We start from the raw sequence: 131,917 nt of genomic DNA on the forward strand, positions 1-131,917 counted from the left end.
TCTGTGAAAAAGTAGCTACGTTTTTGTTTTCATGTGATAACAAGGCAAAAATTCTCGCGATTGTGGAATGAAGAAGTTACGTGGCTCAATAGTATATTACAAAGGTTTATACCTTACCATTACCTACCATTACCTACCATTATGTTTGTAAAAGAAAAGAGATCGCGTATTGTAATTGCGGGTCACCAGGAATTATCCATGATATTTTCTTACAGCACAAGGTCCGGTCAAAATCACTCGACCTTTCCTCTTCCGTTTGGAACTGCTCACAGAATTTCCATCATGCGTATTATTTCTACCAACTTTCTGTTTGATGCGCACATGATGGTGCGATTGGGAATGTATATCATCTCCAATCTCTAAAAACTTCAAAATGTTTTTTAATGTCGTGTGTTCACGCTGCTTGCTCTGCCAAAGCTTCGGAACATTGTCAAACAGGAACCTCCGACTTGTGGTTGAAAATGATAGAGTACAGCTCTATGTAACATTTCCACTGTCATCAAATTTCTGATCTGGAATGGACTTTGAAAGGCAATTATCCCTCACAGCTTGTTCGATAGTTTGCCTTTGTACTTAAAGTAGAGAGTTGGAATTTCGTCAGTATGATAGCTTGAAAAGTAGTAGGCTAGTCCCCAAACTACCAGCGGAAAAGATAAAACGCAGTGCGTTGCATTATCATCATTCTCATTCAGATTATCGAAAAACGAGATTGTGGCAAATAGTCACATGCTTATTTTCTTATATGTCTAATATAATCATATCATTGTGCATGCAATGAACAAAAGCGACAAAGCGGTGATTTGCTATTGTTGCTTAAGCAATTCATTGCTTGTTGATAATGCTGGATCCTGCTACAAAGTGGGGGCACGTCATGTAGGATATTTTGTGGGATTTTTTTTTTCTGACAAACTTGCTCTCAGCCAATCAGATGCAAGAATTTTAGTAACTTATAACACTTTGTCAGAAAAAAAAAGGCTGACAAAACGCTTCAGGAAATATCTCCCTGGTGTCTTGTGGTGCCTCTCAGGGATCCCTCTGAGGTCCACTCCTATTCATGCTATCAAAAAATTTATGATTTCCAAAATTCGTCTGACCTGTTTTTATTTCAAATGCCTTGCTGACATTACAAATGATCATAATCTCCCCACATAGAAACCCACACATCTTACTTAATATAACGAATATAGAAAATAAAGTCAGGGGTTAAATAAATGAACCTAATGGTTACAAGTTAACGCTTAATGTAACCTAAAAATTACACGATATTGAAAAAAAGTTTATTCTTTCTCTTCCAGGTCACTTAATGATTTTATACTTTACTAAGCTGATGTCACAAAATTTGTGTTGTGTCTATATTGACAAAATACTCTTATCATTCATTAAAAGGGACTGTACAGTTTCGATTGAGATTGGATTTGAGGTTTCCAAAATTGCTTGATTATAATTTTTTTGAATAATGAGAAACCTCTTATAATATATGAAAGAGCATATAATTTTATGAATGAGGAATTCAAAGTTTATTTCAAATCCAATTTTCAACAAATAACATTCTTTACATATTCTTAATAATTTTCTTATCTATGCTGGGGACTCACCTGTAACCCTCATCTAGACGCATATACGCGTGTAATGAAAATATGAAAACATTCGAATTTTGTAAACTATGAAAACCATTTCTTTTTCCTCCGAGGAGCCTATTCCCAATAAGCATTGCTACTCATTATGCTCTTCTGTATCATTTTTAATGCAATTGTCTCTTATTATCTACCAAATCAATGAAGAGTTCTTTCACATCATGTTTCTTGTTTGCTTTTCTCATTGTTGCTGATATTACATTGGTAATTCAGTATTATACTGTGTTTTATTATATATGTCATATATCATTATTGCATGCTATTTTTGTCTCTAAAGTGGAACAGTACAAATGAATAAATGACATGAAACTCTGTACTGGTCTTATGAACTATGAAATACGCAGTGCTTGTGTTGGGTTTATAGAGTGATTTCATCAGCGAGGTAGTTCCTAATGCATGGTGATGTACAAATATCACGAATACTATGCATGACGTCTAACTTAAACTGCAAGGAGAAAGAAAACTTCCATATTCTGTCTTCATTGTGGTGGCAGCATCGATATCAATAATTCTCGTAGTGACCGAGGAGCGAGGTTAGAAAGCAAATCAAATCATGCTGCAAATACAGAGCGAGTATCAAAGTTTATTTTACCATCGATCTCTTTACCTCTTGCTATTACGGAACTGTAACAGGAGATATTTTTGCCGCAAACGGTCTTGGTAAACTCGAAATGTTTCTCCGCAGAATTTGGATCCGTTTCTCATTTTAAGGAAGATGTGGGTATACCGTGCTATGACCGCACAGCTCGCTATGCGTCATAAAATCCCTCGACATTTGCTCGTGGCCGCCAGATTGATGTCTGTATTATTTCTGTTTGATCACAAAACATTTGACGATTCCTCCTGCGCGAGAAAATTAAATTTCATAGAGAAAAATGTCTACAACTGACTTTTAACGTTCGCTTGTAATGATAGGTCGTGAGAAAAATGCATCTCCTTTTATTGTTAGTATTTCGAGATTGTTACATCATGTCATATGTGCAAAGAATCAGTACGACAGAAAAGGGGTGTGTTGCGTAGTAAGATGAACACGAATTTGTGCGTGCCTGGATAAGTTTGCCTGATGAGCTTGGTGTAAAAAAAAATGCAGAGGTAAAACTGTCACAAGTTATTATGTCAGAGATATTCATTTTGGGATGAAAATTCGTGCGGCGCAACTGAAAATCTATAGTAATTGGTAGTGACATTCAAATCTAACGCTTGGTTTGATATTGGTTTGCTTTGCATTTTTTTGCTACAATTTGTTTCCTACGGCATCTTTACTTCTGACATTTCGACCTCAAACATATCTACTCTTGGCCTTTTTACCCCTGGAATATTTATTTCTATTTTTTAATCTCTAGCACGTTTACTCCTGATGTATATGTCATTATCTTTGACAGGTTTTCCTCTCAATTCTCTATTCCTGACATTTAATACTTGGCATCATATTGGATTTTTTTTTTTTTTTGCATTTATGAGTGGTTGTACCCTGGAGGTATGTCGTCTTATCAAACTTAAAAGTATGAATTATCCATTCAGGGAATTTACCCATTCAAAAAAAAATAAACAAGCTAAATCGGGTGTTCTTTATTGGTAGATTCCTTCGTATTTAAGAATAAACTAAACATTCATCTTGTCATGGCTATGATGCATTTTTTCTCTCCTGTTTGGATTTGTTATTTAGATCGTTTTGTTCAGTTAATCATTCTTTATACGTCCGTTTCTTTTCGTATCTGTGAAACTTCACCAGTATTTCCTTCTTCGCTTTCCATCCTCATGTTACATAGCACACTTACATTCAACTAATTAAGTTGATTTAATCTTTATCAGCATCTTCATTTCCTGGTATTATTCTTTTCAGCAATCTGATCTGAAGATCACATCACTTTGACACATTCTGAAGCTCATGTAAGTTTCTTAATATTTTTTCTCGCTCTTTGCCAAAATGATTAAAAATTCGGGTTTTTTTTCTATGCACTTCTTTTTTTTTCAATTTGACTTGCGTACAGTTTTCACACACAAAAGAAATATAAATCATTCATGACATTATTTTATCATTATATCATTTTTATAGAATTCTACAGTGTAGGTGCTAACATCTTCGTAAGATGTGAAATCTGCAAGCCGTAACTATTATTTACGAAAGTCAAAGTTCTTTGGATTAAGGGGTTCCATTTACAAAAGGGTGATGATGTGATTGACAAACGCCAACTGGATCAAGAAAAGCAACAACAGATTTTTTTTTTTTCAATCTAAATCCTTGCTGTCTTTGAAAGGTCAGATTCAAAGAGTACGTGATCCTTGTGTCAAAATTTCGTCGCAAATTACCTTCCGCCATTTGTTTGTTTGTTTGTTTTTAATACTGGGCAGCCTCTCCATAATTTCACATGACCACACGAGAGTAAAACTTCTTCTTAACATGATATTCCGTCTTATTAAGCTGTCATGGCTTATACTTTTTGCCGGAACAATACGAAAATAATGTTGACCCTGACTTTGTAAGCGTGTGTGGTCTTCCTAATTTCGTACAATTCCCAATGAGGACCTCAGAAGACGCCGCTGAATCGCATTAAGTTAACTATGCCTTAACGTTTCTACAGGTAATCAGCTCTTTGCATTGACCCACGGCACTAACATGATTACGGGTCAAACGCACCGGCTTTCATCTACCTTGCCTTGGGAGAGACGTCACCACACAATCAGTCTCGCCGTATTCCCTGGGACAGCATGCAGCATCATACAAGATGATGCAAGGTCACGATGTCGTCCCCAAAAAAAAATCGCTTCAAGGAGGTATGGAAAAGCCCATCTCTCCCTCCCCCTTCCCCTAAACAGAGCTTGTAACCCGGGAAATTGGTTGTGATTTGGCGGCTTCGACAAAAGTTCCTCTTTAACTCACCAGGTACAGAGACCATCACACCTCGTGAGGATGGGGTTGACTGGAAGAGGGGGGGGGGGGGTATAAAAATTAAACGACATGCGTAGTTGGCACATCTGTGCCACTGATCGACTATCCAGAATGTTGACATTCCGAGGGTAGTAAATACGCGCCCAACAAGCGAGAAGAAAATAACGGTTGATAAACCATAGATGATGACACCAATCATCATATAAAAAATGGCGTATAGATGACGTGTGACGGTACGTATGATTGTAATATTCAAATGTAAATCGTATACGTTTGTAAATGTGCACGTGAACACCCTTGCATGTATGTGTGTTTCGGTGTAATTGTTGTAATTACTTCTATCCAGCCACAACAACAGACAAACTACTATAGTGTGGTATGTCTTAAGAGGTAGTCGTCATTATATTGCCTATAATAATTTGATTTCAACTAAATCCCTCGATCCTCACTCAGATTACTCTCGGCGAAACAAAAATTTTGATTTCCTTTTTCTCTGTCTTTTTCTAAAGATGCAGGAGGTTAATAATTACCAGCCCATATCCTAAGCACAAAATAAAGAAATGTTTCTTTTATAGGAGAGTCTGTCCCCAACATAACAGTGGATTTAGCGGATTCAGAAATGTTATCAAAACAAATCAGTGACGTTGAAGACACTCGTCTAATCCGCTCAAAAGACTGTCCGGTTTTTATCTCGTCGTGAAACATGGGTGCGATTATTTTGGTCGATTAAAATGAATAAATGAAGGTGATGACGATGAGGATGGTGACGAAGATGAAGAAGACGATGATGGTAATAATGATGATGTAGTTAAATTGACAGTGATGATGAAGGTGATTGAGGTAGTGGTGATTGTCACGGGTTAATATAAGATACCAAGACAGATTGTTTATTGATCTTAACAACATGATAAATGCGTACTCTCTAAGTTCCTTGGATTTAGATGAGGGACAAATCCAAAATTAGATTGAAAATCTCAATCTGATACATTTAGAAGTCAATCTAATTTCTAAGTCTAATTTTGGATTTGTCCCTAACCACAATCTCATTTAGAGAGTACTCGACTTGCCTTGAAGCTGTTGAATGTGACTAACATTTACCACAATTCTATTCCAAATGCTCACTTAAGATGGCTTGATTCTCCTTTCTTGAAAACCTGGATATGTATACGTTTGTCCAAGGGCTTAATCGTTGTCACGCAACAATTCTCAGCGACTGAATAACATGGCGCAAATACTCGGTGTTTTCACCCTGCGGGACAAGACAGTGTTCCTGAGCACATGCATGGCTGTTAATTTCAGGAAACGACTGTCTGGAGAATCAGGCAAAATAGTCGCATGTTATTTTTTCTCACGTGCTCTCCACCTCACACTGCAAGATCCTGCACATTTCATCAATCTGTCGCCGCAGATGGGCAATCCACCTGCCGTTTGATGTCTCCTCTATTTAAATATCTATTCTTTATTTCTGACTTCTATTAAGGGCAGCTAGCCGCCATCAAACAATCAGCATCCATGAGCTGGTGTTAAGAACAACATATATTTTTACCGAGACTTTCCTGCCGATCGCCCGCCAGGAACACCTATTGGCATTACCCTAGCAATTATCAACTAGGTTCATTAATACCAAATAGTGTCGCAAGTCGTGCAAACTAGTTCAGCGTCCCAATTTTCGCTTAAAAAAAGAGAGAACCCCCCCCCCCAAAAAAAAAACAACCAACAACAACAGCAACAACAACTTCAGTCCAATTTCTCCGACACCGATGTGAAACGGGGGAGTCGAGGCGTGAATTCAGACGGACCGATGTGGCTCACAAACGCATCTTTAAAGCCGTCGGAATGCGGGGTCATGCTTTATTATGACTGAACCATTGATTTGCCTTCCTCGTTTGCTCGTCCATCTGGACTTTGTGACATCTTTTTCGCGTGGTAATGTGATTTCGTCGCGCGAAATTCCCTCCCCAAGTTTTCTGTATTGTCTGACGTAGGAGCGAGGACCTCGAGCGAATGAAAGGATGCCGTCCAATCTCACACAGTCGGACTGAAATCAAAGAGCAAACACAGATGAAGCACGTGAATTCAAATTGGCCGACTATTTGTGACCCTCCAACAGCTACACCTGGTAAAGCCACATCATACCCCAGATGCAAGAAATGCACGAAAGAAAAGTAAAAAAGTAAGACGATTTCAGCGCATAAAAAGACATGAACTGATTATTCATTTATTTATTTATTTACTTATTCATTTACTTATTTATTTATTTGTTTCTATTTGTTTGTTTATTTATTTATTCATTCATTCATTCATTCATTCATTCATTCATTCATTCATTCATTCATTCATTCATTCATTTCGTTCTATCTATACAGGGTGGCCCCGTCACTAATCAATTACAGAGTTTAATTAGAAAACAAATGTTTCATATTTTACCTGCTTAGTGTTTAAATTTAAAAGCCAAATCATATGAAAAAACTTTCCGACAATGTTCCAAGAAAAATGCATTTCAGCACATATAGAATAAGTAGTTATTGTGCTTGTACTAGATGTTACAAAAAAACATTTTCCACTTTTGATCTCTAATAATTCAAAAACTATACATCAGATAACACTGACATTGATATGAGCAATAGCTGAATAGTGTACAATTTTGTTGAAGGCAATTTTGAAATGAAAGCATGATTCAATTTCATTACATTAAACATTGATTTTTCAGTTAGGTTTCAGATTTTGCTCTATTTTCAACCCTCCGTACAAAATTTTAACTTTGCACAGAAGTCAATTGGACAGGTGTGTATGGGAGTGTGTAGTTCACACCCAATCAATGATCCTGGACAATGACCAGGATTTGAATGTTCATTATTCATTCATGAGGAATTCCACTTTTACAGCTAGTCTTTATTCATTCTGAAATGTGGTGTATGCAAACACATGGAAACATTAGCGTACTTTTTTCATGTGCGTGCATGTCACCCTTAATTTCACCCTTTGCCATGAATTCAGACTAGCAGTGCCCAGGGCAATCCATCTTGAATAATTAATAAAGCATTCATGTGCCTTGGAGCAGAGCTTTGAACAGGTGGTATCCATGTCCATTGTTCAGGGTCATTGTAAGTACACACTCACATACACATCATTAGTTCCTGTGTAAAGTTCAGGTTTTGTACAGAGGGTTAAAATTTGACCAAAATCTGGAACCTAAATTTGAAAGTAATCATGGATTTTAAGAACCTGATATCGGTTTTCATATTCAAATCACTTCCAACTAAATTGTACACTATTAAGCTATTACTCATATCAATGACAGTTTTCTCTGATATATAGTTTTCGAACTATTAAGCATCAAAAGTGGGAAATATTTTTTTGTAACACCTAGTATAAGCAACGACTTTTTTCTGAAGAACAAAACGTTTTATTGCTTTTGACCATTTTCAGTACCCCATAAAACTTGTTACTGATTTCAATCTTAACCACGCAAGCCAATGTTCTTGTTGTTCTTGTCATTATCATTACGCTGTTGTTTGTAGTTGTAGTTTATTTGTTAGCTTTCTATCATTTCCATGAAAAATTCTGAGGAATGAAGGGTGATATATAGTCTTGGGAATCATACAGTCAACGACAGTGTGGATAACTAATAATATGTTAAGGTGACTTGCAACTAAATGACAAATTGCCTACATCAACGTAAATTAGCATCGATTATTCAGTGCTTTAGTAGGAGCCATGATAAAAGAATAATAATCACGGGCATACACACTCGGGTTGGAATCGTACCAACTGTCTCCTAATTTGGTGACTTGATAAAATTTTCATGACAGCGGATCATACTTCATTCGCGGCTCAACCTAATGAGGTATATGGCGTTGCACTTCCCATAGGCTGCTTGCGTGGCGGTGCCCCTTGGCTTTGCTTTGTATAAATATTGCTTCTCCGATATACGCATGTTTCAGAGTATTATTCAGGCGGCGAACGAGAATGGTTTGATAACAACAAAAGTACTCGAATTTCGAATCTCGCCGGTTTCGTTGATGACAGTCTGTGCCTTTGCCAGAGGCAAAGACGCAACAAAAACAAACACAAAATCCGATAATTTCGAGCATGACGCCCTTGACTTTCCTTGTTCTATTTCGATCGTTGTAATAAAGCTGTGACACATCTGAGTTATCACTCAGTCACTTACAAAAATCCCATATGCTCTGTCGACATGCCGGAAAGATGACTTTTGTGACGTCAGCACATCGCAGGCGCAAAAAGGAAGACAAAATTTCAGACATGATACGGAAAAAAAAAACAAGACAGAACTGGGTGACGAGTACGAATTTACGAAATGTCACGATTCCCGGCAGTCACGCTTATATGTCATGAAAATTGTTGGTCATGCAGACGAGAAAGCTGCTTCTAAAATGCAGTTATGTGCATTCTGAAGAAAATAACGTAAGTTTGGCGTTTATTTCAGGTAGAATAAGACTACGACATCTAATTTGTCAACATAGCAATAGGCAAGGGCTCCTTCTGCTCAGGCGAAAGCTCGAAAAAAAAAAGACTGAAAATCGATAGACTGCGCTTGTGAAATACTGCACAAAATTAGAGTTGTGCATCCTCGGTTGAATCATTACTTCTTACTTTCGTACAGAGACATGTTGGATCAATGCAATTTTCATAATTGATCTAGTTTGCGGCCGAGTTCTCTACACATTGCATGTACATCACCCGTTTCTGGAATGGAAGGACCCCAGTTTCCCTTAACCTCAGTTTCCCCCCACTCTTCTGTTTTTTCTTGTTACCGTTATTTCTGAATGTTTCCGATAAGATGTCTCAGTGATGCTGCGCTTGATTTCCTGTTTCGCACCATGACGAACACTAAACGCAGTAAGGGCATTACTTGGTCACTGAGTTTGAAGCACGCCACTGCATCACATGATTTAAAACGTTCTGTAAATTATTGAGAGTGACAATTATTAACCCTTTGTGCGCTTTGAGTACCGATTGGCACACACACACACACACATACACACACACACACACACGCGCGCGCGCGCGCAAACATCACCTACCCATAGCGTTTGTCCACACAGTCCAAATTCCCTTGGAACAAGGGTTGATGAGTGTAGTATTGAATGTGCTCGATTGTTATACTCACGAAAGTTGCAAAATTGTTCCTAATAATTTACCCAGTCATAATACTGTAGTTTAAACAAAAACTTTATTATTTCCATCTCTAGCGTTCACCATGGCGATAACAATCAAAGAAATGCTAAGAATCATATGTAGTGTATCTCCTCTTTTTTTAGCCCATCGTTTTCATGATTAGGACAGTGTCATTTCTGACACTGAAGAAGTACATGAGTGAAGAAAGAAAAGATAACCGCTAACAAAATAAATACTAGGAACACCAATAAATACGGCAAAAATTGGATATTGCACATTCAACTTCAACATTTACAGGCCACCATTCAACTTCAACATTTACAGGCCACCAAATTCGAATTTAACAGAGTTCGTTGAATTACTCGATGACATTTTGTTGAACCAGTATTTCAGAAATAAAACATGTTTTCTTATGGGTGATTTTAATTTAAATCTTTTAAACTACGATAACCATAATTGTCAAGAATTTCTCAATCAAATGCTGTCTAAGTCTTTCATTCCTCTTATAAGAAAACCTACAAGAATCACTGATATTTCTTCTACTTTAATCGATAATATATTTGTTAACAAGTTATCTTCTCCTATTTCACCTGGTATTGTGGTTACTGATATCTCTGATCATTTTCCTGTGTATGCACTTATTGGTAACGTTGACACTCTGACAGAAAGTGCGCACAACACTTCCGGTTTTCATGTGATGTCAGAGTCAAATATTAACAGGCTTAGAGAAAAGTTAAAACTCGTTGATTGGTCGATTGTTTATAATCAAAATGACGTAAACTTATCATTTGATTTTTTCATAGATATTTTCATTACTCAGCTCAATACTGTTATCCCTTGTCGTAAATGTTTTAAATCAAATCATAAAAAAGTACCTCGGCAGCCATGGGTTACTAAATCACTTTTAAAATCCATTAATAAGAAAAATAAACTGTTTCGTAAATATCGTAAAGTACCCACTGTTATGAATAAGTCCCGATATACTCGGTATCGTAATATTCTTACTTCTTCATTACGGTTAGCCAAACGGATGTATTTCATGAATCAATTCGATAAATGCAAATATGATGTGAAGGGTACGTGGAGGGTGATAAATCAGGCGTTGAAATGTAATACTGACAATAATGCTCCTAGTTATATTCAAGAGGATGATGTTCGTATTGACGACCCCATTGACATAGCTGAAGTTTTTAATGATTACTTTGTACACATTGGCCCAAATCTGGCTGACAAAATCCCTTCAGCGCACCAGGAATTTCACTCTTTTCTGGATAATAGGAATGTGGCATCTTTATTTTTTGTACCGATTGTTGAAGATGAAATAATAAAGATTGTTGATAGATTAAATAACAAAAAAAGTTCGGGATACGATGGAATCACAAATTTTTTGGTAAAAAACGTGATTCATGAAATAATTTCACCCCTTACTTTTATTTTGAATCAATCCTTATCTAGTGGTAAAGTTCCTTGTAAAATGAAAGTAGCCAGAGTTGTTCCCATTTTTAAAAAAGGGCGAAAAGATTTTGTTAATAATTATCGTCCTATTTCCCTTTTAACTTCCTTTTCAAAGATACTCGAAAGACTTGTGTATAAACGTACCCTTAATTTTCTTCTTCAGTCAAAAATATTTACTGATTCTCAATTTGGATTTCGCAAAAAACATAGTACAACTCACGCATTACTCAAGTTTATTGATAAGATAGCTCATGCTATGGATGATGTATCTCATACTGTTGGTGTTTTTCTTGATTTTTCAAAGGCGTTTGATACAATAGATCATGATATTTTACTTTATAAATTAAATCATTACGGAATTCGGGGTAAGGCGCTAGAATGGTTTTCTGATTATCTGACAAATAGAAAACAATTTGTAAGTATCCACGGTCACGATTCCCAACCTAAGTTAATTTCTTGCGGGGTTCCTCAGGGTTCCCTGTTAGGTCCACTTCTTTTTATTTTGTATATCAACGATATTCAGAACTCATCTAAGATCCTTTCCTTCGTTTGTTTTGCAGACGATACAAATTTGTTCTTTTCTCATCCAAATCCTGATGAACTTATAAACATAATAAATGAAGAACTTGTTTCTGTTCAATCTTGGATTTTTGCAAACAAACTTTCCTTAAACCTTGAAAAAACTCATTATATTTTGTTTAGTAATTCCCCACCTGTACTACCTATTTCTGTCAAGATCAACAACATTGATTTGTCACAGGTCAACAGTACAAAATTTTTGGGTCTTTACATTGATAGTGATTTATCTTGGAGAACCCATGTTGGTTATGTAAGTAGAATTATTGCTAGAAATACAGGGGTTCTAAACAAACTTGAAGTTATTATTTTCCATGTAATATTCTACAGAGTATATATTCAACTTTGATATCTCCCTATCTTAATTATGGGATTCTGGCGTGGGGAAATGCTTCTAAAAATCTTATCGATTTGTTATTTATTGTGCAAAAACGCGCTATTAGAATTGTAAACCACGCTGGATATTTATCGCATACGAATGAACTTTTTATGAGCAATAAAATTTTGAAAATTCCTGAGTTATTTTCTTACAACGTTTGCCTGTTTATGTTTCAATTCTCAACTGGCCAATTACCAGATGCATTTTCCAAAATGTTCACAAGAAACTATACAGTTCATGATTATCCAACCCGCCAACGTTATGCGTATCACCTTCCACGTACCCGAACAATTTTTGCGAAAGAAACTATCATGTTCACTGGACCTAAGTACTGGAATGAACTCCCTACGGAACTTACAAGCTGCACCACTTTAACCTCATTCAAACGAAAATTAAAACAATATCTTTTGAGCAGCTACGGCATGCATATTGTATAGTACTTGTTGCTCAGTATTTCCTCCCTTGTCTATCTTATTTATCTTCTAGTAGTAGTCCGACGGGATCCTAACCATGTACATTATTATTCTTCGATCAGTCTGCCTGTTGCGCTCTCTAAGTTTTTATTGTTACACTCGATTGTTGGAATTCTTGCACGTGGCAGCTGTCTGTTACCATGGTCACACGGCCCGCATGGTTTAGGACCCCGCTGGAATTTGACACCTGAGCTCCATTGTCCTTGTGTGTATATTTTATATTCACGACAAAATTCTTTTAGCCCATTTTTTATATTTTATTTATGCCAATTGTTACGTCATCATCTATACCTCCACACCCACTTAAATCCTTACAATCTCAGTCGTTGTTCTCTCAATGTCCTTACTTGTAGTAGGTTATAGTTGCAACATGTGACCTTTCAGTGTTTTATTCTGTATTTTATATAGCAACATTTGATTTGATCTTATTCGTTTTAATCGGATCCCCAAATTATAGTATGGTCTAAAAATATCTGTACTTATGCTTCCCCTAATCTGATTTTACCACGGGACCTGCGGCTCTATACAAGCTTGCTTTTACGCAGGCCCCATCATATTTTTCGCATTATGATCTCAGTTTAACTCGCATGTATACAGACCTTGTGTATACCAAGACAAACTTTTGAACATTCCGGTGAAGTTCTATTTTGAATTATGTTCTGTATAGATTTCGTATCAATTTATTTTATATTGTGATATATGTGAGAAATATGAAAATAAATTGAAATGAAATGAAAAACATTTCGCACAATATCAGCTGAACTTGTGTAAGGTAAGTACACTAATGGTCTTGGATTATATCGATGTATTGGCCCATTAAACGGCAACCTTTCGTACCATAATGTGCAGTGTCAATAAGGACGGGTTAAACAGAAAGTAGTAAAAGGTTACAAAGCTTACGTCGTTTCACCTCGTAATTGCAGACAACAACCATGCATTTTTGCAAAAGCTACGGAACTTTTAGATGACATTCCTGAAAGGGACAATCGTCGCATTTTACCGCACTGAAAAAATTGACGACAACTGGGAAAATCCATCAAACTTTCATAAAATTAAAAGGGATTGACAGCATAACGCGCACAACGAAAGGATGCATGCAATTAGCTCGACACCCACGAGTCATACATCCCACGAATTATACAACTCAAGAGTCATAGACACTAAGTGAAGAAGGCCCACGACCTCAACATTAACGAAGATAGACCCACGAGCTATACAGTTCACGAACTAGACACCAGGCAAATAAGGCCCACGAGCTGGACACTAGGCCAAAAAAGGCCTATAAGCTCGACATTACATCACTGGGCTTAATGTACATCTCATGGACTTTTTTTGCCTAGTGTCGAGCTCGTGGGCCTTACTTGCCTAGTGTCGAACTCATTGGCCTTATCTCTGCGCCTATTGTCTAATTCATGGGCCTGTTTCACGGGCCTGTTTTACTTGATGTTTAGCTCATATGTCGAGCTGGGCTGTATGACTCGTGGATGCATGACTCATAGACCTTTTTTTTTCCAATGTCTACTTCGTGAGCCGTATTACTCGTGGGTGTCGAGCTCGTGTGATGACCCCGAACGAACGCTCTGACATAAAGATAAAAAACACAATGTGAGGAAGAACAAAGTTTTATAATAAAGAGTGGTTGGTCAGACTGAAAAAAAAAAATCTTAAATGTTATCTCACCTGAAGGCTGATTGACAATATCGACAAATTTCGCGGGAAATATAGGCCAAGGCTGACCCGCTTTTTGCCTTGGTACGGCAAACGGAAATGTTTGAAGCAATTATTTTGAAGAAGGAAAAAATCAGGTCGTGACGTCATAATGCGCTGTTCCAGTCTTTCGTCCAGTCGCATCTGTGGGTATTCCTCGACAATTCCAATGACATTGAAAGACGTTAATCAGATTGATCAGACGAGATCAGACAAGTGATTCAGTGCATTAAAATACGAAAGATGTATAACATCGCGTGATTTAAGACACTGCTGAAGTATTAACAGTGTGGTGGCTGAATATCCGAATTTTTCGAACTACATCGACTAAGATTTATGATGATTTTTGTATGCATGAAAGTAAAAAAATGCAAAACTTCAGACAGTTATTATAGAATAGCTAAAAGATTTATGAACAAATATCAGCATGCTAATAAACAATTCACAGAATCATGCATTTTAACGCGATAATTATAGTGATTTCGGTCACTCACAGATATTCGCTTTTTTGAAGAATCTACTTTCAACCCTATTATACTTTTTGAAAGCTCCATAGGATTACTCATTTCACATAATCTGTAAGACTCTGGTGGAAATATGTACAGGACCTTGGAACAGCAAACGTCGTCAAACACAGTCCCTAATCATAAACTAGATAAAGATTGGATGTCTTATAGGTATTAAAGGGGAAATACGGGAAAAATTAAAGTTTGTCTACAAAGAAAGAGTCAAATCTTACAAGCTCATCAGTCATCGGATCAAAATTATTGAAAATTTGTAGTTTCGTTAAACTTCACGAAACAGTTCTTGAACGGTCAATATGAATGTGCAAATAGTGAATTGATGATGCCATCCTCTCACAATTCGCAATACAGTACAGTATTATGGAACATCGTGAAATTTCCAGTTTTTTATTAAACACAATTATGCCCCAGTCCCATATCCTGATATTTCTGACTGATAATTATTTCCATTCATTCATTCATTCATTCATTCATTCATTCATTCATTCATTCATTCATTCATTCATTCATTCATTCATGTTATTTTGTCACGGTACTGGACTCAGCCGGAGGCTGTTTTTCAGTCAGTCCGTGAATTAAAAATACACGATACACAATGAATTTTACAATACAAAAGTTACATAACTGAAAATGAGTAGAAAAACAAATCAAAACAAAACAATACAATATAAAACAACATAACAAACGTACAAAACTTAAGACCTACAAATATGTACAGAATAAAATCATCAGAAATTATACAAAATCTAAGATAATTGTCATAGTAAGGTACACGAATGAAATCAGCTAATTGCAGACTGATCTCCCCCCCCCCCCACCCACTTATTTATACTAATCTCCGGTGTTTACTAAACTCAAATGTTTGACGTTATAAAATTATTCACCTGTCTCCTGAAGTCTTGAAATTTTGAAGTTATTTAAACAGGAATAACATTACATCTTATACTTTTCGACCGAAAAATTGAATTTTTGCAATATTTTGGTACACGATCAATAAAAAATTCTGAGGTGATGACATCATCAGTTCACTCATGTACATAATTATTCATATCAACTGTTCAAGAACTTGTGCAAAAAAAAATTGTGAATTATTGACATTTCATAACTTTCATAACTCATTGGTTTTGATAAATTTGATTGTTTTTTACTCTTGTCCTTGTCATATTTTACTCTTTCTTTTCAGACAACTTTCAATTCGTCTAGAATTCTCTTTTAACGAATGAAAAAAAAAACGAAATCGAACGCACAACGATCATCTGTATCTAAACAACAACAAAAAGAAAGATTCTAGCGAGAAATGCTGCAAAACTCACAGAATGCTTGCTGCCTAAGACCCTGTAGGACATGAGCATCAACTAGTTCTTAGTCTCTCATTCTTGATTTTCCAAAAGTTGAACAGATATGGGATGAGGAAATAACACTAAAAAAAGGGAATTCCGTCCCATTTAACAAGCCTTTCACAAAAGCCTTATCAGAACACACACCAAATGAACATTAAGTCCGGAATGTGTTGCAGATTATCATCTTCTTCTATAGATGTATGATATGTTGTGAATATGCATTCTTATGCTATAGTTCAATTATTCATGAATTATATTGAGAAGAAACTCACGTGGATAGAAAGTTTCTGGAAAGAGAAGAGATAATGCACATGTGTGGCGCTCGAGAAATAATTCTTCGACTCCTCTAAATGTTCGGTGGTGATGTATAGTTCTGTGACCAGGCCCGTAGCCAGGGGGGGTGCGTCGGGTGCGTACGCACCCCCCAAAATTCTGAAAGGTCCACTTTTTCATAATAACGGTTTTTAGCAATTCTCAAAATAACAATCCAAATAAATATAAAGACACATTATATGCTACGTAAATGTGGAAGAGTACGTTTAACAATGTTTAAAATAATTGTACGAAACCCTTTTGTTGTATGAACCATCGGATCGTCCCCATGCACACAAACGCAAATGTTATGTATCAATTTGTGCGAGCTATTATTATATTGGCACTGCATGCCATGGCCCTTGGCGCGTGTGACCGGTGTTTTCTTTTTCCACTGGCCGCCCGAGTACGTGCGATTCGTGGATGACATTGAGGATTTTTTCACAGGAACAGAGGTAAGTGGATGAAAATCTAATAGCCTCAAGTTTACATATATGATAAAAATTAAAGAAATTTCCTCGAAATTACTATAATCGAAAACCTGAGACATTTTATATCTACGTCTCACAAAGATATAGTACATGTATATACATGTTGGCATGATAATGCCTGGGGATAGATTATTATGTCAACTATTTTCCATTATGAATGCATGCTCCAATCAAATTGTGAAAAGGTGGTCATGAATTAGCATTTCTTACGAACGATCAGGAGAGACAAAACAAAATGAAAGGCCTGTCTTACTCCAGTTCTCTTGTAACACTCATTGGGCCATTATGCATGCCTAACGAATTATAATAGCTGCTTTTTCTAGCCCTTTTGCTAGTACCAACATTCGAGAAAAGATCATCTATCAAATAACTGTACGATCTCCATGCATAATCTAATGCTTTTAAACACACACTTATTCATATTTTTCATAAAAAAACACAGGTAATGAGCCGGATTGGGTTAAAATTCTCACTTACAGCTTTGTAGAAGTCTGAGTCAACAGTATCACACAGTACTTCAAGACGTATTATAGTACAAACGATTTCTTGAGCCTGCATCGTTTCAGGCTCTGTTCTGGATACGGCGGTAGAAACTCATTCTTTTTTGTTGTTTATTTTATCATTATTTACTAATCTCTTTTCTAACTTAAAGGTAGCGGATTTCTTTGCAGGCCGAATTCGGAAATGTAGTGTTGATTATTACTTATACATTTTCTCATGTTGTGACAGTTCTATTGGTTCTCATTTTAAAGTGAGCCAAAACCTAAGAACATTCTCACTTATAATTTCCAAAGAGTATTATGCAGGCACGCAAACTCATTTTAGTTGTATTTCATTTAAATGTAATGGGTAAGAGGGTATGAGAGAAAATGGAAAGTGCTGAGCTATGAAGTAAAATGGTAAAGTAAAAAGTTTGTCAGATAGTATTACAAAAGCCTGAATATTGCAAGAGCTACGGAGTAAAAACAGTCAGTGAAAAACCCTATGTATGATAGCATTGTGAGAGCGTTAGACTGCATTGTGACGCATCGTTATCTAATTTACATTCTTTATTGATATATTTTCATAAATATCTCAGGTAATGAGTCGGATTGGATTACAATTCTCACTTACAGCTTTGTAGAAGTCCGAGTCAACAGTATCACACAGTACTTCAAGACGTATTATAGTACAAACGATTTCTTGAGCCTGCACCGTTTCAGGCTCTGTTCTGGATACGGCGGTAGAAACTCATTCTTTTTTGTTGTTTATTTTATCATTATTTACTAATCTCTTTTCTAACTTACAGGTAGCGGAATTCTTTGCAGGCCAAATTCGGAAATGTACTGTTGATTATTACTTATACATTTTCTCATGTTGTGACAGTTCTATTGGTTCTCATTTTAAAGTGAGCCAAAACCTAAGAACATTTTCACTTATAATTTCCAAAGAGTATTATGCAGGCACGCAAACTCATTTTAGTTGTATTTCATTCAAATGTAATGGGTAAGAGGGTATGAGAGAGAATGGAAAGTGCTGAGCTATGAAGTAAAATGGTAAAGTAAAAAGTTTGTCAGATAGTATTACAAAAGAAACTCATTCTTTTTTGTTTGTTTATTTTATCATTATTTACTTATCTCTCTTCTAACTTATAGGTAGTGGATCTCTTTGCAGCCCAAATTCGAAAATGCCTAGAGACAGCTAGTAACCAAATATGCTACTATAATTTAATAAATAAGAAATAACCATTCCAGTATGTATCTTAGTGTGCACAGTAAGACAGATCAAATCAAATAGGAAAACATCGGAGCACTAAGCCTGAGGTCTGAATTTGCACTCAACTTCTTCCAATGGCTAACGGATGTTTAATTTTTGAATTTCACTGACCTCCAAATTTCACAAAGAAAACCTTCTTAGCATGATGGTTAATATGACATTTGACTGATATTGGAGATGTTTGCGAATCGGATCTACTACCTTTGATATTATTAAATCTAAAATGATTATTTGAAATTTCGGAAATGCTGGAAATATCCTACCACAAGGAGGCAAAATATAAATGGTTCACATTTACAATTCATTTTGTTTTAAAAATTTTCTTATTTATTTTCGTTTTTGACAAACTCGCATACCAACGGCTGATATACTGTATAGTAAAGTCAATGTTTCATCTTCCAAACAGCATCCAATGGGATGGAAAACTCCAACTGAAAGGTGGACACCGTGACCATACTCGCTAAAGAAAACGCGTAATAGGGGTCGTTTTTTTTTTTCTCACGGATTAGATGGAAAGTGTGATGTACGAGCGTATATAATCAAAGGGTATCAAAAAGGCTGAAATTTGGGAAAATGGTATATTGTTCAATCATGATGAAGTACTTCTTTAGGGTGCAGGAAACATTTAAGGAATACTTGTTTTTAAGGCCCGAAAAAAATCATATGATCATTACTCGTTTAGGGGCCATTTTGAAAGTCCATGTATGAGCATGGTGTCCACCTTTTAATTGTCACTACCCCTCCCGGGACAGTATCAAAGGACCGTTTTGTTAATTAACGCAATTCCCCCTTCCTTTAAAAATCCTGGCTTCAGGCCTGCTAACGCGGGTATACAATAGAAAAAATAAAAGTTAAAACAACACCAGGAAAATCACTATTCTCAATTTTGCGGCGCGCTACGCGCGCAGAGTCTCGAACACAATTAAACTTTGCAACTTCCTGGCAAAATGAGTTTTTACTATTTAAACAGTCAAAATTCACAATTTGCGGCGCGCTTCGCGCGCGAATTCTTATACAACTTTTGTAGTTCGGTCGTCCAAAAAAAAAACAAAAAAAAAATATATATATATATAATTGTGTGTGTGTGTGTGTGTGTGTGTGTCATCATTGGTATTGGTACCGAAGGTCCGTTTTTTTAGTGACCGCACCCCCCCTTGAAAAATCCTGGCTACGGGCCTGGTGACTGTCCTTGAGGTAATAACAGTGTATACTCTTTCGAAATCTTCCTCTTCCCCCACCCATCCCCCCCCCCCCCTCCCCCACCACCATCACCGTCGGTAAGGACTAAAGAGTATGAATTTCCTACAGAATCACATAATGCATGGAAATAAAACTGTTGCAACTCTATGGTGCATTTTCATGATATGTCTTTAAAAGTTTCATCACTGCTTGTGACAGCTACAGCTGACCGGAATCAATAAAATCGCCTATGAATAACATCACGAAAGCAGAGAAAGGGCCTTGCAGGAGGAATATTGCAGGCTGTCAGTCCCCAATAATTGTGCGGCTGAATATTTGTTAATATATTCAAATCATATGCTTCTTCGCTGACTGTAAAGGCTCCCAAAGGCGGAAGATGGGCTCGCCTCAGGCCAGTCCGACTAATGTTTGCAAGATGAGTTCTGGCTACTCTGGAAGAAACGACCGCTTGGGGGGAGAGCGCGTGCTACGATTAACATGAAACACGGATGAGTAGAATTCATCGCATCACCATTTTTGTTTTCCTTCAAGGATTAACAGAAGTGTGATATGGGCGATGGTCTGAGCACGTTTTGCTTTTCTTTTAACCCTGGGGATAAAGAATGATTATGCCTAGTTACTCCTTGCGGTATTTGAAGTTCTTCATACGGATCACTTCGAGACTCAAATCATCAGCGATTTGATGGATTTCAGGTACAAAAGTTATATACAGGAATATCCTTTTCATCACACTCTCACAACTCTAAACATAATTGTTTGAATTATTCCATAAAGGTAGCAGGTGATTTAGAAGGCGTTATGAAATGGGCTTTAGAATCTGCAATCTGACTGGTCAATCATCATGCATTGATTTTTACTGATCCACACAGAGCCATGGGTCCGGTAAAATCCGAACACATGGCCAAGCGTCCGGTAAAATCCGAACAAAATATGATGGGGGAAAATGTTGAATTTCATTTATTTATGGGCCCATTGTATAAAACGAATGATGCACAGACCTGTTTCGTGGATCAGTGAGAATTGAATGCTCTCTTTTAACTTTGGAAATTGTCTAAAACCCACTCGCCGCGCTCGTGGGTTTAAACAATTCCTTTCGCGCATCCAATTCTCACCGATCCACTCTGTCCTGTGCTTCATTTGTATTTTATAAAAAGGATTATTTTGACCACTTCGAAGTCAGTAGTCAATTTTTGTTGTCGATGGCGCCAGTGACCACACATTTATGTCTGATTGCCAGCCAACAAAATGGCCGACATCTGGGGATGTTCCCTAAATCTACGGGTCTTGCGTCAGCATTTAATCAGCATAAATCCATTCGGAAGGGCAGTGAAATGAAAACACATCAATGTTCGATCCGCTTGGTGTTTCTAAGTCCACTGATTTGTTAAGCGTTACCAAACCCGAAAGCCTTCGAAAGACTAAAAAGCAAAAACCACCACCAAAGAAAAAATGTTACCGAAGCCCCTGTGGCGGGTGTCGAGATTTCATTTCTCGCTTGTTCCAGGGCCGAGTTTGGCTGCTTGATTAAGATCGATGCTCCTCCACTCATCTCAGTCCCATCGATGAAGTCTCCGCCTTGTCGTGTGGAACCTTGAGAAAGTGATTTAAAACCAAATATCTCTCCCGCGACACCTCGCGATCACCTCTCGATAAGACGTGTCAATCAAGGCAGCCGCGAGGTGTCTCGCTCGGGCGGCTCATGTGCTGATAATCAATAGGTGTTCCCCTGGTCTGCTTCTCTCTTCTTGCGTTTTCTGTTGCATGTTTGCTGTGTTAGCTTTGTCATTGGTCGATTATTTCTCTTTTGTTAAAGTTTTGGGATTTGTCGTTGTTGTTGGCTTTTTTTTCCAGCGGTATTCTAATTCAAGCGGTCAATGCCATAGCTATTATGTCAAACTACAGCAAGATACAACATTGGTATCTTTCAAGTCACGATGACACGAGATTGCTTTGCGCCATAACTGCAGAAAGAACAATTATAAAGTGCTGCTTATTGAATCTTACAACACACTGTGTGAGTGTGTATGTGTGTCTGAATGAAATCAATAGAGATAAAAGAGAACAAAAAAGTGTGTGTGATATTATTGCATTCTAATTCTGCTGATTATTGTGTGGGAAATGAAATCGTATTGTGATTCAACCATGGTGCAAATTCATTTGTATGATAATTATATTTTATCTATATATACCTAAATCAAATAGAATGGCGGTTAATAGTAGAAGAATCCTCCCCAAATCCCCCGTCTCCGTCCTTTTTTTTAATCAGAATGTGCGATAATGCGCTATGAGTCAATATATGCTGTGAAATGCAAAATGTAAATTCAGCTGTTTCTCTCTTCCTCTTTATAGTAAGAGTTATAAGTAACATAATAACTGGCAAAGGATGAAGCCTGGACTATTAACACAAAACCTCTCCGTATAGCCATGAGGTAGAGGAGCGTGTAAATTGCAGTCGCAGTCGCAGTGTTCATAATCATGACTCATGCGACTATAATCACTCCTAGCATTTAGTTGATCTGGAGAAAGAAACTACAATTGGAGGTGGGTATAAAAAAAAATGTATAATACTCCACTTGTGCTTTCTTGTAACACCCTCGCTTCCCATTTTGCGTCTCCAGTTTGTCTAAAATGTCCTCGAATATTCGAAAAAGAGCAACGATTCACCGATATTACATTGCAATTACAGTCCATGGGGGACAAATCGGCACCAAAGTAAATAAAAACACAAAACAGGCCGAGTCGACTCAACTAATCGAGAGGAATACGGCGAGTGTATATGGTTCGCCTCGTTTTTCGGTTGAAAGGCGTTTCCTTCTACACAGGAGGAGCGGTCGATGGAGACCCTGTCTTCATCATCGCATTCTTTTATTATCGGCCACTTTGAGTAATCCGCTCTCATTCTGTCAAATTGCTAATAATCGCCTCAATAGCATGCCCCCCTTCATTGTATTTCACGGCGAATTCTTTCAGGCATGAAGGGCGCCAGAAAAGTCGACGGCACCTGATGAGTTCCAGCGAGAGAATAATTGTGTGTGTGTGTGTGTGTGTGTGTGTGTGTGTGTGTGTGTGTGTGTGTGTGTGTGTGTGTGTGTGTGTGTGTGTGTGTGTGTGTGTGTGTGTGTGAGTCCCCCTTCCCATCATTCCACCATTCAAGCACCAGCAGAGCTAAGAACGTGACAAGAGACCGGAAGGAGGCCGGCGTCCCATTGACATAAAGGCACGTCCTTAATAGTTCAGCCGACAGTCAACGGCATCAATTATGAGCCTTGTGGTGGTAAAAGATGCACCCTTATAACTGGACCAATACCAACGACCATGATTTGACAGTGAGTCAGTGCAAGACAGCACTTGCTTGAAAACAAAGATGAGAGGGGGAAAAATGTATTAAATGTGAGAAACTAGTCCTTCTGATATGTATCACGAAGCATTGAACACGTAATGCTTGACATTTCGCCAAAAAGGGACTGAATCACACCTAAACACTCATGTTACTCTGTCAGGTTACTTGAAAGGCTATCTAAATACATACGATGATCAAAGAAAGCTAGTGCATCTTTTTTATATTTTTATGCCTCCGCCACGAAGTGGTGCCGGAGGCATTATGTTTTCGGGTTGTCCGTCCGTCCGTCCGTCCGTCCTTCCGTCCGTCCGTAATGAATTTTGTGGACAGGGTAACTATCAAAACCTTTTGAGGTATCCTAATGAAACTTGGCATGTATGTGAATTAGGGGGTGAAGTTGTGCCTATCAACTTTTGGATGCACATGCTCAAGGTCAAAGGTCAAAGGGTCAAGGTCAAATACATAACATTTCACTATTTCCACCATATATATGCAATGCCTGAAGATATTTTTTGAAACTTAGTGTATACATGTATTACCAAATTAAGATTCTCTGGTGAAAATTTGGGTCATGAGGTCAAAGGTCAAAGGTCAAAAGGTCAAGTAAAAATATCAAAACTTCACCTTTTTTCTCTGTACCTTGGAAATTGTTCAAGGTATCTTCATGGAACATAGTATATATACAGTACTGACTGGCAGTGATTATCTAGAGAATTTAGGGTTCATGGGGTCAAAGGTCAAGGGCAACACTTCAAAATTTTACTATTTCCCTCATGTTTATGCAAAGCCAGCAGGATTTTTTTTTTTTTACATTTGGTGTATGCATGTATAACCGAATAGAGATTCTCTGGAAAGTCTTTTTACCCACGCCGATGAAAATCGGCAGGGGGTTATGTAAAGGGTTCCGTATGTTTGTTTGTTTGTTTGTTTGTTTGTTTGTTTTTTTGTTTTTTTGTTTGTTTGTTTGTTTGTTTGTTTGTGTACAAGATAACAAGAGAACGGGTAAACGGATTTGCACGAAATGTTCAGGGAATGTTTGGATAATGACAGGAAAGAATCGATTAGATTTTGGTGATAATCGGTTGACCCTTGCAAATTCTGTGTGACCTTGAAGTTTTGACCCCATGGTATAGTGACCATTCCGAAAATTTCCCGTTTCTCACTTTGCGATTTTCCGCTACCATACGAACACATAAACTCCCCAACGATCCGACTTCGCTGCTCAAATGTTCGTAAGAATTCCGAAATTTACGTTTAGGCCTATTTGAGGGACTATGTCCTTCTAGATTTATGAAAGTTCGTTCTCCGTCATCACAAACTGGCCCGTATTTTGATGATTTTTCAAATTAACATTGATTGTTTTTTTCGTTGGAGGAGCATTTTGCTCGGTCGCAGTCACACTGCACGATATGCGTGCTCAATGTCAATGCGTGTGCAAGGCCGCTGAAAATGCATCGCGCTCTACACTGTTGGTGCAAAATTGCACCGGGGACGTTGCGGCGCTCGTTGGTGGCCGAATACTGGTGCAGTAGACATTTGCATTCAACCCTTGCATTGAATAATTCCCGTAGACACTAATCATAGGGGTAATTGCCTAAGGGGTACGTAAATTTTGTTTTTCTTTTTTGCTTTTGTGGATACCATCAAAGATCGTACACTCATACGACCTTTGATATTTGATGATTTTTCAAATTAACATTGATTGTTTTTTTCGTTGGAGGAGCATTTTGCTCGGTCGCAGTCACACTGCACGATATGCGTGCTCAATGTCAATGCGTGTGCAAGGCCGCTGAAAATGCATCGCGCTCTACACTGTTGGTGCAAAATTGCACCGGGGACGTTGCGGCGCTCGTTGGTGGCCGAATACTGGTGCAGTAGACATTTGCATTCAACCCTTGCATTGAATAATTCCCGTAGACACTAATCATAGGGGTAATTGCCTAGGGGGTACGTAAATTTTGTTTTTCTTTTTTGCTTTTGTGGATACCATCAAAGATCGTACACTCATACGACCTTTGATATCATCACACTCTCGGCTTGCTATAATCAAAATATCCCGCAAGAAAACGGCGTATTTCTCGATTTTTAGCGCTTTTTCCGCGACCCGTCGCGTAGACAATACTCTTAAAACTGGACTTAATTCGCGCGCGCTTGGAAAAGTTCCGATTCTGCACTTTTGACGGTGGAATTTGGGATTTTCGATGGATTTTTGGAGGAGACTTAAGGACTTTCCTGTACGTGAATGAGTGTTAATACCGTATGTGTAATGATGTGATTTGCGTGTGATGTGACTGTAGAACCAAAGATCGTACACTTCAGTGTACGATCTTTGGTAGAACTCACTGGCTGGTGATAAAGCACACTGGCAATTAAGTGGCCGAATTCTGGTAGATGACCGAATGCACATTATGTTTACCCCGACTTTGTACTTAGGCGTGGGTCTGCCGCCTTTGACGGCCCCTCTCTAGTTTCTTTTGTTTTTGCCTCAAAGGTCAAAAGGTCAAAGCTCAAGTGAAAGTGCTGAACTAGTTTTTTCCTCCATATCTCGGAAGTGGCTCAAGTTATTACTACATATTTATGTATGTTCTGCCTGACAGTGATTATCTTATGGATTTTAGGGTCAAAGGCCAGATGAAAATCGTAACAATTTACTATTCAATACAGAAATTGCACTTTTTCTCCATACCTTGAAAATTGCTCCATGCATAAATGTATGAATGGGTCAAAGTCAAGTTAAAATCCTTAATTCCCAAATACATGCTCTATTCATCCAATTAAACCTAGGTCAAGGAAGGTGAACATTCAACACATTTGTGACAAACTTGTCATTTTAATATGTTTCCAATTTTGTGAAAATGTAATCACACGTTGTCCGCATGTACTATCTAGACCTATTAGGAGAATCATGCATTTTGGCGGAGGCATACCAGTCGCCATAGCGACATTTCTAGTTTAAATCTGTATCGACTATAAATACGAATTGAAGCAGATGAATCATTAATCTAGTTGACTCAGTCGGCTAGGGTTCGGGCGCGGGTTCGAATCAATGTGAGTTACAGAGTAATGTTGTGTCCTATCATGTTGTTCCCTCAAGGAGAGACAAAGAGTTCTACAAAGATCATCCTGTCCCTCGGATAGGACTTAAAATGGAGGTCTCGTGTGCCAGAGAGTTACAACCCACTCACGTAAAAGATCCCGCTTTATTCATTCATCTCAAAGAGTAGGGCGCATAACCCGGCGAAGTTGTCCGCCCGAAGTACATTACATCTGAACCCCATGGAAGATCAACTAGCGCAGCTTTAATATGGCTACTACAAGTATTGGGCTATCCAGCCATTTATCAGAAGGAAAATGAGAACAAGCAAACAAACAGACAGACAGGAAAAACCCTGTACACATTGTCTTTGAGAACTAAAGTAGTTTGGCTAGTGCTCATGTACGTTTGCATTCTCTCACGACTCTAGTGACTATACTGGAGCGACACTAATTAAGAAACACAATTCGATGCAGCATACATTACCAAAGGACGGCCATTTATGAGATATAAGTATTTTCAATTACGTACATATACGCAGCCCCATACACATAATATGCAAGCACATCTGCAGAATACAGCAGCTATCAGTGATTGAAGTCAAACTGAGCCTTTTAGCCTTTTAGCCTTTTAGCCAATGGCTTGTCGAAATTGCTGACAAGATGACGGGCTTCTTAGGAAATGTGGTGTCGACTTATTTTCTTGTCTACCAATTTATCCATCTTTCATTTCTCAGAGGGCATACACTTTATTCCAGCTATTTGCATTTCAGTTGGTTCCTCCCACAAAAAAAAACCCTGACATTTTCCTTCTCCCCTCCCCATTATGCATTTTATACTCTGATGCTCTGACCGACATTATTATACTTTCGTACTGTATATTATCCACTATATCAATTATTCATTCAATTCAATTCATTTTATTTTCATCCCTTTTTCCAACAAAATAACACATATTTGTTCACTTTACAACAGATATTCTCCACTTATATCTCTTTTACTTGATTGCAACTATATCTCCATGTATTATTCACTAATTGATTGTAATATGCAAAGCTTACACGTGTTCAGTTTGTGCCATGTTATAATCATGCGAAAGACTGAGATACATAGTCGAACTGAATTTTGCATTATTGTCATTTCATCCATTTACTAATGAACTAGAAAGATCTGTCTGCACAATTAATGTCCGTGATGCAATTTCTCCTGATGGTTCGTTCGCACTCGACGTGCGCATGAGTAGACTTTCTAATTTGGAAAAGGATTAAAACTGTCGTATTGTGTTTGCTTTGTCTTTTTATTGTTATTATTTTTTATTTGTTTCTCTTTCTTTGATCAGTATTCAACGGCCTACTGCATATCAGCTTCCAAGACCGGAGAGCTGAGCAGTGTTGATCAGCCAATCTTTGTTTCTTGGTTGCCCATTATTACTCGTGTATGACGAAGTTTGCTATTCATGAACGTATTCTGCGTGGTAATCGAATTATTTAAGTCTGTCTGAAAAGTCGTCAACTATTTTGTTCCTGTGTGCATGCTCATTCTATTACGCAGTATTGCATCCCCACTGTTTTCATTCTTTAAAAGGTCTGCTAAAAACATCTTTAGGAAATAATATTCTAGAGCTCTAAGTGCAACCTACCCTCCCAGTTTCTTCATTGCATATCCTTACATTTCAAACGTTTTATTTGAATTCGTATTCTTATCACTCTCATTATCAGTCGGGCAAAGCAGTTTTTATGTGCCTCTTGTTCATACCTTTTCTTACGTAATGATACACTAATGTAAAGAAATCTCATCGATGCAGGATTGATTTATTCATTTATTTGTTTATTTATTTATTCACTTCTAATCTTTTGTCAGGGTAGCCCATTCACCAATAAATAGTGGTCTTCCATCAGTCCATGGAGCCCTGAATAATATTGATAAACATATGTACATTAAATAGCAAAACGTATATACAGACTGAAGATAACATATAGATACATACCAGCATACTGTATATTGCAAAGTAACATAAAAAGATGCTGCCACAGCAAGAGTTCACCTGAATGCCGAAATAACAATTAAAACGCTGATATACAGGAATGATTAGCTAGCCCAGAATAAATTTGGTGTGTTACTTACAAATAACAACTTTGCTTAAGCAATCTCTTAAATTAATATATGGAAGAAGCTGATCTAATTGAATAATCCAGCCTGTTCCATTCAAGTAGAGAATATACGATTGGGCTGCACCTGTGACAATCAGACCGAAATTTTGGCACACGTAGACTTCCACTGTCTATTAGCCTTGTGTGATGTTCATGTACATCACCAGGTTTAACTAAGTGTACCTGAAGGTATGAAGGTGCTAAGTTATGGACGCATTTATATATCATCATAACGCGACTGAACTCAAAACGTTTGTCTAGTGTCATCCATTTAAGACTCGTGAATGAATCAGCCGACGGTGTGTCATATGTTTTGTTCAATATTATTCGTGCTGCCCTCTTTTGAATTTTTTCTAGCTTAGTTGTATGGAATTAATTGATAATTGATCCTTGCCTCATGTGAAGTCACATTAGAACATCAGAAGTGTTCAATGCACAAGACAAGGAGAAACATGTTACTCTTTCTCTTTTTAAATGCCCAAGTTGTCGTACATCACCGTGAATCATCATTATCACCAGTACATGATGCCACATAATAAGAGCACACCATCCCTGCATATTATGTGAAGACAAATTGACAAAGTACTACGGACGCAGGTCGAAATTTGGGCCGCCAGTGACGGTCTGTGCTTTCAATATCCTCCTGTCCTCCACACGTGTCGGATTTATCGCGAAAAAAAAAGTGTGAGCGCTCCTCAAAAAGTGCGCTCTCTCAACAAGCTGTTTTTTTATTAAATGAGTGAGTGCATTGTACATGACTTTGCTCAAAGAGCTTCAAACAAGAATCTCCTTGGTTTACTGGTGTCAACACAAGTGTATAGGGTACCCCTGTTATAGGGAATGAGGACAGTATGCAGGGTGGAAAAAGATCACAATCCGTTAGTCTGTATAGTCGTACATCAAAGTTGTTGTCATGGGAAACAGTGATGCACCAGTTACTCGCCTACATCGGAAAGTCCCTCATAGGATACTTAATCTGGCTATTGTTCTCGACTCTACTACAAAAGTACACAGAAAGGGAAATGAGTCTAGCTGTAGTGGGGCCAGGCCAGATCCTTAAAAACATTGTTAACATCCCGAATCATGACCAAATGGGAAATTCTGTACACCCTGCCTCCACTGACTACAGTGAAATGTGAGAATACACAGGGAATATTGATATCGCCATGTGGAAGACTGGCCGGCACCTACAACGAGATCATGATGTCGGGCAAGATCTTGAAGCTTTAGATACATTACGTATATAAAGTGCCAACTGATGATCAAGATACAAAAAGGCCATCTCCTCTGATTTGAATTCGAGTAGAGTTCTTCCTGCTTCCTCGATCGTCTGTTTATTTGGATTCTTTCTTGCTTACTTGTTTGTTGCTTCCATGTTGTGCCTCTGTTCGTTCTGTTTTGTTTTTTGGGGGCGAAGAAATCGATTCCAATCGACCACGGAAGGGCTGGGATAGCATTGCACTCCAGGCGTCAGTATGGAAACATTCGTTCTGTTTCCAAGAATTTTTTTTTTCGTCTCTGAAATGTCCTGGTACCACTAAGGATGACGGGGGGGGGGGGGGGAGTGAATGGCTATTGCTGATACTTAGAATGGACAGTTCTGGTGTGAACATTAAGTACGTACACACATTATGATACGGAACCTTCAACTCAAAACAAATCAGGCTGTCTAGTAGCATTTTATAATGACAAAGGGGTAATATGACATGCTGTTGAATGCTTTGAGAACTACGACGCTTACTGCAATTAGACACACTTCACTTTTCATCTTTTATTCGTGTTTGTAGTCTTTTGAAAGTTGATTACATAATTATACTACATCTGAATTCAATTGATAGGTGTTTTTTTTCTCTCTTTTCATAGCTGTTAGAACTTGAGAGCATTTACCATAGACGGAAACAAACAAACAAATATATACCACCTGTACCAGGAATAGTTGTAAAAGAATCTGCAAAATCGATTCTTCAAATTGTAAGGCATATGTGATTTCGAGGCTTTTCGAAGATAAAACAACCCACTCGACCCAGGTGTATAAATTTTTACCTAGCAATGCTAGGGTAATGATAATGGCAGAAGGCCACGGAATGATAATGGCACTTAAGAGGCTACCCTATGGATCATAGCATAATTCTCATTATCATTTATTGCGCGCGTGTGTAAACTTATCCAGGAATAATCATATAATATGATTTTGTTGGTTCCAAATATTTTCTTGAGCAAAATAAAAAAGTCTAGATTATCTCAGCCTCGTCTTTTCTTGTCTTTCTTTTCCGTTTTGGTTCTTATTTTCTTTCTCTTTTCCTTCTTTCTTCCTTCCTTGTCTTTTCCTTTCACTCCTCCCTTTTTACGTACACTGAAATATGCGTTTAATTTTTTTTTCCGGAAAAAAAAAATCGAATAAAAACCAACGTAATATGACCATCATCCCTGCTGTCCACGTGTGCACGTTTTTACCTATAGTGTACCTTCTGCTCTGAGTAAGATGTCTGTATAATAATTTCAACGTTTCTTGAAAGTATCTTTATGTTCACAAAATGCTTTTCGGACGGTTGTCAATTTCATATCTTGTGTAAAAGAAAAAGCAAACAAACAAACAAACAAACAAACGTAATACAAATATTAAAAAAAAACACAAAAATGGGGATTGTCATACACCACAGGCTCAGATAATTGTCTCAACTGAGACTCAAGCGAGGCTTCATATGTAATAAAATCTAAATTGAAATTCAATTTGAATGAGCACGACCTGCTTATCGGAAGAGAGAAAGAAATAACGCGAGAGGATCCTTTGTGAATCGTGACCAATAAAAGCAGTTTTCGGGACATCGCTTCAGATTTTTTTTTACACATTATTTGTTTGCTTATTCATCATCTAGCCTAAGTATTTCTCATTCTTTTACCCAACGTATCCTTACCACGGGATGAAAAAGACACTTGAAAAGTAGAAATTCATGCAATACCACACAGGTTCTTTCTAACATTGGTGATGTGTTTGGACACAAACAACCTTCTCACCCCCTCCCCACTACCCCCGGAAGTCTTCAATAGGCACACATCTCCATTGTACCTTGCGAGGGACAGGAGTTCAACATTCCTTCACAAGATCCTTAAAGTGCAGTGAACGATGTGTTTGCCCATATTGCCGCGATGCGCCAACTCATATTGATTTCTGGCACATCAATAAAAGTACGGCACCAACATAATCCAATCTTGCACATAATCGTGCGTTCCCTTTTTCTCGTTCCTGCGACCGCATTGGACCGTTCCGGTGATCTGCAAAGAACGAAACTTTTCCCGATTGATCTATCGACAAACTTAATACCCGCGCCGTGCCTACAAAGTGCTCATGTGTGTGCATGAAGTAAAGTTCATTCATCAATAAGTAAAAGCAGGGTATGAGAATTACTCGCTGTACAGATAATGTACTAGTCTCGTAAGATAATAGTACGACTTACGCCAATTACTGCTGTAGCTATAATGGTATAGGGATTCCAGCGTGCATTACACGAAGCCTTATACGCATCCATTGTTTGTGGCAAGACAATGATTGTGAATACCGTTCATTATCCTTGTCAATTCCTGTTACTAAAGGGACCAAGCCGTGCAAATGCATGTTGACTTGTATCGATTCATATAAACGTAATCATCACTTTTGGGGCCAAAAGAATATCTAAATGTGTGCAATATATTTCATGATACTATCTTTTACCATCTTTCTTAAGATTACTTGGATTCGCCGCTCTCCCCCCCCCCCCCCCCATAAAAAAAAACCAACAACTTCCAAACCAATATTCTACCAATGACGTCATCTGCCAATCACTAATGTAAAGCACTATGATTATCAAAAGACGATGGAATGCATCTTTTCCCAGAATCAGCGTAACTGTAATGTTTTCCTGCAATATCTTATGTTAATCATTATCTATTAGCAACATGGAAACATGCAAGTTAAGCTCAGTCTAAGGAAAGGTGCATTCTAATTCCTTTTGTTACTCATATCGTCAGTGATCAGTACTTTAGCAATGACAGGCAGATGATGTCATTGACAGAATCTTGGTTTGAAAGTTGTTGTTTTTTGTTGGCGTAGCCAAGGTAATCTGAAAAAAAAATGAAATGCATTGCACGTATTTAGATATTCATTTTTTGCCACCTAAGTGACGTTGAGGGTATCATGAATCAACACAAGTCAACAAGAATTTGCATTCCTTAGTCCTTTAAACCACTGTTAGGCTTATCCATAAACGCACAGACACCTACACACATGCACTCACATGTATAAGAAGAAGTATACATGCATACCTAGGACGCACCTACCTACATACATGCCTGCGTACGTGCATAATATTGTACATGTACATAGTATAAATGTACATATCAAATATGCAATTAACATGTTTCGCAGCAATGTGGAAAACATGATTGATATTATGTTCGACATAAGACAAAGATTGATACAACGAAATGAAGCAACTTACCGTTGCACAGAAGACGACAGGTATTCGCACCGTTAAACCATACTCCATTGACACCTGTTGATTGGTGTATACCGATCTCACACTAACTGGTATATCATAAACTGGTGAATTCTCGCGCCACAAGTCGTATTTCCATCAATCCACTGATTGCATTGGCCTTTAAAATACTCTTCCAATAGATGAGCTTGGAGTCACTCTTTAGGCTCTTGGTTGATACTCTTTCTTTTAACGATGCCAATATTTTGTTTTATCATTATCGATGAATTCAGTTTGTCATGAATTAGATTATGTCATGTGGAAATCCCTGCAGCAGAAGACATCTTTCAATTGGCGTCAAACAATGTTGGCAAAGTCAACTGAATAAGCCGTGATCGATACTCAACGATTATCTTTCCATGAAGAAAACACCATGCTAATCTCTAGAAGATTGTTTTCTTGACACTGAACATCGATTTTCCTTATCTACATCTGTCACCTTTCTTCTTTCCACCTTCGGCACAAACATGGAAGAGTCAATCATTCATTTCTATACTACAAGAAGTTCGGCAAAACTCAGAGCAGAGTCTGATGAAACTGAAGGATATGAACAGTCCATGGTGATGTACCGGCCGTCATCTCATACGAGACGGGGTGTGACGAAACCATGCCTCGGGCAGCGGGGATCTAATCAAAAAGTCGAGAAGCAAATCAGAAAGTCGAGCCCAGCACGATATCTGCGGAGTGGGACTAGAGGTTCACAAAGTTGACGTTGAGCCGTGTTTTTAATCAGTAAGCTTTGAGCAGACGGGAGAAACTCGAGTCCTTTATCGTCATCGCCATCATGTTCGCTGTCAAAGTCTCCTTCGTGAATCGGAGGACCGCTGTAGCCGTAGGAGCGAGCGATATGTCAAGCTTGCATCCACAGGTGTGTGACTCTCTTTTGCACTTCTATTCTCATTTACATAGCATCGATTTTCCCTTGTGAGAGTACATACTCTCTCCTCTCTCTTCCTTCACTCTCTCTCCGGGTCTCCCTCCCTTTCTTCCTCTCTCCCCTCTCTCTTTCAGACGGAGCAGCAGTCCAGTGGCGTTGCGCCGGGGGCAGACGACAGGATTACGGGAATCCAACCAGAGCGATTTCGCAACGCTTGGACGGCTCTCTTTAACCACCTCCTTCAGACCAGGACACTGTCGACTGCTTCTCTACTTGAGCATCACCCTGGAATATTCCAACCGTGTCGGCGATTGCAACATGAAGGGCAAGTTGAGATCATCATGAGACAGCAACAACAAAAACAACAACAAACACTGCTCAAAATAACGAAGGCAGCAGAACTAAACGTTAAAAAACAAAGGCAACAATGGCAACATCAACGTCAACGTGGGACACTTTATGTCACTTATGAATGCGCGTGATGTTCGGTGGATATAGGGGCTTAGGAAAGAGGCTCAAATGACCCCCATTACAGAGTGCGATTAACTCAATCGGAAACCTGCCTTCTTCTTCTCGCTCGTCACTCCCTGGAGTTTGTTTCTTTGCAAGATGAGACGGAAGAAGCTGAGACCTTATCGTCATGTTTTAACCTCTCTGCCCTCTCAACCACTCCTCAGTTACACGATGCCAATGTTTTCTTTGAATTGTTCATCATGAGATTAGACCAGGGGTGTAAAATGAACACTTGATGACATCAAAGCAAAAAGAAGCGGCTTTTTAGATGTCAAGTTGTATAATATTTTTTTAATCTACATGGCAACCTCTGAGATACCAACACTCTTCCAGAAGGTCCGATATTAGTTACCCCAGCAGGTATAACCATATATAAATCTGGGTTAAGAACATCCGAAACTCTCGTTCAGAGTCATATCTATGGTAAAGTTTAAATGCATAAGCTACGATTAATGTTTGAAACCAAAACATTGCAGGGAAATTAGGAAGGCACAGTTTGAAAAGGGTGACCTCTTGAGGGTGGTTATTCAGGGACAAGTTGTGGGACACTCTATTCGTATAGATATTTTCTATAAATTTCATTACACTTTAATCTACTTCGAATTCACTTGTTTATAGTAATCAGTATGGTCAATTTTCATGATGATAGGTCTGTCAATAATAAATGAACATTGCACATTTAAGCATGCCATAATTATTATTCTGATTATATTAATGAAATCATCGTATCACAAGAAGAGTAGAAAAATATATATCCTGTTCAAAACACCAGGCTGATTTCTTATCAAATTTTAACTGCTATCCTCCAGTCATTTCTTTTGAGGGGGAGCTGTACTCTCCGTTTCCCTGCCAGATTTGGTCTGATTCCTGCTAAATTCATTCAAATTCTAGCGCGTTACAGTGAAAATAGCTTGAGGCAAGGGTTTCAGTTTCATATAAGAGTCTTGAACCCCGTCCACACGGCGTACCATGACCCTTAAAAGTAGACCTCTAGTAGAGAAATAAAGTGCTGCACGAGGTTTTTCCCCACAGGATATCGGCTTTAAAAAACCGATACTATCGATTCGTGATACATTTATGTCTATGTTGTTGGGTGTTCTTTTTTTTTTTGGGGGGGGGGTGCTTTTTTTTCTTTCGAACGTTTGAGCCTCGCGTAAAGAAAAATACATTTGGACACATGGTGTTTCTGATATGCAGGTGATGATAATATGTGAGGTATCCGAACAGATTTATGCTGGCACTTTCAAGTTCCTGGATTGAAAGCTTCAAAACCAAAACAGTAATCATAATTTTCTCTGTTCGAGTGATTGGATTTGCGTATTTCACTTTAATTTATTACGAACATGTAAAAATTTGTACTAAAGATCTATTTACCATGGACAAACAAGAAAACAAGCACCACCATTACACGAAAATGGAAGAGGCATGTTAGCTTTCAGCGGAATAATGATTTTTAAAATCGTTGCATGAACATACAAGAGATACGAAGGTAACAAAATATGTAGGAATCTACAAGAGATATGAGTGCGGCTTTCTAATCAGTAGAGAATGCATTTAGACTTTGTAGAAATGAACCCGAGTAAAATCTGTCGTAAATGCTGCTACCCCTTATATTTCAATACGCCTCTTTCTTGTTATATTGTCACATTGCGAGCTCTTTCGATGGTACGCGCTATCCACATTTTCTTAGCAGTGGGTTTATTCCTTGTGTCTATCCCTAAGGATTAGCTCATAAATATGGCTTCCAACCCTGAAAAGGTACCCATGGCTACATGTGGGTGAAAGGAATTAGCAGTACTAATTGTAGTAGGGCAAGAGCTCAAGTCCTCTTCAGTCCATATAGGTTTACGATAATAAAAGCTTGAAAACTATTTCCGTGATTATTGAGTTTAAGCATTATCTTTTGGAATCAAGTCACCTTTTCACGCGCAGAACGAGGTCACAGTGCAGCAATCGATTTCCGGATCACAGCGCACGCCAATAGTTATATTGGAAAAGTTTATCCGCACTCAGAGTCCTCTATAACCACAATGTAGGTGGTAGTAAATACACGTGTTTGCTCAAACTAAGCACTCCGGTGTTCATGTCATGTGCATCCATAATGATCAAAATATCTCTCGTCATACAAACAAACTGTTGAGATGAGTCCTCCTTACAACTCGACATTGTATTCAACAGCAACGATGAAGCAGCAAATGTCGTGCATTATGTACAATTGACATCTGTTTGATTAAGTTCCTTATTGCAATTCACGGAGTTTTTTTTCTTTTGTTATTTTCCAACTGGTGTTAGAAGTATTTATTAAAAACACCATTTATGGCATTGTAAACTTGGTATCAAAACACAATATGCCATTTAAGGTATATGACAACCCCGGTGACGCTATTTCGGAAATGTTTTACAGGTGTGACGCCATTAAGGGGTACAAATTTGATGTGACATATAAATGCGCAATTTAGGATCTATTCATGAGGCGTTTGGACGCGGGTGGGTTAGCACATTAAATTTGAGTGAGAGCGACTCCCCTCTCCTCCCCCTCCCTCCCCCCCCCCCTCCCGAATCTTGTCAGATGGTAATCAGAAAAATCTCATGTAGGTCGAGGCGCTCATGAAAATAAGGAGCCGTCAGGAGTTATACGTTGTACCTCTTTCTATCTCCCCTCTCACGTTGTCTTTGATTGTGTATAGGGAAAGCTGTCCAGATTGCATGAGAAGTAATCGTGCTTTGTGATTTGGGAAAGCAGGAAACCGTTGATAGACTATGTACTGATCGTCCTTCTTTGTTCCCCCGACATACTGAGACAAAAAAAAGAAAAAGAAAGGAGGGAAAGAGATAGAGAGACAGAAAAAGAAAGAAAGAAAGGAAATGTGCAGCCTTGTGGGAGATGAGAAGCACTGTGAATGTAATCCCTCATAAACGTGCACAGGCTGGTCGCATAGCCAGATTATAATGCAGTATAAGGCACACGGGCAAAAATATTCGGGTTTTTTTTTTTCATCATAAACGGTGAGGAGTAAAGGATAAGCGTACTGCCGTGCAACTTGTAATGTTGTAAAGTCTTGCAGCTTGTAAAGCACTCACCTCACTCACCTCATTCTCTTTATTGTCTATACAATTTTTGTTGTCGCAATGTGATGCCAGAATGACTCTGTGTTTTGTTTTGCTTTTCTTTTCTTTCATTTCTTTTGTTTTCGATAAGTATACATGATGTATGTTTTGCCCAATTTCTTTTTTTTTTCTCTCTTTTAAGGCTGTCGTATCTTCCAGCTATATGCTTATTTGACGACAGTCTTCCGCATTCACACTCCCAATACATGCGCCATAATTCAGTCAGATCATTTGATTCACTATATTCCGAGTGGTTCCCAATTGACGTACTCTGTCTTATTCTTTTCTTCAATCTGTACACGTATAGTCATATCTCAATTATGTTCGGACGTACACACTGTATGTTTTATTGTCTGGAAAATAAAAAGAAATGACTGTATTTCAATTGTAGTATATATTCAAGGCAGAAAATTCTGAATAAATTCATCTGAATTGGATTGAATTGAATCAAGAACAACAGACAAAAGCCAAGAGCACCCACAAACAGCTTTATCATTATTATTTACGCATGCTCACTCACAACACAAACGGGCACAAACACACACACAAACACACAAGCGTGCTTTCCGGCAATGCTTTTTCTCACATAAGAGAACAAAAAGACACTCCCGCCCACACTCAAACACCCATCATCGTTACCCTCACTCTGACTATCACCATTTCTATGTCTGATGTAATTAACTGACTTGATGTCACAATTTCGCGCCGCCACTGCGGTGTACATGCTCACGTGCTCGCAATTCTATCCCGTCATCGACACTTGAACAGATTTAATCAGTATAGATCACTCCAAGACACGATATCTGCCCTTTCATCAACAGTCGATCAGCAGGAAGCAACAAAGCGTCATTGCAATGTTGTCAACGATATAGCCTTTTTCATAAAACTGGGTAGATATCGTCCTATTTATTATACTTGATTATTCATAGTGAGAAGAAATTGTTGTTGTGATCAATGAAGTATTTGTAATACCTAATATGCCTAACAACAAGGAAATAAAGCCCTTTTTAGGTCGATTATGCTTTCTTTCACATGACATGACTTATTTTGTGTTTGGCAGCAGAACAAAAGTTGTTTGTTTTTTCTGGTTATCATCCTGTTTGTGTCTTTGTTTTTGCTATTGATATTTTCTTTTTGCTCACTGTTAAACATCCAGAGTACAGATTAGGCCTATATTAATATATATATATATATATATATATATATATATATATATATATATATATATATATACATATCTTATATATATAAAACAGTTGTACGTGTATAATACTTTTTTTTTAGATAATGGCTGAAAACAATATACACTTGGGGACAGTGTACCCCTCTTCCTTCAATTATTCTTTTAGCATTTCGCCAACTCCTTTCATCATTATCATATCACAATGACAAACACGCAGACTCGAACGCATTCATGCACACTCGTGAACGCATTTAAACACAAACACACATTTTCGGCATTTTCTTTTGTTTCCATTTCATTCAACAATATACAGTTCACTTCATGTAATATACACTGTAAATGTTCAAAACAAATGTACAAAACATAAATCAATAATACAACAATCAAAATGAGAATGAAATCTTTTATCAAAATATAACTACCCTCCCACGCCGAAATTTACAAAATCCTATAAGTCATAGCCTTCTTTATTTTTTATTTTTGCAATCAAAAGGATTACTGTTTGATTCCCTTGATAGTTATAAGCACATGAACAAAGTGTTCATTTTTCAGTAATTACTAGCAGGAAACAGATTGAACAATACAAGTATGAATAATGATAACAAAAATCAATCCTTTCCATTCTGTAGCTCTAATTTCTCTCTCAACCCTTTTGTATAGGTCATTCTCCCTCACCTTCCTTCCCTTTCTTCTACAGGGGCGGATCCAGGAATTCTGTAAAGGGGGGGGAACTAATATTTCTGGATGCCACCTCCGGGTTTCATTCCATTTATTTCTTTTTATTTCTTTTATTTTTAACGAAAAATAAAGGGAGGGGGCGTGCGCCGGTTGCACCCCTCTGGTTCCGCCACTGTTCTACACCTCCTCCCCCCCCCCCTTACCTTCCTACTCTGTCCCTTGTACTGGTCCAATCCTGTCCTTTTTCTCTAACCCATGCACAAACCGACACCCCTGGAGCATGTATCCCTCGGAAAGCATGCAATATGATTACCCATGAGACTATGGAAATTGAATACAGCCAAAAAGAACAAAATCATAACCTTAAAGCCAAATAAAGGCATTTGATGCAATTCAGTGCCCTCGCACTTCACTGTCTAACTTATGTCTTCTCATACATCCGGGGCCCTCTGTCATTTCCTTATCCTGATATTCTTTTAGCTTTTTCACAATATCCCTATATGGATATATACACTTGAATGCGCTCTCTGTTTTTGACCTGTAAACAATGTATAGATATCAGACAACCCACACAAACACGCAGAAATTATTATACACACCATCTATATAATCCAAAGCGATTCTCCTTTCTATACACACATTAACACACATTACTTTCCATAATTTGGATACAATCAATCCGCAGGGCCACTCCAATAAATCTGAAGATAGAAAAGGGGATAAAAGGAAGAAAAAAAGAGGACGATGAAGATGAAAAGACTTTATCTCAGGTGTCATTGTACACAGTGTGAGAGACCGACTTCCACAAGGTTACCTCCTTTCATGCATGCCTAATTTCCGCTCCTCTCTCTTATAGATTATCGATCCCCCCCCCCCCCCTCGTCTGAGAGACGCTCTGTGCCAGTTGAAAAAGCTATTAGGAATCGATATGCTGGGGGTAGAAGAATGAATAGCTGGGAGAAGGTGGCAGACGTCCCATTACCCCTGCGTGGAATCTTACTGCACCATATGCACCTGATTGCATTCACGCTTTTGTTCTTGTTTTTGGGTGTGTGTGGTTTTTTTTTTTTGAAGGGGAAGAGGTTATTTTGGGGTTTTTATTTTATTTTGTTTAACATCTGATTTTTACTTTGTATTTAGTACTAGTTAAAGTTATGTCATAGGTTTCACATTCTAGCAAGCGGTGTCGAAAAAAAAATCGTTCCTGATTTGAGATGTGTTCGCTGGGATTAATAGGTTCTAGTCGTATAGCAGTCGTGCACGTGTTCTTCTCTCTCTCCCTCTTATGAACACCATACAATCCTCCTGCTTAGACGTGATTATTATTTTTTGAAGAAAGAGGAAATCATCAAAAGTTTAAGGCCACATTTCAACTGCAAGAGGCAACAGGTATTTTCTTCGTCAGTCAATTTTTGAGGCTGCAAATTAAATTCTATGATGGGGGGGGGGGGGTAATTTCTATAACTGTGCAAGGATTTACGAATATAGAGACGGTACCATGAGGACATAATTCTTTTTTTATGTGCACTGACTTCATTTCAAGAAGCATCATTATCCCACAAGATAATCAATAATTATAAGAGAGATAAACTCTTGTGCTTTCTGTGGATTAAATGTGATTGATTTCACTTTCACTGTATAGGTTGAACTTATTTCATTAATTGCATTCCTGTCTCCCAAGCAGAGTGAAAATTATCACCCGAGTACGAGTTATTTCATAGCTCGTTTCATTCATCCCTCGTAAACGATTAGGATAATGTTATATTCTATACTTGCACAAGCATTGTAAAAGTAGCTAGGTGGACTTGACCACGTCCCTGGTTTATGTAATGCCAAAAGTGAGTTCAAATCTGGATGAATAGTCAAGGAGAAGAAATGAAAATAAAAAAATAAAGAAAATTTTCAAAAATTGTCGATGATCTGTAGAAACAGATCCAGTACATCACTGGAAGAAACCAAATTTAAAGCCTTTTTGAACTTGTGATAAGTTGAAAATTAATCATGTCATAAAACAATGCAGTCACGACAGTAAGAACATATCATTTCATCTAAATTCTATGATGTGGACCCATAGTCACTTTATTGCTGCAATGCGACTGTGCATCATTCCCTCTCGCAGCACGTCAACGACGGTCCTACAAGTCGAATTTCTTATTTTTTTCTTTTCTCAATTCACTATTTCTGATTATTTTGTGTGCTTTTCTCTGTCGTTCTTTCATTCACTCTTTCTTTCTAGATATCTATCTTCTTTCTCTCCTTCTATTTTTCTTTCCTTCGCTCTCCAACCTAAAATCTTTATATTTGCTACAAATCACGTGTCCCTATGTTCCATCGACTCAAGATGTCGTCTGCCTATGAGAGGAAGACCGCCTGCGGAGTATGAATGCAGATGTACTCGAGGAGCGTGCGTCTTCATTATCTACATATTTGCCAAGGGAAATGAGATCGCTCTATATAGTGGTATATGGCATTCTCCATAGCACCGAGACCATCTGAAAAGTCATTTTCCCTTATTTCCCAAGCCGCACTCTAAAAGGAGTACGTAAATACAGGTCCAGAAAGTTGTGCGCGTACATGTCTGTCTATTTGTTTGTTTGTTTGTTTGTTTTGTGAATCATTATTTTAATTCTCCCCCGAATGTTTCCAATAAATGTGTTGAGTGTTCATGAATATTGTGCATTCATAATATGTCTCTGTAAAATTATTTGGGCAAGTGCGTCGTGGATGTCTTTAACCCTTTCTGTTCCAGGGACTTTTTGACAGTGTGTTCTATCCTGTGGGGTTTTCTCCGTAAAACGAGATTCAAAGTACACGAAGGGTTAATGTGCATGCTATCGTATTCATGAATAATTGTTATTCATGAACGTTCTCAGTAGCCGGTTATGATACGTACGATTAGTATGCATGGCTGAGATGAGATAGAAGGTGAAGAGTTACAAATATTACAAATAATATTATGTTCTGCTTATACACTGTATATAATTTCTATGTTTATTTGATGGGAACGAAAATAAATTTGAATCTTTGAATCTTGAGTGTAGAAGGTGCAGAGGTTGTAGTTGTAGAAAAGAAGAGGAGGAATGAAAGAGATGGAGTAGGAGCATTTTAGTCTGATTTCAAAGTTATTTTTTTTAACGGTAACGTGTGATGTAACATTGATTTTACAAAAACACACATAATGATACACCTAATACTATCATGTCCATCCACTGCAGTCGTTAATTTATTTACATTTAGAACATTTATACGTATATGTATATAATATAATACAAATAAAATTATTGACACAGAAAGAGAGAGAAGACAAATAGGCAAAAATCTTCAAGATGATATGTACTTTTGACTATAATAATACATACAATTTCTATAGCGCCGTTTTCCACTTTGATTAAATGCTCAAGGCGCTTTACAATAGTACATTAAAGCAAACAGACTGAAGATACAAGTACATCACCGTAATAGAAGAAGATGAAGAAGCAGAAAAAAAAAGACATGAAAGTCTGTCTTCAAAAGACACTGGTCTTCAAAATGCACTGCTAAGCAAATAGGATTTTAAATTACTCCTGAAAGATGTTATAGAGCTTGAGTCTTTCAGCTCACGAGGAAGTGAATTCCACAGTGTTGGTCCAGCGTGAGCGAAAGCTCGTCCCCCCCCCCCCCCCCCCCCAAGATTTCCTAGAAAACGGAATATGTAAGAGACCTGAAGTTGAGGATCGAAGAGTTCGTGAAGGTTGGTATTGACGAAACAAACAAACATTGTAATCAGGAGCTGTTCCCTCAATAACGTGATAAACCAAAAGAAGACAATTTTGCCTGAATGCAAGAATGCTGATGATAATAACTATTGTAAATGTGGTAATGATACAGTCTTTGTACCAGTAATGAATCCCGATGGAATCCCATTTTCTTTGCTCACTTTTCCACTAATAATTTATATTCTTTCTGGTCAGTTTATTCTGTCTTTATTAGTAATGATAACAATACATTACATTGCATTCCTTGATATAATGATATAATAGCTACTTTTTAATTAACATTTCTGTGTACTATTGCTATTGTTGTTATTATTGTCATCATCATTATTGTTATTGTCAGGCCTACTATTATTACTACCATTAAACATCTGTCAATTTATACAAGTAGATGATGATTGGCGGGGGAGGGACACATACCGAATGTTCCACCCGAAGGGTTTGAAATGCTATTGAGGAAGGTTATAAGTCCAGGGGCGAAGTCGAGGGACTTATAGCCTCCCGAAATAGCATTTCAAACTCTGAGGGTGGAACGTTTGGTACATGTTCCCGACAACAAAAGTTATCATCTGTTATATTACATGGATTAGTCAAATCTGCTTTTTCACATTGTATGGAATAGGCAAATTTATTCTACCGATTGCGTGAAAAATATGATCGTCCAATCCTTTGGTAGGCCCTATCGTTTGTCATTTGTTACAAAATAACCAATAATAACCAATGTGCCTCCATCACGTGACTGTGTTTAGCCTATCACTATCCGGTATTTGACTAACCCATTTAATATTAGTATATAATGTATAGTTATTATGATCATAATTGTCAGTAGTAATGTCCGAGCTGTTAGAATCATCATCATTATTATCATCATTATTGCTTTTATCGTTATCGTCATTGTTACCAATATTCTTGACACCATTATTATCATTAGTGTATATATCTCTAATTGTTACTCTTACTAATTTCTGTAAACAAGAGAAGATACCAATAAAAAGAAAAAAAAATGTACTGTAGTAGAAATCCAAATCGTACATACCATACCATACACACCATGCGGCGTTCCATACTTGACGGCATGATCGGCTAGCAACGTCAAGCGAAAGGGGCCGTTGTTATGGTCGGCGTTTATCCCTTTGCAGCTAATAAACGTCATGTTTTGTGCTATCAGTATTAAGATTTCAATGATTCAGTGAAGTCTCGCCATCATGGAGGGGAAAGAAAGGCAAATCAGTGTGCTGGAAACCTATTCTCCGGGTGAGCCTTTTTGTTAATTTACAGACTTTACCACGTAGTCCCATCTGCTTGTAAACGATGTTTGTTTCTCTCAGCAGAGACCAGCAGCTAGCACTAGCAGAGGGTCTATGTACACATTGTATATCGTAGGCCTATTATGGAAAGATACTCGGATCTAGTAGTAGACCCCTCTCTAGATCTAGATTTAGACCTCTATAGGTCTAAATCTAGAGGTCTAAATCTTCACTTCTTTTAGAAGTGAATTAAATTTCGGATCACCTCTCCACCTGAAACATCACACAGTTACATTGTATTTGTAGAACATAGAAGCAAACTTTATTTCAATTCGGCACCCACACCTACAAACGCCGACGGTTAGTGTAGTAGTAGTGACCTACTCCATGATCAGTGTAGGCCTCGTAACAGAGTAGGCAGTCACCCGTAGACTTTGTCCGACTTTGTTTGTATTTTTGTTTGTTTTTAATGCATTAGAATCGGTTTCTAGACCGTCGACCAATTGAGTCTGTTGAATATTGCGATTGGATTTGCTGTACGACTGTAGTCTGTATTTATATGATCTAGATGTAGGGCCTAGAGTCTAGACCTCTAAATGTATTTGAAATTAGGGATGTCTATAAAAGAAATAATAGACTTTCGTCTCACTACACTCTACTGTACATCAGGCTCAGTACAGGCACTGCATAGATGCCAAAATCAGAAATCATAATGCCCAAATACGTGCACATGTGCATGCGCAGCTAATCACAATGTTCAGATGTAAACTAGGGAATACAGAGCTACACATTCATAAACATGCCTAAGAATAAGATAAGTAGAGTTCTAGCTCACCACCACTGAGTGTGAAATGAGTCTTTCTGTCTGCAACATTTTGACTTCTGTAATTTCCAATGCCATGTCTGCATTTAGCTGAATGCGTAATTCTAATAGTAATTGGTTTAACATCATTATTACTCTGCTTCTTGTTGAACAGCTACCACATTTGAGGTACGACTGAATGAGATCAGGCAGCAGAACATCAAAAACCCTTCTTCTGATAGAGCCTTTGCCATATTTGAAGTGTTCGATGAAGTCCTGCCACAGTTAGGGATTTTTCGAAAAGTTCTCAAGATGGTGCGGGACGAGACATTTGGTAAGTTGATGCACAATATATACATGCAATGCTTGCCAAAATCTTTTGTGTCCAGGTAATTCAAACCTCTATCATAAATTAGACACTCTGGAAACTGTTTTTGGTGTTGTTGTTGTGTGTGTGTTCGTGTGTGGGGGAGTAATTCTAAGTATAGCTTTTTTGAGACTGTGAGCAAGTTACAACACTTGTTGAGTTTTATTTGCTTCTCAAGTCCTTTATTACCTCCACCAAGGGAGGAGGTTATGTTTTCGTTACCGTTGGTTTGTTCATTAGTTCGTTAGTTCGTTAGTTTGTTTGTCCGTGTGCAAAATAACTCAAAAAGTAGTGAACGGATTTGGATGAAACTTGCAGGAAAGGTTAAGAACGACACAAGTACCAAAGGATTAACTTTTGGCAGTGATCCGAGAATTTTGGGGGAATTTATGAAGGATTTTTGACATTTTGGCAGGTAGGGTCAATGAACTTGGGAGTTCAGGCTGTGCGTATTTGAGGTTTGCCTGCGTGCACTAAAGTGCGTGTTCCAGTTTCTGCTGGGGTGCAGCTGAGGGTTTTCCTGACGTAACAAAGGCTTCTATATTGAGAAATCTGGCAACTTTCAGCACACAATGCAGTACGTAGGTGGAAATCACTGATATCTCTACGGATGAACAAGATCGGTGGTGAAAATGATTTGCATGCTTGGCGGAGGTCTGCGCTCTCAGAGTGCTTCTCTAGTTATGTAATGTGACATGCATTTTAAGTCACTTTCATTTTCTTTTAACACCTTTATGGAGTTTCGGATCAGTGAAGAAGTTTAAGATGTAAACTGTGTATTAAAGAGTAGGATGAATTTTATGGCATTTTTAATTCTTACGAATTCAAGACATTGCATACCGGTATGTACAAAGTGTTTAACAAGCAAAAATATTCTTGTACTTTTATTTTTGTACTAGTTTCTGGTCACGCAAAATGCTAAAAGATTTCACTTCTACAGTACTTAGTATTAAAGTTGCATTCTATGCTGCTGCTGGAGTGAATATGAAACACTTTCAAAAACTTTCTATTTCTAAAGCACTGATATAATTATACTTGATATCTATAGAACAAATTGCTAATTAAAATATTTAATTTAAGTGTTAAAGATGTGACAATGTTCATTACTAAACATGAAGGGAAGTGTACTGTTTAAGTTGTCATATGTGTGATGATTATGATGAATAATGCCTTCTGTATTTTTGATGCAGCCTTCATAGAGTGGTGGTGAAACTAGTAAACAAGCGTACAATGCACTGAGGTGCTCTAGATGATATTATGGATTCCAAGCTGGCAGGAATACTGTAAAAGTGGAAATTTTCGCGGTGTTGAAATTTTTGCGGATTTCGCGCAACCAGAAGCTAGCGCGAAAATAAAAGCACGCGAATATTTTTGCGTGCCATATGTTCCAGTAGCTGATGTCTTGATTTCGCGAAATTAAAAACACGCGAAACTCTTCTTACCTGGCCAAGCGCGAAAAATTAGTCACGCGAAAATATCCACTTTTACAGTAACGCCTAGTTTTCTTAGGAGTACAGTCCCAAAGAAAACAATGTCTTTTCTGTCACCGGGGAATCCATAATTTCACTGTTGGCTTGAAACAGCGCATAACATCATAATGTGTCTTTCTGTATCCCTCCAATAAATCATTATTAAATTGTTCAAGCAAAGAACATTTTTACATTTTCCAATGCAGAGGATCAGTGTACCACAGTGGATGCAATTCACACAGTGGTCCTTGAGGCTGACACTGAAAAACCAACTTGGGCATAGTGCACTATACCATGAACGATGTCACGGTATATCACATTTTTCTCCATCAAAATTTTGTTTTTAAAATCATCGACATCATAGCAGTGTTGTGTTTGGTTACGTTCAGTATTTAAACACTATGCAGACCAATCACTAAAGAGGATTTTTATGAATGAAGGATAGACTATGGGACCTTTTATTTCACTGCAAGTGAGACAGATATACATATCTGATAAAATCTGAGTGTGAGATTGGACTGTGTTGTGGGTTGCAGAGGCTGTCTACAGCCACCAGTACACAGGATCTCAGGAGGAGCACACAGACTACAACCCAGCCACCAATGTGGTGACAGACAGAGGGGTTGACAGCAAGGTCTTCATCCAGAGAATCCCATACTTCTCCCTTGTCCAGCGGGTCTACGATTCAAGGTGAGCAGATCCTATCCCACTCACCGCCTGCCTGGTCACGAGTTGACATTGTGATCAGGAGTGTCACCAGGTGGACTGAAGAAAAAAAAACTATAAATAGAGGTGGGCTATAGAGGGTCAATTTTAGGTCATATTTTCAGAACATGCTCATCACACCTTAGTTTGATGACTTTTTGCCTACTGACACCATTTTTGAAAAAAAGAATGAAAAAAATGCAAAATCCGGGGTGCCCCGGCCGAAATCGTAAAAAATCCAAGATGGCCGCCGTTTTGGCTTTAAAAAGACATTTTTGGCCATAACTCGGCTATTTTTCGGTCTATTGTGATGGTTTTGGTGTCTAACCCCATGTTTTAGGGGTCAAGGAAATGGATTATCATGATAATTTTAGTGGAAAACCTAAGCTTCTACATAAAACTAACCTTTTTCCCATATTTAGGGTTAAATTTCCTTCTCCTTTACCCCTACCCCAACCGCCATTTTTTGCCTTTTTTTTCCGCATTTTTTTCAAGTCATGTTAACTACCATACTTTTAATAACAAGTTCTAGCAATCCATTTGTTTTTCTACTGACAATACAGCAAGAAATATACAAATAACTTACGGTATACATGTATGTGTCATGCCAATACTGGTCATGTGGCTGGTGCATTCAGAATGCATGGTAACTGTGGATCCAGTATTAAATACTGTAGCTGCTTTATAGTGTCCATTAACATTTTGGTCCTAAGACCTTTAACAATATAAATAAATAGATATGATAATGAATGATAACAAATAGCTTACATTATACATGGTTTACATACTTGTATGTGTCATGCACATATCGGTATATAGTGTGGCTTGTGCATTCAGGATGCATGGTACAGTACATTGTAACAGAAGTCAGTACAGTGCTTATACTGTATATCTGCTTTGTAGTGCTGATAAACATTTGGTTTTCATACTTGTAGTGCATGACACATATGTAAACCATGTATAATGTAAGTTATTTGTATTGCTGTATTGTTGCAAGAAAACACCATATTGATAGCTAGAACTTGTTATTAAGAGTATGGAAGTAGTTAACATGACTTGAAAAAAATACGGAAAAAAGTGCAAAAAATGGCGGTTGGGGTAGGGATAAAGGAGAAGGAACATTTATTCTTATATCTATTTATTCATATTGTTAAGGGTCTTAGGACCAAAATGTTAATGGTCACTATAAAGCAGATACAGTATTTAGTACTGGTTCCACAGTTACCATGCATTCTGAATGCACCAGCCACATACCAGTATCGGCGCATGACACATACATGTATACCGTAAGTTATTTGTATATTTCTTGCTGTATTGTCGGTAGAAAAAAAAATGGATTGCTAGAACTTGTTATTGAAAGTATGGTAGTTAACATGACTTGAAAAAAATGTGGAAAAAAAAGGCAAAAAATAGTGGTTGGGGTAGGGGTAAAGGAGAAGGAAATTTAACCCTAAATATGGGTAAAAGGTTAGTTTCATGTAGAAGCTTAGGTTTTAAACTAAAATTATCATGATAATCCATTTCTTTGACCCCTAAAACATGGGGTTAAACACCAAAATCATCACAATAGACAAAAAAATAGCCGAGTTATGGCCAAAAATGTCTTTTTAAAGCCAAAACGGCGGCCATCTTGGATTTTTTACGATTTCGGCCGGGGCACCCCGGATTTTGCATTTTTTCCGTTCTTTTTTTCAAAAATGGTGTCAGTAGGCAAAAAGTCATCAAACTAAGGTGTGATGAGCATGTTCTGAAAATGTCACCCTCTATAGCCCACCTCTACTATAAAGAGAATACTTCAAGATGTCAATTTTATGAAAAGTACACATTTTTTTCACTTGTTGTTGGCATAATCATGTTAAGAGTAATATTATTCCCCTTGCCTTGTGAAATAAGGCTTTGATTCAAAAGCTTACTCTTACTATGAGGTGCTCTGTGCAACAAATGGAGGAAAATAGGATGCAAATACCAAAACAACCACCATGGAAGGATTATCAAATTAAGCTGAAATTCTGCACACTCGGCAAAATCATTCTCTCCATGACTGTGGTTAACTTTCAAAGTAGTAGCATCATCTTTTGAAAAGTTGTTAAAGTTGAAAGTAAAGTGTGTGTAATGGAAAAGAAATGAAAAGGAAATGGAAAAAAATGAAAAAGAAGTGAAAATGGCCTCTAAAAACATACCTACAATGTAATCACACTATTAAAAAAAAAATTTTTTTTAAGAGTTTGAGAAAAACTGCAAAGAACACAATTTCCTATTCACTTTATAATCCCAAACTTAGAATTCTATAGAAGAATAATTGCTCTTTCTGAAAATAGAGAAAATCAAAATTAACTGAGTTGACCCATTTCACTTATTTGTAGTGTTCGTGTATATTCTGAGGTTGCCACTTTTTGTTGGTTTTTGTGATTTATGGTCGCAATATTCACATACCGGTAGTAGTAAAATGGAGAAACAGGGAAAGAGGTTTGTCAATAGTGCAAGAACATCAAGGGAAAAACTTGCAACACATAATGCAAAAAAAAAAGAAAGTATAGGTTTAGGGCATCATGTCTTGCTGCTCTAATTTTCGGCAGGCATGAAGAGGCAGAGCAACTTCGAGAGGAGATCAGAGTCTTAGAGAAGAGGATTTCTGACAAGACGATGCAGTTCAACGAAGCTGTCACGCTAATCGGCTCCCTCAGAGAGGAGATTTCTGAGCTCCAGGCGACGGTGGAAGACAGGGATGACACGATCATCGACCGAGATGAAACCATTGCCAGGTTTGTGGAGATAGAAAATGTTGCAAGATGAACCAACAGATACAAAGAAAAGTGACCCCCCCCCCCAAAAAAAAAAAAAAAAAAAAAATGAAATATAGTGACACTAGACAAAATGTCTGTAAGAGAATATCATGCCAGTATGTTATAATCGTCTCTTATGGCTGAGTAACCATCATGAAATGATCATTATGTAGAGTTTTATCTCACTTAAAACACACGAGAGCATTGTTTATCATCATAGTCATTGCTTTGTTGTGGCATTACTTCAGCATATAAGTCAATTACAAGATTCAAAGCAAACAATGAATCTGAATTCAGGCAGCTATCTGTATGATAGATGAATGTATGGAGAAACTTTAGTTTTGAAAATATAATTTTATTTTGTATGTGGTACAATGTAAATGTATGAAACCAGTGTCAATCAAAACGACAGGGTCCCCCCAAAATTTTAAAGTAAAGTTATCTTTACACTATCCCACCCCCCCCCCCCTTCAGCAAAGAGGAGGAGATATCAACCTTGAAGGAAGAGTTTTTCACAGAGAAGACAAATCTCGAGTTCCAGAAGAAGGAGCTCAGTGAAGAGGTGAAGAAGTTGAAGAGCGAGGTGGAGTACCTGAGCCACTACAAGAAGGGCTATGATGCCCTGGAGGAAGGTAGGGACATCATGGCGGCCTCCGCTCAATTGGCTCTCGGGATGAGAAACTGGGCCTTTAAGCCTTACAATTGGGCCTGTGCCACATTGATGCTTAGCTTCTCAGTGTTGACTGCTTGATGTACCTTTAAGAGAATTTTAAAAGAAAGCTCTAGGGAAATAAGTGCAGTATGTTAATGAAGTTTAAGCCAGAATCATTTAGAATGAGTCAAGACGGGGCATCATACAAGGAAGGCATGTTATGAACCATTTTATCATCTCCAGATATCCATCTTTGATATGACTCTGCTACGATCAGCATAATGATTGGTTTAGGTTCTTACACAACATCAAAGATAGCAGAAGTCACTTCTTGCATACCACAATAGGAGGAGTCTTTCCTGTGGTTGCAGTTTATGTTGTTTCTGGTAAAAAGAAATGGAGGAATATGTTGCAGGTAAATTTAGGAGGAGGAGGAGAAGGACAAAGAAGATAGGAAAGAAGAGAATGAAAAGAAGAAATAAGAGAAGGAATGTAACTTTAAGTTGAGGAGAGGAAGAGGAAGAAGGTTGGGAGAGAAACAAGAAGGAGAAAAAATCAGTACTGAAGATGCACCAACCTCCAGAGCTTATAAGTGTTGGCACTATATCATGGTTCTTGAGTTACCCACCTTAAACTTAGAATGATATTTCAGCGGTTTGCATGCAAAGTCAAGTACATTGTACCATCTTTATTTTCTTTTTCCTCTACAGCTTTCATCTTCAGGCCTGGTGAAGACAAGTTCACTCATGCTCCTAAAAAATCTAAGAAGTCTGCACTGGCTACCAGAAAGGTGAAATACATGATTATTATCTTTATCATCTCTCAGTACTTTAGGGGAATTCCAGACCACTTAAGAGTGAGTGTAATCAAAAAGAGAAAATTTCTATAAAGCACAATTCACAATGAAAATTTGATCAAAATCAGAGAAAAATTTGGGAAGTTATATGGTCGTGAAATTTTGCTAACTTTTGCAAAACAGTTCTCAAATAGTTGATAAGAATGTGCAAGCTATGAACTATGGATGTCACACCTCACAATTTTCCATTGATCATGTACAAAAACTGATTTTTCCGCTATGAAAGTGTAAAACATCATCTTGTACCTGGCTGAATAACATCTAACAACTAATGATCAGACAAGTATATTGGGATTTGAGATGGGGGGATAATTGTCTTTGAACAAAAAAAGAAAAGAAAAAAAGATGAAATTTGAAGATTTGTACAAAATACATGGCAATTTGTAAGGTAATGACATCAACTCACTCATTTGAATATTCATATTGAGTGTTGGGAACTGTTTTGTGAAAATTAGGGAAACTTCACATTTTCATAACTTCCTTAATTTTTGTGCAGTTTTCTATTGCGCTTGTTAAATTTCACTCTTTCTTAACAGATTAACTTTTAATTGGTCATGAATTCCCCTTTAAGCCTGGATCCCAGCTTTAAAGAAATAAGCTGTTCTAATTGCTTTTCATCTGTTTTATGTCAAACATTATTCATCCCACATCATCCATAGACAGTCGACATTTTATCATCTCCTTATAACTCATAGTTTTTGGTTCTTTTTTTTTCATGAGCAAGCTTGGCAAGTGTCAGTATTTGGTGCAGGAGATACAAATTTGCTCGAACAAAACACGTTGCATCTTTTGGGCCCAGGAGTTATGCCAATATTAGGGCCAAAACTTTGACAATTTCAAGTATCTTTTCCAGATTCAGAAGTAATGTAACAGTATTTTGCCATGCTGTATTTCGATATTTTGTTTTCAGAGAGAGAGAGAGAGAGGACTGTGTTTTGTGACTGAGCCAGGAAATGACTCAATGGGCACATAATGGTGTGGTATATTGGCATGGAATCTTGTCATCTCAGTCATTATTTTCATCTCTTATTAAACAGTTTTAGCTATCAGATTTTACCCAAACCTTGCATGATGCATTGTTAGGTGAATGGGATGTGAAGCTGCTCCAATAGAGGTTGTGGCGGTGAGTTGGCTCAGTCGGTAGCGCGTCTGCCTCACGATCACGCGGCCCGGGTTCGAACCCGAGTCTGGACTGAACAATGTTGTGTGTAAGCAGTGGCGTATCTAGGGGGGGGGGGGGGGAAGGGGGGCACGTGCCCTGGGCGCCACTCCTTGGGGGTGCAAAAAAACGGAAAAAAAAACGAAGAAGAAGAAAAAAAAGGAAAAAAACGAAGAAGAAGAAAAAAAAAAGAAGAAGAAGAAGGAAAAAAAAAACCTCGCCCGGAAAAGGGGGGGGGGGGGGGGAGAGGGAGAATGGGAGGGGAGAATGGGGGGGGGGGGGGGGCAGAAAACCAAATCAAACAAGATAAAAACAAAACATGATGATGACGCGGACAAAATGACAATGTTTATTGTGTTCACACAAAAATTCCATGTTCTGTGAGCTGAAATACAAAAATTTTCGGCTCGCTTGCTGCGCTCGCTCGCCAAAATTCATATAAAGAAGAAGGTAAGAACAAAACGTGATGATGACAAAATGACAGTGTGTTCACACATGCCATTTTATATTTAGCAGGCAAAATGTTACACGGAACAGCGGCTGCAATTTCTTTCGTTCTGAAGCGATCGCCAATGGGATCAAAAGAAGGCGCCAACGGTTTCGAACATACGGGGGGTGTGCAAAAAAACCCGAATCAAACAAGATAATAACAAAACGTAATGATGACGCGGAAATATACAAATTTCGGCTCACTCGCTCGTACTAATTTAGAGTATTTTTTCAAGTCCTCAGTTTGTTGGTATAAATCGTTATCTATAAGGTCGTCACTATATCTTGATTAGAATTGTGAGATTTGATACGCAAAAAATTACAAGAGTTTCATGATTTGTAAGCTGAAATACAAAAGTTTTCAGCTTGCTCGCTGCGCTCGCTCGCCAAAATTTGTATTAAAAAAAGAGAAGAAGATAAGAACAAAACGTGATGATGACGCGGAGAAAATGAAAATGTCTATTGTGTTCACTCATGTAATTTCATATTTAGCAGGAAAAATGTTACACGGAGCAGCGACTGCAATTTCATTCGTTCTGAAGCGATCGCCGATTGGATAAAAAGAGGACGCCAACGGTTTCGGATATACGGGGGAGGGGGCGCAAAAAAAATCAAAAAAGATAAGAAGAAAAACGTAATGATGACGCAGAAATATACAAATTTCGGCTCACTCGCTCGTACTAATTTAGAGTATTTTTTCAAGTCCTTAGTTTGTTGGTATAAATCGTTATCTATAAGGTCGTCACTATAATTGTGAGATTTAATAAGCAAAAAATGACAAGAATTCTATGTTTTGTAAGCCGAAATACAAAAATTTTTGGCTCGCTCGCTGCGCTCGCTCGCCAAAATTTATATCAAAAAAGATAAGAACAATATGTGATGATGACGAGGACAATATATATACAAATTTCAGCTCACTTGCGCGCACTAATTTAGAGTATTCTTTAAAGTCCTCAGTTTTTTGGTATAAATCGTTATCTATAAGGCCATCACTATATCTTGATTAGAATTGTAAGATTTGGTTAGCAAAAAATGGTAAGAATTCCATGTTTTGTAAGCTGAAATACAAAAACTTTCGACTCGCTCGCTGTGCTCACTCGCCAAAATCTATCAAAATTCGTTACATTTATATCACCCTCAAAAGATCCCTTTTACGTGCCTAAAAAAGCATCATGTGGACTTTGTTTAAAGTCCCTACCGGGATGGGGTTGGGGTTGAACACTTTTTCAGAAATTAGGGGCGCAATTTTCGTGCTTGCCCCGGGCGCCGTTTTCCCTAGATATGCCACTGTGTGTAAGCATACCGTCCCCTCTAGCAAGAGGCAAAACACTCTGTCCCTCGGATAGGACATGAAATGGAGGTCCCGTGTATGAGAGAGTAACAACTCATGCACATGAAAGATCCCGCTTCATTCAGTCATCGTAAAGAGCAGGGTGTTTAACCCCTTGAAGTGGTCCCACCTCAAATCCAACTGGACCCCATGGAAGACCAGCTTAACGTAGCTGAATATGGGCTATCCAGCCATCTTCTCAGATGGAAAATGCACAAACAAACAAACATGAACAAGTGAAGACGCAAGGTTGCAATAAACACAACTCTATGCCAAAATTCATTGATTCAAATTGATATCCAGTACCCGCTGCTATAAGGGATACGAATTAGCACTCCTATTAGACTTGAACGAACAACCTCCCAATTGCAGGACAGGCGTCATATCCACTAGACTAACCGACCTCTACCCAATAGATAGTGATTCTTCTAGTCCCCTGTAGCAGCGTGTACTGGATATTTATTCAAGTTTATGATTCTTGCATCAAGTCCTCTTTTTATAGTAAGTGATTGACAAATTGCCCATCATCGACGTAAATAGGTACCAATTATTCAGTGTTTTCGTGGTACCCATGATAAAGATCATGGGCAAACTTACTGTGGTTAGACTCGAACCAGCAATGAAGAAATTTGAACCTTTCCATGCTGTGTGTGTGTGTGTTTGTTTGTTTTTCTTTTTTTAATGGTGAGTTGTTGTGCTCCACTCTGAGTATTGAAAATTTCACTGAGTTATGTTTTGTGTTGCTATAATAGAACCACCTGCTGACGGACTACGAGGCAGCCAAGAAGATTGAAAAGCAGCTCCTCCTAGTGAGGAACCAGACCATCGAGGAGTTTGATGCCTTCGTGGAGGGTCACATGTCCGAATTGAAGGGCCGGGTGTTTGTGGAGAAGTTGGAGGACGATCTCATACCCAATGAGGCTTACGACAGGGATGAGCTGGTGATAGAGAGACTCGACATTAATGTGAGTGTAATGAGGCATTGTTGCTTTGGACCATTAGTTTCTTTTTTCCCCTTTTCCACTTCGAAAGTACAAGTAGTGACCTGGCCAGCCCAGAAATATCTGTTTAAGATGCCACCTATTCTATATACTATATTATTGCCCTGCTTTGGCAAAAGTGAGCAAGTAGCAAGCACAGTATTTCTCATAATTGACCAAACAGTGTAGACATCAGTCCATTGTTATGACATCTTACTAGAATTTATCACTCATTGCATGAGAGTTTGTGCACAAAACTTAGCATTAAAGGACATATGTTAATTGCCTCCAATCTAAAAACATTGGTGGCTGAGCTTTTGGTTCTTTGTCATTTGCTCCGGCCCTTATGCCAGTGACAGTAATTCTGCAACATGTGTCAAAATTCATTTTTCCAAGCCCCTCCTTGAAGTCCAGTATGTCACATGCTATCAATTTCCTAGACTAATAAGTGAGGCTAATTTAACATATCTAATTTCCAGTATTCATGCAATACACATTGATATACATATACATATCTACATTATATTCATTCACATGAATACATAAACATAAACATACAATACATCTACATATCCATATTTGTATACATACCCATTGACATAACCAGCTATAGTGCATGTGTGTCTGCACCAAAAAGGCAGGGGCAAAATCCACGAAGATTGAGGATGCTTATCGTTACAGTAGTAGAAAAGCTGACATGTACCTTTAAGGAGCACTTAACGGGTTTGTGAGCAGGTCACAACATGCTCCCTAAAGTGTTTGAACCCTGGCTGCCGCCCCCATGTTTTAAAGAGGTGTCAAACACGGCGATGCGTTCACTCTGTCACATGGATGCTTCACCGTGGGAGGGGGAATCTCCTTCCCGGGATCATTATCCTAAAATGTGTATGTGCTAAAAACATGTGGTCTTCTGCGTGATGTGCATGCTAACAAGAGATTCAGGATGAACAGTTACGCATTTAGTGACCTCCGACAATGACAGAGGAGAGGAAAACATGCGCCCATACGCAGACATACAATACCAGCCACTTAACTCTTTCATCACCATCAGCCTCCGACTGGTGTATAATGACAATCACATTTACATATAGTGGTTGTAAGAGGCTTGATTCGACCTAGCCAGGACAATTTCCCCCCCCCCCCCCCCCCACATAGGGATTGTAGGAATTAACGTCAGGCAGGATACGTGGAGGCAGAGGTCAATTAAAAATGCACTACTATCCAAGAAAAGAGAATCTGCTTATTTTTATGGATAGGGAACATTCCTTAATATTCCAAGAATGACCTTGTGTTTGATGAGAGTGCAGACACTACTTTTGAAAATAGATTCTGCTTTTATCATGGTTACGTGGCTGTCGGTAATATTCGAGAATTGACATCTTTGTTCAAGTACAATGTTCACAGACAGTAAATAAGTTCACCTTGTTTGCTTGTTTCGTAATGGTGATCTTTGGCTTGGCATTGATCTGATTTACATTGTATGGTCAACATATTTTGTATCTGATCATATTTTTTTATCCAGGGGGTGTTTCATAAAGCTGTTCTTAAAGTTATGAATGACTTAAGAATGACTTGTGATCAGTTCTTGTGCTGAATTATGAATTTTCTGATAAGTGTAGCACATCAGAACTGATTACCAGTTATTCAAATTAATGAAATTCTTCCGTCGAGATGTTTTCATTGCAACTGATTGACAAATTGCCCTACATCGACGTAAATAAGCACTGAATTGATCAGTATGTGTTTTAGTAGTAGCCATGATAAAAAATCATGGGCGTACATACTTGAGCAGGATTCGAACCTACGACCTCCTGATCACCAGATAGGCGTCAGCTCTTCTAGAGTATGTATGCCCAAGATTTTTTATCGTGGCTACTACTAAACACTGATGTAGGGCAATTTGTCAACCAGATACAATGATTGCCAGTTTTTCTTTGCAAATCGTTCTTAACTTTAAGAACAGCTTTATGAAAGACTCTTTGGTTTTTTTTTCCTCTTCTGTAATTTGTCTTGGTTTCATATAAGGTCAACATATTTTGTTGATAGTCACGTTTCTTGCCATTCTTTTTCTTCTTTTTGTTTTTTTCCAATAAGAGTCTTTCTGAGCCTTATGGATGAGAGCAAGGATAATGACATAACATTTTATGTTATGTTGTGTAAATTACGTACTGTATAAGAGGTTATTTTTGTAAGGATTTAACTTTCGCAGATTTTGCGAAGTACAGTTGGATTGGGAATTTAAGAGCATGCAGAAATGTCACCATGCACTAGGATAACAATGCATGTACGATAGCATTGTTATATATTCATGAAAATAGTATCTTGCAAAAATGGCTGTGACCTCCTAATTGGCGAAAATATCTGTATGCAAAAATAACAGCCTGCACAGTAATGTTCGCATGTATGAACAAATAGCATTCACAGACAAAGGGAACTCCAAATGAATTAAACCAGAGAGTTCTTTTTCCCAATGTGAGCAGATTTAAATTAGTATTTCAACTATTGTCATGAAATAATAACATTGTAAAAGTTTGTAAATGCTCAATTCTTAATTTCACTTTGGAGGGAGCAGCCAAGGCAAGTTGTTGGCTGTTTGTGATTTAGTTCAGTGCTTATTTACGTCAATGTAGGGCAATTTGTCAACCAGATACAATGATTACCAGTTTTTCTTTGCAAATCGTTCTTAACTTTAAGAACAGCTTTATGAAAGACTCTTTGTTTTGTTTTTTCCTCTTCTGTAATTTGTCTTGGTTTCATATAAGGTCAACATGTTTTGTTGATAGTCACGTTTCTTGCCATTCTTTTTCTTCTTTTTGTTTTTTTCCAATAAGAGTCTTTCTGAGCCTTATGGATGAGAGCAAGGATAATGACATAACATTTTATGTTATGTTGTGTAAATTACGTACTGTATAAGAGGTTATTTTTGTAAGGGTTTGATTTTCGCAGATTTTGCGAAGCACAGTTGGATTGGGAATTTAACAGCACGCAAAAATGTCACCGTGCACTGGGACAACAATGCATGTAAGATAGCATTGTTGTATTCATGAAAATAGTATCTTGCAAAAATGGCTGTGACCTCCTAATTCGCAAAAATATCTGTATGCAAAAATAACAGCCTGCACAGTAATGTTTGCATGTATGAACAAATAGCATTCACAGACAACAGGAACTCCAAATGAATTAAACCAGAGAGTTCTTTTTTCCAATGTAAGCTGATTTAAATTGGTATTTCAACTATTGTCATGAAATAATAACGTTGTAAAAGTTTGTAAATGCTCAATTCTTAATTTCACTTGGAGGGAGCAGCCAAGGCAAGTTGTTGGCTGTTTGTGATTTAGAGGAAGAAGATGAAGAAGAAGAAGAAGAAGAAAAAAAAAAGAGAGAGTGCAGTGACATTTTTATCCTTTGTAGCCTTGTTTCAATGAAACTACTTGAACCCCTCATGCCTCATGTATCCTACGTGCACATTTCACAGCTGGCGGGGATGCAGGAACGATTCCAGCAGACCATTGAGGCCCTGAACAATGAGCTGGAAATGATCCGGCTTCACAAGGACTATGTGGAGACCCAGCTTGATGAGATGGATAAGGCAGCCCGCGGTGCCCCCAAGCCCCCCAGCCGGGTTATGTTCAGGTCGACGGGAACCAATGTGCACAGTGCCGGGGGCAGCAGCAACCACTCGGCGGGCCAGCATGGCAAGCACTCCAGGATGAGTGGCAAAGGTAGGAGTGATGCTCTGTGTTTTGCAGCTCTCTGCAAACATATGAAACACTCTGCATGGGACTGAGATTTTGTCATTTTTTTCTTTGTTTTGGGGGGTTTAAAGATGATCACTCCATGCATGGTATTGTTGTCAGTATAGCTGGTACAAAATAGGAAGAAAAGATTTGCCTTTCATTGTTACTAGAAGCATCAATTACCCTCTCTTGACAGCCTACTCTGATCTGATATGTGTCAATGTGCACACTATTGCTGAGTTGAAATCAATCAGTCAAAAAATTAATTTATTCGCTCCATTCACATCATGCCCACCTCCTGTCCATCACTATCGCAATGCTACAGAGTCCACCATGTCTGTGCCTGGGGACAGCTTTGAGAACATGGACCTGCTGGCCAGCGAGATGGACCCCTTCATCCCACAGGAATCCATTCTCAGCAAGTACTCCATCATGGTCTACACCTCCACCAACCAGAAGAAGACCTTCCATGAGCTTAAGGATGCAAAGTTCTGTGCCAGCTGTGGTGAAAAGGTAAGAGCTGAAGGTGCTGATTTGGTCCCAAGGAGAAGTAGGTGTATTTATAGACAATAGATCAATAGATATATAGATAGGTGGATGAATGGATTGATATGTACAGTTGATGAATTATAGATTAATATATAGATGGATAGATGAATAGGTAGATAGATTAGCAGATAGATAGACAGACAGACAGAGAGCTAGAGTGTATGGGTGTCACCTGCTAATTATATGCAATGTCAATCAACTTCAACTCTTTGGAATTGAAATTGCATAGCTGTGGGCTAGTTACTGCAAGCAAAGAAATAAGAAAAATTTGCATACGTAGATATGCATGCATGTATACATACACACACACACACATAAACACATACATACAAACATGCAACCATAAAAATGAAGAGACAGACAGAGGGATGTGTATGCATTATGATACATATAAATATAGACAGATAGATAGATAGATAGATAGATAGATAGATAGATAGATAGATAGATAGATAGATGGGTAATTAGATAGGTAGATAGGTAGATAGATACAGATGTAATCAAGTCATGTACACCACCCACTAAAGATAACACAAATATGTGGTCATTATAGATAGGCGGTTGGTGGTATATCTGATGCTGTATCCATTATTGGTTGGCTTATGATGGCATAAATGAATGTGGTATGAAAAGGGTTAAGAATGGATTATATTCCTCCCCCACCCCCCCCCCCCCCACCCCATTGACATTAGATTCTTGTAGATCTTCTTCTTCTTCATCGTCTTTTTTCTTTGTCCTTTGCCAGACGGTCATTTGTCCTCACAAAGTGAGCAGTGAGAAGATCATCATCCTGCCTCACCACTGCACCCACATCAAGCTTTCCCGCCCCAGGGTACGGATCCAGGCTGAACGGAAGGAAAAGGAGTAAGTGGTGTCCACCTTACCAAATGTCCACACAAAACTAGTTGTTGCGCTCAGGAATATTTGACATAGGGTAACCTCAAATGAGACTCAACAACAGCAACAACAACAATAAAAAAGGACTGAATACTTTTATGAGTCATAGCTAGCCCAAATGTGATCAAGCAATGTTTTATAAAGTATCTTAACTCCCAATGTCATATTGCTTGGTTGTAGGAATGACATTCCATAAAAGACATCAATTATTTTAATAGATTGCTCTTGCTGTCATAGTAATTCTTAAGTTGCTTTAAAACAAAAAGCAAAGATAATTCAGTGAACAGACCTTTGCTACTATTTCATTTTCAAGCACTGTGAAATTTTATGATTTGAGGGTGAGTGTGTATATATAGCCTATCTGCTATTGTGCACCCTCAAGCACCTGCACACACATTCACCACCACCACCATCGCACACCAGAGATTATTTTCCCCTGCTACCTTCGCAGCAGAATTTATATTGTTACGAATTTAGTACGTCCTTATCTTTTCCTCGGGCCGGCCATCTTTTCAAGCAATGCTTATAATGGCGGCCCTCTGCATAATCGTTTCTTAACTATAAATGTTATTCTTATCACTGCTGCATAGACATGCATACTGTATATTAAATTTCTTTCATATCGTTGTTTATGCAAGTCAAAAGACTGTGTTAAATTTACGTTACATATGTCCTACGTGTTCATGATTATGTACTTAGTATGTATCTTGGTTTATGCAAGTCAAACGACTTTGCGTTTAATTTACTTTGTATATTTCCTGCATTTTCATGATTATGTAACTTATGTATATTGATTTGCAGAAAATAAAGTATCTATCAAACAAAAAAAATATCAATTTTCTCTTAAGTTTGGAATCTTTTTGTCAATAAAACAATCTTTTCCAACCAAGCTAGGATATGAAAATATGGACTTTAAATTCAGAGGAAATTCTGCTCACATCAATGATATTTACATTGCAGACACATTCCTCATTTTACATATCAAAGTGAGGTCTTCAGCTGGCTTTAACTGAAAAGATTCTAGCTGTTTTTAACTCTCTGAGGACCGCTGTCTCAAAACTCCCTTGCTATTGTGTGGATGATTTTGCCTCTCTGGGTATGAGAGGATTAAAGAAGTTATTTACCTGAGGCAGTAACAGGAGAGGGATGTGATCATTCATAAGCAGGTGCCCAAATCCAAGTGGCTGGACAGCACACTTCTCTGTACTCTCTCTCTCTTTCTTTCTCTCTCTCTCTCTCTCTCTCTCTCTCTCTCTGTATATATATATATATATATATATATATATATATATATATATATATATATATATATATATATATATATATATATATATATATATATATATATATATATATATATCAGCATTGATGCTATGAGATTGAGAAAAAAGGAAAAAATGTATGTATTTGCATGTGTGTGTGTGTGTGGGAGGAGAGAGGCTGTGAAGTTCAGAGAATCCTAGCCATGTGCATGTTACCTTGTCCAAGAATCGTGGTATATTGGTTAAATTGAACTGGGAAAACAAGTGGAATGAAAACATCTCTAGGGTGAGAATGTACGTGTGACCAGGCATTTATTTTGCGTAACGCGTAATTTTGCATATGACTTGTCATTAGTAAAGTACAGTGAATGGTTATTGTCATGTCATGATGGTTTGACTCTACAAGATTTCATGGTTTTATTGAAGCTAGATATAGATTAAGTAATGTGTGGATTTTGAGATGAACGTTATTAAATGGCAAGGGTCTGCTTCGTCATTTAATAAACCAAATAATACACCTCATTCTGTTTTGCATCGGGCACACTCAGTACCTTTCAAACAATTGAAACACCTTCAACTCTCGCCTCAGGCATTTTAGACTGATCCAGAGATATCATGCGTGGGTAGTGCTTACTAATGCTCTCACTAATGTGTGTTACATGTATATCAGCAATGTTAAGTCAACTTCAACAGAGAAATATTGATTTGGGCTGGCTTTTAACCTGTTGCATGAACACCAGTCCTGAGTCCTATATGCTTGGGCTGGTGTCTTTGGAGAATGTAATGTGTGTTGTAGCAAAATCAGCTCATCCTCAGCAGGTTAAAGGAGAAGAATGGGAGCCCACTCACCTCTACATTGTACGTCTGAACACTTTTTATGGTGTAATGCTGAATGCTTCATTTTCAAACTTTTGGTGATTTTCTTGGCATCTGGACAGCTAGGGCATACTGTTTTGTCATGAGTTCATTAAGAGCATATGAGGACTAAATTTCTTTGTACCTATAACAGTGCACCTTTTTTCCTTCTTCATCTCCTTCTCAGGTACCGCAAGCCCCACCCTCCAAAGGGGGCTAAGAAGGGTGCGGCACCATCTGATGTGGGAGATTCTAGGGAGGTGAGTGGCGCCAGGAAGTCCAGACGAAGACCGAGCCAGGGACCGGAGGAGAGCGTGGCCACGACTGAGGCTGACGAGCGCCCAGGGAGACCCGAAGTGTCGATGGCAGAGAAGACTGCAGCAGAAGAAGAGAAACAGACCGAGAAGCAGGAGGCTGAAGGGGATGATGAACGGGAGGAGGAGGAAGATGAGGAGGAGGAGGAGGAGAAAAAGGAAGCATGTGCTCATGAACATCAGGTTTGCAGATACTTAGATGTGACCTTTTGTGCCCATTAGTAATCAAGAAATAGATTGACTGAGCGGGTCTTAATTCATCAAAGTACATAACTTCATTGTGTTTTTCATGTTGATATACAATTGAGTAAGTATTTGTATTAAGCACAATTGAGAAGATGATACTGATATTCATATCATTTAGATGAAATATAATATTTCAGTATGGTGAATGCATGGTGGAAAAAATCTTCATACACAGCTAGGATGCTGACTATCTCAAAGCATCATGACGGTTTACTCTATACAGTAGTCTCCACACAAATGGGATACCATTTAACTGTATTAATATTATCATCAACCACTGCAAACTAGTTTGCACACAGACCCATTCCACTGTAGGCTGATATAGATTTTTGCTGTAAAACCATGTGGCACAGTATCGTCCTGTACTATTTAGAGATGGAAGGGGATAAATGACTAGAGAGTATACTATTCTCTCCACTTGTACCCATCATCTTTTGTCTCTATACATTTCTTTTTAAAGAAATATACTACAGGGTGCATAGTGTTTCTATCCCTTTGATCTCTGTACAGCTCTTTGAACCTGTTGAAGACTAGTCCCGAGTATACTCGGGCAGGTATCCATGGGAAATGCGTATCATGGCAAAATTAGCCCGTCCTCAACAGATTATGAACTGTACTGCATGGTGTCACCATAAATGTCTAACCATTATATCGTCGCTGGGGTGACAAGACCTCGTATCTCAAAAATGACAAATGTTCAGGAGAGCAAAAAAACATGGCGGCCAAAGCACTATAGTGAATGGGATAGCCTTTCCTTTGACATGTCATGGTGGCTTCATTTTTGGAGTAAGACAGTTGGGATTTGGCCAAGACATCACTTGACTTATTATTTGACCATTAAGCCAAAAAAAAAATTTTTTTTGACATTTTTGAGATACGAGGTCTTGTCACCCCATCGAGGATATGCTAACTAAATGCTCAACATAGGGAATATTTTGCTAATACAATGCTGTAGCCATTTTTTGAGCTGCCAAAATGGAAAACTTACATGACTTCTTCAAACAATGAGTGCACTATATTTCTGCCCTGGCAGGAGAAGCCATTCACGATGCTCTGGGACGACTTCAAGGAGAGGACGCAGCAGACACGGCACATCCCAAGACCCCTGGAGAAGGTGGGTAGATAATAATCATCACGAGGGCGGGCTTCAAGCTTACAGTACGGTCAACCACCAAAGACAAATCCATTTTCTGAAAGGAAATAAGTAACTTGTTTGCCTGTCATACTACATACTTTACCATGCCACCGCCAAATAAACTGTAGCAGCTGTGTAATTTATTTTCTTCCTTTTCTTTTTTGTCGCATTTGTCGTGAAACCTTACAATACTTCTGCACATATATTATGTTTGTATGAATATATAATTTATGTGCGAGCTAGGGTTTTTCAATGGGGGTGAAAATTTATTCATTTTCATGCCATAATGCCATTTTGCAATTGCAGATTTTTTCCATTTTTAATAATATGCATGATTATGAATGACTTCCAAATAAATGAATTCCAGTGTCGAGTTGGTACGAATCCAGCCTGAGTATGAACATGCCCATGATTTTTTGTATCATCATGGCTGTTACTCTAACACTGATTGATCGGTGCTAATTTACGTTGATGTAGGGCAATCCGTCAAACAATAAAAATAACTTTTTCTCCTTGTTAACACCGTGCCCACCTTGTTGACTGTCAATCAATCAACAGAGACGGGTCCTGTCCATCATCTCTCAGTTCTTCGGATACGTCCTATGGCAAGATGAGACGGTACCACCCGCCCCAATGGTCTCTATCCTGGTAAGATGCAATATCACTTCACTTGTAACTTGGGTATCATGTTTGTGTAAGGTCCTTCTTCCTCCCAAATGTACATGTATTCTTTGTCACCTGCCTAGCAAAAGGGCCTTAGCGTGGAATTTCACCACAACATCATATTTTTATGCCTCCGCCACGAAGTGGTGCCGGAGTCATTATGTTTTCGTGTCCTTCCGTCCTTCCGTCCGTAATGAATTTTGTGGACAGCGTAACTAAAAAACCTTTTAAGGTATCCTAATGAAACTTGGCACGTATGTGTATGAGGGGGTGAAGTTGTGCCTATCAACATTTTGATACACATGCTCAAGGTCAAAGGTCAAAAGGTCAAGGTCAAATACATAAAATTTAACTATTTCCACCATATCTATGCAATGCCTGAAGATATTTTCTTGAAACTTAGTGTATACTTGTATTACCCAATTTAGATTCTCTGGTGAAAGTTTGGGGTCATGAGGTCAAAGGTCAAAAGGTCAAGTAAAAAATATTAAAACTTCACTTTTTTCTATACGTACCTTGGAAATTGTTCAAGGTATCTTCATGGAACATAGTATATATACATGTACTGACTGGCAGTGATCATCTAGAGAATTTAGGGTTCATGGGCTCAAAGGTCAGGGGTCAAAGGTCAAGGGCAACACTTCAAAATTTTACTATTTCCCTCATGTTTATTCAATGCCATGTTTATGCAATGCCAGCAGGATTATTTTTTTTTAACACTTGGTGTATGCATGTTTAACCTAATAGAGATTCTCTGGAAAGTTTTTTTTTTTTTTTTTTTTTTGCCTCAAAGGTCAAAAGGTCAAAGATCAAGTGAAAGTGCTGAACTAACTTTTTCCTCCATATCTTGGAAGTGGCTCAAGTTATCTTGAAACTTACTGCATATTTATGCATGTTCTGCCTGACAGTGATTATCTTATGAATTTTATGGTCAAAGGCCAGATGAAAAGGGTAACAATTTACTATTCAATACAGAAATTGCACTTTTTCTCCATACCTTGAAAATTACTTGATGCATAAACGTATGAATGGGTCAGAGTCAAGTTAAAGTCCTTAAATCCCCAAATACATGGTCTCCTATTCACCCAATTAAACCTAGGTCAAGGAAGTTGAACATTCGACACATTTGTGACAAACTTGTCATTTTAATATTTTGCCAATTTTGTGAAAATGTAATCACACATTGTCCACATGTACTATCTAGACCTACATTGTATTAGGAGAATCATGCATTATGGCAGAGGCATACCAGTTGCCATAGCGACATTTCTAGTTGTTCATGACATAATTTGACAGAGTTTTTAAAGCTCTTTCATATGATGTAATCATCCATTTTTTTGTGATTTTTGAGCCCACAAGCCTTTGGGCCCTTCTGCCTGGCAAATGGTACTTTGTAAGGAAGTGAAGTAATGCACTCTGATCTATCTTTGAGGTACACATAATTTTTCGTAAGTCATGCTTTGGTACTATGATGATATTCCATCACTTTCAGTGTTTAAATGTGTCCATTTTGTCACATCCGCGAAAGTGAAAATGAAAGTGGTACAAAGTGATGTGTGGTCAATCACTTTCACCTACTTTCACTTTATGAGTACAATATATCTTATGTGCTATTTTGAGATCGTGGATGACATCCTCTGTATCAATTCACCACTTAATGCAGGTCTCTTTTTCTCTTCTTCCTCCCCTCACCCCCTCGCCCCTTCCTCTAAACTTTATAGACATTTGTATCTCTACATTTCTCTATCTCTCTATTTCTGTCTGTCTATCTATCTATCTATCTATCTATATATATATATATATATATATATATATATATATCTGTCTGTCTGCCTATCAATTTATCTCTATATGTCTGTCTCTCTCATTCTATGCACTTATTAGTCTATCTGTTCATCAGTTAATCAGTCTGTCTACTGTATAACAAGAAATATTCACAGCATAAAGCTTTCATGAATTTGAGCCGACTGCATTTTTTGGTGGCACTAAACTTTCGTGAATGCCACTGGCATTCAAAAGCATTGTGTAGACAAACACTTTTGCTTGCATGTTACTTTTGCAAATCTTTGCTCCTCGCAAAGTTAGTGAAAGTTCCATGCACATGAACATTTCTGGTTTTACAGTATCTATTTACATATTCATCCGTCTATCTCTATGTTTGTCTATCCATCTATCTATTAATCTATCTACCTATCTCTCTATCTATCTATCTACCTATCTATCTATCTATCTATCTATCTATCTATCTATCTATCCATTTATCCATCTATCTACATATCAATCTATCTGTCTATTTATCTATCTATCTTCTTTTCTGTCTTTCTATCTCCATCTCTTTCTTTATCTTTGTCTTTTCATGTATCTACATTTTGCATTTTTAAAGGAAATGTGATCCTAAAAGCAAAGAAGTTATGAAAGGCAAGAGAATCAAGACTTGGTTTGGGGACACCATGCCAATTCCCTTATTATGAAGAAGAATGTCACCAAAGGTTCAAATTTCATGTCTTTACAATGTCCAGGATCTGAGACAGTCAATACATATGATAATTTGTTGGCACTTTCTTTGCAGGACGCCCTCTATGCCCACTTTGAGGAGCGCTACCTGATCAGGCAGGTGTCTTATCTGTGCATGCATGACTTCGTTCAGGGCGTCATTGAGTATGCACCTGGTCACAAGGTAATGACAGCTGTGGGCACAGGCACTGCCATCTATTTGCAAGATGTTGCACAGCTTTCAAATTCCAAATAAATGTGTGATCTGTGTTATCAGTACATGGACTATAAAGGTTACTTGGCTCACATAAATAAAAAAAACACTGTTGGTTCCTTTTTGTAGTACCTTGTAATAGCCAGTGGTAGTGATAAATTAATGTGCAGATAATACCTGTATCCTTTTGTCAATCATATTTCTTTTGTAACAATGATATGAGGTTGATTTCATTATCAAGAGTCATGTCTGTATCATCAGCACTTTGTTGTTTGTTTGTTTGTTTGTTTGTTTGTGTGTTTTGCACTTTTATACTTTTTTGTAATGCTTTGGTACCCACATGTTACATTTGACTCACTTCAGATAACCCTCAGAATTCTGATTTACAGCAGTAAACATGCTTCTGTTAATCATGTGAAGACTGCAAGCCAGATCGTGATATTGTTATCTGTTTACTCTCAAAATTATACAGCTCATCCAGATCTTTGCGCATTGCCTTGTGGGTAATCTGGATGCCACAGTCTTCCGATACCTCCTCATCATCACCGACCTCATCGACCGGGTGGAATGGAGGATGGTGGAGGACTTCAAGTATTTCGTCATCGCTGTTTACCCTTTCCTCAATGTAAGTTATCCTTGGAATAAATTCATCATGATGATATTTTTTCCTTTTTTTTACCCTAACTGTATGTTGATACTGTCATTCCCCTGTGATTATCCATTATTGACTTTGTTGACTAAATAGATTTGTTCTAATTGTCTTCTAAATTGATGATATCTCACACTCAATTGTAAGATAGATATGCTCTGCAGTGATGCCAGTCAGCAGAAGTGATAGTGTACTTAGTCTAAAACACTCAATTTCACTTTCTTTTTTGAAGGGAGGCAGGTCTTCATAGCTCAATGTCAGTACACAAAGCATCTCTCTTCTTTTCCCCATTATTTCTTATGTGCTTGTGAGAAGTGACTTGTACTCATATTATGTCAAAAGCCAATTTATTTAACTATAGACTTGCATATGACAGTTGCTGTACAACATCATATTAAATTTTCTGTGGTATTTGCATGAGTGGATGCGATTAGTGTCTCATATTTACTCCTTGATATGCTCATGTTGGGCTTGGTCAAAAAGCTGTAACTTGGGTAAGTGCCCAGAAGGCTCTGCAGTATTATCATGGGGAAAATGATGAATGCAAAATGAATGTACTGTATGAGAAGCAACTGAAAGAGGAATGTTAAAGGAAATTGGTAACTGATGCAAAAACTTGGGACCATTCAGTATTTTCAGATTTTCATTGTTGTGTATTATAAGAAAAAAAAAAGGTGATCTGTAGCATGACTACCAAAGTCATATTAAGAGGAAGAGCATGAGGTTGTTGCTTGGAGCATGTTTCTACTGAACAATAACTATCCTGGTGATTACAAGGTGATGTACAGTGATGTGTGGTGACGCTTCAAATTTTCCTCGGCACATTATTCAGTGGATCATACGGCGCTGTGCACATTATCTTCTCTATGACCTTTTAATACCTGATTTGCCTATATCACCCATATATTTTATTGCTCAGTAGAAACAATTTGTGTAGTAGTAATATGCCAGATGATGCAGGTTACAAAAATTTGCCATGATGCGAGGCAATGCGAGGCATCCAGTAGAAACATGTTTTTTTTTGTTAACCTTGACATTGGGCAGGAGGATGAGGTGGACCAGCTACATCTTGGTTACACATCGTTCAGCGAGAACAAGGTTTCCAAGGCGCTTGTCTTCGAATACTTCATGTACATCATCCTCAAGTACAGGGAGCCTAGGTTCCAGGATGTGAGTTACCTTCTGTGTTATGATCCTGAATATCCCAACTCCAACTTTGTAAAGTCCATTTTCCCAAATCGCTACCAAAATGTAATCATCTGTTCCTTGTGTCATTCTCGACCTTTCCTGTAAGTTTCATTCAAATCTGATCACGACTTTTTGAGTTATTTTGCACACAGACAAACAAACAAACAAGCCAACAAACAAACCAACGCCGCAGAAAACATAACCTCCTCCATTGGTGGAGGTAATAATCTGCCCTTTGTGTGTTAGGGTAACTCTGTATACAAGTAATCTCCTTCCCCACCCTTTACCCATGAAATGAAACATAGATTCCTGCAATTGCATACCTTGTTCCATTTTCTTCACCATCATGCGATCACTGATTCCAGGTGGAGATGAAACTGTCGCAGCGCCCAACCCGCGAGTTCGGTTTCATGAGCGAGAGGGAGTACAACGAGGCGGTGGACGCCCTGGCCCCATTGGCCAATGAGGGCCTCCGACACCGGATGTTCACAGAGGCCCTGGAGCACTTCAGTGGGGATGGCCGCGTGGCCATCAGCAGACTGGCCCGTATCCTTTTGTAGAAAATGATAGTTTGCTGACCAGTCAATCTGATGCTGATAGGGTAATAATGACTACAGGTGTTTCTGATGGAATACAATTGGAGTGGTATATCAATATCAATATGGACTATTATTGAAGTTATGGTGTCCCATATTTTCTTATCATTTTCTTCGTTTTTTAGCAGCTTTGATCACAAATATATCAAGGTGACATTAACATGTTTTGTGATAAAACTCGTCATATGAAATTGATATATTGACCTGTGACGAAAAAAAGGAATGATGTATTTATGCCAGTTTGTACATTGGTATCATCTTCTCCTCGTGTTTCTTCTTTTTTGATAAGAAAGGGGTCTGTAGGTGTCAGAGTGTCATGGCAACATGGACAATTTCTTTCTCTGTCCATTATCCTTGACCACCTGACTGACCAGATGTCATCAGCTACCTGCTGCTCCACCAGGTGACCCCGCATCTAATGGTCAACATCACAGAGACCATGCAGGAGAGCCGTGTGAGGGCAGAGTCACAGTCCCGGGGCACCACCCTTACTCACTCCAGAGGTATGATTTTTTTTTAAAAATACCTGTGTTTTCTCGAATGAAACCAAGCCCTGTGTATTCTGTAAATGAAGCACTGCCTGTGTTAGTGTGTATACTCGAAAGGATCCACAGCCTGGTGTTTGCTCAAAGGGAAACGCTGCCTGTGAATTTCTAAAGAGAAAAACTGGCTGTGTATTCTTAAAGGGAAAAACTGCCTGCATATTCTGAAAGGAAAATACTGCCTTTGTATTGTTTTAGGGAATCACTGGTAGTCTTAAATGGACACACTTCCTGTGTAGTCTTTTCATGAGAGAAACATTGCCTATGTGTTCATATAGGGAAACATCGCATTTACATTGTTTAGGTAAAACACTGCCAGTGTAGTTTTAAAAGGAAACATTGCCCATATGTGACTGTGCATCACAAAACATACAAAAAGTCGCACCCCTTGATTTTACATGAGGACTCAAGAAAGGTGAAATGGGTCAACCAAGTCAATTTTGAGTTATCAATATTTTCTGAAAGAGCTATTCTTCTTCTACATTATTCTCAAGTTTAGGATCATGAATTGAATGGGAAAGTGGGTTTTCAGCAGTTTGTCTACATCCCCTTTTTTGATACAGTAATGTGATCAGGTTTTTCTTAGAAGCCCCTTTTCATTTCTTAAAAAGCCTTTGCACACTCTTCACTTTCAAGTCTATTAACTCTTGAAAGAATAATGCTACTGCTTTGAAAGCTGGCATTCATCATGGACAGAATGTGTTAATAGAGCATGCTCAATTTCAGCTTAATTTTGATAATCCCTTCATTGTTGTTGCTACAGTGGTTTACATCATGTTTTTTGTCCCATTCATGGCACAGGTAGCACAGCTTAGTAAAGATAAAGCACTTGAATAGACGCTGTACTTCAGAGCCTCTTATCTCAGTTCAAACTTTTCCAGAGTGTGTGCTTTCTTTCAGTATTTAGATAGGTTAGGGTAGTCCATTTGCATTTAGTTATACATCATTTCAAAGTTTAGAGTCTGCTCTTTCAGAATATGCCCTTAACTAAAAATTCATGTCTGGCGACTTTTTGTTGGTTTTGTAGTGCAGGGTCACATATAGTCTTTAAGTGAAACACTGCCTGTGTATTCTTAAAGGGAAGCAGTCCTGTGTATCCTTTAAGAAAAACACCGCTTGACTTTTAAAGCATGTTTTACAATCTGAATGATAGGTTAAGGAGTGGAATATATAGCCAATACAAATATTCACTTTTACTTAATATATACAATTAAAAAAAAATCAAAATAATGCATTCAATTACAGCATTTCTCTTATACTTCTTTTAAAGGGAGTCAAGAGGTTTGTCTGTTTGAGGGAATTCGGTCATAAATTCCATATGTCAGCTCCATGATGTTTGAGGGCTTTATGTGCTAATAATATCCTAGGATTCTTTAAGTGGACGCTCTTTCATGTATAAGTGTTGGGTATAAATGCAAGATGCGATTGTATGAAAAGAAATTGAAGAAAAATGAGGAAGAATTCTATAATATGATAGTTGAATGTAAAAACAGCTTTTTATTGAGTATTCATATCATGTATCTTGAAAGTTTTCAAACAGTTAGATGGAGGATCCCTGTGTGACACTTTTGTGCAAATCCTACCTGCGTTCTTTTGTATTACAAGTATATGATCTACTTTGGCCTTATAGCAGTCCTCCCATATAATGTTGCAATGATTAATACAATATTATAGTAGAATCAATGCAGTGTATATCACAAGAAGAGAATGCTCTGGCATAAATCTTTCAATTTATACAATGTTCCAGATCCTGCAGCTATTGAAGAAGACACATTCTTTATGTGTTAGCCTCATGACAAAGGCCTGTCTGTTGTAATACCAGAAAACTTTACAGATTCTTTTTTTATCAGAACAGAGACTGTTAATGATAATATTTTGCATTGAATTCAAATTTCTACGAGTAGTTATGAAATGCATAACTTAAGTTCTTATTTATGTGGGAAGATGATTTATTACATTTGAACCTGTTAATAAAACATTTGTTAGTTTTAGATTCATAGCATTGATCAATTCCTTTTAAGTTCTTGTGAGATAGAAAAATGCTGCTGTCATCGGTGAATAAAATGAATGACAAAATGGGAGAGAGTTAACAATGTCATTAAGGTATATTAAAAACAGTAATGGTCCCAAAACGGAACCCTGTGGAATTCTGCAATTGATAAGGGACAGTGGAGATTTTACATCATCAATAGAAACATGTTGTTGCTGACTTGAGAGGTAACTTCTATCACCAAGTTAAGGCATGAAGTTTATTTCTACTGGAAAAATCAGGATTTTTGTTTTGTACTTAGTCACTTGTTTGTAAGACTGGTTGCAATATGTCTGTTAACTGTGCAGTTGATTGCTCATCACACTCGGGTAAAAAAAAAGAAAAAAAGTTTATATAACGCCATTGCATCCTTCTTTTTTTTAAACCCATGGATTCCTAGACAATTTTATGCTGAAATCACCCTTTGTCCATCATTTAATGGGCAATTCTGGAAATCACTACATATTATTATAATGGTAATTGGAGACAAATCATATGCAATGCAAGGTGAATTCATTACTATGTAAAATCAGAAGTAGATGCATAGAACTTGCCTATCTGTGAGAGAAACATTATTTTTAGTCTGCTAACACGTGTTGGCAATTGTTATGGTATGTTGTAGATTACTAGTATGTTGTAGATTTAGCAATCAATGGGCTTTTTGAATTACTGCATATGAAACAAAAAAACACATCTGAATAACAAACGGCTCTAGTGAAGGAGAATTTACAATGTATGTAGTCTTTTATATAAAGCACTAAAAATGATGCGATAGGTTTACCTAACTTCATTAATGACAGAGTTATGTTTCATTCAATCAGAGGACTTGCATTCGCTTTAAAGAGTCACAATGTATCGTGTAATTCTATATAAAACGAGGTCATGGAAATATACATGTTACGTATTCTCAGTGTAATTATGATCACATTTAGGACTGGTTTTGAGCAACATCAATTTGAGCACAATACATATACCAGGTGTTTCAAAAAACATTTCCCACATTTGATCATTAATATTTCAAAAACTATTCATCCGATAAAACTGTCATTAATATGAGTAATAGCTGAATAATGTACAATTTTGTTGGAGGTGATTTGAATGTGAAAGCATAAATCAATTTCATTAAATCTAAGATTGATTTTGAAGTAAGGTTTCAGATTTTGGTCAAATTTTAACCCTCTGTACAAAGATTGAACTTTGCACAGGAACCAATGATGTGTATGTGAGTGTGTGCTGACAATGGCCCTAACAATGGACATGCCTGAACCACCTGTTAACTAGGCGTCAGTCTCGTGCTCCCAGGGACATGAATGCTTAATCAATAATTCATGTGGATTGCCCTGGGCACTGCTAGTCTGAATTCATGCACGGTAAAGGGTAAAATGCATGCACATGGAAAAAGTAAGCACATGTTTCCATGTGCTTGCAAACACCACATTTCATTCCAGCTGGCAATCATTTTCAAATTTTGCTTCACATATCACTAAATTTGGGATATAAATAAGGATAAATGTTCTAAAGTTCTTCATTTTAATACAACTGTCTACTAATAGTCTGACAAATTTGTCGCTTTTTCGATAAAAAGAGATCATTTTTGGTAAAGAGTTCAGCAGCATTTTTCATTGGGGCGATTTGTTTCACAGTAGGTTTATTTAAGGCTCCATATACACAAGTGTATACTCTAATTGATTTTCTTTGCTTCCTGTCACCATGTTTACGACAGAACAGAAGGTATTCATTGTATTTTCGTTTTTCAGAAGTAGGGAGAGCACTGTCGCGACTCAACGACAGTATCGGCAGGCGTTTGACTTTACACAGATACTGCCAGAGGCTGAATAAAGACTAGTTGTGATAGTGGAATTTCCCATGAATAAATAATGAAGCATTCAAACCCTGGCCATTGTTCAGGACCATTGTCAGGGTGTTAACCACACACTCCCATACACACCCATTGACCCCTGTGCAAAGTGAAAGTTTTGTACAGAGGGTTGAAAATAGAGCAAAATCTGGAACCTAACTGTGAAATTAATCATGGATTTCATGAAACTGATTTATGCTTTCATATCTAAACCACCTCCAACAAAATTGTACACTATTCAGCTATCACTCATATCAATGACAGTGTTATCTGATATATAGTTTTTGAATTATTAAGAATCAAAAGTGGGAAATGTTTTTTGAAACACCTAGTACTTTAAACCGTTGTGTATGGGTAAGTGCACTATGTAGTTCTATTTTGATTTCTGAATCGAGTAATAGAGGCTTCAGAAATCTGTGTTATAGTCCAAACAGCAGCTCTTGCATAGTTCCAGTGGAGAAGGGAGAATGAAAGTTGACTGTGAGGATTAGAAGCTCTCTACTGATTTATGACTACAACGGAACTGAAATAATGGAAATTTGACGTTTATTTAAAATGGCAACGTCTGAGAACTGTTTAAATTTCTACAGCGAAAAGCACAACTGCATAATTATCTTACCATCGTTTTGTATTAAACGAATGCCATGATTCATTAATTCACCTCGACATTAAATACGCGAATTTCAACCCCATGGCATTCCCATCGCTGATTATCCCTTCCATGTCAGCATGAACGAACTCTATCCAACAAAATCATGTGGCTTTAGAAATTGCCAAAAATACACAGGTCCACTTTTTTTCTCTTTTTTTTTTAGCCACTCGTATTTTTTTAATGGTGTGTTTGGGTTTTTTTTTAAATGCCTCTCGATCATATCTTGGCTGCTTTTTTTCTTCCCTCATAATGAAATAATTGACATCCATGGCTTTAGCACGTGCTTGTCAATCATGTTGTAACCTACTATCAAGCAATTTGAATAAATGTCAAATAGAGTGACAACATTTTGTGACAAGATCTATAAGTATGTCAGTCCTCCCAATAAAGAAGTGATTGGAGTGTGGACTCGTAAAGCTGTCGGTTCGATTAGTCAAAAACGAAAGTTATCAACGGCCTGCAATTGAAGGGAGGTATATATAGCGTGTTTCCTTGTTCAGTTGTCATTTATTTCATACTTCTTGAGTGAAGAAAGATCAGAATAACGAATGCCGTACAGCTGAATACTGTGATGTTGGAAATAATGGTGATGTAAAGTTTATAAACACGGCAATATCTGATAACAGAGCAGTTTTCTGCAGCGAAAAGTACAACTGTAAATCGTGTCGTCTGTGTATTTTATGATATAATACAAATGTCATGATCCATTAACCCTAACTTACCTGGGCTATTTTGTGAGCTTAAAGTCCTGGGGGGCATGATGGCCCCCCTTATGATCTCAGCCGCGATTCGTGCGTTCATTACAAAAATTGGCACACACGTCACTCATGACGCAATCTATAGGGCTGTGTTGTTCAATTTCAATAAATCGCTTCATTTTATTTTATATGAATTAATTATGTTAATTTATGCATCAAATTAGAATTTGGCTGGAAATCATTAAATAAAGCCCCCAAACTTCAAATTTTTTTGCTTGAGGACTCTTTGGTGAATTCTGATTTAATTTAGGTCAAAAAAAAATTGGTATCAATTTTAATTTCTTATGTATTTTATTGTTTTAATAATCTCTTATGTATTTCTCTGGTTTTTTTTTTTTTTTTTTTTGCTTTTTGTATTTTATTGTTTTTTGAATGGGAATCATTGGCATCACTATTTCAATCATAAGAAACATAAAATTAATTGTTTTTAATCACTAAAAGTAAAAATAATGATACAATTACGAATTTCAGATAGAAACCTGATTTGCATTGGTTTTGTACACAAAATCACGTTTTTGAGTAATTTTCAGTCTGACATGCACTTACATAATGTTGTGTAACTTCAAAACCGCGTACCCGGACATCGCAAATTTGGTCTTAAAAGTTGCGCAAGGCTTCAAGGTAAATTGTCATGAATCGCCATGTGGATGCATTCTTGCGTTGCGGAGATGTCGCGCAAAGTGTCGAGAGGGGGCCATTATGCCCCCCAGGTAAGTTAGGGTTAATTCATCTTGACATTGAATGCACGAATTTCATCCCCATGGCATTTTCATCACTCGACTCCCCCATCCGCTTCCTTCTCTCCCCTCCCCCTTCTCTCTCTCCCCCTCCCTCTTCTCTCTTTTTCCTTTCTCTCTTTTTCCTTTCTCTTTATGCTCTCTTTACCTCATAACAGGACAACCTGAGCGGCCCATCATGACAGCGCCCTCTGTAGAGACAGATAAAAACGAGGAGAAGATTGTGACGTTGACGCAGCTGAAGAATATGGCCAAGAATGTTGACAGGTTGGCATAGACGAGATTCAATTCAGTGCAGTTCAATTCAGTTCAATTCAATTCAATTCAATTCAATTCAATTCAATTCAATTCAATTCAATTCAATTCAATTCAATTCAATTCAATTCAATTCAATTCAATTCAATTCATTTCAATTCAATTCAATTCAATATAATCAAATCTTAATTCCAATAGAATCCTATTGATCCAAAATTTGCTACAGATAATGCAGATGATCTCAGAAGATTACACTCAGTATTTTCCTCCTCAGCTCGAGAAAAATGATCAAACAAAGTTTATTCTTGAGATGGAGATCGACTAAATGTTATAATCAGAATTAGTTCTACTGTACTGTGTTCAAACATCCTGCGTATAGATTTGTTTTTCCTGTCACAGAAAAAGAAAAATCATTGAAAGAAGTTTGACCCGTATACATTTCATCTATTTGATCTTATATTACAGTAGTTATATCTTTGTAAGCGTTTCTGTCATGACCTGTTCTTTTCAGAATAAAGATTGTTTTTGATATGTGTGTTATACATCAAACGACCTGATGCGTTTATGTTCATTCTCATTATTTACAACCAAGCTTAAATGCTATTTTCAAAATATGGTTTGAAAATGTGATTCTCGTTGGAATTTCATTTCATTCTTCAAGGAAGTAGAAATGACCACCATGATTACGATCTTAACGTGATGGTGTCAATAGGTAGACAAATTTTAGGATTGTGCTAAAAGTTGTTAGAAATTAAAATGTGTGTTCAAAATTGTGTTCTTGTGAATTAGAACATAACTGATGCAAACCCCTTTCATAAATCGCATCGATTTTATTTTTAAAAGTCTTCTTGTTCTGTCATGGATTCACACAAAGCATACACCTGCTTGTTAATGCCGTTCTAACGTTTAACATTTTGGTACTTGCATGTGTGATAGATTTGTAACAGCTGACCTAGTCCACTCTGATTAACTCTTTACTGTCAATACCCTCTCTGGTTCTAAACGAATGAGTCGAAACCATCATAACCTCAATTGTCGAAAGTACACTAGTTCGCAGAAACTGTCAGCGCTTTTGTCATTTATGCTCAGGGGTACATGAAAGAAACTTGTAGAGTATAGCAAGCTTTACTATGTGAAAGCACTAAATCATTAGCTATTCATTACCATTAACATTTATTCAGTGACAGTTGGTCAACAATACCATGTCACAATATTCTTGCATTTCCTTGTCCATGCAACCTCATTCGGTTCAAGCACAACATTCGATTTTATGATAGCGCGTTGCGTTCTGGGAGATGGGTGGGTAATACGCAAGCGTGTTGTTTTATACGTGAAATTCTTAAGGCTTAATAATAATCCAATATTTATTTAATTTGGTCAACTTTTATTCAGCGAAATATATGCACTCGCTGCGTCTGCCATCTTGGAAACAGCTGACGTTGATATAATGTAACAGAAGTCCAGTAGTAGTGTATGCTAGTAACCTCTGTACTGCAGACCAACACGTGAGGAAAATATGCCCCTCGCGGTATGAACGTTGCTGGCGCATGTTGTGAATCAGTTGTTTGGACATGGTGCTTCCGTAACTCATCCTGTCATGATCCGAGTATAAGCTGAAACCGAGTCCAGTAGCATTATTCTTTTAAAAGTTATTAGAGTTTGAAAGTGAAGAGTGTGCTAAGCTTTTTCAAGAAATGATAAGGACCTCCAAGACACAACTGATCTGACTACTTTACACAAAAAGGGTTGTAGAAAAACCGCTTAAAACTCACTTTCCCATTCGTTTTCCGATCCAAAACTTAGGAATAATGTAGAAGAATGGGTCTTTCAGAAAATATTAAGATATCAAGATTAAGTTGGATTACTCGTTTCACCCTTTTTTGAGTCCTCATATAAAACCAAGGGGTGCGACTTTTTGTTTGTTTTGTGATGCACGGTCACATATTGATATTTAATTTTTGATTATATAGGGCTAAATAGATTGATGAGTGGAGAGATAGCTCGATAGCTAGATAATATTTGAAATTGAACTAAGGGATTATTTGATAAATAACTACCAGTGTAGTGCACGATTTTGAAGGTATTATATCAGATCTATAAGCAAGACAAAACCTTATGCAAGCCCAAGTACATCATGTGGCTGAGGTGAAAAAATACCCCCAAAACTGTTCAGCATTTAGATCGCATAATAGTTCTGAAAATATATATCAATCATATGACAATAGCATATACCATATGTTGCAGCTGAATCGTATTCCTGGCATTGATTCCCAAAGCGCAAATCTTTAGTTATATTGCACGACCATGCACTATAACGAAAAGCATTGAATATCACGTGGTGCTAAGTAAAACAAAACACAAATAATTAATGAATAAATTACCTACATTTTCTCTTCACAAATATTTTCTTATTTTGCTTGAGAGCTGGTAGTTTCAGAGTAATTCAATATGTACTCCCTTTTTCCTAGAAGTGACCCACTTCAATTAGCTTTTAAATTGTGTTGTTTCACATTCCCAAAGGGACGCTGTTATCATTATGAATATGCAATGTGTGTTTCAAACGAATTTGGTATTAAATGAATGAAAGAAGCCCAATATGACACGATACAATACAATACAATGCAATTCAACATCATGAACAATTTTCACACAAATACAATACACACAATACGGATGTATTACAATGCAGCGCAGGTGTAGTACAATTATATTCTTTTTCGATTTGCAGACGATGTCATAATCGCAACATGAGGCGGATCGAGGGCAACCTGCGGATGGACATCGATGACATGGCGGGCGATGGCGACGCCTTCGACGAACTGCTGGAATTCGACAGTGCCGCCCACACCGTGACTGGCGCAGATAGCATGGAGTGAGCCAATCTCTATGTGATGGCCTTGAAACAAGTTCGTGAATGTCACTGACAGGGGTGGATCCAGGAATTCCGTAAAGGGGGGCGGGGTGCAAAAAAATTCTGGTGTGCCACTTCTGACTAGCAAAAAAAAAAAAAATCAAAATCAAACAAAACAAAACAAAAACGATTCAGCATGCAATCTTTCCGATCTTGTGCCACTCCAGAATTCATTGGCTGACAAAGCAAAAAAAAAAAAAAAAAAAAACACGCCTAGAGCGCCCCCCTCCCCCCATTTGTCACTGACTGAGGTTTACCAACAAATTAAAGCCAAAGGAGCTCAAAAAGCATCTTCCACCATTGCGAATTTGCTTGCACTACATCAAGAGGATCTACCACGAAACTAGTCCCAGCTGATGCTATTTGCCAGGAAAATAACTTGTTTTGGAGAATTTTTAGATCAAAAGTGTAAAATAATTTAGACCGACTGCATAAAACTTTTCTTCCTGAAACACCGTTCCCATTCAGTATCGAATAGGTAGAACGTTACGTGATGATCAATACATGTACAGGTGTATGTGTTTGTATATGTGTGTATAAATGAATAACTATATACATACAATGTAGTGTATATATATGTATATATTTACATGAATTATGAATAGTTCTGGAGCATGCATCCCAAATATGATGAAGTTACAATATATGAATTCACGTAATTATTTTGGCAATAGTGCGTATGTAATTTTCTTCTGGTAATCAAAGGTGTGGTAAATGGTGTATTATGAGCACGGTTTGCAGAGTGCGTTTGATGTTTCTGTCAGTTCTTCTTTCTTTTTTTTTTTTAATTCAAATATGCAAGAGTAAATCGCAACACTGCTTGTAAGTTATGACGACTCTTTGCTTATTTTTACCACCCACATTTATGACAAATAAGTGCTCACTTTGATAACAGATACAGATACTGACCAGGATTTAACATCAATGGATCATCGTGATACTTAGATGATGGCCAAAAAGAGAAATATTTGCAAAGACCTTTAGAACAAAAAGCATAATGATGCATTTATTTGTTCGCTTTCAAAGATGTACATTTCTTGCTTTCTAACCAGAACATGGTTACAATATATCAACTACTCCTCTAATATTGCCTGTCGTAATCTGACACCCCTCTTCAGTACAGTACATCCATGCTTTGTTTTCAGTTTTGCTGAGATTTTAAATTTGTCGGTACCACGGGCAACTATTTTGCACAAATTGCCATTATTATCTTAATGAAGGAGTTCTGAAAGGGGCAATGATTATACTGTTGCCGTAGCTAATGTCTTTCTTTACGCCTTTGTATCAACGTACATAGTGATCAGCAGTGGAAAACTCGACCCAAAGAATCGTGTGGCCTTTTCAAAATTGCCAGAAATAAATTGCTGTACTTTTTCTATGTGAATCATTCGTAATCTATGGTGTGTTTTCGTATGCCTCTCGCTTCTGTCATCATTGCGCCCTTACACTCATAATGAAGTTATTATGACATAGCTTGCTTTTGGCATGTGTGTATTATGCGCTGATTTACCGACAAGCACTCTGAATTTATGGTAAGTAGAGTAAAAGCATTTTATGACAACATACGGGTCATGATATCATGATTTGGCTTGCGAATATCACGAATATCAGTCATCCGCAAACAAATAACTAGAATCCGGACTCCTGGGGGGCGTTTCATCAACGAGTTCGTCGGAGGTTTTCACCGACAAATTTGCTATCAGCCAATCAGATGCAAGGATTTCAGTAGCTTTTAACAGTTGTCAGTGTAAATCACTGACAAAAAGTTTTATGAAACACCCCCCAGAAGCTTTCGGTCCGATCAGTGTACCTTGGTAAACGGAAGTTATCAACGGCTTGCAATAGAGGGTAGATAGCGCCCATCCAGAAAATTGATGATTTTTTTTTTTTATTCAATTTCACTTTCATTTGCCAAATATTTCATTCTTCTCAAGTGAATATGCATCAAAACAACAAATACGATACATCTTGATACTCTAACTAAAGCTTAGATACAGTAGATAAAATAATTATGAAGCGGTAATGTTGGGATATCAAAGGAGTGTAAAGAAATGTGATTGGGGCTACATTAAAGTTGTAGACTGCAGGTCTTATTTGAATACAAGTCCCATTAAACCGTCTCGTAACTAGGATTTTATGGGGGGGGGATCAAAATGGGAAGTAGTGGATGTTTCTGAGGGCGGGGATGTTTGGGGCGCAAGTGTTACTTCTTAGCTTTCCTCCGTTCAGCATTTTACATACTTGCATACCTACCTTTCCGTATCATGCATGTCATGCGCATATTTCACATATTTACTTTTATTGTACAGTCCAATGTTGATATATTCACTTTTCTGTAAATCGTCATATTTGTATATTTCTGTCAGGGAAGGAAAATGAATGAATGAATGAATGAATGAATGAATGAATGAATGAATGAATGAATGAATGAATGAATGAATGAATGAATGAATGAATGAATGAATGAATGAATGAATGAATGAATGAATGAATGAATGAATGAATGGATGATTGATTGAATGAATGAATGAATGAATGAATGAATGAATGAATGAATGATAGATAAGGGATTGAGGCGATCGTGCGAGATAGAGTCTGGGAGGATTTTTTTTTTTTTTTTTTTTTTTTTGCTTCCCTTTCTTGACCGTAACAAGCTAGTCTCGAATAGGTTTTTGGTGTGTGAAATATTACAAACCCAAAGCCGCGAGGCCTAACTAAATGATACCCTGGCTGAGTAGCAGTGATATAATGCTGTGTGATATTCCAACAGAACCAGTTGATTGGAAACGCCCACCGGAGCGTATTTTGACACTGGACCGTCACAATATTTGCCACTCAAAGTTCAGGACGTTGGCCTATAACCCGAGAATGAAAGGACAAGACGACAGTATGAACGAAAGGGGGAGGGATGGCGTGAGGAAACAATTAACAAAAAGAAATGCAAGATAAAAGAGCGAGGGCGTGGGGGGGGGGGGTGAGTTGGGAAACAATGAATACACAGAGAGAGGGGAGGAGAGAGATTGGAAACGAAGTAAATAATGATAGAGAAAATTTCTCCGAATCGATTTAAACAAGAAAGAGAGAGAAATAGATTCTGCTGAAATTGATGATAGGAAAAAGATTGACCAAGCGCCAGAGAAATTGATAAAGAATAATCAATATAGTGTAGAGAGAACGGTAGCGTGACTGTAGCTGAGGATCTTGGGATTGTTTCACTATCTGTTTTTCTTTCCGCTCTCTCTTTCCTTTCCTAAATACTGGTCGACATGGCAATGCAGCGCCGGATATTGATTATGGGTTATCTGCTTGGCATAACGAGTAAAAAAACAACAACTAGAAGACACAATATTTTGAGGATCTGCGCTCCGTTCCATGAGAGTTGTCCTTCTCTGGCAATTTCAGTAAAATCCTTGCTTTTAATTGGCCAAGAAACTCTGGTCACTGACTGTTACTATGGTGATTGTCAGAGACTGATAACTTGTCAGGGCTGACAACTTTCATGAAACAGTGCCCATGTCACATTCTGTTAAAATTCATGACAATATTATCATTGCGCTTAACTTTTCAACTGGTATCTGTCATTTCATTTTTATTTCACTTCCAACATTGCAAAATATTTATGTACATATCACATAATAACACAATATCAATACAATAATGGTAACGAAGAAAACTGCTGTGAAATTAACAATGCTATATGCATCACTTTCAGGTGATATTGAATTCGAATTAAAGTTGCAGGAAATTGAAATATCTATGACATGTACCACCAAAACTTGTCGATGCTGCGGTATTTTCACTTTTTAAACATGTACAATGTACATTCTTCTCGGCCCCAAAAATTGCACAACGAAATGTGAATACATTGAATAGATATCCTTAGATTGAAGCTTCCAGGTTGTACCCGCATTTTCGTAAGAGTATTTCAAATTTTATCCCTTTTATTTTAAACTTTATGACAAATGTAAAATGAAATAGAACCATTTTGTATACTGTGAAATGTCCCATTTTTATCAATGAAATTAGAAAAATAGAATTTGTTTGATTTATTCTCTCTACTTATATCTGTTTAAGTTTCAATTTGAACACACAATAGTTTCTTTACTGCAATATAGCTTCAGTGTATAATCGCTGAAGATTAGCAAATCAAATCATGAGAGTTGGTTGATTCATTGACAATACTGATTCCAAGAAAAAAAAAAGATTCTTCACCAACCCCCCCCCCCCCCCCCCCTTCCTCGTGGCCCTTCACAAATTTGTCATTGTGTGGCCGCAGCAGCATAATTGTTTGTCTTTTGCGCGGGAAATGAACTCGATCAATAATGCACTCACGTTCGGTATATGCATTATACCAGTTTGCTTAGCGTATGTGCCAACATTGACATACATTAGCTTTTCGATGGAAAGGTGTACGTTACTATTACCCAGGATACTGATTTCGCATAACAAAATAAAACTAAATAAGAAAAAAAATGAAATGATATTACAGATGTACCGCAATTTCTCCGTGGGTATTCTTCGAACTCCTCTCTCTTTTTCAGTATTATATGGATGGAGATCTATACCTATTTCCTGCTCTTATATCTTTTTTTCTCACTCTCCCTCCCTTCTCCCAGTCTCTTTTGATGTGAATGTATGATATAATAAGAGTAATTACTGTATATTAGAATGAAATGATGAAGCACTCATACACGAAGAGAGAATTTATTAAAGAGACGTAGATCGAGACTCGGGGGAGACTAAACAGAGAAAGAACATATTAAGTGTTTGTGTGGGAAAGCAGAGGAGAGGTCGAGAGGGGGAGAAATGCATGGATTCAAGTCTGCAACATAATTTCGAATATTCATGAATGTTGCACCCAAGATTGTCACTGCATGCCGATGGCAAAGTGCGACCTTTGGAGCGATTGACGTCTCGCAGAAGTGTGAGTTAATATTTAATCCAGCACGGTGTTTATCTGTCTCTGTTTAAACTATGCGACCTCTGAGTCATGCGGCCACTGTTTAGCTCCCTGATAAGCCTTGTACCCTGTCTTTTTGAGAAAGATTGAACACTCTCAGAATCCAATTGACTATTGTTTGGCAGGGCGAGAGAATACTGGTAATACCACGGGATTTACGCCCAAACACAAAAGACCGGTTTTCAGTCCGTCCATTTATTGTAGCTGCGCGTGTGAGCGAAGCCCGGAAGCCGAAGCGTTACGCAGAAATCCATTAATTCACCGTCTTAACGTGAGTGAAGCAGACGATATGTTTGGAGCCGCGCGAAGCTTCCAATTATTCCTCTAGTGTAGCAAGACATACGGCTCCTGACAGTGAACTTCGCTGCATGAAATCCTCAACACGCTGCCAAGCTTTCCGCATCAGCCTACGTAATACGACGAGCGAGCGGCCGATGAGTCTGTGCTGAAAATCCTCGGAATCCGCATCGCTAAGATTGTGTGATGAGCCTATGCGTTCTCAAGATGCCGAGATGATGTCACGCTGCTAGAGACAATGCACCACTCCGCATCTTGTATATGGGTAAGTCAATACAATTGTATTTCCCACATGATGCACTGTTGAATCCATTATACGTGTAGGCTCCTATTTTGTCTTGACAAGCGTGCACTACAATCCAGTACATGTTTCGAATGGTCCACATTTTTATGTCAAACGCACGTCAACTGTAATATTCTCTCAATTCATCCATTACATCATACCCGTTCACATCCCTAGCTAATCTGATGTTCTGAATGTTTCTGTGCTGTATTGTGAAGGTCTCGTTCTCCAAATCTCAGCATTGCTCTTTATATAATCCGCAATGATGACAATTTTCCACTACGAGTATTCAACATAGAGCTACAATACGCGCAAAATATTATAGACTGTAGAGCCTATATATCACTCTTTTAGTAACAATATCACTGCGGGCTTTCTATCCTGTACGCCTATGTGGAATACTCCAACTCCATCATTAAAGTTATTTTGGGCTCTCCTGACATTATTGGCTAATATTTTGGAATATTGAATTGCGTCGAACTCTATCACATCCAATATTTTGTAAGTGGGTGCATCAGGGAGTATACCTGGTAATGACTATTGTGTATAATAAGCTTTCAACTACATGTATAGATTAATAGGACCAGGTTAAAATATCCTGTAAATATGGTATCTGGCAGGACGCTGAACGTTAATGTATCATGTGATTACCTTGAGGATGATGTGTGCACCATGGCTACTCCGTGGCATGTTCCCATTCTCCCCGTCCTCCAGAGAGGGGAGTACAGTACAAGACAAGTATGTATACTAGGTGATGCGGGGTATCTGATTCCAACGACGGGGGTTATATTTCGAGCACAACTGCATAATGCAAAGGCGCACTGACATAATTGGTATATATATATATATATATATATATATATATATATATATATATATATATATATATATATATATTACACACGTATATGTATATATATTACACACGTATATGTATATATTATATATATATATATATATATATATATATATATATATATATATATATATATATATATGTATGTATAGGGTTATGCAACCTACTCTGATAGAAGTAGTAATAGTAGTAGTAGTAGTATAAGTAGTAGTAGTAGTATAGGTAAAGCATGGGGGCACACGAATGGAGATGCACGTAGACCCAAAGCAGTTTTGGCTTATGATGGTAATGACTCTGAACTATGAAATGCATTTGCACAAAATATAGAAGATAACCCTTTCTTGCGCATACACAAGCACAAGCACACACGCATATACACACGCACTCACACATTTTTGTCCGGGCTAATTCACCCGTTTACGCGCTGCTCCACTCTACTGTTCTAGCTGGAAAGTATATCAAAATATACTGTGTTATGCAGATACAGACCTGTACGGATTCATTTTTTTTTTCTTTGCCCCGGCCAGGATATAAAAGCCTGTGCCATAACCTCTCAAATCTTCAGGTCAGTCGTCTTGACCTGTGAGCTAGAAAGCTACCCGTTGTCCGGAATAGCACTGACTCTACTTGTCCACACCAATGACAATTCGTCAATACCATCGCCTGAACTAGTGCAATTAGACCTACACACAATGATCTATTTGGTTGTCATAGATTGGAATCAAATCGAGAGGATATGGTAAAAGTTTATCGACATCTTGTGGTATGAATTTAGCAACGAAACAAAACAAAAAAACGAACCTTAGAACTTTATCGTTCATGAAACAGACACACGTTTTGATGTATGGCATCACACCTCGAAAGGTGACCTTATTTTAGTACCATTATCATATGGGTCTCGTCACATTAAGCATATACCAATTAATAAATGTTCAGTAGTCCATATACTCCATCCCACCTCCGAAACAACATTAGATTAGAGTAATTCAGAGTACAGCAACAAATTGCAGCTGACTAAAGGTAGGTTGCCAAGTTTCACACTATCATAAGTTGTCGACATCAAGTATTACTCATCCTGTCGTGTTTCAAGGAAGCAGAGTGGATTATTTAAAAGATCAATCTGCACAATGATTAATTTCTGCAGCCTACTTGCATATTTTGTTCTCGAGATTTTGCTGGCTTGTTTCCCTCGTAGACCCTCCCCTATCCCTATCCACCCGATCCCCGTTTCTTTTCCCCTCCCCCGAAAAGTTAAAAAAAAAACAACGATAAATGAATAAAGGTGACATCGCTTATTATTGGAGGCAGTCATCTGTCAACTTTCTGTTGACCTAAAACTGGTGGCTGGAAACAAATCGTGTGAGATATCTGCCGGTTTAGCGGCGTCTTTGATTGTACTATTATAGCCAGAAATATCGTAAAGATAAAAGACAATCTTTATTACATGGTAGTATTATACATAGATGTTACCATCATTAAACAGAACCATTATCTTTGTATCTCTGTAACTATTTGTACAGTCATTACATTCCTTGCGTAGCATATCTCTTGAGATCGAGTCCGGGTTATCACGCAACTCGACGTAACAGCGAATGAGATTGAAGACGTTGGTCACCAGTCTTATAGAACAATTTTCTGGACTAATGTGACCCAATATCAAAGGGTCATTGTTATATCCCTTCGAAGATTTAATTTGATGTCTTATTCCGTTTGAGGATGTACTCATTGGCAATAACGTCAATTCAACGTACAAAGCATGTTATGGAATAAAGATGTACATGTGAATTGATACAGTGGGTGGTTAGCATTTACAATAAATTCCATGGTATTAACACCCCCTTAGAAATAATGAGCTAGTCAAACTCAATGTTTCTATGGTACATTTCAATATTATTAACACACACACACACACACACACACACACACACACACACACACACACACACACGGAGAATGTATTTGGGCCTTACTGTGAAGAATAGGTAGCTAGGTAGATATTTATTTCCGTTAAGAATATATTTAGAAAAATAACATTTGTTATATTGGTATACATAAGATATAAATATGTCATCCAATATGTCTACTAAGATGTCGGTCATATAGCGTTCGCTGCCTGCGGGATTTGATAGAAATAGAACAACACAGGTATGTCACGTTATGTCTAAATTACTAGTAAGACCAGAAGATATTTGTGTGGTTTTTTTTTTTTCAACAGAAGAAGTCCAGTGAGTAGTTCCTGTCTGTTAATGTCATTATTAGAATGTTATCAATCCAAAAATATTATAACCATTATGGTTGTGATACCGATGATGCTAAGTAAAGTGGCTATTGTTACTCTCATTAGCGTCAATGGCAACGGCGTAGCCAGGATTTGATCTTGGGGGGGGGGGGGGGGGCGGTTAGTCTGCGAGGGAGCAAAGCAACCGAGCCCGAGCAAGCGGAGCGAGCGAGGGGGGGGGGGGGGGTGGGAGGGGGGTGTCTTCCCTCCCACGGTGAAAACTTTTTGCCTTTTGATGTTGTAAATGTTTTTGCGCGCTTTATCGACGTGAAACAGTCCCACTTGTTTAAGGTAGCAGTATACAAGTTTCCTATAAAATGGTATGATTTAAGTACCCTTCATGTATTAATTCTTTTTACTGAATATCATGAACGCGACTGAACCCGAGCGAGCGGACCCGAGCGAGCGGGGGTGGGGGGGGGGGGGAGGGTGTGGGAGGGGATGACCCCCTCCCACGGTGAGATCTTTTTGCATTTTGATGTTTCAATTGATGCATTTTGATGCATGTTTTAACGACTTGAAACAGTCCCACTTGTTTAAGGTTGCAGTATATTCTAGTGTAGATTATTATTGCGCAATTTGCCTGTAATATATATAAAATGGTATCATTAAAATAAACTTTTTGTATTAATTCTTATTCTGAATATCATGAACGCGACTGAGCCCGAGCGAGCGGAGCGAGCGAGGGGGAAGGGGAGGGTGTGGGAGGGGGTGTCCCCCCTCCCACGGTGAGAATTTTTTGCATTTTGATGTTGCAAATGGTGCAATTTGATGCATGTTTTTGCGTGTTTTAACGAGTTGAAACAGTCCCGCTTGTTTGAGGTTGCAGTATATTCTAGTGTGGGTTATCATTGCACAATTTGCCTATAAAATATATAAAATGGTATCATCTAAATAAACTTTTTGTATTAATTCTTACTCTGAATATCATGAACGCGACTGAGCCCGAGCGAGCGGAGCGAGCGAGGGGGGAAGGGAGGGTGTGGGAGGGGGGATGTCCCCCTCCCACGGTGAGATCTTTTTGCATTTTGATGTTTCAATTGATGCATTTTGATGCATATTTTTACGTGTTTTAACGACTTGAAACAGTCCCACTTGTTTAAGGTTGCAGTATATTCTAGTGTAGATTATTATTGCACAATTTGCCTGTAATATATATAAAATGGTATCATTAAAATAAACTTTTTGTATTAATTCTTGTTCTGAATATCATGAACGCGACTGAGCCCGAGCGAGCGGAGCGAGCGAGGGGGAAGGGGAGGGTGTGGGAGGGGGGTGTCCCCCCTCCCACGGTGAGAATTTTTTGCATTTTGATGTTGCAAATGGTGCAATTTGATGCAAGTTTTTGCGTGTTTTAACGAGTTGAAACAGCCCCGCTTGTTTAAGGTTGCAGTATATTCTAGTGTGGATTATTATTGCACAATTTGCCTATAAAATATATAAAATGGTATCATCTAAATAAACTTTTTGTATTAATTCTTACTCTGAATATCATGAACGCGACTGAGCCCGAGCGAGCGGAGCGAGCGAGGGGGAAGGGGAGGGTGTGTCCCCCCTCCCACGGTGAGAACTTTTTGAATTTTGATGTTGCAAATGGTGCAATTTGATGCAAGTTTTTGCGTGTTTTAACGAGTTGAAACAGCCCCGCTTGTTTAAGGTTGCAGTATATTCTAGTGTGGATTATTATTGCACAATTCGCCTATAAAATATATAAAATGGTATCATCTAAATAAACTTTTTGTATTAATTCTTACTCTGAATATCATGAACGCGACTGAGCCCGAGCGAGCGGAGCGAGCGAGGGGGAAGGGGAGGGTGTGTCCCCCCTCCCACGGTGAGAACTTTTTGAATTTTGATGTTGCAAATGGTGCAATTTGATGCAAGTTTTTGCGTGTTTTAACGAGTTGAAACAGCCCAGCTTGTTTAAGGTTGCAGTATATTCTAGTGTGGATTATTATTGCGCAATTTGCCTATAAAATAAATAAAATGGTATCATCTAAATAAACTTTTTGTATTAATTCTTACTCTGAATAACATGAACGCGACTGAGCCCGAGCGAGCGGAGCGAGCTAGGGGAAGGGGAGGGTGTGGGAGGGGGGTGTCCCCCTCCCATGGTGAGAATTTTTTGCATTTTAATGTTGCAAATGGTGCAATTTGATGCATGTTTTTGCGTGTTCTTGCGTGTTTTATCGACTTGAAACAGTCCCACTTGTTTAAGTTAGCAATATATTTTCATGTCGATTATTATCGAACAATATGGCTATAAGATGGTATAATTTAAATAAATGTGCTGTATTAATTCTTACACTGAATATTATGAACGCTGTCTGTTCAGCAATCAAACAGAAAAAGCATGTACACGAGGGTGTAGATAGGGGCATTTCCCTCCCACACGAAGGTGATTTTGCATTTTCAGACCTTAAATCCAGCGATCTGGTGCAAATTTGTGGTGCGATACTTTTTCATCGAAGTGTTAAAATCACGGAATTTAGCAGTTAAACGTTTTGGTGCACACATTTTGTGTCATATTTGGAAAACTTTTTATGTTCAAAGTGTAGCCACAGTCTACTTCTATGCAAGGGGGGGGGGGGGGGGGCGAGCAGGGAGAAGGCGTGGGCGAGTGTTATCTCTACCCTTCCCGTATGATGGAGCTTTTTGCCTTTTTAAGGTTGAAATTGAGATATCTCGTATACGCATATTTGATGGAATACATGGAAAATCATTTTAAAAAAATTGATGTGTGTGTGGGGGGGAACTGAGGGAGGAAAGGGTCGATTAAAAGGGGAAATTCCCCTTGCACATGAGGGAACTTTGAGTTTTCGGAATATAAGTTATAAGTCATGTGCACTCAGAATTATTCATAGGTTTTTGTAAATCTAAAAAGTGCACTAAGGCTAGGGAAAGAGGCACAGAGGGGGAGGGTTTGGGAGGGGGTACCCCCTCCCAAGCACGAGGGATTTTGCATATTTTGAATTGAAATTCAACGATCTGGTGCACACTTTGAATGAAATATTCAAAAAATTATGATCTTATATGATGGAAGGTTGAAAAGGAGACCCGCTTCATGTGCACACATACAGTATACACGCATTTTTTTTTCCGCCTCGCAAATCCCCTGTCCAAATCTTAGGGGGGGGGGGGGGGGGGGCGACCGCCCCCATCGCCCCCATCCCCCCCCCCCCCCCCCCGGCTACGCCAGTGGTCAATGGGAAAAGTAGTGATTATTCGTGATGGTTGTTTTCATCATCATAATCCAGGGCGTGATACTAAAGATGGCGACTACGAGAATACATTACAAGAACCACAGGAAGAAGAGAAGGGCAATATGTTAGCACTATCCCTTGGTCTTATATATGCTACTACTAGCATTACCCTAGCACGGTCAATATAAGTATGTTTACCCTGGTCATGGGGTGATATGGCCTACATGAATGGTGGTTCAAACATTGCGTTCAAGGACCCACACATGCCAAGGACAATATCATTTCTGCCGCCATGTTCAAGGGTTTGCCCAAAAGCAGGACTGAATTACAAGTCAAAGGCAGGAATCACGGAATGGAGCGTGTTGTTGTTGTTGTTGTTTGGTTTGTTTGTTTGTTTGTTTTTGAGGGGGCTTGGAACAGTAGGAGGGGGTCACGCTGGTCAATGTACTACAGATTATACAATGTACATAAGTGATGGAAGGTTCTCGTATACATGTCCTATGCAGGTTGAAATCTTGTTTTATGCCTGCGATCGTAAAACTATAAAGATTTTATTACTATCAATCACAGCTCCATTGATATAAAGAATTCGTTTCGAACCCTGACGCGGTTAGAGTTTGTTTCGGTTTTATGATCATTACCCAACACCACCCATTACGACTGTGTTTAATGATAACGAAACACCTATTGATATACCTGCATTTAATTTAGGTCTGTCGTATAATCTCAAATTATAGGCGAAGTCGAATTTTGTTAAGTGCATTTTCCATGATTTGTGAATAGTGCAGAGTGACTAAAAGTTCGTCTATTTAGTAATCATGGGCTCTTTATTGGTTTAACATGTGTGGCTATGATCAACGTTTTTCGGTCTTTGCCCCTAACACTCTGCAGAGACTGACTACTTCCGTTTAACTTGTGTATAAAATATGTCACGGATGGGATTGTTTCCGTAGTATGCCTTTGCATACAGTAGGGTCTTCTTTTTTGTTTCAATGTCTTTTGTCAAAGTTAATGGACACAACTCAAGGTTAATCTTATGAACTTGACCAAACGCTGCTCAATAACGATTAGCGAAACCGTTATAAACCCAAATATTACTATGCTAGTAATCTTTTTTACAAGTTTGATTCATGATAGTGAAGTGTTCAGCCAGATTACTGGTATATGCATGCCGTGTGTATTTGTTAAGTTCTTTATCTACTTAACTTAGATAATTCCAGGGTACAAAACACCTCTGGAGTTTGTTTTTTTTTTTCATCCCCTTGTCGTACGATGCCATATCACATGACCTAGTCAAAAACTTAAAGTTAGGACCAGTTTCCTGTCATATTTCATGAGTTGTGCGTACTTCTACAGGAAAGGTAATTCATATCAACCAGAAATGTACTTACTCAACAGAGCAGTAAATAATCCATGAAAAGTGGATTGTAAATAATCAAGGTTGCTTTATATTTATACATTCATATAAATTTCCATAAAATTTATCAAGTTTGTCAACCGGAAAAATGGGTTCGACTATAACGGAGTATCTCAACAACAACAAAAAGAGAGGAATAATGAAAGAAAGAAAGAAAAAAGAGAGAAAGAAAAATCAACATTGAGATAGATTACATGCTTTGAATCTAGTATTGCGGTTACGTGCGCCTGCGAATAATATGAGTCACAACATAAAATTGTTTGGATATCAGTATGCAAAGAACAAAAACAGATAAGTGAATTCCTCGTTTGGAATCTTTGTGTTAATTCATTATGTGGGTTAATATCGTTCAATGTTAAGTACTGGTGCTGATAATGATTGCATACCACAGACCTAAAGGGTTGGTCGATGGATCATTACCCCGAAAGATAAAGAACGAATGATGAGTGTTTGATTTAGATCCATGGAACCTCCCTCGAGGTGAAGGTCAAGTTGATCGTGTCACTATGAGACATATACGTCCATGTAGGTCTGGCAAGGCTTCTTACATCGGTTAAAGTTCATTATTCCGAAGGTTCCTTAATTCGAACTAAAATAAGATTCGTTATTCCGAAGATTCGTTAATCCGAAAATGGAATAATCTGAAAATGAAATAATCTGATAAAGTTCATTATTTCGAAGGTTCGTTATTCCGAAGTTTCGTCAATCTGTAAACGAAGTAACGTTCGTTAGTTATACGCACCTTCTTTTCATTTTCGGATTTACGAACCTTCGGAATAGCGAACCTAATTTCATTTTCGGATCATAGAACCTTCGGAATTAAGCCACGTTAATGTTTGAAGTAACGAGCCTTCATTACATTTTCGGATTAAAGACGCTCAAGTTAAAGGGACTGTACAGTAATGGTTGAGGTAGGGATTCATGTTTTGAACATTCCTAAGTGAGATAATGAAAAGCCTCTTATGAAATATGAAAGAGCATGTAATTTTAAGAAGGATTCAACGTTTATTTGATGAAAATTGGTTTTCAAATGGCTGAGATATCCAAAAAAAGTGCTAATAATAAAAGGCGACATGCCCCAACTTTATTAGTATCTCTTTGTTTCACCTTGTTTTTTAGATATCTCAGCCATTTCAAAACCGATTTTCATCGAATAAACTGTTGATACCCCTTAGAACTGCGTGCTCTTTGACATCTCATAGAGTGGTTTCTGAATATCTCACAAAACGTTAAAAGCTAAATCTTCACCTCGACCAGAACTGTACACACCCTTTGAGTTATAAGTGCGCGAACAGAGGGTGGATAAATGTATAGTGTAATCATTTGGTAAGGTTCGTTGCTGTCAACGTTGCTTTGGCTGTTGTTGCTGAATATCATTACATTTCAGGGAACACGGACAAGTTCAATCCAATGAATCCACCACCCCCACCCCCACCCCCAGGCAGTCAGAGGCAATATGGAAACAAAAACACGAATTACGAGGAAGACCGGAAATTATTTTGTGTACTTTCAACAAATGAGCATACCCGTCACGCCAGTTTAGTACTGACATCAGTGAATGTCCATATTACAATTGCTGCCATCGGTTTCCTCTCTCTCTCTCTCTCTCTCTCTCTCTCTCTCTCTCTCTCTAATTAACATCACCTTTCGTTTAGTTTTGGTCGACGAGTGATATTACTCCTTTCTGCCCGGGTTCAGTAATCGTTATACCATTAAGAGCTGATGATCTTGTCATCAGTATCCGCTGCTCACTGACAGTTGATAAACAAACCTGCACCATTGTAAGAATTTGGGCAACTGACATATAATAGTTGGTATCAGGGAACGTGCTAATTGCATGCAGCAGCCGGAGAGGTAGAGAAATAGGGGGAGAGAGAGATAAATAGATAGAAAATAGATAGAAAACAAATGAAGATATATAATATGTGATAGAGAAAAAGAGAGAGAGGCATACAGACAGACAGACAACTAAGAGGGACACAGATCGGTATTAAGAAAACAAGCGCCACAATATTGTCATCACTTCTTTGCTATCCTATAGTGTGAAGAGCATTTCGTTGTTATGATAATGCTGTTGAGTGAGAAATGCGTTTGTTTAAACGGTATAACGTCATTTCAGTCATTCTATGTTGTGTCAACATCTATGGGAAATTTATTGGATGTGCCATTTGACATTGCAAAATAAACAGAATATTGGAATTTCTTTTAACTTCTACATCTTGGAGGATGTCAGGCTGTAAAGAGCAGAAAATACAAACAGGTCTAAACACTGACTAGAGCCAAGCACAGTTGTGACCAAGGCCGAGAAGGCTGACAGCTTGGCGGAATAACCCTACTGGAAAGAACACAGTGTCCCACGGTGTGTTCACGATGTGTTCACGTGTTCACATAATAGGAGACTGTGAAAATGCCCGAACAGTGTGAAGATGATTTCACACTGTGGTGTGTGTGTTTTCATTTCTCCCCCCCCCCCTTTTTTTTTACAGAGTTCACATAGTAATGTTGTGTTTAACACTCTATAGAGTCATATTTCACAAAGTGTTCTCAATGTTTACAGTGTAAAGAGATTTCACACTGTGTTCACATTGTGTTCACGCTGTGTTCTTTCTAATAGGAAAGTACGGGAAAGCCACTTCACTGGATTGATGTATTCATTCGTATATTCGTATGTAGACGACGTCCAACCTGCGAGTAAAAAGACATTGAAACATCTCACACTATCGATATGATTATCTGCGCATGATTACCTTTTATTGTAATTATATACATTACACCATACATAAATTAATGTGACTATGCCCACGTATGTGTGTATATATGTATGGAAATGAGACATGAGTCGTATGACGGGTATAAATTAAGAAAGATGGAGATAAAGCATTCATGTGGAAACTGTTTAAAATCTTATTCCAGGAATTCCTGACAATCTGTTTTATTCCATTCTTTCATTTATAATCTTGCAGAGTACTTGGTATCCCCGCTTCGACACCTATAGTTATCGATGTTAATCGCATACCCGTTGCCTGTCGCGGACTACTATACTTCATGAACTGATATATTAGAGTGTCTATAGATGCCGGAGTGTTGACAGGTGTAGAGAAGGTCCAGAATTAAAGAGCATGGGATTGCCTTTTCATACCTCCCGCATCCGTCTGAATTCTCTCGAGTCGATCTGGTACTGCAACCTCTCCGTGGTCATCACGATCTTCCTTGTCGTCGATGGCAACCGTCGCTACCACTACTACGCTTCGCTCCCATGGCCGGAGGGGGAGCGTCCAACTCCGGAACTCCGCCTCTACCAGTGCCTGATTGTGTGGGCGGTCCTCCTCATCATTGGCTTCATACCCACGCAGTACCTCAAGGTCGGCAACCATGCCAACGACCAATCCAAGCTCGGCGCCAAGGGAAAGAGGAGGAAAGAGGGGAAGACGAGGACGGACGCCTCCGATGAACACCTCGATGGACTCGAGTCCATGACGAGGCAGATGAAACTCGTCGTCCAGAATTTGCAGGCATCCAGGAGGCATTTGGGACCCATTGGAGCGACTATCCACATCACTTCGGCCTTCTGTCTCCTCCTACCAGTCATGTTTCTCCAGGCTAGAGCCATCCAATATGGTCTCCTTCCTAAAGGTTCATCTTTCTCTGTTTTCAGACTAGCAGAGCAAAAAAGCACATGCAACTACACATACATACACACATACACGAATGCGCGTGTTCGACAACATTGTTGCATTAGTCATATCGTCCCGAATTAGAAATTTCACTGAAATTCCTCGTTTGGGATGAAGTCCAAGGAAACAGTATATTCACCGTGACAATAGATGGCAATGGCATAATTAGATAAGTACTTCGACAGTAAAAGGAAATTGGCCAAAAATATATAACATGAATTAAATCAGCAAATAAAATGTGTCATACATTGTATATCTCAGGAGACCTATAACCAAGACAAGAAATTTGAAGGGACTTAGGCCTACATTGCTGCAGTTCATCAGGCAGAGAATCAAAGATCAGAACCCAATATCTCATAACAAGAGATCTATGAAAATTACAGATATTTTCCTGTATGTTTTTGAATGTTTAACCACGATAATTATCCCTCTTTTTCTGTTTTTTTCTAGAATTGATTTGGACTTCAGAGGTCGGAGAAATCTATCTCGACCAGATACCATCAAGAGACGGCATCTCACACACACCCACTGACGGCCACCCTTCACTCAGTGATTATCAGTCATCGGCTCCAACCCCTCCTTTGGAGTATACTACTATTCCCGTCGAGGTCCCTGGGGAGTCCTTCAGCACAGTGGTCATCACAATCAATTACCTCAATTACGTGGTACCACTCTTCCTGTACGCAATACGGTACGCAGACGTCTTCTGGGCGTGTCACAAGGGTTTCGCGCTTCTCGTCTCGTGCCAGCTGATGATGAACGCCGTGCAGTACGCGCTCGGTTTTATCGGAATGTCGCTGCTCTACAAGCTTCATTGGTACGGCTGGGAGAAGTTCGACATTGGGAGGCCACCAGTCTTCTCATCTGCTCCGTCCCTCATTGCCGCGTTTCTTCTGAACAACATTACCGTCTTCGTTGCGGCCGCCATTTTGTATTTGTACGGGTATGGAAGGCTGAAACGCAGCCAGCGCAAAAACAATACAACTGACGATTCAGTATATCTGGAGTCCATGTTCGTGTTTAAATGCAATGGATTCTTACCACAAATCGCGGCTTTGTGCGCCCTCATTGTTTTTATATGCTGCAAAACACCATTCATGATAGAGTACCTGGCCATCTACAGGTTTAGCGGTGACGGACGCATGCTGTGCTGTGTTGTCTTTGATACTCTCTTCATAATTTTCTGGTTTTTCTTGTGGATTTTCCTGTCGGTGAACCGACACTGGAATTTTTCTCACGCCAATATCGCTGGGTTTGACCAAGACCAAGGGAAGTCGGATCCGGAAAAGTACTCACAAGGTTACATTGCGAACAATATGGACGCCGAGGGCTCTTTAGAAAATACATCATTTGAAGGGGATTCGTGTAAGAAGGTTCATTCGGGCTCTTTTGTGAGAGAAGAAACGCTAAATACCGGTAGAAAGAGATCAATAAAGAGGAGCAGGGAGAGTTTAAGTGACGAGAAGAAGGAAGAGGCGGAATGTGTTCGTGACGAAGTAGATGAAGGCCTCCACCATTCGGGGAGTGTCGGATCCCATGAGTCTTTAGCCCTTGAGGTTGTTGACGCCAACGTTAACATCGTCTCGAATCCATTATGATCGCAATTCAAATGTACACTTATATGGATTTTAGTTTTCAGTTCTTGTTATTTCTTTCTGACGCGACGAGCAACGTGGATATTAATTCTTACACAATTTTCACGTTTCACAAAGACTCCGCAATGCAGATAGTGCAAACTTTGACTTGTCGGCGTTTTATCAACATGTTAATGTCGCTCTCCTGTTGTAGTACTCAGAGCCATAACACGGCTCAGAGGCGTAACACGGCTCTGAGTAGTACAATAAATTATATTATGACATTATCCTCGTTAACTCGTGTTTTCTTCTGTATGTTTGGTTTTCTTTTTCGCCCATGCGTCCGGCAATATAAATCGGGGCTTGAGAATAATACCTTGAATCAAGAGAAATTAAAGTATATGCAATTTTGGGCAACCTCTTTATAGAAGAAAAATATGTATTGGGAGATATTTTGTGTATATAATACTGTGATATTGACCCAGAGAAGAAATCTTTTAATGAGTGGTAAAGTCTTACCTGATTTGAATAAGTAGACCAATTGATTATTGTTATACGGCAGTACATAAGATATCATAGTAAACTCTGAATCGAAAGAGCACATAGTAATGTCCCTTGTGATTATGATAGGAATAATCTTGCCGGCGTATTTGTATCAAGTGAAAATAACTCTTATGGTAGTCCTGCAGTGGCATTGACTGGGGTACTTGTAATTATACGCTTATTTATCTTTTTGTATCACCTTCCACACGTAGGCAGTGTGACGATGGGGCTATCTGTATTCTGAAGATTCTCAACTCAGTACTGATTATGCCGTTTGTCTCCCAACACGCATTGCGGCTGTCATATTACGTTTGTAGTATTCTTTCTTGTATTTCATTATTGTGCTCGATAACATTTCCGGCAATCCAATGCCCAGCAGGGAAAAAAGGAAGAAACAATATATTTTGAAGATAATGCACATGCTTGTCGTGTCATGTAAACTGGTTTATGCTGCACATTTCACATTCGTCACCGAACTATTTTATATGAAGGCTTTTTGCCAGATACAAGAGAGCAATTCGGTTTCTTCAGGATCAAAGAGGTTGCAGTTTTTACTCGTATTCTTCTTATACGACTGGAAGTATGTGCATTTGTGAATGCATTAACATTCATGGGACCAGCATTGTAGAATACATGTAGTACCGATGTTAATTGCTGTAAAGTAGCCACTAGTAAGGAGAGATCCATCAAACCAGAGTAAGCTTAATCCATATTTACTGCCAATCAAAATAGTAAATCCGGAGATGAATGACAGCCTTAGAAATTAACAAAAAGAAAGAAAATCAATCATATTCATTTTTCTCCTGCATTATGGCACGGAAAAATCCCTGCAACAACAACAAACAAACATGTCGGGTGAATTGTGAAAAAGAAATGATATCAGTGGAATGTAATATAACGTTGGTTTCTTTTTCTTTTAATGGTCGTTGGCGGTCGATTTTATCCTTGTGTTAAGGTTAGACTTACAAACAAACAAACGAACAAATGTGTTGTTGGGAATTGTTGGAAAAATTGATACCAGTTGTGTTGACAATGGATGAATATAATATGACGGCATTTGTCAAGTTAGTACTCCCCTCTCACCTTTAAAAACACACTGATCTGTGTGGTAAAGATCGAATTGCTCATTGTAGGAATCTTTCACGAAGTTTCCATCACACGTATGTATTGCGTACTTTGCACACACAAAGATTCTGATATTATAGTACATAATTATGGCATGTGTTAACTGTTTCGTTTTGTTTTTTTTAATTCTGTATTTTACTGTATGGGAGGGGGGCACACTAAACATCGCTAGTTCGCGTTTTGTTGTTGAATTCCGTGTTTGACATTAAAAATCATGAGTGAGATTTGGAAGGAGGAAGAGAATATCACCTTCAATAAGTAGCACTGGTTTCAGTCCTTCTGTTGTCACGCCATTATTTCATATTTATCAGATCAACGCTGTTGTGTGAGTTTGTGAACGTGAACCTTGCCTGTAGTGTGTGGTATAGTGTTTAGTTTAGAATGTGTGCACTTGCGTGCGATAAATACGGCAAAAAAAAAAAGGCGTGGGGTATAATTTGCTAAGATACAACCAAACAGGTTTTAACTATTGTCATATAATTTTTGGACACAACATACGAGTGTGCGGCAAGCATCATTAACATGAAAAGCCAATCCGTGCTGAAGTCGACTTTAGTGAATAGAGTCGCAAGTGAAATAATCAGAAAGGCAGAAGTTTCATTGAAATCGAGCACGGATGAAAGAAACATATTGCATTCAATGTCGCCATGAAACAGAGACATTGGCCACAATCCATATGCAAATGAGATGAAGTTGTGATGCTGTGTACAAATGAACACATACCACACACACGCACACGCACACGCACAGACACATGCAAACACCGATCGAGAAAACAAAGACGCCGACAAAAAATTTTGACAGTACAGTAATGATTGCTACTATGGGACATTTTTTTTTATTAAGGCTTAATCATGAATTTGTGTATTATTCTGTTTGCTGAATTACTGACATCGAAAAAATGTGAAATTGAATTATGTTCGTGTCTAGGAGTTTTAGACCTCATAACCCCAACCGATATGCCTAGTGTGATTGCGATCGTTATAACCGTGTATTTAGGTCTACGCATTCACAAGCATGCTCAACCTCAAAATTTCACATTTCAATCTTATGTCCGATTTAATAAAAATTATGTTGCAATCAGTTGTGTCCGTCTGTCAGTCTTGGTATGTATGATTATCCCAACCAAATTAATATAAACATCGAGTAGATCTACGCTTTGGTTAAATTGTCTGCAGTATTTTGAAATGGCGCCCTCTGCCCATTCAAATGCGGGTCTCGGTGTTCGGGCGCGGTAAACAGAGTTCTGTGGCGGTAAACTGTGGCAGACGACTGCGTCGTTAAGTCGGGATGTCGAGTGAGGTGGCGCTATTCATAGTCAAGTAGATAATAGATAGATCACAAATGACGGATGGTTTGAACAAAAACAAAACACATGTTTTGACGTCCTGCGTACCATAATGAAGAAAAAGGGAAGGACGCCAAGTGAATGACAGGGTTGATTACCAGTATTGATTTGATTGAAGCATAAACTGAGGCTTGAAAATAAAATATGTGATAAAAAGAAAGAAAAAAAATAGATGGGATGCGGGGACACAAAATTTTCGAGAGTGGTGAGACTTTAGCCATTTCTGTACACAGACTGAATATACTGAATGTCGTAAGATCTTCGTACCAACGACTTGGGTGTGCTGTGAGTTGCACATAAAGATGCCGTATAACAACTTTTTACTACAAAAGAAACGAAAATAGTAAGATGGCAGTTAGTATGCTGTAGGAAGATCCCCAGGAACTCTTACAAATAAGGTAAGAACTCTAGGACCATCATATAACGGAGGATAGCACTTGATTTTCTCAGGAATGCCTTAGGTTTCTTTTGCGAATTTAACGGCAGCTAAACGAACTTCGTAAGGATAAAGGCCGTCGGAAAGTATAAAACCTCCGCGAAGGTCTTAGAATATTCCAGAACTCGAAGAAAATGTACGAACCCATCGTTCTTGAGAGTCTTTGTGACCTTGGCTGCAGAGCTTCTATTAGTGTCTGTGTGCTTTGAGTGCCGATTGGAACAGAGTACCCCATAATGTTGTACGCACTGCCCAACGCTCCTGGTAAGGTATGGATTAATCGAATAAGTCTATCATTAATACTTTTTCTTGGCATCCCCAGATTCAAGGCAACGACATCCTGCAACAAGAGCTCCAGCTCGTGAACTTATTATGACCTTCACGATTCTATTCTCCACACAACTGGAGAACGTCTCTCACTTTAATATTTCCATTTTTCCGTATTCCCCTATAATTATATTACCCTCCCAAAATTTAGTATGTATATGTGAATGTATATATATATATATATATATATATATATATATATATATATGTTGTGTGTTTGATTAAGTTGATCAAAGTGCATTTTGTACTGTAAGACAGTTGCATAAATTGTAAGATTTTGTACAAGTCTTTTTGTTTGTTTGTTTGTATAAATCTGCAGTTTGGTTATTCATTTCACTGTGAATACGATGATGATGTCGATCGAAATTCGCATGATGTATGATATATATATATATACATATATAGCATATACATACATATACTCAGTATGTATGAATGTACATACAGTATCCCTATATGATATGTATGTATATATAAATAATATGTGTGTAGAGAGAGAGAGAGAGAGGGAGAGAGAGAGAAGAAAATTTGGAGAGAGGTTCACACTGGTATCAATCACTATGTCCCCATTCACAGCATTTCTTTTTTTTTTTTTAGGAACAAATATCACAACATCATAAACCAGCATATAGCAAACATAGTATTGCAATGACAAACACCAAAGAAATGGGTACGCTAAATGAAATATGTCAGTGTCAAAAATCCTACACTTTATTGTGGGTGAGCCTGTTATTAGAGCTGATGTCCATTCACCCGTGACATGCAGAGAACAAAGCGGAAGTTATGCTTTATCGTACAGGCACACATTAAAAAAAAAGATATACATTACAAACAGATGACATAACGTCAGGCTATAGAAATGGAGTTAGGAAACTCGACAACAACCCATTGCTTCTTACCGACCTTTTGGCCCCAAACTGCGTCGGAGTAATATGTGACTTCCGATTGCTATTGTGATCTCAATCCAACACCTAAAATAATGCATATCGAACATGTGATTGTGATTTTTTTTTTCTTCTATCTTTAAACCTTCAAACAGTGGTTGTGACCAAGCAATATTCATAATCACTGAGATCGATCAGATATGAGCGAAAAATTCCTACGAACTGAATAAATAGATAACTTACGCACCCAAGTAAAATCTCATAAATATCACACCTTTTTTTTTTTTTTTTTTACTAGAAGCGAAGCGTCGAAACTGATGAATGGAAGATCATGAGTCATAGTCATTGGAGTGTTTATACTGGCCTGGAATACAGTCATGGACATAAATAACTGAGAAGGCACACACACATACATCCACGCAAATATGCATTTATGTATAGCACTATATCATATTAATATTACAGTTCCCACATTCGGAAACCCTTATGTACATACATATTGGGCAGAATCCTGCCATGAACAGCTGACAAACATCATAATCATTGATATATCAAAATCAACTCAATTAAAAGCAAATCACATCTACATGCGCCGGCTTGAACAGTTGTTGAAAGGCAGCTAGTCATATTTATCAGTACGCATGCATTTTTCACACGAATGACTGAAACCACACATTACTGATAATCTGTACAACTTGATGGTATTCAGTGCAACAATGACAACGAACTTTTACATGAATATGTTCCAGTGTTACCTGGGAAGTTTGCTGCATACTTTATCAACAATTTGGCCCAATAAATCATATTTCACTCTGGTTTTGCTGTATCGATTTGTGTGAACAACATGACGTAAAAGATGATATTGCAGTCAGCATACAGGATAATGCTTAAGCAGTTCTTATAGCAAAAAAATCTACAAAACACTAGGGTTAAAACGAAATCACATTTTCCGGCATTGTCTGCAACTGCTTCCAAAAAGTTTCATCTCTGACACAAAATGATCGAACTCACTGTTACGTCACTAAGGTATGACAATTAGTGTGTATTTTCCAAACAAAGGTAATGATTAAGTAGCTTATAAATGTAATTTCAAATGAATGGATATTGCGTTGCCATGGCTGAAATTAATGAGAACAAAAACACCTTGATTAATATTATGCTGTAACATGTCACTGTCGAGACATTTTGAAGGGCAGATTTCGAAAATATTCGGTGGATAGCAGGTTTGTAATATTCGTAATTGCGCTCAGATGCTGACAACTTACACAAAAGACCTGCCACTGGTGGCCCGCGCCAATGGAGTAAAACAAACATTTATACTTATACATATATATTTGGCATAAAAAATACTCATGTTTTCTTGTACAGTTAACTTATACCAGTCATAGTCCATATTGATAACCGCTCTTTGAATTGTGCATTATATTGCACACGCAGTATATCATAATCATGGTGAAAGCTTTCAATAATACCGCTTCCGTGTAAGCACTATTGTTAAAGAGTGCATCGTCATATTGCTATCCCACCTTTAGATACCCATTTATGCCTCCCGAACAACAAAGGGGAATAGGTGTAAAACACCTCTGAGTAAGGCTTCTTCTATCAGATGATTTATTCACAAGAGGCCTATACAGCGTAATATCTGCGTTCTCCATGTCGCTAGCATCAAAATCCGACAAACACAAGTACAGTAGAGCGTGACATTGATAGAGCAAAGCAATCCTGAGAAATCTACTAGCAAGCAGTGTCCAAACATGGTCTATCTAGGACGAAAAATGTTAGACTGCACATCATAATGATATATATATATATATACACTCAGACACGTGCGGCTTCAGTTTCTGAATCAGTAATGTTGGTTCTACATTGCTGCAGAGTATTATAGCAAATATCACAACATTTATATCATTATTAAGTGTTGGTAAGGAATCCACTGAAATGCTTTTTGGTATCGTCGTACATAATGTCGAAAGTCTTCAGTGAGTCAAAAACTAGCAAGAAAGCAATCACTGTGATCGGTTATCAGGAATCAATATTCAGGATTTGAGGTGTCATTCGTGTCAATGTGACACGAAAACGATGAAGACAATCACCGCTAACATGGCTAAAGCGCTCAAAAACAACGCCATACGGTTGCAAGGCCAGTTCACGTGCAAACCACGTTCGACTGGTTCAACAATCAGATGAATTCTGGCCGCCAGCAAGATTCCACAGAACATCTTCAGGACGACTGTCGTGTCTCCGGCCGTGGCTACGGAATATAATGCCGCCCTCTACCTGTCGACGTCAAGAGCATAAAGCGAGGCGTGAGTAGATACTCCAGCAGAACAAAAGCTTTTCCTCTCTCCCTCCCTCTTTCAACGGGCGATGAAATGGGATGCATGCTTTAGCTTTGACAGGGCCTTGCTCAAGTCTTGCATGAAGTCTTTAGGATGAACAACGAGAGGGAGCTCCAAGGAGCAGTTGTTGAAGATGTATTTAATCTGAAGAAGAGACAGAAAATAAAGCAATAGCAGTATTAACACCAGCCTGCTGACATGACAGTATCCTTGTCCAAGAAGTCATGATAGGGGTAAAAACCAATTCAGTGATTATCCATTTTTCATGCCATATTATATACAATTGCTAAATCATATGAAAAGATACATACATGTAAGTTACAGCAACAACAAAAACACAAATCAACATACATGCACATTTTGCATGGTTTATTATGTCTGTGTATTGTATAAGAAGGGGAATAAGGGCACTTATATTATTGATAAACTCGTAGGAATTGAGACCGCGTTCTGTCGGTACTGTAGCTGACGACATGTGAAAGCACCCTCTAATATTCGTGAAACATGGGATGAATCCCCCCCCCCCCCATACAACGCAACATGAAAAACAACAGTGGTGACACGATTAGTGTGACCTCGCAATTGTGAAAGCTCAAAATGATTATGAAAGAGAGTAAGCAGAACACACAATGGACTGTTTGCCATCTTTCTTTCTTGTCTGTTAATCTAGCGTCGGGGTCAGATCAATAGGGAAGTTCTATTGAAAAAAATACCTCACTGCATGCGGTGTACAAGGTTCTGCAATCCATAATAGCCTGGAAACCCACTGGTAATGAACTTTATTGAGCAAATAATATAGCAGACCGAATTTTCCCCCATAATTTCCCGTCCCTTCTCCCACTGCACAATAAAAGAGGAACGACTTTTGTCCAAAATTTTATATTTATTGGGAATATGCTACTGAAGTAGATTTTCTGTTGCTAGCTTCCCCCTTAGTTGCTAGCCCTCATATTTTTCTATACTCCTCTATCTAATATTCCTATACTCTTGAGATGAGATGACTTAAGAGTGATTTTGATCTACTTCAACTAAAAATACAACCATTTGGTCCCATCACGCACACATATCACGGTGCATTATAGTACTATTTCGTGCGTGTATACACAACTTAATATTTACAATCTAACTTTTTTAAGAACCGCGAATGCATTTCATGAAGAAAAGAGAGCATAATTATTATCATGTAGTTGGTATGCTCATATCACTCTGATGACCAGAGCTCACTAATCTTCCACAACATACCAAATTAATTTACCACAGCAGCTATGCTTTATGTATGGCTTTCCAAAAGAGCTCTATTAACCCTCTGTTTGCCGCTTTATACCTGCCCATAGGTTTGTGTGTGAAATTTGGCACAGAAAGACTTAACAGCCATTGATAAACGCATTGTAACCTCTGCTATGAACTCTAAAACACAAGACCCCCCCCCCCTTGTGCCCCGATTTGCATTCTGTGTAAGAATGTACGATTCCCGTTGCAGAATTGTCATTACCTTGTTGTGCAGCGAAAATACAAGATGACAGTGAATCTAACCTCTGTTAAGAACTCTAAAACAAAAGACCACCCCCTCTTGTGCTCCGATTTGCATTGTGTAAGAATGTACGATTCCCGTTGCAGAATTTTCTTTACATTGTTGTGCAGCGCAAATACAAGATGACAGTGAATCTAACGTCTGTTAAGAACTCTAAAACAAAAGACCACCCCCTCTTGTGCTCCGATTTGCATTCTGTGTAAGAATGTACGATTCCCGTTGCAGAATTGTCATTACCTTGTTGTGCAGCGAAAATACAAGATGACAGTGAATCTTTATATTTACTTATTTTTTTTTCTGCAGTTCTTTTCCCACTCAAAGATGGAAATTTTTTACAGCATGTCGTAATACCTCCGTGGGAGGGTAAATGACTCAATAAAACAAGAATGTCAACATCAAATCGGTCTTTGCCTTTTGCTGTTATCTTTTATGACTTGTTTAAACACATTTGCGACCCACAGATGAATGTCCCTGTGTATGAGACAAGCAAGCATTGGCCCGTGACAAAACATCACGTTGCATAGCATATGTATGTATACGTGTATGAGGGGGGGGGGGGGGGTATAACACAATAGTATTTGCCAGCTGAATGCCGGTCTTGTATAGTTGAAAAAAAAAAACCCACCAAATACCATTGGTTGTGTGACAAAGAAAACAAAGCTGGCAAAAGTGTCGCCTCGCTTCATCGTGCCAGGAATTCATCCTTCACGTTTTAATGATATTAAGAGTGAAAAGGGATGGATTGTAAAGTCACCAAAAAGTGTCACGGTGAGGGCACAAGCTTGTCTTGACACCAACAGACAAGTCATGGACACGTCAAGCGGTCACAAGGCATTTTTAGTTTTCTTTCTTTTGCCGTCTTTGTAAATAGCTTATGCAAAGTACATAACGAGACAATTTGGTTTATCAATTGCAACTAGGTTTACAAAGAACTTAAAGTTTACAATAAGATACAAAGATCAAATCTTGCATTCTTTGTAGCGATAATTGATATCCATCATAAGAAAATGATAACGGAATGTGAAATAAGATGTTTCGATTTTTCGAATTCATTTTTTTCCCGAAATTACAAGAGAAATTGTTGCATAACATTGTAATATGGCAGTTTTGTTTTTGTTTTATTTTGTGGTTTTTGTCAATATTTTGGCAAGATGCTCACCATGCTAGATTCGCGGAAACGATGTTTAGTGGCAGAGTCCACTTTTCATCACATGTTATGGATCAAGACCTTAACTTCAGCATTTTTGGTATAGGTATGATTAAACGGTGATTCCAAATAGTAATGCGTTCATCTATTCAGCACATATTGAACGTACCTAGCAAACGCCATCGGTGAATGAAAGACAAAAAACAACAACAACAACAACAACAACAACCAAGCAATAGGAATGATGCGCAAACAATCATGTGCCCGATGGGTACTACAAGGGAAGTGTGGGGATCCAACCACTCTGGCGACTCGATTCTCGTTTACCTCAAACTACATAAACACAGGTAAGCTCACCTCGTCTTTGGCACAGCCGAACCTTACGGGCTGGTTGGCGATTTCCGTGATGGTCCACTCGCACTGCTTTTTCGACGAGACTGCCTCTGCCTTCCGCGGTAGACCGGATTCCAGAACTGGTCCATTGTGGACTTGAATGATCTGTAGCGGCCGACCATAAATAAACAGATAAAAGAAAATATGTACATATTTTTTTCTTAGACAATGAAGATAGTAGATGTCGCACGATGCCTAATGGTGGTAGAAACTTTCGACCTTAGGGTTTTGTCAGCTTTATTGTCTGCTCTGAGCAGTTGAGCTATGTTCACCTCCGGGGGCAATGTGATGTCAATTATGAGATAAGATCGCCAATTATAATTATGTAACATATTGTAAGTCTCTTTAAGTTCGACCAGATATACACTGACACAAATACATAGTGAGAATAATTTGCAGTTTTTTTTTATTTCCTCTGCTCAGTGGCCACGAATAATAGACGCTCATTTTATTAAAGTGATGTAATCTGAAAATTGGTTGAATTGATAGGCTTGGATATGCTTTTTCTTTCACTCCCCTTTATCTTATTCTATTTCTATTCACATTTTATGAGTAGAGTATTGTACCCCTCAGAAAACTAGAATGAGTATGAAATAAGTTGCCAATCAGCTGTGTGATAACATTGTCATGAATGTGCAATCCTTGTCTGCTTCCTCTCTAACTCATATTCGCCAGCGCTCCCTCATCGGTATTTCAAGCATTACATTTAAATCATTGGCAATAGACGCTCACTGAATGCAAGATAGAACAAAATACAAATAAAACTTGTCGTACCTCGTTCCCCTTGACGTCCACACCCCACGGCGTCTCGTTGGAGATGCGTTTGCAGTTGACTATCTTCCCATGGGGGAGGCGGCGAACATGGAGTGTGATCTGTAGCGAGGGGTCAGCGGTGAAAAAACAAAAACAAAACAATTATACCTTCGCTCTCACATGGCTCTGTTCAGTTCAGTTTTAATTCTGTATTTCGTTGTTCATTTGTGTATTAACATGTACCAAATGAACAAAGTGTCTGCATAACTATGATTATAATTACGCAAAATATTTTTATATAAGTATTATAGTCTGAAGGAGAGTATCGCACGAGAATTTGATCGATGAACAGACTCAATTCTGATAAATCATTTGAGAAAAGAGAAATGATGTAAAGTATTAAAGTAGAACCTACCGTTTCCTTGCACGATGTGCTGATACATGTGTTAGCCCACGCGGCTTGAGTAATCATTTGATCGTTGACTTGCACGAGTTGGTCACCCACGTGGAAATTTCCGTAGATCTCTTTGTGTAACGAGCTCCTCCAACCAGCAATCCTAGATATGATTGATCACAACAGCGAGAAGAATAAAACAATTATTCAAGAACATTACCGCAAACATTTCAAAGCTCTCCTTTAAACATCGCTTTCCACCCTTTCTTTTTACGTATGCAAACTGTCATGGAAAATAACAATAGGATAGCTTGATTAAAAGCTACCTGAAAATGTGCTCTTTGTCGTCTTAGAAATAAGTGATTACTTATTGGTGTTTAAATCTCGTTCGTATTTTTTAATAACCCTGACTCCCTCATAAATTACCTGTACTGTAGTCAAAACAGTCAAACAGTCAAAATAAATAAATTAGTGAAAATGATGCATTGGTGTGAAAAAAAAAACATGTTTTTTTTTTCATTGAAATTACATTATTTCTAACAGCATGGTTAATGAGATGGTGATCCTTCGATCGAGCATAGATGATTTTCTACATTTATTTTCGCCATTTATGAACATTATAGAATATCTATCGCCAATGACAGCGAGGCAGACATTGGTTATACAGGCTATAGAGACACTGAGACACTCACCAGACTTTGCCGTGGATTTCGACAAGGGCAAGAGCATCGTTCACGATGGATTTTTCCAAGACGACAGCTATCGGTTTCGCTAGGGCTTGCTCCCGGATAAGATTACTAGAGAAAAAAAAAATAAATCAATAATCATAAACAATGAACATACATGTATGCATGTATGTATGTATGTATGTAGACATATATCCATACACGCAAAATAATCATAATTCAAATGATAATTCAGTGAAATGACAAATCTCAAACGCAGCAAAAAGTATAACTTGCAAATGTTTTTAAAATCTGTTCAAAATATACGTAAGTTAAGACTGTTTTTACGTCCACTACTAAAAGAGCAATCCATCAACAAGTTCAAGTTCATTTGAGTAAAATAACCTACATGAAAATGTTAGTCAGGTTATAGTTTAGCGAGAAAATTAGTGATATCTGCTTTTTTGTTGTTTTTGTTGTTGTTGTGTGATACGACTGAACTATACGTATGCAGCAAACTTTAATGTAACAATTCGAACTTTTTTTTTTTATATCACTGCTCCCAATGTTAAATCGTGGCTTTAAACTCACTCAGTGAAGCAGAAGAGATTGGTAGGTCTTGACGGGAAGGTGTCGTAATGGTTTAAAAGAGGACTCTGCCGGGTCGGATGCATAGCAGGGCACGTTTCTCTCCTGTGGAGTGCTCCCTTTACTCTCGTGTCCGAACTTGGAGGGGTGGTAATCGTGGGCAGAGACGACTTCCGCAGTGGTAATGCTGGCGGCGTGTCCGCCGAAATGTCAGAGTCTGCTTCCAAAATGAAGGAGTTTCTTTGACCGCCGGGCTTTTTCAGGTTAATGTATGTATGCGTGGTGCCATCGTCGTTCAGAATTTTTTCTAATTCGGCGCGGTCTGTGATGCCAGCGTTGATGGCAAAGTTTTCAATCAGCGGAGACAAAGGCGAGCCGTCCGGTGAGTCCCTGGCGGGTTGTGTCTGACTCTTGGGGTTTATCTTGACGGGGATGCTTGGTGTGGCCTCCGATGGGGCTTTGTCGCTTGACGCCATGTTCATTGACTTTTGGAATGGTAGAGTGTCGTATGGAGGCTCAGACTTCACGCGACTGCCTTCGTCATTTTCCTCGTCGCTGTCTACTGCGCAGGAGTTTTGGCGTGAGCTCGAGTCACCGAACCCACTTTCGTGGGACATCCCACTCTCTCTAACTTGTCTCTCCTCGTATTCACCTGTCACGATATAGAAAATGGAGTCAAATCAATTATCTATAATATCCCATATAAACATTTTTATTCAGTGAGATCATGTGGTTTGGTATCCTACGTCTCTTTCCCTCTGTCTTTACTTATCTATCTCATCTCAAATCTAAGTATCATCCTACTACATCTAGGCACATTTAACAAGCACGCAAAATTAGTAAGAAATAGAATAATCTAGGTAAAGGCACACACCTAGTATATATATATATATATATATATATATATATATATATATAAAACATATCCTATATATTCGTATATTTCTGACAATAAAAAACATACCATGTGTATTTTTGATGAATATGGATTTTCTCCAATTCCTGGAACCGAAGCCGGCTCCTTCTGACGACCGCGGTGACGATACCGGAGAGTCCGACCCGAGCATGGCCAAGTCTTCCTCGCCGGGGTCGAAGAAGATCGTCGAGGGCAGATCGCAGGGAGAGTACTCACAGATTTCGTCACTAGATGTCGACGACCGATCCGAACCCTGTGAACACCGAGACGATGCGGAGACGCCGCTGTCACGATACTGTCGTCATGAAAATTTTGGTGATAGTAACATTGGTATCTGTCATTTGCACCTCATCTGACATACACTACACAGCCCAGTAATGATCAACTACCCATTCATTTGTTTTCTCTTGTGTTCATGTATTCATTTATTTATTCATTTATTTTCATTCATGTATTCAATATTTTCATTATTTAGGGCTCGGGCAGAAATTATACAGCCACGTGAAGATACCCCGTACAACCCAACGCTCCGCTATCTCCCTCCTAATAGACAGGCACACAGACAGACAGACACACACACACACACACACACACACACACACGTACACACACACACATACACACACATACACCCGCGCATAACTTTCTTATTTCTTTTCTTCGCCCAAAATGTCTCATCTAACCGGCTTACAAGAGAGCATGTTCTCGAATTTGGGGCTAAAACCATAACCAACATGAGATGATTATTGCCATACCGGTTCCGGTCGTGAAGCGGGACGGCTGTCCAGGGTGCTATCTGATGAGTGAATTGAGTCTGAAGAATTCGTCCTCAGGTCGATCATTTTCCGTGGTTTCCTCGGCTTTACCTTCTTGTTAGTCGCAAAGTTCATGAACACCGCGTACCATTTTTCCATGTCATCTCTGACAATGAAAGAAGAAGAAAATTTTATGGTAGTGGTGATTATTTTTTTTTACTCTGCTTTAGGGTAAAGTCAGCTTCAAACATAATTATGTCGTGGAGGTGCTGTTGTTGTTGTTGTTTGTTTGTTTTTTACTTTGTGCTTGAAGTGAAATTTGCATGTGACTTACTGGTTGTCTGGACGGAAGTAATTCGGATGTGATCCACTGACAACGATGAGCACGTTCTCCGCTTTCTTCTTGGTCTTCATCACGACCTTGTGTACCAGAAGTGACGTCATGAGATGGATGGTGGTACACTGACTGACGGATGTCTTCCTCTGCCGGCCCGATGTCGGGTTCGTCTCAGAGCTACGCTTCATGGCCTTCTCGTCCTTGTATCCATAAAGCATGAGGCTGCTTCCTCCAACGGTCTGGAGAACGAAGTACCGGCGGGACTTTTTCTGTATGTATGAAAAAAATGAGAAAAGAAAAGACAGAATTAGAGATTTTTCAGCAATAGTCATTGATTTCCAATGTCCAATTCTATATTTTATGCTCTCATACAAACTCTGCAAATACTAGTATTATATTCTATGACGCCCTTGTATTTGCACGACGGTGTAATACAATATAACTAATACACATAGCTTTGCTCATCAGATAGGGACAAGTATTGCACAAACTCTACAAAGGCGCCGCTGCAATCGATGATTTTGCCCAAATGGAAAAGAGTTCTGTATCTGAAACACACACGGAAACTATATGAACACGCATTCATACAGGTAAAAATTGTTTTATGTTTTCATTTGCGTATTTACGGGTGTCCGTGTGTTATGCGCAAAGGGGAAATGGGACGTTTGTTTCTGTTCGTGCAATGATGTTCATGAAAAGAAGTCTAATTCAGGCATCATCTATTCTTTGTTTCAATCAGAGACTGAGTACTTCCAGTTCTTTATGAAGACAATTAAGTGGGAGAAACCCTTATCAACATTTGATGTTACCCCAAGTAGGCTTGCAGATAACCTATCGTATGATTCTATCTTCGTCTGGTAGTGCCACCAAAGTAAAGCCATCAGATGGAAGAAAATTCAGTTCATTTCCTCTTTCTTCCTGAATGACAGCAATCTGTGTGCGATCTTTGATATTCTGATTTCGATAGTCCTCGTGGCAATGCCATGCAATAACATGATAATTTATTATACGAAGACACGATTATTATGAAGATGTATTTGAGTGTCATGCTTCTTCCCTTTAGAAGGAATGGACGTTTCTGAAATGAAGGATTAAGTTAGTCTCAGAAAAAAAAGAGTTGATATTTTGATATTCATGTGCGCTGGACAGTGAAACAGATATCGAACAAAATAACAGACTACCGTCATAACCCCCAAGAGACGTTTTGAAATGAGATACTTACAGACGTTTGCATTTCGTTGAAAAGAGCCTTGATAATTTACCTCATTGTGGTAATTTCATTTGATAATTCAAATATTTTCGACGATGAAAACAATTTTTGTGGTATTGCGCTAATACAGTGTAGTTATATGTGTCAACATATCATGTACGCAGCAACTATTGATGAGGAATGAGGTTTTTTTTTTCTACCTTAAACGAAAGGTAGACAACTCATGAATAAATCCACACGTGGGGAGGTAATATCTGAAACGTCTCATATTTTACTTGTTTATAATAAGTATATTTACGTTTGCGTGTCATACTTCCTTCCTGTTCGAAAGTTGTTGAGAGAAGATTGAACATTAACTCAACAACCATCAGTTTCTGAAGTAAGTAAGTAAGTTATCAAAAATGATTGAGATGTCACCGGTAATCTGATTTGGAGGTTTCGATCGGGAAGAGAGGCAGATATTATTTAGAAATGAACAAGAATGCGGAACACATATTAATTATTTGTTCCGGGGGTTAGAGGTTTATCGATAACACTGGTATGCACAGACTCCATGGTTCTAAAATAGGAAAGAATATAATCCCGTGAGGCGTGAGTAGAGATTAAAACCAAATCAAAGTTCATATATACGCAGCTAATTTCCTGTCCACAGTTACGGTCCATGCCTCTGTCGTGACACAGTAAGGCTGTTCAAATATATATATATATATATTTTTGAGGGGGAGGGGAGTAATGATTTGGCTGTGCGCAGATGAGCCAATGCGTGTTGTTTTGGGTATGTTTACAATGTTTTGTTAGTTTGAAAAATCGTGGTTTGACATCCAATTAAGCTTTAATATAGAGTGAAATCAAACCAAGGAAACTAACGAAAGCAGTGAAATCAAAATCAAAGAAAATACAAGAAAGTCAGCTTTTCACTGATGTACAACTGTTTGATGTGATGATGCAACCACTTACAATACTCCCATGAGTTTGCAAATACAAAATACTGAATTTACTCTACAGATAGCAACATACTTATTGCAACAACAGATTGCAACAATCTACCTCTTGTCTATCGGTGCAAGTATGTCGATTGTAGTAAGAAAGCAGAGATCAAAACTTTTTTCCAAGGTTATACAGATTTTCAAGTAGAACTACTTATCAATTCAGTTGCTGTAAACTCACATATTATTACAAAGGAATCTTGCTTATTTTTAAAATCGTTTTGTTGTATTTCGTTAATATGTTTTCTTATCACAGATGTCCCAATCTATACTATGTCCATAAGGCGTGTTTATGTTGTTTTGTTGTCGATATCCAACACTCGATGCCTGCTAACACGAAGTAATTAAAACTGAACAAGAATCTCGGGGGCGTCTGTTATGATTTCATATTTTAGTGTTTTATATTAGGCCCTACTACCAACTACTATATACATCTAAGTGAATCTTTCATTTCTGTAAAGGTATATTTTTCAACTTCAATTTCAATTTCAATTTATTTTCGTATTTTTCAATGAAAATGCATGCCATCTAACAAAATAACACGATAAAAAGTGAAAAAAATTCCCGTCATTGCTCTATAGCAGTCGGTTTCCCTGATGATTGAGGAAACCAAATGAAAATAGAGATCGATTTCACTCCACCTCTGAAACTTTCTCCCATCACACAGCTATCTCTGCTCATTCTTCTCGGACATAATGCGAATGTGCGAAGCCTATAATCGGTGTGTATTTCGTTTCTGCATATTATAGGCAGGAATATTAATCTATTCTGAGAAGGCGTTGTCATGTGAGGTTCATTTCACTTTGTTGGAATCAAAACCGATCAAAGCAGTTACCAATCGAGCACACAAAGGAGGAATGACGATTTCAAAGACACTGGTAGGCCTATACTGACAAAAATAACAAACATTGACGATGACTGATACGAAAACTTCCGAGTATACGCTCCGACATCTGAGTGCATGGCTCGACAGCCAGCCAACGTACCGCCTCTCTGAACTATACCGCCCCGAATTCAGCGGACAGGGAGCGTTATCCGGAGCATATTACGAGGGAGTTGCGTCGGGTTGAAAGCAGCTCAAGAACCTAAGGGCGGGGCGCGGGGCGAGGGGCGTCTGTAACGCGGGAACTCACGGGCATTGTTTGATAGGTCGGGGTGTTGTAAACTGTAGGCACATTATACAAGCGTGTTAAAACTATCTTATGATAACTGCAGATCATTTTGTTTATTGCAATGGGATTACCAAGACTACCCATTCCTCTACATTGCTTACCAACTCACTGTGTGCATTCCGAAGAAATAAACGAGGGAATTTCGATACAAAACAACGCTTTATTCTTCAAATCCATCACAGGACAAATGTGATGCACAATACAATCAGAGTGGTGCAGTCAATGTTTCAATAATAAGGAAAGAGGGAAGTGTTTCCGAAGGAAGTTAGAAATTCGTTCTCACGACAGATGCTGCATGTCAAAGCGAGTTGAGGGGATTGTATGCTTTACATTATTTTGTTAAGGTTTTGTAGTTTGTTTGTTTGTTTTTTGCATTTGTTCATTTGATTGTTTGAAGGGGAGGGAGAGTGCATAGATGAATACCATATTCCACTCACCTGAAAGTGCAAAGTTGTTCCTCCCTTGATTATAATTTCTTCACCAGGAACCAGATATCCTCTGTGTAGAACTGATCCTGGCTCCATTTTTGACTGTCTGTCAACCTGGTAGTCCGATTATTTTGGAATGCAGTCCCGATAGTCTGCGGTGACAAGTTTTAAAACATGGAAGTAATTCGAAAAAATGAAATCTAATGAAGAAAAAGTTCCTTTTAAGGAAACATTTTGGAGGACTTACCGAGTATGCTAATTTGTTTGCATTAAAGTTCGTGATTTTTGTTTTTTATCTACAGACCCTAGAAACAAGTTTTTTTTTTTTTTTTAATGTTAATATTACAAACTTCTGTTCAATACATTATGTATAAGGAATTGAGTTTGCTTTCATTACAGTTGTTGTAATGTTTGCAAAAGCCTCGGGCAAGTATTCAAATCATATAAAAGTGAAAAAAAAAAAGTTTTCCTGTAAGTTCTGAATAGAATTTGAATGCATTATAGTAAGCTGGTTAGTAACTATTACACGATCAAAGTCACAACAGATACACCATTCTTTGTATGGCAGAGTGTGAGGTCACGGTCGGGCTCATGTTGGCAAGGATTAGAATATATCTCAAGTATATAAACCGAAATCTACAGATATAAATACCAAAGACATAAAAACCAGATGAATAAAACGATACCAAAACTTATACGCTGAGTAAGCGGGTCTGAGTAGACAAACCAAAAGAGTACGACGCAGCTGACCTCAACGTCATCAACTTCATTTTTTGCATTGAATGAGGTCCATCGCACCTCAAATTGTTTGTTTGTTTGTTTGTTTATTCGTTTGTTTTATTTAAACACGGGTTAAAATACTTGCACTCAGCCGTTAGGCTATTTTTCAGCAAGTCTGTATGATATACAGAAAAAGATGTAGTGATACAATCAACGTATAAGATAATACATACACAATAATCATTACAACGAAACAAAAAGATGAGAGGGAAAAAATACATATATAGCCAACACTCTTTGGCAGAATCAAATACAAAAACAGTAAATCGCAGGGGAAACAAATCTCGGAAAAAAGAGAAATCAAAACAAAAGTCATTACTCAGAAACAGAAAAATTATAAATCAAGTAAGAAAACAGAATCGATATCCTTTAGAAATTGTGCTAGCCTTGTACATGTTCTCATGGCTTCGGATAATTGGTTGAATAATTGAGCTGCTATATATATAGTGCTACTTTTACAGAATTGGCTTTTGGTTTTGGTAACAATACCTTAAATGCCGAGTTCCTGAGATTGTAATTAGATACTTTTATGTTAACTTGATAAGGCAGAAAATCAGGTAGGACGTTATTTAAGACTTTGTAAATAAAAAAAAAACAAGGTCTATTTTTCACTTTGGCACTGAGGCAGTCAATATGCGGCCTCCCATACAAATCTCGTCTATTGTGACGATAATCCACTTTAAGAACAGTTCGCAATGCTCTGTTCTGAAGTAGGCCTATTTGAAATCTTTTCATGTGAAGTCTTTTCACCTCAAATTGTTTGTTTCGTTCATTGTGTAATTTTCTCTTCAGCAGTGTGGCGACACAGATGTTTGTGCTCCTTAAAGTCACTTTATCTGTATATATTTAGATGTAACAGCTGTCCGAATAATCCAAAAACATGTTTGGGTGGCAAGAATGACCACTGGAAATAATATCATACCTGAAAGTTATACGAGGAGCAATGATAGGAACATTGAAAATACATACATAAGCAAGACCAGAGGAATAACATCATGGACGCATACGCACAACGCAAACACAACAGCAAAACGTTAAAATCTGGGGTCCACCAATTCGTGAATGTCTTATGCATGAGAGACCTTTCGCTCATAAGACTTGCGTATGAGAGACTTCGTGAAATGAATTGTACTTCTCCTTGAAAGTATCTCATTGCTCATACGAGCAACTCCAGGACTGATAAAGGATAGGAGAACGAATATGAGCCGGTCGCATGACACAAATTAATGAGCATGATTTGATATCAGTTCATCACAATAAGCATATGAATAAGTCTCAAAAGGTAGCACAGTAACAAATGAACGAAAAAACATAAACCCCTGAAAAAATACATATATAAACAAACATTCTCATAACAAGCGCATGGAATTTTGGACGTCGTTTTTCAAAATTATTCGCTAAACTTCAATTTAATACAACTTACCGATAAATTTCGATGCGATTGAAGATTGAAGGAGGATGAACTGAGATTATGAACAGGTAAATGAATGTGTCCTCGATGTGTAGTGTCCCACTTTGTTTTGCAGCCACAAAAGCTACCGGAAATAAAAACAGAACATAAAATGTCAAGGCAAGTCGTCGGGATTTCTAAGCAACTGCCAAGAGTACCTGGCTCGTGCCTAAGGTCTTCGTGAGCTTGCAGCAGACTGATTTATCCAACGTCGAGTGCCGCGAGTTTGAAGTCACGAAGAAGTGGAGTGTGACGAGTTGAATTGCTAGACGCTAGACGTATTTACAGGTGTTTTATCAAATCCCCTAACACGCTAAGGTCTGATTGTACGTTTTGCCGTATCCAAGCCTTCGATAAAATACACAAATGCATATTTCGCAACCTTTATCTTCTCGGTCTGTTTCCTTATACACTCTTGCAACGTATCCTGATTTTATGAGATATAATATCATAACGATGACTGGATGCGAGACTAACGCATGCTACGTCAAGGGAAATTCCCTACTTCTAACAACATACGGTGGAGGAAGGGGGGAGGGACGTATTCAATGCCTAGAACAATCTACCGATGGCAGACATATAGCCATTGTTTACCCAATGGCGGTCGAGAACGCCATTACGGCTGGGGAAAAGCCCCCCTTGCTTCATAGAGAAAAAGAGGAATGACAAACGCAAATACATTTCACACGCCTTTGAATGGCAATAGTTGTACAAGTGGGAATTGCTTCCATCTCCTATTTTAGGGGATTTTTATTTTCAAAGAGGACTGACTCGTCACAATAAAACTGCTGTTCGCGGCTTGCCTCTGCTCCTATACTTGCGTCACATCGTCCAAAGGGGGACTTCCTACATAGGACAGAAAACCAAAACAAAATCAAGTGGACAGTATACACCGACTGTCAATATTTACCGTCAAACTTTCATCTTCGTTTTCAGAGTTTGTGAACACTCTACTCTTGCAGATCCAATGGTTTAGAGGGCAAGTAACGTTTGTGTTACATAATCATTATTCTTCCATTATGTATCCGGTAATGGTCAGTAATGGTCAATGTTTGGAATGACCACTGGTATTATTTTCCGTTCTCCATCTTTCTATGTTAAGGTCCTTGCACAGAATATTTGCAGCATTCTTGCTTCTGGTCTCTTTCAAAACATCCCTCGCCATAAAGCAGGGCCATGGCATCAATTGGATATTATACAGGGATACTACTAGTATTATAGTGAATTTAGTACTCTATGCAACTTGTGAACAAGGTGTTCAAATTTTGTTTTATTCCTCCGATGAAATGCACAATGTCAGTCCTGCAATGACCACGGCGTGTTAACGGATATCTGACTATGGTCGGATAATGATTTCGTCGTTGATCTCTTGTAGAATATGCAGAGACACGTATCATAAGAGCTATCATCGTTGATTACGGCCACATGATACTTTTTATACTTGTATAGATAGATAGATAGATAGATAGATAAATAGACAGATAGATAGATAGATAGATAGATAGATAGATAGATAGATAGATAGATAGATAGATAGATAGATAGATAGGTAAATAAATAAGTAAGTAAATAAATAAATAAATAAATAAATAAATAAGTAAATAAATAAATAAATAAATAAATGAGAGGAGAAGAACCGGAAGAGGAACAAATACAAAATACAGCACAAGGAGGTATTTTGAGACGAGCAAAAGCAAAATGGACCATAAATAACAATGCATCACATACAATAACAGTGAAAGAGAACATCAGCTGTCTGCGTGCCTCGAAACAATGACGAGTACTTACTCTGTAAGTAATTACTCATGATAAGAGTTTCAAATGGTGATTTATCAAAGCTAGATGTCGTTCTGATGAAAAAGGTAATGCTTGAAACTGACAGGACACGGAGATCGCAAGTAAATATGATGGACGGACATTCTTTTGCTTCGGAAGGTATTTTTGTACCCGTCTTAAAGGGTATAAACTTTACTTTTTTAACCAGTCTCCTAAGGGATAGCGTTAAACAAAAACGCTGATGACCAACCGATGACAAAGCTGAGACAACGTATGCTTCTCGGGGGCGGATCCAGGGAGGACCGCAACCGGCGCAAGCCCACCCCCCCCCCCCTTTATTTTTGGTTGAAACAAAAGAAATAAAAAGAAAAAAATGGGGGGAGGGGTGCGTGCGCCCCCTTTAATTTTGTAAACGCACCCCCTCTTTACGGAATTCCTGGATCCGCTCCTGCTTCTGATGCATTTACATTCCATCAAAACAGAGTTCAAGGAAATTATAAATCCATTTCTTTTGCGGCATGGTTGTGTCTTTATGTAACAAAGGTGATTAGAAAGACTTTGAGAGGTTTTATCTCTGAGATGCCAGTTTCATCTCGTTGATGTGTTTGTCTTCATCTTATATTTTCAACTTTTTAGGAACTTATATGTAACAAAATATAATATAATATAATATAATATAATATAATATAATATAATATAATATAATATAATATAATGTAATATAATATAATATGATATGATATAATATAATATAATATAATATGATAAAATATAATATGATATAATATGATATAATATAATATAATATAATATAATATAATATAATATAATATGATATAATATGATATAATATGATATAATATGATATAATCGATTTCTACTGAATTCAAATACTCTGCAAATATGTGTGTGTGTGTGGGGGGGGGGTGTGTGGATGTTTGCGTGTGTGTTTGTGGGTGGGTGTTTACGTGTGTGTGTGTTTAGTAGCAGTTTTCTTTAACAGATGACTAATTCTCCAAACATAACAAGACTCACATTGGGCTAAAAAACTAAGAAATAAAAAATTTGCCAACAAGCTAAACAATACAACGAATACAAATTATAGTTATATCTTCGCTCTTTAAAAAAAATACAGTCTTGTTCTGGGTTTGTTTGTTAGACTTTTCAACATGCTCCAACTTTCAAAATCTGTAACGAATCCTTGTTTTGTTTTATTTTTTAATCATTTCCCAAGAATGGCTCCCATCAGATAATAAACTAAAGTGACATGATTGGCGTCATGAGGTTCAAACTGGTCAATTATTCAAAGACTAGTTTTATTTATCTATTTTTTTTATGTCCCTGTAGCTCTAGGGCATGGGCACTAGACAAAGTCAGCGAGAAAGGAAACACGTTTTCACAATCTGAATAGCAATTTTACAGCAATTTAACCATCGGTATCCTAGCAAATCTTATTGTCTGCAGTTTGCTTTCTTGCTTTAGGGATGCGTCATCGTAAAGAAATGCGAAGGGGGGGGGGGTAACGTAGCTTTGAATTGTAATATCAGTTTCATACATCAGTCAGTGTGATTGGAAATTATGAATGATAATTTTCAATCATTAGAAAATCCAGTTTTGTCCAATTACTTGTTCTTTTAGCCATTTTGTATTTTTTGCCCGAAGGGTCAAAAATCTCTCCATAATCTTTGCAATGTTCTTTGGAAACTCAGCATCAAAGAACACTTATGACAACAATGATTTCCTCTCTCTCTCTCTCCCTCTCTCTCTCCCTCCCCCCCCCCCCCCCCCCCCCCTCTCTCTCTCTCTCTCTCTCTCTCTCTCTCTCTCTCTCTCTCTCTCTCTTCTACCCCAACGTATCCCTTTCACAATCTGGGGCTATATTTCGTTTTCTGTCTCTCTTCCTTGCTCTCTTGCTATCCCCCGTCTCTCTTTTTTCCCTTTCTCAACCTTCACACAAAGCACCATATGATTTCTGCTCCTCTCACATCAAACCCCCCCCCCCTACACACACACACACACACACACTTAGAGAGCTCACACGGGAAGTAGTTTACACTGTACAAAGCCAAAAGTGCGAAGCAGCTTAAGCATATATGAACAGAAATAATGTTCTCCGATGAAGGTAAGAGGAAGTGGTACGGTGATGCGGGGGGGGGGGGGAGGGGCTAACAAATCATCATTTTCTTCTCTTTTTCTCTTCTGTTTGCCAACGTGCGCAGAAATCTGATGCGATATTTATCAGCGCAAAGACATTGATTGCAGTTACACCATATCATGTACTTGTGTGTTGCAAGATTGCAGAAGTCAAACATGTGGATTTTGTTTGCCACGTTCGAATGGTGGTCGGTCTAAATTTGCTAGTTGTCATAGCAACGTACCTATCCATTTTTTTTTGTGTGTGTGTGTGAATTGCACTGCTTTCTCATTACTAATGAGTTCAGATCAAGCGGTATTTGTATGGACCCCTCCATTAAAGTGGAATGCCATGTCATGTTTAAGTTGCCTTCAATGAGCAGAGTCGATGTACGGTATATCAAAAAAGAAAATAGTAATTATAAGAATAAGAATATTTATAATGATAATAATAATGATAATAATAATAATAATAATAATAATAATAATAATAATAATAATAATAAGAAGAAGAAGAAGAAGAAGAAGAAGAAGAAGAAGAAGAAGAAGAAGTAGTAGTAGTAGTAGTAGTAGTAGAAGAAAAAGAAGAAGAAGAAGAAGAAGAAGAAGAAGAAGAAGAAGAAGAAGAAGAATGACAGAATTATAGAATTACCCGGTCAATTTCAAACTCTTGCCAATCAAATTCATTATTACAACGCAGCAGTAATCAAATGAGTTTTTTCCTCTTTTGATCAAAAACAAACAAGAGATTAACCGAAGATCTATATGCATGTCGATTAGAGATCTCATACAGGTGATTGTAATGTTATTATCATGTAGGTGCACTCTGACTTAGCGGATAAGACTTTTGACGTTCAATCGGCAGTGGCGAGCTTGCACCCTATCAAGTGCCCGGAGTCCTTGGGCAGGATGTTTTGTTGTTTCGTACCTCTCCTCCCAGGTGTATAAATGGGTATCTGGCAAGGCTAGTATTGATAAGGGACGAAGGGCCCGCTTGTCGAGCAGTGACAACATTGAAGAGGCTACCCTGGATAAGGAAGACATGGATTCTTATTATTATCATAACCTCATCCAGTTATCGTGTGTGTTAGAGACATCATGTCTTTTTCTATGCACATTTTCAAATATCATAACTTTTTTATGTTATGTTTGAATCATAGTGCTGAAACTTTGCAATTCGACTTGATTTTTTTCCCCCTCACACCTTTTACTTGAAAAATCATTGCGCCCAACTATACTTGCAAAGTTGGTCATATTCCAGGGTGATTTTGGGTTTGTTTGGTTGTTTGTTTTGTTTTGTTTTGTTTTGTGTGTGTGTGTGTGTGTGTATGTGCTTTTGTGTGATGAGTGTGTGATACCTGATTACAGTGTGTCATTTCGATAAGGTGTGTGCGTTTGTGTGCGTGTCTGTGCGGGAAGGAAATTAGGAACTCGGGGGGGGGGGGGAGGGGAGAGCAGAAAAGAGAATTATACCAGCAGAGTAGCTATAAATCGCACCCTATGCCACTTGCCCTCCAGTCTTTTCAAGTGTGCAACCGCGGCTGTACGAACTTTGATACAGGCACGAATGCATCAACACCTGACGTCATTGTACAGAATGGGAAACAGAAGGGGGGTTTTTACGGGAAAAATCGGTAGCGCGCAATTGTCGAGCAGTGACAACATTGAAGAGGCTACCCTGGATAAGGAAAACATGGATTCTTATTATTATCATAACCTCATACAGTTATCGTGTGTGTTAGAGACATCATGTCTTTTTCTATGCACATTTTCAAATATCATAACATTTTTATGTTATGTTTGAATCATAGTGCTGAAACTTTGCAATTCGACTTGATTTTTTTCCCCCTCACACCTTTTACTTGAAAAATCATTGCGCCCAACTATACTTGCAAAGTTGGTCATATTCCAGGGTGATTTTGGGTTTGTTTGGTTGTTTGTTTTGTTTTGTTTTGTTTTGTGTGTGTGTGTGTGTATGTGCTTTTGTGTGATGAGTGTGTGATACCTGATTATAGTGTGTCATTTCGATAAGGTGTGTGCGTTTGTGTGCGTGTCTGTGCGGGAAGGAAATTAGGAACTCGGGGGGGGGGGGGGGAGGGGAGAGCAGAAAAGAGAATTATACCAGCAGAGTAGCTATAAATCGCACCCTATGCCACTTGCCCTCCAGTCTTTTCAAGTGTGCAACCGCGGCTGTACGACCTTTGATACAGGCACGAATGCATCAACACCTGACGTCATTGTACACAATGGGAAACAGAAGGGGGATTTTTTCGGGAAAAATCGGTAACGCGCAAAGGTTCCACTTTCCACATCGGCCCTATCATCTTTCCCTCCATTTGGCAAGCTTCCCGCAGTATGCTTTCAATCGATGAAATACGGTTAGTTTGCCTCTTTATTTAATGCAACGAAGCATTCGGTTTACAGGGACACTCTATTGTTGACGTTTAAGGCTTTATCTGGAGTCTTCTCTCTGGTTGGCTTAGTCGTTGTATATTTCCACTTTATTCACGACCCACATCCAGTACAGAATGCAACTAAAGACAGCATGTTGTTGTTGTTTTTCCTCAGTATTCATTCAACAGAACATAACTTCAATACAGTTCTCCCGCTTTTTTTCTTTTAGCCATTCATCTTTTCTTTCCAAATCTGCTATTACATCGATCGCAATCTGTAAAATTGTCCATGTCGGTGAAAAAAAAGGGCTGTGTCGATCATTTTGGAATTACGAAATATCTCACTACGTAATACTAAACAAAATCAATTGGGATTTGACATTCTATACCACTATACCGTATAAGCAGACTCATCTGTTGATATCTCAGAGTTCATATAAAGTGTTATATAATGTTATCATAAAGTGTTCACATGAAATAAAAATTGAGAAAAACTTAAAACCCGCTTCATTTCTCTCGGAGAAGCACATTCATCGATATGGACTGGTATTCAACACTGACGATGACTTGTGAACACTCGACGAGGTGAACGCATGATATTTCTAAAATTACTCTGTGACGTCTGTAACGTCATGTTTTCGTCGGTATCAAGAAGCAAAAGTATTAACTACTTACTGAATAATCTGATTTTATTTTTACTTTGCTCAAGGGTACAGATAATGTGACATAGACGAGTGCACTCTGATTGATACTTCTACTACAAAAAGGAGAGAGAGAAAAATCCTCTTGAATGTATGAAATAGTAGCAGCAGCAATTAACCTGAAAATCATAATAATTTCCTGTAAACTGACTGAAGAACTCGTGTTTATACAACCATATCGAGGAAACATAAATGTGTGCGTGTGTGTATGTAGTATGTATGTATGTGTGCGTTTTTAGAGGTATATATACACACACATACATATACGCATACATATACATACATACAAATTCATATATATATATATATATATAGATCTATATATACCTAATCTTGGACTAGGGATAATGAACATCATAATATTGACTGAGCAGTTGAAATTGATACATTTTATAGATCAAGCGCCATGAGGGCCCTTATAAGGGTGGATATTGGAGCTATACAAGAAGCCATCATCATCATTATTATGATAACATATTCATTTGTATGATATATATATATATATATATATATGTGTGTGTGTGTGTGTGTGTGTGTGCGTGTGTGTGTGTGTGTGTGTGTGTGTGTGTGTGTGTGTGTGTGTGTGTGTGTATGTATAATAGCAAATAGGCTTCTGCTCGGAGTCCAAGAAAGTATTGATTCACAACAGTAGCTCAATATGAAAACTCCGTGAGAGACGTAGTTTTGACGAATTTTCGCCCATAGGGCTTTTTTATATGTATATGTATATATATATATATATATATATATATATATATATATACATTTATATTTATATATATATATTATGGCATCTTAAAACATGATGTATAATATTATCTATACACAAAGGTAACATTGAGCCACTGGAGTCCCAGAAGTAGGCATGCCTGTATAAAGCAGGAGTAAACATAGAGGGACAAAGACACAATGTTCAAGACTCATTGAACCTGAACCTCCCCTTTTCTCGTATCGGGTTATGTACATCATGTCTGTCGGGTACCAATAATAACACGTGTGAACTTCCTCATTGACATTTCGGAGGTCTGTACCCGTTTGCTGCAGTGACTGGAGATCGCAACGCCAGCTGCTGCTGAAACCCTGGGTTCTGGAGTGGCGCAATCGAGGCATCGAGCTGATAACCAGTCGTCAGTCGAAAGGTTACCGGCTGAAATCGAGGGTTCGTGCAGTGGCCACCTTTTGCCTTAAAAGTTTGACCTCATAAAGACATCCTGACAACCTGACACGAGAAAAATCTGAAAAGAACCTCAGTTACGACAGGTAAGTCGACATTAACGATTGCATATAGTCCCGTCGCTCTGCTCCAGAGCCAGCCGGGTCTATCAGGAGACCTTGGTTAGGTAAACTGACCCTGTCCAAACCCTCAAGTTCGTGGGGGAAGGGGGACGCCTTTACTCGTTTAATGCTTCCTGCACGTCTTGGACCCTTTCCTTAACGAAATGTAACTTTGTGGTATGTTCTCCACTGTTGTTATCGTACTCTTATTTCTTTGATAAACAATGAAGTTAATCAGGCTCGTAAACTTTGCACCTAATGACAAGTTACTACACGAGGCAGATTTTGGCTGGCATTAAAGTTTGTTTACTTCCCCCTAATGCGCGTCACAGTCAGATTCAGAATATAGTTCATACATTCGAGTACAATGTAACCCAGCCGATGCTATCTGACAAGATATATACGCAACCTTTACTAGATAAAATGTTTTAGATTAAATGAAACTCTGCTCACAGCTTGAGCTTACTTTGATACACATACACAAAGAAAACTCAAACAAACTATATGCTGTGGAACGTGGTGAGACGTGGACTAACAGTAGAAGCAATCTTAATAATATATAGAGTCTTCTCTATTTCACAAAGCCATGGTATCATATCATATTCAAGTATGCAAATGAGGAGACGGATTTCAAAGAACCTGAATATACACATTGTCAATATATTTCCTTTTTCTTTAAATTAAATAATCATGAATGGATCACATCCTTTGAATACAAAGACAACATACTTTAAATAATTCAGAAGTGCATTAACCCATAATTCATTGGCCTCCAGTATAGGGCGAGTTTCCTAGCTTTCACACTAGTGAGGTGTTCATAATAATACAGAGAATCGAGACTACAATTTCATTCACTGTAACCATAACAATGAAATAAAAAAGCATACCCTGTGTAATTGCTCTCTCTCTCTCCTCAAAACAAAAATCCCCTTCATTCCTACAATAAGCAAATTGTTGTTTAGCTCTATAGTCTACACAAGTTCATTTATCTCTTTAGTTTACACAAGTTCATTTTTTTTCTCTCCATCTCCAACATGATCTCTGGGCATAATCAATGACACAAACACACACATACAAAGTGAATAAAGGAAAGAGATATCAACATGAATAATAAAAAGAGTACTTTGTACTTTGATGAGAATTAAAGTAGTGAAGCATTTGAACGTGAAATAATTTGAAGGATGGAGATGGGGGCCCACTAAAAGCGAAGCATATAGATTGATGGTCCCACCAGATACAATATTCAAGTACATTAAAAAGATTAAATGCCTGGTCACCAAACGCTACAAATATATTACTTAACCATTATTTTTGACCAACACTGACCAAGTTGAGCATAATCCATGTTAGCAGGGCCTATACTACATTTTTTTAAGGGATTGACATAACTATCACGGAAGAGCAATCTTGGGTTAAAACCTTGTGATTCCAGGGTATGAAAACAATCAACTCCAGCCACGAGTTTCTGACCGCACTTATCGGCCTCCCAAAACGGCATATCGCGGTCTATCTGTTCCTGCAACTTGTGACAAAGCCGATGAATAAAATGAATGAGACGATAATTTTAATCAGTCAAATCTATACCGAAGCAACGAGTGCTTTCGGTTTCTGACCCTTTAGCGTTGTTAAAATGGGATTGGTTACTTATCCTTGAATTATTTCTAGTTCATTTATGTCCATAAATTTGTTTTTATCAATCTACATCGTCTGTTTCCTTTCGGGTGATGTTTATCATTCCTAACATGCGACGGTTCATCGATTCGAAAATGAGGTGAAAGCGAAACAAAGTTCGTAATTCCGAAGATTCGTTGAATAGTATACTCACCTCCTTTTCAATTTTGGATTTACGAACCTTGGGAATACTCACCGAACCTTATTTCATTCTCGAACCTTCTGAACAATGAACTATAACCTTTCTTTTCATGTTAGGTCTTGTTTATCTTTTTCCCGTTAAAGACGAAATCGCGAACAAATGGCATTGTCTTGGTATAGTAAGCTAAATGTCCTGTATGTTTTGTCACATTAAGAAACAGAGTGAGATGTTCCACAAAATTAGATGATTAATTTATCAAAGGCCTGTTCCAAGTTACGTTCTTCAAATTTGTATAGCATTCAGCTCGTTCTTTGTTCAATGTGTATATAGGAAAGGACTATTGTCACTCGCATGATGTTGTTAATCACGAAGTTTATTGTGCCATTGACTGCTATATTGCGATATGATTTACTTTGTGCATTTTTTCCTTCAAACAATATTGATACAATATTAATAACATTGAGCATTCATCTTGGTTTGGCAGCTGGACGCTGATCGTTTTTTCTATACTTGACAATACATTTGATCAATGCATGTTAATGGTCCCTGAGTTTCTTTTTCCGTTGCCTATAAATATGTCCACAAGTCCATCTGTTTGGAAGGTATATCATGTTCGAATGTGACAGTTGTCTTCGAGCGTGTAGAAAGGTCAGTCACAGGTTCTTTTCTTTAACCATAGTGAAATTAAGAGCAAAATCAATCAGCATTCATACTCACATTTTATTGTATGATAGTGAGACATCTGTACATACACTGAATGACACCCCCTCACGACACACAGCTCGAGTTCATCCCAGTATAGCTTCATGTACAAGCTGTTTCAAGGGATTACTGCATCAAGATATCAAGGTATCAAGATATATTTTGGTGATAAATGTTATACGAACTAGAGAATGAAGTTCACTGAAGTGTAGTAAACTTCCTATTCCACAACGTGTCCAAGTTGTAATGAAGTTGTCATACGCGGAAGGGTTGGAAATGCTATTGAGATGGTATCAAAGCCCCGACACGACGTCGACGGAACATTTCAAACGCTGAGATCAGAACAAAACATTTTGTATTTTGCAGACAAACAACATTTCTTCGATGGGTCAAATCAAGTTAGAGTATTTTGAGAGAAACGCATGCCTTCATCTTAATCTCCACCAACATCACGATCATCATCATCAACCAGGATCACCATCAAGCTCAACTCTTGCTAGCGTTGCACAAAAATACTCGTTTATAGCTTCGATATCGTTGCACCTTCTTCCGACCTTGCTATTTGTATAGATGCTTCTCCCATTGGACACAGTTCTAAGAATGATGTACAGTGTATAATACCCATGGGAAGAACGTTACAAATGGTCCGCTATTACGTGACTATGATTTGATGTTTATATTCAGATTCTGACTGGCGTTGGGTTATTAAGCCTATGAACAATTTCGCATCATGTGCCAATCAACTTTGGTAAAAGTAAAGATAATGATATATGACAAGAGAACATCTCATCAATTTCGCCATCGAACACAATGGATCTGTTTTGCAGATCAACAGTCAGTGTTGGCTGGTATCTTGACTTATTTCATTTCTGTATATCTGTCCCCACTTGCGGATGACTTATGGCGCCCAAGTAGAGCCGACCATGTCCAATCTGACACCATTATCAACTCAGATGAAGATGAATAAATAATCTGTTTCCATTTGCCAACGTAGGGCAGTAGACTATATGTATCACATTTCAAATAGGGAAAACTGGAGGTGAAAATGGTTCGATCCACCCGTTTTGAATTCTTTTACTCACGTTCATACACTTTTCCTTCATTTTCAGCCTCTCAGCAGGCACAAACACAACTACCCCTTGCTTGAAGGAATTCAGTCTTGTGTGACCCTTGCTCGGGTGGACTGGTTATCAAAAATTTGAGTCTGCGCATTCCAAACATTGTTATGAAGAAGATCCTAGCGATTGTTACAATGTTGCGCAATCCACACTTTAAGGTAGGGGGGCCCATCTCCCCGTTGCGAGGGGGAAGAAAAATCAATATTCATTCATCAGCATTTCACAACTTATTAAAAACAACATGAAACATCACAAACAAAGCAAGAAATCCTAGATAAGCCTTAGTCCCTTCCACAATTACACACTTTAAATGAGAAGGAGAAATTGCCCTGGATTATAGAATTGTCAATGCCTTTACGTTCAGCCCGGGTTTCTAATTTCTCTCTTATGAGGACCGTATAAAGTATATGTGCACAATTCTGTCGCGTTTGTAACTATAACTGCATCAGAAGCAAGTATACATAGCAGCTGTAGAAATGCTTGTATATAACGGGGACATCAAGTGTTACAAGTCAGCTTTTCGTTTTTGTAAAGTCATTTTCATTTAATTTCATT

At 38.2% G+C, this 131,917-nt stretch overlaps 3 protein-coding genes across 4 annotated transcripts; 2 read left to right on the plus strand and 1 right to left on the minus strand.

The window, feature by feature from the left end:
* The first annotated feature begins 44,152 nt into the window (after positions 1–44,152).
* On the plus strand, positions 44,153–80,367 carry LOC139742223 (uncharacterized). The gene is made up of 20 exons (XM_071652800.1): positions 44,153–44,277; positions 45,248–45,406; positions 47,445–47,598; positions 50,190–50,375; positions 50,871–51,028; positions 51,759–51,838; positions 55,635–55,847; positions 59,338–59,584; positions 59,925–60,112; positions 60,894–61,012; positions 63,350–63,659; positions 64,756–64,836; positions 65,416–65,505; positions 68,090–68,197; positions 68,700–68,852; positions 69,921–70,046; positions 70,430–70,610; positions 71,035–71,163; positions 77,395–77,503; positions 80,220–80,367. Exons 1-20 carry the CDS (start codon positions 44,229–44,231, stop codon positions 80,365–80,367), a joined length of 2,988 nt encoding a protein of 995 aa, XP_071508901.1. The 5' UTR covers positions 44,153–44,228.
* A 4,919-nt stretch (positions 80,368–85,286) lies between these two features.
* LOC139742222 (uncharacterized) lies at positions 85,287–100,845 on the plus strand. The gene is made up of 3 exons (XM_071652799.1): positions 85,287–85,924; positions 96,660–97,329; positions 97,821–100,845. Exons 2-3 carry the CDS (start codon positions 96,816–96,818, stop codon positions 98,966–98,968), a joined length of 1,662 nt encoding a protein of 553 aa, XP_071508900.1. The 5' UTR covers positions 85,287–85,924; positions 96,660–96,815; the 3' UTR covers positions 98,969–100,845.
* A 2,585-nt stretch (positions 100,846–103,430) lies between these two features.
* LOC139742221 (uncharacterized) lies at positions 103,431–119,683 on the minus strand. Of its 2 annotated transcripts, none has more exons than XM_071652798.1 (11): positions 119,425–119,683; positions 117,231–117,373; positions 113,423–113,694; positions 113,089–113,254; positions 112,382–112,586; positions 111,421–112,069; positions 110,857–110,961; positions 110,186–110,327; positions 109,792–109,890; positions 108,982–109,122; positions 103,431–106,090 (listed from the first exon to the last, which is right to left on the minus strand). In XM_071652798.1, exons 2-11 carry the CDS (start codon positions 117,315–117,317, stop codon positions 105,965–105,967), a joined length of 1,992 nt encoding a protein of 663 aa, XP_071508899.1. In that variant the 5' UTR covers positions 117,318–117,373; positions 119,425–119,683; the 3' UTR covers positions 103,431–105,964. The 2 variants fall into 2 exon arrangements, with proteins under 2 accessions (XP_071508899.1, XP_071508898.1); XM_071652797.1 differs by having other exon boundaries at positions 112,382–112,628.
* Between the last annotated feature and the right edge of the window lie 12,234 nt (positions 119,684–131,917).

Source organism: Diadema antillarum, unplaced genomic scaffold (genome assembly GCF_040938485.1).
Source record: "Diadema antillarum isolate AM-2024a unplaced genomic scaffold, OU_Dant_1.0 seq00000988_RagTag, whole genome shotgun sequence".
Taxonomy (NCBI): Eukaryota; Metazoa; Echinodermata; class Echinoidea; order Diadematoida; family Diadematidae; genus Diadema; species Diadema antillarum.

What these genes read in the sequence shown, in the direction of transcription:
- LOC139742222 (XM_071652799.1), top strand. Translation starts at nt 96,816, where the DNA reads ATGGGATTGCCTTTTCATACCTCCCGCATCCGTCTGAATTCTCTCGAG. An exon ending in ATATGGTCTCCTTCCTAAAG is followed by an intron (nt 97,330 to 97,820) that starts GTTCATCTTTCT and finishes GTTTTTTTCTAG; the next exon opens with AATTGATTTGGACTTCAGAG.
- LOC139742221 (XM_071652797.1), bottom strand. Translation starts at nt 117,317, where the DNA reads ATGGAGCCAGGATCAGTTCTACACAGAGGATATCTGGTTCCTGGTGAA. An exon ending in GCACATCGTGCAAGGAAACG is followed by an intron (nt 109,891 to 110,185) that starts GTAGGTTCTACT and finishes CCCTCGCTACAG; the next exon opens with ATCACACTCCATGTTCGCCG. An exon ending in TGGACGTCAAGGGGAACGAG is followed by an intron (nt 109,123 to 109,791) that starts GTACGACAAGTT and finishes CGGCCGCTACAG; the next exon opens with ATCATTCAAGTCCACAATGG.
- LOC139742223 (XM_071652800.1), top strand. Translation starts at nt 44,229, where the DNA reads ATGGAGGGGAAAGAAAGGCAAATCAGTGTGCTGGAAACCTATTCTCCG. An exon ending in GTGCCAGCTGTGGTGAAAAG is followed by an intron (nt 60,113 to 60,893) that starts GTAAGAGCTGAA and finishes GTCCTTTGCCAG; the next exon opens with ACGGTCATTTGTCCTCACAA. An exon ending in GCTGAACGGAAGGAAAAGGA is followed by an intron (nt 61,013 to 63,349) that starts GTAAGTGGTGTC and finishes TCTCCTTCTCAG; the next exon opens with GTACCGCAAGCCCCACCCTC.